This window comes from Elephas maximus, chromosome X (assembly GCF_024166365.1).
Source record: "Elephas maximus indicus isolate mEleMax1 chromosome X, mEleMax1 primary haplotype, whole genome shotgun sequence".
Classification (NCBI taxonomy): domain Eukaryota; kingdom Metazoa; phylum Chordata; class Mammalia; order Proboscidea; family Elephantidae; genus Elephas; species Elephas maximus.
In genome coordinates, this window is record NC_064846.1 from 24277394 (window position 1) to 24421572 (window position 144179).

Below are 144179 nucleotides of genomic sequence, written 5' to 3' on the forward strand. Positions count from 1 at the left end.
CAGAAGAGACTCTGAAACTTGCTCCTGAACATCCAGTAGCTAAAGCTAATGAAAGAAATGATGAAGTAAAAGAGCTGAACAGAAGATTTCAAAAGACAGCTAAAGAAGACAAAATAAAGTATTACAATGAGATGTGCAAAGACCTGGAGTGAAAAAAACAAAAGGGAAGAACACACTCAGCATTGCTCAACCTCAAAGAACTGAAGAAAAATTCAAGCCTCAAGTTGCAATAGTGACTGATTCTATGGGGGGAAATATTAAAAGAAGATGGAAGGAATACACAGAGTCACCGTACCAAAAAGAATTGGTTGACCTGCAACCATTTCAGAAGGTAGCATATGATTAAGAGCCAATGGTACTGAAAGAAGAAGTCCAAGCTCACCGAATACATCAGTGAAAAACAAGGCTCCAGGAATTGACAGAATATCAATTGAGATGTTTCAACAAACAGAGGCAGCACTGGAAGCACTCATACGTCTATGCCAAGAAATTTGGAGGACAGCTGCCTGGCCAACCGACTGGAACAGATCCATATTTGTGCCCATTCCAAAGAAAGATGAACCAGCCAAATGGGGAAATTATTGAATAATATCATTAATATCACACTCAAGTAAAATTTTGCCGAAGATCATTCAAAAGCCATTGCAGCAGTACATTAACAGGGAAGTGCCAGAAATTCAAGCCAGATTCAGAAGAGGATATGGAATGAGGGGTATCATTGCTGATATCAGACGGATCCTGGCTAAAAGCAAAGAACACCGGAAAGATGTTTACCTATGTTTTATTGACTATGTAAAGGAATTCGACTGTGTGGATGATAACAAATTATGGGCAGCATTTCAAAGAATGAGAATTCCAGAACACTTAATTGTGCTCATGAGGAACCTGTACATAGACCAAGAGGCATTTGTTTGAACAGGACAAGGGGATACTGCACAGTTTAAAGTCAGGAAAGGCATGCATCAGGGTTGTATCCTTTCACCATACTTATTCAATCCGTGTGCTGAGCAAATAACCCGAGAAGCTGGACTATATGAAGAAGAGCAGGGCATCAGGATTGGAGGAAGGCTCATTAACAACCTGCGATATTCAGATGACACAATTTTGCTTGCTAAAAGTGAAGAACATTTAAAGCACTGATGAGGATCAAAGACTACAGCCTTCAGTATGGATTACGCCTCAACATAAAGAAAACAAAAATCCTCACATTTGGACTAATAAGCAACATCATGATAAACAGAGAAAAGATTGAAGTTGTCAAGGATTTCATTTTAGCCGGATCCACAATCAATGCCCACGGAAGCAGCAGCCAAGAAATCAGACGACAGATGACGCATTTCATTGGGCAAATCTGCTATAAAAGACCACTTAAAGTGTTGAAAACAAAGATGTCACTTTAAAGACTAAGGTGCACCTGACCCAAGCCATGGTGTTTTCAATCACCTGATATGCATGGAAAGCCGGACAATGAATAAGGAAGACTGAAGAAGAACTGATGCCTTTGAATTATGATGTCGGCAAAGAATATTGAACATACCATGGACTGCCAAAAGAATGAACAAATCTGTCTTGGAAGAAGTACAGCCAGAATGCTCCTTAGAAGAGAGAACGGTGGGACTATGTCTCACATATTTTGGACATGCGTTTTTTGTATCAGGAGGGATCAGTCCCTAGAGAAGGACATCATGCTTGGTAAAGTAGAGGATCAGCTAAAAAGAGGAAGACCCTCAACGAGATGGATTGACACAGTGGCTGCAACAATGGGCTCAAGCATAACAACGATCATGAGGATGGTGCAGGACTGGGCGGTGTTTTGTTCTGTTGTACATAGGGTTGCTATGAGTTGGAACTGCACCTAACAACAACAACAAATGGAATAAGTGTTTAGTAAATTTTTTAATCAATTTAGAAAGATTTATTACAGTCCTTTATTCACACTTGTTGACCCTTGATTGGATTGGAGCCCAAAGAATAGTCAGCAAGGTGAACCAAAGGGCCAATTGTGCCACTCCTCTCTCCCCTAGGAGAAGTATGTGGCCTATAAGGCCAGAAGATAACTTTTATAACACGTTACTGGAGATGAGTAAATAGAATGTTTTAAAACATGAAAGCTCCTCTGAATTAAGCAGCTTAGAGTGTAAATTTTTGCCACTTGGTCAGATAATAAAACAATATTGGTGCCATGTGGAAAAGAATGAAGATAATTGTTTTGGAGTATGGATTATGGCAGGCTTTTTTTTTTTTTTTACTTGCCTATACAGCAGTATTGACAGCTCAATAAAATGACAGTGGAAATTTGGACTTTGGACAAATATTGAGCAGGCACCTCCTACATACAAAGCATTGGTCCTAAGCAGTTGATATTGCAGGAAGCCCAAGACACTTACTTTTTTCCTGGAGGAACTCACCTTTTGGTAATGGAAGAAGAGTGGGGTACTTGGACACAAGTTGCTATAAGGCGAGGTGCAAAGGGGTAAAGCCATAGCAGAGGGATATCTGAGGTGTTACAAGAACATCTTTCCTCTGTTGACCTGGAGAAGTATCTTGATGGATTGCTCCAGTCCATCATTCCTTGGGCTGAGCAGTGTCACGTAGCTCATGCAGTATTCTTTTCTTTTTCATTTAGTACAGAGCAGAATTGAATTCCAAAAGTAACTCAAAAGGGACAGCCCCTTTACTAAATGGCGAAAGGGACATTCCTAAGGTCTTTTTTTTTAAAAAAAAAATGCTGGGAAAGGAGATAGAATCACATGTCCAAGGGAACACAATATCAAAGGTTTCAAAGTTGCAAATGGAAGCCGTTTCAAAGGTTTCGACATTAGGTCCCAGAGATACAATTAAAAGGCCCTTCACGTGAAACACACAGAAGTATTTACAAGAACATGCCCAAGAGAAGTTGACTTCTGAATTATTAACATTGAAGTTGCTCTGCTCCTTAATGAAGTCTCTAAGTCTTTGGGAACATAAAAGATTTCATTGCATTCCTGGCAACCTTTGGCTCTAAATGGCTTGGAAAGCCAACAGGTATATCTAAGTAGTGCCAGATGCCAGGTTGAATGGCAGGCAAATCTGCAACGGTTTCCTGGGTGATTCAAAAAGTATGGATGGCTGATAAAAAGTAACTTAGTATGATTACAGCATCACTACCTCTGGGAAGCATACCTTGATTCCTTAGGTAGGGTTCAAGTTCCTTTTTCATATACTCACATCCCTTTTATTTTAATCGCTTGTTCACTTTTGTGCCTTACTGCTGGGTCTAATTTTGGGGGGGAGGGACTCTGTGTCCCTCTTGTGTATAGTTGTTTCCACGGCATCTAGCACAATGTCTGGAACATTACTATGGACTCATTAAACATTAAATGAATGAATGGACACTTGTGCGACTTGTGGAAGGCCATTATCAAATGGGGTGGGCTACGTTGAAGGTAGCAGGAAAAAGAACTCTGCCAAGGGTCAGCCAACCCATTAGAGATTCACCTAAGTGGATGGCACAATGGCTTGAGCTGCACCACTATGAAAGGGCTTTTCCTTATGTGGCTTGAGGATGGAGAGGGGCTAGAGAAGCGGACTTGATATTCTGATACCATTTTAGAACTCTTTTGAGGACCTTAGAGGACATCTGGTACGACCCCTGATTTTCAAGTTTGAAAAACTGCAGAGCAGAAGGAATCAGCTAGTGTTCCTAAGGCACTAGCTAGCAGAGCAACCAGACATTTGTACGCATGTCTCCAGACATTCTAATCAGTGTTCCTTTCTCTAAGAGGTCTGGAATTCTGCAGGCCGGAGTTTCAATGGCAGCTCTACAAAGGAAAGAGCTGTGTGACCTTGGGCATGCCACTTTTACCTTTTTGAAACTTAATTTCCCCGCTGGGACAATCAGCCTGATAACATATGTCTCCCGGGAACATTGTGAGCTAGCCTTAGGAGAATAGTGCACACAGTGTACTTAGAAGAGAGCCTGACTGATAGTTTTTTACCTCCCTCCCAGTCCTCCCAGGCACAAGAGGCTGCTTGGGCCAAAGCAAGGATGAACAGAGTGTCCTTAGTGGTTGGGAGAGGGTCAGCTCTGCTGAGGGTTCTGGCTGCACAGGCCCCATCTCACCCCTCAGGAGGCAAATGGGGAGCTCAAACCTGCACTGTTGTGATCTTGATCTAAAGACACTCTCCTCCCTGCTCACTTTTAACATCCTCCAAGGAAATGCAGACTTCAAAAAGCAGACTTTCTAATTTTCCCCAGTAAAATGAATGAAAGAACCTTTTGGGGAATAAAGTGATTTCTTTTTAGCTCCACTTGTTTACTTTTCCGTAAGCTCCCAAGATGGCTTGCATGTTAGCTGTTAATCACACCATCTGTTCAAACAGTACTTGAGTCAATGATTCAATTCATACTTTTCTTCTAAAAGAATCTTTTTAAGGACAATGTTTATGTCTCTGTTATCCTTCATTTGGCAATGTAGCGTGAGCTATTTTAACTTTGCCATCATTGTAAACAAATATTGAATTCTCCCTTTCTTAACTGTGCAGAAAACGGGACAACTTCTCTGCCTTTATCCCCTCACCTCGAGGCTTGGGGAGAGGTGCTACTCAATAGATATTGCGTATTGTTTAAGAGGAACAAAGATGGAGACGAGAAGTTGTGGCCAATATTTCCTCTGAGATTGTGAATTTAGAGACAATGAATACATTCCAGCCACATGAGGCCACTCAGGCCAGGGAAACATGAACAGAATGTCCCTAATGGTTGGGAAGGGGTCAGCTATGCTGAGAAGCCCAACTGCACAGATCCCATCTCATCCTTCAGGAGGCAAATTCACAGCTGGAGGGGCTCCTGGCCAGAAGGGTGTCAGCCCCCTCAGCAAATCCAGCTGAAAGCTTGGGGTGATCTCAGGCCTGGGGAGGAGGCAGAAGGAGCTGTTGGAATTTTTGAGGGATAGAGTGCCCCTGGAATTAGCTGGGTGAGAGGAGTAAGAGAGTTGAGGTGGACTGCTTATTGCTGAAAGCTTAGTGATACTCTGAAGGCCTTGTATCTGGGTGAGTGTCCAGGGAAGTTCAGACAGTAGCATGAGTATGCCGTTGCACTGGCCCAAATGGGTACCATTCTCCCCTGCTTTCCAAGGCCTTTAGCCACATGGTATGTGCTGCATTGCAAAGTCATATACAAAGTGTAAGGGGTGTACAAAGGAGGCACATGTAAAGTCTTGTGTGAGTACACCGATGACTCTCACCAAGCCAAGAGACAAAAGGTGGTCGAAGGGGCAGGAAAATTCTAGATCTTGGGGGTAGGGTGGAAGAAACATAACTCAAGGCTTTGGAGTGGGGCTAGTCATGACCTTATACACAGTTTTCAGATGTAAGCTAGTTCATAAACCCAGAGTTCCTTGATTGAGTGGGAAGACCAGGTCCTTGAGGAAGATCAACAAAAGACAGCATGTGTGTACTATGAATATTTGCCCAAATGTTCCCTGGAGTAACCTTTGGTCATTTGCCAGACTTTCTGAGGGCTATTAGATAATGGTTCTGTACTCAAGTTGATCCTCAGAGACCCAAAACACTACTAAGGTCACCAGTCTGAAAGGTGCTTATAGAGGTCAGGTAATAGATGCATTCTTGGACCAAGTCTACCTCACAGTGAGTTCAGTAGGACAACTGACGCATATTGTTTTTTTTCCCTGATCTCAGAATGTATAGTGGAATACATATTACTTAGTAACTGGAAGAATTCTCACATAGGTTTCTTTACCCATTGAGTGAGATCTATCATATTAAGAAGGGCCTAGTGGAAGCCTCTGAAACTGTGTCCCACCCCCAACTCCTTTTGACATAGTAAAGAGTAATAGTTCATCCCTGGGAGGGCCTACAAAGATGAGTTTCACCACCAAAGATTTGAAAAATACAAGGATGGTGTCATAGATTGAATTGTGTCCCCCCAAAATATGTGTATCAATTTGCCTAGGCCATGATTCCCAGTACTGTGTGATTGTCCACCATTTTGTCCTCTGATGTGATTTTCCTGTGTGTTATAAATCCTATCTCTATAATGTTGATGAGATGGGATTAGTGACAATTATGTTAATGAGGCAGGACTCAATCTACAAGATTAGATTGTGTCTTGAGCCATTCTCTTTTGAGATATAAAAGAAAGAAGTGAACAGAGAGACATGGGACCTCATAACACCAAGAAACAAGAGCCAGGAGAATAGTGTGTCCTTTGGACCTAGGGCCCCTGTGTTGAGGACCTCCTAGTCTAGGGGAAGACTGATGACAAGGACCTTCTAGAGCCAACAGAGAGAGAAAGCCCTCCCCTGGAGCTGATGCCCTGAATTTGGACTTGTAGCCTATTAGACTGTGAGAGAATAAATTTCTTTTTGTTAAAGCAATCTGCTTATGGTATATCTGTTATAGCAGCACTGAATAACCAAGACAGGTGGGGATAACTACCTCATCTGCTTTTAAGTCAGTTCTTTGGCCAGAGCAAAAGCTGGAGAGGTCTTGAACAATGTCTGCGAATTATCTCACATGTAATCAAGTCATGATGCCAATCCAAGCTGTGGTTCAGGATTTGTATCCATGATGGGATAGATCAACACAGCCTCTGGTAACCAGTATGCAGATATTGACCTAGCAAGTGCATTTACCCCCATCCCCGTCAACAAAGACAAGAAGCAGTCTGCCTTTGAGAGAATTAAAGAGGCCGCTTCACTTTCTTACCTCAGTGCTATGTCAACTCTCCAGCTCTCTGTCACAAGATAGTCTGGAGCTGTCATAATCACCTTGATATCACACAGATCATCACGCAGGCCTCTTGCAGTGATAACATCATGTTAACTGGGCCTAATGAGCGGAAAATAGAAGGCATTCTAGATACCTTAGCAATACACATACATGCCAGAGCAAGGGCGATAAACCCCATCAAATTCAGTGGCCTGCCTCATTGGTGAAGCTGTTAGGGGTCCAGTGGCCTGGAAATAAGCCACTACACCTTCACACCACTGAAAGCTAACAAAAGGTTCCAATACTTTGTAAGCCTCTTTGGATTTTGTAGAGAGTAGACAACACATTTAGGTGTGCTGCTCCAAACCATTTACCAGGTAATCTATAATACTGTCATTTTTGGGTGGGACCAGGAGCAAGAAAAGGCTCTGCGGCAGATCCAGGCTGTGATTAAAAAATTGCCCTACTGCTTGGCTCTTATGAATCAGCAAACCCAATGGTATTAGAAGTGTTAAAGTCTCTGTGGCAGACAGACACGCTCTATGTAGCCTCCGGCAAGCCCCAGTAAGAGAATTACTGCACAGATCCCCAGGGTTTTTGCCAACAGGTATATTAGAAAAGCAACTTCTGGCTTGCCCTAATAGAGACTAAACATCTGATTATGGAATACCAAATAGCTATTGAACTGGAGTTGCCTATCATGAATTGGGTGTTATCAATCCACCAAATCATAAAATTGGATGTATGTGGAAGTATTTCATTGTAAAATGGAAATGGTAGATAAGAACAGACCTAAATAAGTATGAAAGACACTAGTAAACTGCATGAGTAGAAGGCTCAGACTTCCATTGCACATATCCCTACTGCTTTGCTGCTTTTCCCTCAACCATCAGGGAGAGTTTCCTATGACCATTAACAGGAACAAAGGAATAGGATTGGTTTACATATTGATCTGCATGGTATGCTGGTATCAGTCAGAAGTGAATGGATGGTGCATTGCAGCCCCACTCAGGAGTAGCCCAGAAAAATGTTAATGAAATAGTACCACTAGTCAGAACTCCATGTTCCCACTTAAAGGAGAAATGGCCTAGAATTTGGGTCTATATGAACCATGGGCAGTAGCTAATAGCTTGTCCAACTGGTCGAGGACTTGGAAAGAACATAATTGGAAGACTGGTGGTTAGGGAGTACAGAGAAGACATATGGGTATGGACCTCTCAGAGTGAGCACAGGGTATAAGATATTTATATCCCATGTAAATGCCACCAGAATATATTCACTTTAGAGAAGCCTCTCAATACTCAGGTGGACAAGATGTGATTGCAAAATGGCCAGAAGTTATTCCTATTCCTAAATGAGTGTGCCTTCACAATGTGACTTTTTCGTTATGTCCATCAAGAGATGGAGTCTACTACTCCAACCCGTGAATTGGGACTTGGTCATGAGACTTGCTTTGCCAACGGCACTTTAACAATTATGATGCATTCAAAGTGCTTAAGCATCAGTGCTTTCTCTCTCTTGCTGTATTGAACCCTGAGACCATCTTCATGTGAATGAGTGTAAACTAGTCTACTAAAGAGCTCATATTAAGGAGGACTGAGGTGCCTCAGTCGACAGCCTACCAATCACCAAATATGTGAATGAGGCTTGCCAAGACCACCCAGCCTGACTGCCAACTGATCTCAGAGAAAAGCTGAGATAGCCCAAAACCAGAAGAATCATCTAGCTAGCCCACAAAAAAAATGAGAAGTAATAAATATGTGTTACCTTAACCCCCTACCCAAGAAAATATTTTGCACAACTCTATGGAAATAAATTTGAAAACCTAGATGAATTGGAGATTTTTTAGAACAATATAATTAGCTAAATTTGACCCTAGTAGAGACAGAAAATCTAATAGGTGAATTATAATAGAAAATGAAATGAATTTAGATAAGGAGCTCCAAAAAAAATGGCACCAGATGAGAAGGTTTCATGGGGGAATGCTACAAAACCTTCAAAAACAGTATTAATCCAATGCAACTTAAATAATCGCAGAGTATAAAAAAAGAAACAAAACTTTCAGGCTCATTTTCATATTTTTTATTTCAAAATCATTTCATGCAAAAAAAATTGCAAGAATAGTGCAAAAAATTATCATATACCTTTCACCCAGATTTTCGAATTTACTTTCCAGGATCATGCGTTGCATTTAGTTGTCATGTTTCTTTATCCTTCTTTAATATGAAACAGTTCCTCAGTCTTTCTTTGTGTTTCGTGTCCTTCCCATTTCTGAAGACTACTAGTGTGATGGTTAAGGTTTGTGTCAACTTGACGGGGCCATGATTCTCAGTGGTTTGTCAGTTACGATGTAGTTTGGTAGCTATGTAATGATGTGATCACCTCCATGATGAGTGTCATGGATTGAATTGTGTCCTCCCAAAATATCTGTCAGCTTGGCTAAGTCATGATTCCCTTGTGTGATTGTCTACCATTTTACCTTCTGATGTAATTTCCCCGTATGTTTAAATCCTATCACTATGGTGTAATAGTGGTGTAATAGGAAGGATTAGCTGCAGTTATATTAATGAGTTCTACAAGATTAGGTAGTATCTTAAGCCAATCTTTTTTGAGATATAAAAGAGAGAAGCAAGCAGAGAGACAGGGAGACCTCATACCACCAAGAAAGCAGTGCCAGGAGCAGAGCGTGTCCTTTGGACCTGAAGTTCCTGCACTGAGATGCTCCCAGACCTGGGGAAGACTGATGACAAGGACCTTCCTCCAGAGCCAACAGAGGGAGAAAGTCTTCCCCTGGAGCCAACGCCCTGAATTTGGACTTGTAGCCAAAGACTACAAGACTAGACTGTGAGAGAATAAACTTCTCTTTGTTAAAGCCATCCACTTGTGGTATTTCTGTTTGTTTTTGTTTTAATCATCTGCATAATAAGATCTGTTATGAGTAGCCAATCAGTTGAAAGGGAGTTTCCTTGGAGGTATGGCCTGCATCCAATGTAGATGGGCTTTCTGGCAAAGTTCACTGGCTTTTGCTCACTCTGGATCCTGCAGCTGGCTCCTGTTCATCTGACCTCTGGTTCTTGGGACTTGAGCTAGCAGCTTACCTGCCAGTCTTGGGATTCATCAGCCTCTGCAGCCTGTGAGCCAGAGGCCTGCTGTCTGACCTGCTGATCTTGGGTTCGCCAGCCCCTGCAGCTATGTGAGTCAAGAGAAGCCTCCAGCCCAACCATGGACTTAGAACTTTCCAACCTCTATAATTACATGAGCCATTTCCTTGATATAAATCTCTCTCTATGTAAATGTATATGCTTCACTACTTTTGCTTCTCTAGAGAACCCAGCCCAAGACAACAGGTCAGTTATTTTTCAGGCTGTCCATTCCATTTGGGCTTATGGGATGTTTCCTCATGATTAGATTCAAGTTATGCATTTTGGGGGGGAGAGGTCAGGAAAACCACAAATATTATTTTGTGTCCTTTTCACTGCATAATATCAGGAAACACATAGTATTAGTTTGTTCTAGTATTAGTGATGTCAACATTGAAGACTTAGTTCTGGTGGTATAAAGTTACTATGTCCTCCTTTGTAAATAAGTATCTTACAGGGAGATACCTTGGGACTGTGTAAATATCCTGTTTCTCACCAAACTTTCACCAAATAATTTTAACATAACATTCTCCTTTGTTTAGTATGATGGATTTAAAAAACAAACAACAACAACAACAACAAAAACTCTTTTAAACCTAATTTCAGGCTTACAGAAAAGTAGAAAAGTTGCTTCCATGGGTGTTGATTGTGTATCCAAGTAAAATGAAATCCTTGACAACTTCAATCTTTTCTCCATTTATCATGATGTTGCTTATTGGTCCAGTTGTGAGGATTTTTGTTTTCTTTATGTTGATATATATATTCTGTATATATTATTCTATTCATTGTTCTGTCATCTGTCTTTCAAACTATGGGTTCATACCAGTGCCTCTAATTTCAATCTAACAAAGTACAGTTCCGTTTAGTGCCCCCCTTTGGGAAACCCTGGTGGCGTAGCGGTTAAGTGCTATCCCTGCTAACCAAAGGGTCAGCAGTTCGAATCTGCCAGGCGCTTCTTGGAAACTCTATGGGGCAGTTCTACTCTGTCCTGTAGGGTCACTATGAGTTGGAATCGACTCGATGGTACTGGGTTTTGTTTTGCTTTGTTTTGTTTTTTTTCATATCTCTAATGATGATGAGAAACCTAGCTCCCATTATCCACAGTGTATTTAGGGTCAGAATCAACTGAACGGCAACCAACAAGAATTCACAGAAAGTAGTTTCACAGCTGATAACACATAACCCTGTAAAAAACAAATTTACCAGTATTTGTCAATATTTGTTTATGACAGAATATATAGATAAAATATATTCAAAAGTTACTTTTAGGTAACTTAGTTAGGTTTTCCTTCCCTTCACTATGATTATGTTATTTCCTTGAAATAAAATTACATTCATTGTTTACGTTATTTCATTTTAGGTATTTTCTCATACTTATTGTTTTTTTCAAGTAGGTAAAATATTGACATGGTTTCACATATTCACTTCTCCTTTGTACCCTATTTTCACATCTACTTTTGACCATAATCTTGCCAACCTCCTGTAGCCAACCAGTCTCATTCATTTCTGGTTTTTTATCTTTCCTGTTTCTTTTTGATACACGATCCTTATCAAATATATGCTTTGCAAATATTTTCTACTGGTCTGTAACTTTATTTTTTTCTTTTTCATTCTCTTAACAGGGTCTTTTGACGAGCAGAAGTTTTAACTTTTTGATTAAATCCAATTTATAAATTTTTTTATGGATTGTGCTTTTGGTGTCACAGCTAAAAAAGCTTTGCCTAAATCAAAGCCTCAGAGGTTTTCTCCTATGTTTTTCTCTACAAGCTGTATGGTTTTAGGCATTACATTTAGGTCTATGACCCATTTTGAGTTAATTTTTCTATATGTGCAAGGTATGGATTTAAGTTTTTTTTTTCTTTTTTCTCTCTCTTTTACCCTTTCTTTTGCCTATGGACGTCCAATTTTTGCAGCACCATTTATTTCTCCACTGCCTTTGCATCTTTGTAAAAAAATAATTTGTCCATGTATGTGTGGGTCCATGTCTGGGCTGTCTATTCAATTCCATCGCTCTGCTAGCACCTTGATTTTAGCCAGTGCAATTCATTTCAGACTTCTGACTTCTGGAATTGTAAGATAGTAAATTCATTGTTTTCAGCCACTGTGTTTGTGGTAATTTGTTACAGCAGTAATGGGAAACTAACATGGAGTGTCATTTTAGTTTTCTTCACCATTATAGTTTTTGGGAGATGGGGATTTCCTCAGCAGAGATGTTCTCTTTCTCTTTTTTCTTCTTACAATAAGCTTTATTTTTGCCAAATCATTTCATGGGCTTGTGACAGTTTACTAAATTCCTTGTTCAAGGGCACCCTCTTCCGTTTGTTTGGCAAAGTACAGTTTATTTTTAATGTTTTTTTTTTTTTTTCTTAAGTACTAGTGGGAAGGAGGGGCCCAGGTCGTGCAGTGGTTAAGAGCTCGGCTGCCAACCAAAGGTCGGGCAGTTCGAATCCACCAGCTGCACCTTGGAAACCTTACGGGGCAGTTCTAGTCTGAGCCGGCAATGGGTTTGATTTAGTAGGAAGAAGCCCTCGTGATGCAATGGTTAAGTGCTTGGTTGCTAACCAAAAGGTCAGCGGTTCGAACCCACCAGCAGCTTTGCAGGAGAAATAGACCTGGAGATCTGCTCCTGTAAAGATTTCAGCCTAGGAAACCCTATGAGGTAGTTCTACTCTGTCCTATAGGGTCACTATGAGTTGGAATCGACTGGATGGCACACAGCAACAGGAAGGATTGGAGTCCCTGGGTGGCACAGTTAACTGTAGGATTGATTTCACCTAGCGGTGCCTTGGATGAAAGGCCTGGTGATCTACCACTGAAAGATCACAGCCATTGAAAAACCCTATGGCATGTGGTTCTACTCTGAAACACATGGGGTCGCCAATAGTGGGGATTGACTCAATGATAACTGGTTTAGGAAGGATTACGTGTTCTGCTATATTTTAGGTTTCTTTTTCTCTTGCTTCTTTTCCCCTTTGCTACCTGATCTTCAAAGGTTGCTTCTCCACCAGGCGTTTTCAATACTTTCACACTTAATGTGAATTTCCCTTTCTGACAAAATTTTAGATTAATCTTAGGCCTGTTGCTAGATTTTCTTCTATCTCCATGCAGTATTTCCCAAACTGCTTTGTGAAGGAACGTGGCAGAAATGCTTGAGAGAGAGCCCACTGGGACTTGTTTAATTTTCTACTTACATGTAACTTAAATAGTTTAAAGTTTGGGCATTTTCTATCTTCTAGTTAAACAGCGAGGTTTTTTTTTTTGCCATTTTATTAGTTCTTCAAGACCCTCTTTTGATGTAAGAGCTCTGGTCTACTAGGACTCTTTTAGCATCTTCACACTTAGGATGGACTTTCTGTATCTGACGGTGATTTTAGATCAATTTTAGGTCTACTGCTATCTCCCCTCTTCTCTTGTCCACTTAGTTCCTCCCAGACTATGCTCAATGAAGGAATGTGATGGGAGTCCCTGTGATATGGTTCACTTGGATTTGATGTTTACTTTTCCAATTACAGGTAATTTAAAGTTTGGATATTCTCTGTCTTCTAATTAAACTGTGGATATGGATTATTTCTTTATTCATTCACCATTAAGTGTGATGTTACCTATAGGTTTTACATAGATATCTTTATCAAGTTGAAGGAGTTACTTTCTATTCCTAGTGTGTTGAGTTTCTAATCAAGAATGAATGCTGGCAAAAGTTGAGCCAAAACTAACCTCTGAGGTCACCTTGTAGGTAAATAACAAACTGACTCAAGAAATAATGAATATCACCTGTGAGTACTGTGTTCCTTTAAAAAATTACCTACATGAGATCAAACGGTCAACAATTATTTTAAAACAAAGATGAGAATGTAAGGGGACAGGGAAACTAGATTAATGAAAACAAACAGAACGGAAATAATGTTCATGAATTGTGAAGAAAGTAACCAATGTCATTGAACGTCTTGTGTAGAAGCTGTGGAAGGGAAACCTAAACTGCTGTGTAAACCTTCACCTAAAACACAATAAAATTAAAAAAAAAAAAAGAATGAACGCTGAATTTTGCTAATGCTGCTGTAACAGAAATACCACAAGTGGGTGGCTTTAAAGAACAATTTTATTTTCTCACAGTTCAGGAGGCTAAAAGTCCAAATTCAGGGCACTGGCTCTAGCGGATGGCTCTCCCTCTGTTGGCTCCGGGGGAAGATCCTTGTCTCTTCCAGCTTCTGTAGTCCCGGTGTTCTTTGGTTCCTTGGTGATCTTCACTTTTCATCCACCTTCCCCCATTTGTGCTCTCTTGTCTCTGTGTCTGTGCTGCTCCTTATAGCTCAGAAATGATTAAGTTTAGGACACAACCAACATTGACATGGCCTCATTAACATGACAAATAAAACCCTATTCCCAAGTGGGATTACATCCACAGGTATGAAAAAAAACAAAAAAACCCATTGCAGCCGAGTCGACTCCAACTCATAGTAACCCTATGGAATAGAGTGGAACTGCCCCGTAGGGTTTCCAAGGAGTGGCTGGTGGATTCGAACTGCTGAACCTTTTGGTTTGCAGCCATATGCTTATCGGGGTTAGGATTTACAACACATTTTGGGGGACACAATTGATAGAAAAAACATACAGTGAATTACTTTGATTTTTTGAGTTTTAAAGTATTCTTGCTGTCTTGAGATAAACAGCCCTTGGTCAAGACGTGTTATCCTTTGTATATGGTGTTGCACTTGATTTCCTAAGAAACGCTTTAGAATTTTTGCACCTATGTTCATGATAGATCGTGTACTTTAATTTTCTTATTGTCTAACATCTTTATATGGTTGTAGTATCACTGTGATGCTGACCACATAGAATGGTTGGGAAGTATATTTCTACTCTTAACTTTTTTGGAAGGGTTTATGTGGAATTGGTATTATTTCTTCCTTAAATACTTGATAGAATTCAACAGTGAAGTTACCTGGGCCTGGAGATTTCCTTGTGGGAATATTTTTAACTAAAAAATTCAATTTCTTTAATAGACATAGGGCTATTAATCTACAGTATTCACTCTTCAGTGGGCTTTTCTTGTTTGTCTTTCAAGGAATTTATCTATTTCTTCTAAATTTTCAAATGTATTGGCATAAAGTTTTTATTAATATTTCCTTATTACTTTTTAATATCTGTAGAATCTATGGTGATGTCATCTCTTTCATCCCTGATATAGGTATATTTTTGTTTTCTCTTTTTTTTTCCTGATCATTCCAGCTAGAGGTTTACCAATTTTATTAGTTTTCTCAAAGAAACAGCTTTTGCTTCCGTTGACATTTCTCTATTCTTTTTCTGTTGTTGTTTTTTAATTCCACCATTTTCCGTTCTGATCTTTATTTTTCCTTCCTTCTACTTACTTTTGTTTAAATTTGCTCTTCTTTCTTCAAGTGGAAGCTGATTTTAGGCCTTTCTTTTTTTTACTGACATATGTGTTTAATGCTATACATTTACTCCTAAATACTGCTTTGGCAGTATCCCGCAGATTCTGTATGTTGTGTTTTTACTTTCATTGCATTCAAAATATTTTCCGATTTCCCTTTTGCTTTTTTCTTTGACCCCTGGGTGGCTCTTTTCCTAGTCCTGACTAGTTTCTTGACACACCAGACACACGCAGTGATCAGTACTCTGCTAGTACTCAAGGGAGACACCTGCAGATCTCTGAAGTTCTCTCTCTGTGCACTCCCCTCTCTGGTACTCTGTCTTGCCAACTTTAGCCATCTCACTCTTCCCAACACTGAGCTCCATCTCCTCAATTCAAGGAGTCCGCCAGGCATGCCTGCTTTACACCTCCCTGCTGATGAGACCTGGAAACACTTTCAAGGTCCAGAATGGGATTTCCTTTTTTATATCTTTAAGCATTGGAAATATAGTGTTTTATGGTCAGTGTCTGATAATTCCATTAACCAAAATGTCTGTTATTCTGCTTGTTCTTGCCCATGTTACATTATTTATGTGCCTAGTTATTTTGGTCATCATACTTTAAAAATTGATAGAGTCACTTTCCTTCAGGGAGGATTTCCATTTGCCTCTGCCAAGTTATGGGAATACTCTCAGTTGAGGACAACCTTAAATTTTAAGGTTTGGGATTCCCTAGGTTTGTCAGGCAAGTAGAATTTAATATGCAATTCTATGTGAGCACTGGACCACATCCTATTCATCACACCCTGGAGGTGTAGCTTTGGGGTCCTGGCTTATCGAAGGAAGCCTCTCCTGTTCAACTCTCTACTTTGTATAATCTTTATTTTGGTTTATATCCCTCTTGACCTAAGAGGTTATCAAAACAAATGTTACAACATCCTGATTTGGCAAATATTCACACGGCAAAGTGGCTTCCAGTCCTCATTTTCCCTTTTCTTTTAGCCAGGTAACACCTTACTCCCTTTTCAGTTCTTTAATGGCTTTATTTATTTATTTTATTTTTTTGCATTTTATCCAGGTTTTTAAAAAGTCATTTTAGAGGAAGGGTTGGTCTCAATAACCTAGCCTATCTTTACAAAGAGAGTAATAATACTTTTCCCTGGTGTTTATCTCTGGGTGGTACAAACAATTAATATGCTCAGCTGCTAACTGAAAGGTTGGCAGTTTGGGTCCACCCAGAGGTGCCTCAGAAGAAAGGTCTGGCAATCTACTTCCAAAATGTTAGCCATTGAAAACCACATGGAGCACAGTTCTACTCTGACACACAGGGTATCGCCATGAGTCGGAATTGACTCAACAGCAAAAAAAAAAAAAAAAAAAACTCTACAAAATCTAGAAGTGTGCTGTGGAGTTTTGTAAGGTGGCCTCAAACATTGGCAGAGAGGGAGATGTTAATGAAGCTGCCTAGCTAGATCATACACTAGCATGGTAGCCTGGTCCTTATAAGCACTTTCCTTTGTGCTGGGCCTGGTTCTTCTACTTGTAGAAATTATTCCTGACATGCATTCACTAGGAATACTTGGTAGAATTTCTGGAATTTCTACCAAATTTGTTAGCAAGAGTCACTCTCTGGACACATCTGGTTTGTCATTCAGTACAGTCAGCAACTTCTACTTTAGTGAGCTGTACAAAGGCCTCTAGGAAGGTGCCTAACTCCTCACTGAAATCTCTGCCCATATGGGACTGCCTTCAGTTCTAGTTACCCAAACTGTGCTTCAATTAGGTCAGTGACCAAGTTAACCCATGGAGTATTTAAGATATTCCTCAATGTTGAGCAAAAAGATAGTTGAACGGGGAAACCTGAGAACTGTTTAAGTTGTTAGTCAAGCAGCACTATGTACTTGGAGAGGCAGGGCACAGAACCTCCTGGGTAGAGGCTTGATGTTATGGATTGAATTGTGTCCCTGTCATGGATTGAATTGTGCTCCCCCAAAATGTGTGTATCAACTTGGTTAGGCCATGATTTCCGGTATCCTGTGGTTGTCCTCCAGTTTGTGATTGTAATTTTATGTTGAGAGGATTAGGGTGGGATTGTAACACCACCCTTACCCACGTCACCTCCCTGATCCAAGGTAAAGGGAGTTTCCCTGGGATGTGGCCTGCACCACCTTTTTTTTTTATTAACTTTTATTGAGCTTCAAGTGAACGTTTACAAATCAAGTCAGTCTGTCACATATAAGTTAATATACATCTTACTCCTACTCCCACTTGCTCTCACCCTAATGAGTCAGCCCTTCCAGTCTCTCCTTTCGTGAAAACTTTCACAGCCTCCAACTCTCTCTATCCTCCCATCCCCCCTCCAGACAGGAGATGCTAACACAGTCTCAAGTGTCCACCTGATATAATTAGCTCACTCTTCATCAGCATCTCTCTCCCACCCACTGTCCAGTCCCTTTCATGTCTGATGAATTGTCTTTGGGGATGGTTCCCGTCCTGTGCCAACAGAAGGTTTGGGGACCATGACCACTGGGATTCCTCTAGTCACATCCAGACCATTAAGTATGGTCTTTTTATGAGAATTTGGGGTCTGCATCCCACTGATCTCCTGCTCCCTCAGGGGTTCTCTATTGTGCTCCCTGTGAGGGCAGTCATCGATTGTGGCCGGGCACCAACTAGTTCTTCTGGTCTCAGGATAACGTAGGTCTCTGGTTCATGTGGCTCTCTCTGTCTCTTGGGCTCTTAGTTGTCGTGTGACCTTGGTGTTCTTCGTTCTCCTTTGCTCCAGGTGGGTTGAGACCAATTGATGCATCTTAGATGGCCGCTTGTTAGCTTTTAAGACCCCAGACGCCACATTTCAAAGTGGGATGCAGAATGTTTTCATAATAGAATTATTTTGCCAATTGACTTAGAAGTCCCCTTAAACCATGGTTCCCAAACCCCCGCCCTTGCTCCGCTGACCTTTGAAGTATTCAGTTTATCCCGGAAACTTCTTTGCTTTTGGTCCAGTCCAGTCCAGTTGAGCTGATCTTCCATGTATTGAGTGTTGTCCTTCCCTTCACCTAAAGCAGTTCTTTTCAGCTAATTAATCAGTAAAAAACCCTCTCCCTCCCTCCCCACCTCGTAACCACAAAAGTATGTGTTCTTCAGAGTTTACACTATTTCTCAAGATCTTATAATAGTGGTCTTATACAATATTGTCCTTTTGCCTCTGACTAATTTCGCCCAGCATAATGCCTTCCAGGTTCCTCCATGTTATGAAATGTTTCACAGATTCGTCACTGTTCTTTATCGATGCGTAGTATTCCGTTGTGTGAATATACCACAATTTATTTACCCATTCATCCGTTGATGGACACCTTGGTTGCTTCCAGCTTTTTGCTATTGTAAACAGAGCTGCAATAAACATAGGTGTGCATATCTCTGTTTGTGTGAAGGCTCTTGTTTCTCTAGGGTATATTCCGAGGAGTGGGATTTCTGGGTTATATGGTAGTTCTATTTCTAACTGTTTAAGATAACGCCAGATAGATTTCCAAAGTGGTTGTACCATTTTACATTCCCACCAGCAGTGTATAAGAGTTCCAATCTCTCCGCAGCCTCTCCAACATTTATTATTTTGTGTTTTTTGGATTAATGCCAGCCTTGTTGGAGTGAGATGGAATCTCATCGTAGTTTTAATCTGCATTTCTGTAATGGCTAATGATCGAGAGCATTTTCTCATGTATCTGTTAGCTGCCTGAATATCTTCTTTAGTGAAGTGTGTGTTCATATCCTTTGCCCACTTCTTGATTGGGTTGTTTGTCTTTTTGTGGTTGAGTTTTGAGAGAATCATGTAGATTTGAGAGATCAGGCGCTGGTCTGAGATGTCATAGCTGAAAATTCTTTCCCAGTCTGTAGGTGGTCTTTTTACTCTTTTGGTGAAGTCTTTAGATGAGCATAGGTGTTTGATTTTTAGGAGCTCCGAGTTATCGGGTTTCTCTTCGTCATTTTTGGTAGTGTTTTGTATTCTGTTTATGCCTTGTATTAGGGCTCCTAGGGTTGTCCCTATTTTTTCTTCCATGATCTTTATCGTTTTAGACTTTATGTTTAGGTCTTTGATCCACTTGGGGTTAGTTTTTGTGCATGGTGTGAGGTATGGGTCCTGTTTCATTCTTTTGCAAATGGATATCCAGTTATGCCAGCACCATTTGTTAAAAAGACTATCTTTTTCCCAATTAACTGACACTGGTCCTTTGTCAAATATCAGCTGCTCATACGTGGATGGATCTATATCTGGGTGCTCAATTCTGTTCCATTGGTTTATGTGCCTGTTGTTGTACCAGTACCAGGCTGTTTTGACTACTGCCTGTACCACCTTTTATCTCTCAAGAGATAAAAGGAAAGGGAAGCAAGCAGAGAGTGGGGGACCTCACACCATCAAGAAAGCAGCATCAGGAGCAGAGTGCGTCCTTTGGACACCAGGTCCCTGCGCCTGAGAAGTCCCTCGACCAGGAGAATATTGAGGACAAGGACCTTCTTCCAGAGCAGATAGAAAGAGAAAGCCTGCCCCTGGAGCTGACACCCTGAATTTGGACTTTTAGCCTACTAAAATAAATTTCTCTTTGTTAAAGCCATCCACTTGTGGTATTGTTGTTATAGCAGCGCTAGATGACTAAGACAGCCCCCCCCCCAAATATGTGCTGGGATCCTAGCCCCTATACTTGTTTGGAAATAGGGTTTTCTTCGCTATGTTAATGGGGCCATATCAGATTGAGGTGTGTCCTAAACCTAATTACTTCTGAGTTATAAAAAGAGCAGATTAGACACAGATACAAGCACATACTGGAGAGGACAGATGACACTTGCGGATCACCAAAGAAACTGAGGAGTGCCAGGGCTACAGAAGCTGAAAGAGACAAGGATCTTACCCCGGAGCTAACAGAGAAAGAGCCTTCCCCTAGAGCTGATGCCCTGAATTCAGACTTCTAGCCTACCGAATGGCGAGAAAATAAATTTCTATTCTTTACAGCCACCCACTTGTGGTATTTGTGTTACAGCAGCACTAGAAAACTAAGACACTTAGCTAATGTTCCCAGGGCAGCATTTTCTGACTTGACCTGTGCTCCCAAGGTCAAATTTTTTATACCAGAAGGGAAGGCTTTCTAGCTGAGGGTGGAGGGAGGAACATCTACTTGTCTCATGTGTTCGCAGAGAACACTGGAACCCAATGACATACTGTCAGGCCTGTCTCAACTCAGAGCATAGCAACACCAACACCAAGGCTCTGTAGAAAACTGGGAACAAAAAGTGATGAGCAAGTGCCAGGTGCAGCTGATAAAGCCAGGAATATGGTCATGGGACAAAGAAATGGTTTAAAGGGGAAATTCCAAGAAAAATAGATAATTTTTGAAGCCTTACTGTGGGGGTCCAAGATGACAAATCAGAATAGCTCACACACATTGGGAGCTTAATACATGCCGGGCACTGTTATCAGTGTTTTACAAATATCATTTCATTTCATTCTCATAATAACCTCATAGACTAGCTACTTTCACAATCCCCACTGTATACGTGAGGAGACTTAGGCACAGAGAGGTTAAATAACTAGCTCAAGAGCACACAGCTACTGAGATGTGGTCCACGTCCGTAGCCAAGCCTACAATACTCCCAGTTAACTGTTGGTTTCACGTATGCTGAGTTCAAAATGGAACCTGGGCCCTAGCCCCCTGCCACATGGGGGAGGCAGGCGCTGGGTATGGGGAACACAGGACCAAAGACAGGTACATCCACAGCACCTATAGGATCTGATGGCCTGTGTGGACACACTCATTCACAGGTGTGAGCAGAAAGTGTTTTCCAGCCTTCATTCACTCCAAAATGTGTGTGAGAGGCGAGGGGAAGATATGGGGATGCTGATTTTTTCCTGACCCTTACTTTCACCCATCCAATGAAGACAAACTGAACCCGTGAAAAGGCTGCCCTCAGCCGGGCGAGACAAAAGTGACGTGTCCTGCCGGGATCTCTGTCGCCATCTCGTGGTCACTGGTACATATGACACCCAACCCCAAACGTGCACGTGAGGTGCAACTTGGGAGAAGAGAATAGAGAGCAGGAGCTCTGAAATTGGGGGTCTAAGGTAAGGGGAGAAGATTCTGTAAAAATTTTTGAGAAGCTTCCTTGATATTTGCATGTCTCCGAGGTCCACCCCGTTGGTCCACACACTGCCCAGTCTCCTGGGCAGTAACTTTATGCGCAAGAATATCTCTCAGTGTGAGGAAAAAACAGAACTCTTGAACGACAGCAGGACATTGGGACCAGTTGACGTGGTTGCACAAAAGCTACCACAGAAAGACATTAAATCACTGTATCTTATTGACAGGTAATGTGCGAAGCAATCATTCCTGACTTCCTCATCACACCCCTGCCCAATACCTACAGTCCACACTCTCTCCTCGCTATAGCCTCTATTTCACTCCAAATCGTGACTTTATCTGGGACCCTACATCATCCCTTTTTCTTTGGGAACAAACGAATATGCTGTATTTTATTACCAATTGGCGCTTAAAACAAATTTCCTAACACCTACTCCACTGCTGATACCCTTCTCATCCCTAATCCTCAAGCCATTCCTGAGCCTCTCCCATGCCTCACACTCACGTTTACCAAACATCTGCCCCTCTTTTTGTCTCTAAAACACTTGTCCTATGTCAACTCACTTTTTTCGAAATATACTACCAAGTAAGGTGTAAAACACATCTCTCAACTCAATCTGATCTTTAAACCATCTACAATCTTCAGCATCTCCCTCGCTCTCTACCCACTCAATCTTTTAAAAAGTCATTTTTTTACTTATTTTTTAAAGAAACTTTTAATTTTGGAAGAGATTTAGATTTACAGAAAAGTTACAAAGATAGTATAGAGAGTTCCCACATATCCCGCAGCCAGTTTCCCTACTATCTTCCATTACTATGGTATGTTTGTCACAATTAGTGAACCAATATTGATACACTATTATTAACTCAAGTCCATATATCATTTAGATTTCCTTAGTTTTTTACCTAATACTATTTTTCTGTTCCAGGATCCTGTCCAGGATACCACATTACATTTATTCATCGTATCTCCCTGGGTTCCTTTTGTCTGTGACAGTTGCTCAGATTTTCCGTGCTTTTCATGACCTTGACAGTTCTGAGTACCAGTGAGATATATTGTAGAATGGTCCTCTGTTGGGATTTGTCTGATGTTTTTCTCATGATTAGACTGGGGTTATGTGTTTTGGGAAGGAAGATCACAGAGGAAAAATGCCATTTTCATCCCATGATATCACAGGCACATACTATTAACATGACTGAGGTATATTTGGCAGGTTTCTCCACAGTAGTTGCTCTTCCCCCCACTTTTTTTTTTTCTCATTCTTTCCAGACTACACTCTTTGGAAACAAGTCACTCTGTTCATTCCACGCTTAAAGAGTTGGAGGAACATGTACATAAATTATTTGGAATTCTTCTCCATGAGAGATTTATTTAGTTTCCTCCATTTATTTATTTCTTCTATCATTTATTTATATCAGTACAGACTCATGGATATTTATTTTATACTTTGTGTTGTAATACAGCACTGCATTATTTATGTTGTTGTTCGAATTGTCCCAGGTTTGGCCATTGGGAGCTCATTCAATTGGCTTCTGCATCCATTAGACATAGCCCCATCATTGTGGTTTTTTTTTTCCTTTTTTGTACTTATTTTATGGCACTATAAGATGTTGCACGCTTATTTTGTATATTTCCTGTCTCAGTCCTGGAATCAGCCAACTGAGCCCTGGGTCTTTTTATTGGAGAATGGTATTAGAAACAAGATCTGGACACTAGATGTGTTCATTGCTACTAGAATATTTAGTTGTTTTTGTTTTTTTAAAAAAAAACAAACCAAGTAATGTGCAATACAAATATCCCTGAACCTGACCCTCAAACCATGTTTGATCTGCCAGCCATTCCACAGTCTCATTCCAACCTGGACCCCAAGCCCATCCCTTATGTAAATTAATGCCTTTTACTGCTGGGTAATATACTATAGGGTCACTATGAGTCGGAATCGACTCGACGGCACTGGGTTTAATATAGCAAACAAACATTTCTGATACTTATTTTATCATTAAACCCTCAAAATACCCTCTGATTATACGTAAAATTTCTATATCTTATAGCCATGTAGACATCTCTTACTCTTTCCTTGACCCCAATCTATCTGTCATCCTCTGTACTGTTCTTCTGATAAAGTGAAATTACTGATTTTATGTAGGATAAAGTACTGGATTGGAGGCAGGGATGGAGGTCAAGCCCAGGTTGGTGTGAAAGGGCAAAGAAGGCATTAGGATAAGGGCTGTACTACAAGTGGACACTTTACATATCACTTTATCAGAAGAACAGTACGCTGCTGGTATTTGAATACCAGTGGCATAGCTTCCAGTATCACAGTAACACGGAAGCCCCCACAGTACAACAAACTGACAGATGTACTGTATCTTTTCTATTATCAATGATATGAAAAACAGACATGTTCAACCCTCATAAAATTTCTGGCGTCCCATCCCTGACTCTTATCCTTACCCTTATATTATAACAATAATAATATTGTTTTGTGAACAATGTGAAAAAATAGACACACATGACCCTCAACCCATCATTGATACTCACTTGATCCCTGACTCCTACCAAACTACTCGTCCTTTATAAGTTACTCTTTTTCAATGTCCAAGTCATATTCTAAACAAACATTCCTGATTTTATCCATCACTGATCTTGATGTCATCTTTAACTCTCACCAAGTATCTGATCCACACCTGATCCTTTATCCCCTGTAATATCAGTGATTGTGTGATTAACAAGTAATGTGAGAAATAAACATCCCTAATTTTTAATCCATCCATACCCTACTTAAAATCACTGCTTTTACAACTAGGTGGAATAAACCGTCAAGTACTCAGCTACTGAAAGATTGGCAGTTCAAATCTACTCAGAGGTGCCTCAGAAGAAAAGGCCTGGCGATCTACTTCTAAAAGATCACAATCACTGAAAACTCTGTGGAGCACAGTTCTACTCTGACACTTGTGGGAAAGGAGCTCAACTGCAACTGGTTGTTTTTTTATTTAATTTATTTTTTAATGTGCTAAACAGAAATCTTTGATCCTCATACCATCAATAGCTGCCACATAATTCTTCCACTTAGGTAAACTACTACTTTATATTAATCAAGTAATCCACCACCAGAAAAGAACCTCTCTGGACTCACACCCATCACTGGCCCTTACAACAAATCTGCTACTCAATCTTCCTAATCTTCATGTCATCTCTGACAGCCACACTGGTCCACGTCTTATGTAAATTCCCCACCTTTCCAAATTACCAAGCAGTGTAACAAAGAACTGAGTCTTGCATACCTGATCGAGAGCTCATCCTAATTCCTCACATCATTCCTTACGATATGTAAAATTACTGTATTTTAAAAAAAAATAAGTAATGGGAGACCCTGGTTAATGCGCTCAGCTGCTAACCAAAAGATTCGAGATTCGAGTTCACCTACAGGTGCCTCAGAAGGAAAACCTGATGATCTACTTCTGGAAAAAAATCAGCTATTGGAAACCGTATAGAGCAAAGTTCTACCCTGACACACATGGTGTCACCATAAGTTGGGATTGGCTCCACAGAAACTGGTTTGTTTTTTAATGTGAGAAACAGGCATGCCTGACCCTTATCCCAACTACAAAATGAACATGATCTTGTATCCTCTACAAAAACTACTTATTAAAATTAGGAAGGGAAATGTGAAATAGGCTTCCCTGAACCATTATTCCCTTCCTGACCCATTCCCCTCTGCTGATACTCTTTCATAACCATTCCTTGCCATGTCACTCCACTCACAAAAACCCTCACCTAACCTCATCCTTATACATACACACTCATCTCAGTCCTCTACACACCAGCATATCCTATATAAAATTCCTATTTTTCATTACCAAGTAGCCTGAGAAATCATTTCTAATACACACCCATCCCAGGCTTTCACCCGAACCCTGGCCCTCTCACTTTGAAACATTATTTCTGTTTAAAAATAAGAACCAGTGTGAGAAAGAGAAATCTCTCATTCTATGAAAAGTCCATCTCTCGTTACCAAGCAACATGCATTATAGTCCAGAGACTAAGAGGCGGGATCGTAACACTGCGGCTGGCACAGTGCCGATGCTCCATAAATGTTTGCTAAGTGAATGGAATCAAGTAAACAACTTCATTTAAGAAATGGTTGCTTTCAAACCACTGGAGTCAAAGGTGGCACTTTCTGTAAAGGTCTCTGTTGGCATTTTGTGAACGTTGGTGGACATAACTTAGCTTCATAAAATGCAAACCATTAAAAAAAAAAAAACCCATTTCCGTCGAGTCGATTCCAAAAGAGGGGGGAAAAAGAAAGAACCCAACAGATCACTCCGGGAGAATGAGATAAGAATAGAGGTTTTCATCTCTCTCTCTCTCTGTGTATGTGTAGTTCACCTTTTTCTTCCTTTCTCTTCCCCTCCTCTTCACCCTTCTCCTCCCTGTAACTGCTATTTCTAACTCTGCTTCGTGGTTCTGCCTCCTCCTCTTCCAAAATCCGGCTGCAGAAGGGGGTATGACAGTCACTCCCTACTAGTCCTCTTTAACTTGTGACCCCAGATGGCCAGCACCGAGACACTTCTTCCTTTAAGGACTTGACTATTGATTGGGCAGGGAGACATTCAGAGAACAGCAGGGCTATCACATGCAGAAGCAAGAGATTTCAAAGGATCTAACAGAGTTCTCAAAGTTAAGATCCTGAGGTCTATAGTTCTCAGCTTACTTTTGACTAAATGATAGTCCCTGAACGAAGATCCCAGTGGACTCTTGTCTTTTCCTTCATTTTCCCCTCTCAGCTTGCTTTCTTTTAAGAAATCAAGACCTGAAGATAGAAAGCAGAACTCCAGCAGTGACCCTTTGATCTGTGTGACAGTAGCAAGAAAGCCCTCCGGAAAGGGTCGCCCCCTAATTCACTAGGCCTCTGCATTTCTTTTGGGAATGATCTCCTTTGTTTTCCCAAAAGATCATCTCATAGATAAGGTTATAACTTGTGTATGGATGTCATTCTGATATACTTCTGGGGCCTGGCCTTACATAAAATGCTTGTCTGGGCCATGTTATGATTACTTCAGTGCAGCCATCTCCATGAAGAGGAAATGCACATTAGACCACAGTGATGTTTTTAGAAATCACTCTTTCCCTAACTAGAGCATTATGTCGGTGAAGACATCTTTGGTTCTAGATACAGGGGACAGCAAACTTCTTCTTTAAGAAGCCTAATAGTGAACAATTTAAGCTTTGTAGGCCACAGAGGTCTCTGTCACATATTCTTCTTTGTTTTTATTAGTAACTCTTTAAAAATGTAAAAACCATTCTTATCTTGCAGGCCTTATAAATACAAGCCACAGGCTGGATTTATCATGTAGGTCATAGTTTGCCAGTTACTGTCTAGAGGGTCAGTCTCACCTCTCAAATCCATCAAAGCCCTCCACCATTTCTTGAGCTTTTTATAGTAGTAGTGCAGGTTCGAGATGAATTTTCCTACACTCACAAAAGCCCTCAACCTCACCTCATCCTTACTCATAATATCCCATATGTTCCTGGGTGGCACAAACGGTCTGCACTTGACTACTAATCTAAATGTCGGTGGTTTGAACAAAAGAAAGGCCTGGCGATCTGCTTCCATGAAGATTATAGCCAAGAAAACCCTATGGAGCAGTTCTATCTGTAACCACATGGAATCGCCGTGAGTTGCAATCAATTCAACTGCAACAGGATTTTTTTTTTGAAGGGGGGTGTATACCACAATTTGGTTATCCATTCATAGGTTGATGGACATTTGGACTCTCCGCTTTTTGGTTATTGTGAATTATGGTGCTATGAACATGTGTCTGCATGTATTTGTTTGAGTAACTTTTCAATTCTTTTAGGTATATACATACCTAGAAATGGAATTGCTGGGTGATACGGTGAGACTCATTGAGGGTCTTCCTCTTTTTCACCGACCCTCTACTTTATCAAGCAGGATGTCCTTCTCCAGGGATTGGCCCCTCCTGATAACATGTCCAGAGCAAGGGAGACAAAGTCTTGCCATCCTAGCTTCTAAGGAGCATTCTGGCTGTACTTCTTCTAAGACAAATTTGTTCTTCTGACAGTCCATAGTATATTCAATGTTTTTTGCCATCGAGAGGGATTGACGGACACAGTGGCTGCAACAATGGGCTCAAATATAGCAACAATTGTGAGGATGGAGCAGAACTGGGCAATATTTTGTTCTGTTAGATATAGGGTCGCTATAAGTCAGAACCAACTTGATAGCACATATCAACAACATAGTGAATCTATGTTTAACCTTTTGAGGGTTTGCCAACCTCTTTCCATAGTGGTTGAACCATTTTACATTCTCACCAGCAGTGAATGAGGGTTCCAGTTTCTCCACGTTCTTGCCAACACGTTATTTTCCATTTTTTTATTATAGTCATTCTAGCAGTTGTGACCACGTGATTTATTTTTGAATATTACATCTACCTAAATACCTTTTACATATTGCTGGTTGCAATTTGCTAATCCTTTAAGGATTTTGGTATATATGTTCATAAGGGATATTAGGTTGTAAATTTCTTGTCTTGTCATGTTTTTATTTGGTGTCATTATAAGGGAAATGCTGACTTCGTAAAAGGAATTGGATCTATATGCTCTATTTCTATTGTCTGAAAGTTTTATGCAATATCAATATAATTTCTTTTTAAATTTGAGCTGGAATTCACCAGTGAAGCCATCTGGGCCTGGGGTTTTCTTTGTGGGAACGTTTATAATTATGAACATGATTTCTTCAATAAATATAGGGCTTTTTAGATTTTACATTTCTTGTCTCAGTTTTTGTAATTTGGAAATTGAGTTCTTGAAAACAGAAGATGCCTGAGCATGGCGGGTGGTTTAGACCTCAGTTTGATGGGAACCAAAAGCAAAGCACAACAATGTGGGAGGGTTTACTCAAACGGGAAGAGGGGGAAGATGCTAGGCAGCCATGTTTCCTAGTACCCTTGCTCTTAACGGTATTTTTTTCAGACAGGATGGGTGGGAGAAGAGGTCATGGGGAGCCGGGTTGACTAGCATTTCTGGAACAACACTGCCATCGTGAGGCGATAGCTGGAAAAAGCCCCGAGGCTGCTTCCCCGAGATCGTTTTTAGCTTGAAAATGTCCATTCTGTGAGGTGGCTGTGCAGGCCTGGGCCTCAAACTGGAACTCAGTGCACCCTCCACAAGCCAATTAGATGCTTTGAACAGACATGGGATCAAGACGTAAAAGTCGGCCAGTAAGGGAGCAAGACGGAGCCAGTAGCCATCAGGAAGGCCAGGCACAGGAAGTAGCGGGGTGGGGCCTTGGTTTGCTCCCACTGTGGGCGGAGCTAGAGGAAGCTGCTAACCAACAAGCGCAGGCCCTGTGGGCATTGTTCTCTTCTGGTAGTTCACAGCATGAGGCAGGCTAGCATATGGTGTTACTATGATCTGGGGCTGGGCCTTTTGAGTAGCAGAGTCTGATCCTGGAGGACAAACCAGTTCCAGGTGGCATATAGCAGGAGACCATGGACTTGCTGGAGGTCTCAGGTGCACCCAAATGTCTGGAGGCCCGCTGCCTGGAGCTAAGAGGACCTGAAGAGAAGTGGAACCACCCAGCCGAGCCAAGATGTTTAGAACTTCTGCTAGGGGAGCAGATATGCACAAACAGATGGGGACAAAAACAGTGAAGAGTACTGAAGATGAATCCACATTTTAAAAGTTCTTATGTGCCGGAGGTGGCATTACCTGTGACCTCGCTTCACTTCTTCATACTTGGCTGCTGTAGCAGGTACATTGTAAAGAAGCATGATTGTTTCTAGAAATGCAAAAACAGGTGGCAAATTTTGAAAATATATCAATATTCCAAAGAATATTTAATGATTTTCGAAAAGCATTCAAGCTATAAGTGAGGTAAACTTGTTTAAATGCTTGAGGCACGAGGAAATTGAAACATTATTTTTTAAAGGTACATATTATATGAGCAAGGGGAAGAGATGAGAATGCATGACAAAGACATTTTTAAATTATTCTCATTGTGATTGAGATGCCATTTATTTTCCATTTTCTTTTTTCAAAATTTGAATGCTTTGCCAGGAGAAGGTATAAATTTTGTAATTTCTTGAAACAGAAAGAACTTCTAGAGTAAAATATATTTTTTAAAAGTCAAGCACTCAAAAGTTTATATTGATATGGAAGTATGCAAACAGCATAAGGTGATAATGAAGACTGCAGAACTACACCATGTATGGGTCCAATTATGTTAAAAAGAGATGGAAACACACACATATTCTCTCTCTCTCACATCTCCATCTATATGTGTGTAAACATTTTTAAAAACAATATATTTGCAAGCATGGTCAGTGTTTTAGTATGTGTTTTAACTTGACATTCTCGGTCAACATTTATATCTATTTGTATTTCTGCTTATATAAACAGACGTTAATGAAAGATTTATAGTTGTATGGAAAGAATGTGAATTCATTGACCTCGAAGCTTTGTTAGGTTACACATCTGCGTGACTGAATTTTAGGGAAGTAAATTTCAAATTTCTTTTATTGAACTCTTTTCTCTTTCTTTAAAGTTTTTAAAGATAAAATTTTAGAATAAATTTTAAGGATAAAAAAAGAAGCCCTAATGTTCTGAGAAATAAATATATAGTGCCTGTTCCAATACTAGTTTTAAAATATATGTTTGTCAGCATAGCAGTGATTAGGTAATGAGATCTCAAAATCTAAGATTGCTGAAAAAAAAAAAAGATTGCTGAGTGATGATTTTATAGGCATTTTATGTCCCACTTATTACTATATCTTTGTATGAATCCAAACACTTTTAAGTGAGAACTTAATATTTTTTCATGAATGGGCCAGTGAAGAAGCACTTTGCAAATGTTTTATTTTCTAAAATCCAGGTCTTGCTAATTTTTCATGACAATTTCAAACTGCCCAGGAATCAGAAGCGAAAATTTCAAATAAAAAACCTGATACTTCTATAAATCCAATTTAAATGCAAATTTATTGTTGTGTATGGCCATAAATATAGAACTGTGTTGCAAGTATTAAAAGAAGTGGAAGTAAATATGCAAAAGGTTATTGTTTAATACAAAGTTTTATGATACTACTTTTACTCTTCATCGGCACATGGTTATTTTCTGAATCCTTTGCAAGCTCTATGTCTTAGTTACGAAGGAGAAAATACAGAGCTGATCCCTAAGAGAAAAAACACTGACACTCGCACAATAAGGTCATAGGAAGCTGTTGAAGGTCATTTAATAACATGGGAACATGCTTGCGTTTCAATGTAAAATGGTGACACCATGAAACAAAATCATGAACCCTCTAATTGGAACTTATATATGTTCAAGGATATTTGTCGCAACAAGTGGGGCATTGTATGGCCTGGACTCTTATCCTAGGGTTCTAACCAAATGGGTGCTTCCAACTCAAAATACGCAGTGGTTAAGTGTTTGGCTGCTAACCAAAAGGTCAGCAGTTCGAATCCACCAGCTGCTCCTTGGAAACCCTATTGGGTGGTTCTGTTCTGTCCTATAGGGTCCCTATGAGTGGAGATCGACTCAACAGCAAAGGGTTTTTAATGCTTAGGTCAGAAAATGGAGGAGGACTCCCAGAGATCATAAGAAGTGAGATAGGTAAGGAACTACATGCCCTGGTGCCTAGATCTGCTTTTCTACCGGACTTTAGTTTCTGTCATTTTCTTTACTCTCTTATCATTGGGTTCCTAAGAATTGCCTATTGAAGCAGACAAATTGGTAAAGGAAAAATGCTGGGAATCAAGGTTGAGTGAAGAAGAGTAGATCTGTGTGAAGCCTTGGTCTAGTGGAAAATGAATTCTTGAAAAGAAAAGATACCTGATGAGGATACAAGATCTAAGCCTTAGTTTCTTTTCAGATAAAGACCTGGAGCAAAAGTGCCACAGTGAGCATATTTCCTCCAAACTGGGCAAGATGCAGGGCATCCATGTTTCCTGGCTCTCTTGTCTCTTGGCGGGATTTTTCTCAGACTGGACGTGTGGGAGAATAGCGTGTTGGGGCAGGGTTTGTCAGCCTACCTGCAGCACTACTGCCATCGTGAGGAAGTAATTTGACAAAACCGAAAGTTGTTTGTGAAAACTCCCAGGCCTTTTGGGAGGCTGAGTGGGCCCTGAACCCAAACTGGGCTTCTTTCCTTCATCTCTGAGTCCTTCTATAAGCTCTGAACAAAGGTGGGGCCCTGGTCAAGAAGCTGATAAGTGAGGGGCCAGGACTCAGCAGGCAGCTACCTGGCACCCAAGTACAAGAAATTGTGGGGCGGGACTGAGGTGTCCTCCCATTGAGGGCAGAGCTAGAGGAAACCACTCAGAGGCTATGCAGAACATCTGAGCCTTTGTCTCTTGTACCTGGCATTTCCAGAATGAGACAGTCTGGCTGGCATGAGGTACCCCTGCACTCTGGGATTCTGGGCTCCCTGTAGCAGCAAGTGTCAGAGCTTGGCAGGGGGATGGTGGTGGTAGGGATCTCAATTCCAGGTGACTTCTAACAGTGTGCTTTCTGGGGGTCTTAGGGACACCCAAAGATCACTTGCTCCATTGTCTGGAGCAAGGAGGAATGAGGAGTGCTTGCCAGCCTGCCAAGTCAGTAAACTCCAGAACATCAGTAGGGGTGTAGATGTGTACAACTAGATGGGGACCAAGAATGAAGAAAGCCTGAAGAAATTTTCTGAGCCCAGGAGGTAGCAGCCGCAGTACCTTTACAGCTATTTTCTAGGACCCAATGTGAAAGCCTACCCAGTTAGAGGGACCTGCTCTCATCTCAGCTTTCACAAGGGGACAGAAAGGAGTTCTTTAGCAGTTGGCTTTCCCCAAAGAAAGATGAGACCCTTGAGGACTGTGACTGTTCATTCATACTATACTCATTACCGTCGAGTCGATTCTGACTCATAGAGACCCTATAGGACAGGGTAGAACTGCGCCATAGGGTTTCCAAGGCTATAGATGTTTATGGGAGCAGACTATCACATCTTTCTCTCACGGAGCAGCTGGTGGGTTCGAACCGCCGACCTTTGGCTTAACAGCCAAGTGCTTAACCACCAGGGCTCCTTTCGTTCATAGAAGCAAACATTATTCTCTGTGCCTGCTTCCTAGCCTTTTAGTGATGAAGATTCCTTCGAGGCCTTACAAGATATCCTCCTTTAGGGAGTTGAGCACATCAGGGTCCCAGAACACTTGCCCCAGTATGACAAGAAATGCCTTCAATTTCTTATGACTCACTGTCCAGATGGGTGCCAGTAATGGTGTTAGTAGCTGTACCAATGATGTGTACCGGTGATGGTATGTGTAGCTGACCTCTTGCAGAAGAGGAAGGAATGTTTTTCTGGTGCACTATTGTAATGTCTGATCACCTCCTGAACACTGCTGACCTAGTGGGAAGCTACAACATCTACTGGCAAATTTCTATCAATTACTGCAACGACCATGTGGTCCCTGGAGAAATTGGCTCTCCTGATTATCTGTAACTGAGACTAGCAGTCCTTGAAGCTATTGTTGGTCATATTCAGTGATGGCCTGTGGACGTGGGTGTCATTGGTTCCCAGGAGAGTTTGTAAACATTTAAGAAAGCATGCCTCAATGGTCTGAAGTACCCCGTGAATGTGTAAAGTGACCTCTGGCCCCTCCAGCCTACTTCAGCTAAAGCAGACCGAGAGAGAAACCTTGCATCAGGCTAAGCATCTGCTTTGAAGTAACAGTTTGATTTGACCATATGCTGGATTGGGGAAGCCAAATATGTGAAGACAATGTCCCATATCTGAAGTTGGAATTGTGGATGACATCAGAGGTGGCTCTACCCCTGGAATTCCTCAGGCTCAAGAATTTTGTGTTCACACATTTTGTTTTACATTAAGAGACTGCATCTGGCCGGGTAGTGGATGGAAGCCTAAATCAACAGCACCTTGTTGTGTCCCAGGAATTCAAGCATGACACCATGGACAGTATTACTGGATTTCAGTCTTTCTGTTTCCAACCATAAGTACCCTTCAACATTGACACTCATCTCAGATCAAGAGCTGTTCCAAAATGAAAAGTTAAAAGGAAAATAACCCAGTGAGAAAGTTGGCAAAGCAAAGAGCAGATACTTCCCAGCCAATGAAGGCCATGCAACAAACACAAAAATCTTTTAGCAGAGATTCTCAAATTCACCAGTACCCAAGTAAACTGTAATTAAACAAGTTTACCCCTCTTACCTCTCACCCGTCATCATAACTCTAAAGGAACCACTGAAAATGAAGCTGTTGATAATGCCCAGTTTGTGTGCTGATTTGTAGACTCAGATAAGCTCCTACCAGGTGAGAAGCATTGTCAATTGGTTCACCTCTTTGGAGGTCACTTGGTCAACATCGGTTAATCTTTCATGTGGGCGTATCCTTTGTCCAGAGACTCTGCCTTTGAAAAGTGATCACATGTCCATACTCCACAGGAAATAGAGAGGTGGACCCAAGGAGAATCACTGAGGTTTCCTTTGCAAAAGTGAACAGTGGGGAAGGGCAAAGGGTCCATTTTTCATGGTTCAGCTACAACAGGTTCAGCTGTAACAGGTAGTCCTAAGCCTTTAGAAGGACTGAAGTCCATTCTGTTTCCTTATCAGGAGAGATGTTCAGGCCTTTCATTCAGGGATTAAAAAGCAAATTGTTGGAACTTTGGGATCAAACTATCCTAGGTGGCTAATATAAGGAAACAAAGTTGAAAAGTAAAGCCTGTCTTTCTCTACTTATTACATGCATGATTACTTCAAGTCCAAGGCATAAATATATATGGATTCAAAAAAGCAAACCAGCATAAGGAAAATATCTCCAGAGCTTCTAACCAAGCAACTAACAGTATTTAACTTTCTAGAGTGATGTTTCCAAAGTTTTGTCTTCCTTTCTGGTCTTAGCTTTATACCTGTCTGAAATCTTGACATGTTGACAAGAAAGGCTTATATTTTAATACACACACAGAGACACAAATTCAAGAAACCAACGTTGCCCAATATATAATTAAGAAAATCGCATGTTGCAAGATTTACTTTTCTCTAAAAAATATACACACCTTTATGTACATGCAGGAACATTGAAAGGCCTCACTTGTAATTGTTATGCAAACAGATGCTATTTCCAAATTGTAGTTAACAGAAAATCCAGTATTCTGAAGCATGTTTAACAACACATGAAGGGGCCTATGTGAGAAAGACCTGAGAAAACTATGATAGAAGGAAGCAACTCAAACTGCAAAAATATTTTTGGTTTTAATTATGTAAGTCAAAATTCATACGAATAAACCCTGAAAATCCATGCACATATACTCACACACAATTATATATATATAATAAAAGCAGAATGCAGTAAATCAAATATCAGCGGGTTATCTATCAAGCTTCTGTGACTTAGGGTATTGCTTCTTTACCCTTTATATTTGCTCAGTTTACTAAATCTTTTCCAGATGCATATATTATTCTTATGATTTGGTCAACAGTAAAGAAATGCTATGAGATTTAATGATAAAAAACTATCATATCCCCCATGAATAGTTAGTGCTATTAGAAAGTGCTCATCGAGAATCATGGCACCAAACTATGTGTAGAGAATGTGACCAGGTTGGATTTGAAGAAAAGAAATGGAAATGTTAATTTTGTATGTGTGAGTCTATCAGTGCTCTAAGGAATATGGAGAAATATTGAAAAATATATATTTTTTATTTTTTTCTTTATTGATGACAGACTAAATCTAGTTAAATGGTATCAGCTCTCGTGAACACTTGTATATCTCTTTTATAATGTATAAACAAGTGTACCCACCAACCTGCTTATAATGATTCATTTGGGAAAGTGGGATTTGGGATGAAGTGTTTTCACTAGTTCTTGATAAATTTGTGTATTCTAAGAGATTTTAAGGGAAGCTGTTAACATATTTGTAATTTGAGAACCAATCCAAAACAAATATGTGTAGAAGAACTTCTTGGTAAAATTTAAAGAGAAAATTAAAAATGTTTCCTACTTGTTTTTAGGTATAAATATATAGTATCTGACCAAAATGGGTTTAAGAATATATGTCAGCTTAGTGTATATTAAGCAAAAAAAGGATACAATAATCTGACCCTTGAGAATACCACATGGAATATGGTATCATGGGTAATTTTTTTAACATCATAAGTTTCTTTTGTAACATAACTTTATGAATTGAGAAATTTCTCAGTGACAACAAAATAGATTTAATAAGTGGGACAATAAACAGTCTTTTTCCTAATGATTTATTTACTAAAAATGAGGACTTGTCAACTCTTAAAAGTGTTATTGTCAAACTCCCCAGGAATCAGGAGTAAAAATTTCTGATACAAAACGTATCTAATTTTAATATAAATTTATTGTTGTATATGAACGTAAATATAGAACTCTGTGTGTACTGAAAAGAATGGAAGGACATAATTCAAAAGGTGGTCTTAACGGGTTTTATGGCAGTGCTTTTCTTCCTGTTCAGCACATGGTTATTTCTAAATCCTTTGCATGTACCATGTCGTAGTTACTAATGAGAAAATGATTTTAATACTGATCTCTAAGAGATAAACCATAACACACACATTCACGCACAACAGTTATAAGCAGTTGAAGGCCATTTAATGACAAGGCAAAGTGCTTGTGTTGCACTGTTAAATAAAATCATGAGACAAAACTGAGTAACTTTTGGTTGAAGTTTATATATTGTATGTATGTATATATCTATATTCTGCCATGTGGGGCATCATATAGCATATAGTAATGAAAGCTATCTGGGCCCTCCTCTTACGGCTACTGCCAAAAGGCTGCCAACATTTCAATACTTAAGGCCTGATTCTTCACCCAGAAAATGGAGAATTTGGGAGCCTTGCAGATGAGCCAGGTTGAGGACACTTGGATTGGTACCTCCTCTAGGCCTTAAGTTTTCCAGCATTTTATTTTGCCATTTAGGCCTGGGTCCCCGAGACTTGCCACCAGAAACAGACAACTTGATCACTTGGGAAAAAGCTGGAGAGAGAATGCTGAGTGAATACCTAAAGACTAGATTTAGTGGAAATTAAATTCTTGAAAAGAGAATATGCGTGATGCCGTTGGGCAGCTTGGACCTCAGTTTAGTTTCATATGAAAACCAAAAGCTAAAGTGCGTGGATGTGGGCAGGTTTTCTCAACCAGGGCCTAAAGTCAGGCAGCCATGTTTCTTGGCGCCTTTGTCTAAGGGTGGCGCTTTTTTCAGACTCGATGGGCGGGAGAAGAGTGTGTGAGTGCGGGTGGGGGAGGGAGGGAATGTTAGACTGTGCCGCACTACTGCCATCATGCGGAAACAACTTTAAAACACCCTTTGTGGGTTGAGCCTTTATTAAAAAAAAAGGAAAAAAGAGGAAGACCTTCAAATAGGTGAATGGACACAGTGACTGAAATGAGAATTGTGAGGATCCGGCAACGTTTTGTTCTGTAATACTTAAGGTCGCTATGAGTTGGAACTGACTTGACAGCACCTAACAACAATAACAAGCTTTTATTTTGGTGTTGGTGAAGAATACTGAATACCATCGGCTGCCAGAAGAAAAAAGTCTGTCTTGGAGGATGGCGAAACTTTGTCTCACTTAGGACACATTATCAGGAGGGACCAATCCCTGGAGGACATCATGCTTGGTAGAGAGTCAGAAAAAAAGCAGAAGACCTCAGCGAGATGGGTTGACATAGTGGCTGCAGCAACAATGGGCTCAAACATACCTACTTTTGTGAGGATGGTGCAGGAACAGGCAACGTTTCGTTCAGTTGTTGGGGGCCTGCAGGTTGCTATGATACTGAATAGGTTTCAGCAGAACTTATAGCCCAAGACAGCCTAGGAAAGGCCTGGCGACCTACTTCCAAAAATTATCCAATGAAAACTCTATGGATCACAACAGAATATTGCCCAATCTAGTGCTGGAAGATGAGCCCCCTAGGTTGGAAAAAAAAATACTCGAAATACACAGGGGCCACAACAATGGACTTGAGCGTACTAATAATTGGGAAGATGGAGTCAGACCAGGCAATGTTTTCTTCTCTTATATGGGGTCGCCATGAATCAGAACCGACTCTATGACAACAAACACAAAAGGCCTACTGTCTCCTAGAAAATGGAGAGAGGACTCTGGGAGGCTAGGAAGCCAAGTCAAGGACCTTCCAGTTTTTTTTCTCCCACTTAAGCCTGGATCTTTGAAACTTGCCTCCAGAAGAAGACTTGATAACTGGGGGAAATGTTGGAAAATTAATGCTGAAAGAAGAACAGCTGAACCTCGAAGCCAAGGTCTGATGGAAAAGTAATGCATGAAAAGAGATGCCTGATGAGGCTGAGGGATTCAGGACTCTGATTTTGGATGAAAGTGAAAAGCAAAACAGTATGAGTAAGAGTAAGTTTCCTCAAAGTGGGCAAGTGGGCAAGATCTGAGGCAACTGTGTTTCCTGGTACCTTTGTCTCGGTGGCGTTTTTTCAGTCTGGATGGGTGGGAGAAGAGCGCATGGGGGCAGGGTTTGTCAGTCTATCTGCAGCACTACCGCCATCATGAGGCAGTAATTTGACAAATGCATAAGGCATGGGTGCTTTCTCGCAAAAGACCCAGAAGTTGAGGATGGTGAGACCTATGGGTAGGTTGAGCAGGACCTGGCCCTAAGCTTGGCCTCCTTGCTGTCATCTCTGAGACCTTCCCAGAGCTGGGGGCAAAGTTGTGATGTAGTTATAGAAGTTGGCTAGTGAGTGGCCAGGACTCAGCAGGCAACTGCAGGAAGTTCTGGCATACAGAGTCATGCCAGGTTTGGTTTCCTCCCAGTGTGGGCAAGACTCTTGTTTTTAGGTGCCCTTTCGACTTATAGTGACTCCATGTGACAGTAGAACTGCCCCATAGGGTTTTCTAAACTGTAATCTTTACAGGAGCAAATCACCAGGTCTTTTTCCCATGGAGCCGCTGGCTGGGTTCTAACTGCCAACATTTCAGTTAGCAGCTGAGCGCTTAACCGTTGTGCCACAGGACTAGAGGAAGCAGTTTACAGCCAAGTGCAGAGCTTATGATATCTTGTCATAAGGAGGCTATCTTGTCAGGCTTCCAAGGAATCTTCATCAGTAAAAGGCTAGGAAGCAAGTAGAGAGAGTAATATTTGATAGTATGAATGAACAGTCATGGTCCTCAAGTGTCCCTTCTTGTTTTGGGGAATGTGGAATGTCAACCGCTAAAGAACCCCTTTTGACCCTTTGTGAGAGCTGAGATGAGAACAGGTCACTCTAAGTGGGTAGGCCTTCACACTGGGTCCTTGAAAACAGCTGTAAACCAACTGCCTCCTGGGCTCAGAAAATTCCTCCAGGCCTTCTCCATTCTTGCACTCCTATTGATGTTCTGGGGTTTATTAGCTTGGGAAGCTGGCAAGTTCTTCTTCTCCTTAGATCTTCCTTGCTCCAGGCAATGGGGCAGCAGACCTTGGGGTGTCCCTGACACCCTTCAAAGAACACTGACTATTGTTAGAAGTCACCTGGAGTTGAGATTACCGCCTCTCCCCCCTACACACACACACACACACACACACACACACTGTTGCCACAGGGGGCCTAGGCCCCAGAGTGCAAGGATAGCTTGTGCCAGTCAGACTCTCATTCTGGAAATGGCAGGTACAAGAGAAAGATACAGATGCCGTGCATAGCCTCTGAGTGGTTTCCTCTAGCCCTGCCCTCACTGGGAAGACACGGAAGCCTTGCCCCAGTTATGGCCCCTCACTTACCATCTTCTTGACGAGGATCCCTCCACTGTCCAGACCTCCTGGTAAGCCTCAGAGTTGAAGTAAAGGAGGTCCAGCTTGGGATCAGCGCACACTCAGCCACAGAAAGGTCCAGACTGTTCTCCACCGCTAGGCCTTATGGGAATTTGCACTAACAACTTTGATTCTTGTCAAACTATTTCCTCTTGATGGCAGTATTGCTCCAGAAAAGACAATTAGCCCTGCCCCTGGACCTCTTCTCCCTCCCATCTAGTCTGAAAAAAGGGCCATTGAGCGACCAAGGAACCAGGAAGCATGACTGCCTTACTTATAGTCCTGTTTGGGGGAAATCTGCTTTTTTTGCTCCAGTTTTGCTTCATGTTAACATCTGAAATCAAACTGAAGCTTAAACTATCCACCCTCATCAGGTATTTTTTGTTTTCAAGAATTTCACTTCAGTTCCATTTCAAAAGTTCAAGGCTTCGCAGATCTGCTGTTCTTCAGTCAACATATCTTTCAGGATTTTCCGAGTTTTTTGAATCAGGATACAAGTCTCAGGGATCCAAGACTAAGGAAAAGATGTTGCTGTAATCTCAAGGTTGAGAAGAGGTCTTCCGTAGTCACCACAACTTGTGGACCTTGACCTGGCTCATTTCCCAGGCTCCAAAGGGCTCACATATTTTAGAAAGTAACCAAAATGTCTTCCCTCTTTTTAAATGTCTTTCCAGACAATGTAGAGTTGAGTAGTAACATTTTCAAGTTGCTCAATCTGATATTAAAACAAATATTCACATTTAATTATTTTCATTTAAGGACATTAGAGTCAAGCTTTACATAGGTTTTTAAGTAATATGCTGAAATTCAACATTATCACATGACTTTTTTCTTATATCTTTATACTTTCTTTTATGCCTCATGTATATTCATGTTTTCCAAGGAGCTATGAGTTGGAATTGACTCGACGGCACTGGGGTTTTATATATTCATGTTTTCATTTTGGCAAAAACAATGATTTATAAGATTATAGAAACAATGCATTTTTTATAGTGAGTTGGGCAATTAAGTAGGGAATATAAACAACTCAATCTAATTAGGTGATTACATAATTTATTATCCAAGTCTGAGGACTGCTGTAAACTGTGATTTCCCAAGGCAAAGTAAGGAATGTTCACCCTATTTATAATTCAACGGCCTTGAGAAAAAACTGATCACATCTTTGTGTTTTCCTTACTATGTTTTATATCCCTAAGCATGTTGATATATCTTTACTTCCATATATAGAAACGTGCTGTTAAAAGTACTAAAAATTCAAAGAAATTGAAACACAAGATTTATTCTGAGCAGTTATTCTATATGCACATAGGGAGACCGTTCTGATTCCCAAAAAAGCAAATGGCTCAAAGTAGACTAGTTACAATGAAGCTTATAAAGAGGAGGGAGAGGTATTAAAGATCAACCATTGGCTAATCTTGACATTATTGATTAAACCCTGCCCACCCCCTTCTACTGTAATCAACTGATACCAGGTCATGAGGTGGTCTCTGGCCCTCCACCTACCTGCAGCATGCTACCTTCAGAAATTTAAATTAAGTAAGCCTGTTTTTGAACAGGAAAAAATAGCAACTTTGGTTGAAAAAAGCTGCTGGCGGGATTAATTTTGGGCCAGGAATTTTTTTTTACAGTTAATTTGGTTTTATGGGTTAAAAAAAAAAAAAGCCTTAAAATCAAAGTAAGATGTCTGTTGTTAATTTTTCTCTTTGACAGTGGTTACAAAAATTGGGTATTTCCTTGAATTTATTTTTCATTTTATGCTTTTACCCTTTTGTATTTCAGGGGCATTTTAACAATATATTTCAGTTATATCAAAGTATTATTTAAAAATATGAAAATAGCTGTTTTCCTATTTGTGAAAAATAAACTTTGTCTAATATAGAATATTTAGTTAATTGGAATTCAGCTCTATTACTACCTCTGTGACCTTGGGCAAGGTATTTAAACTTTCTGTGCTACCTTTCTTCCTTTATTAAGTGGCAAGAGTCACAGTACTTAACCTCAGAGGGATGTTGTGACAAATAAATGTATGAAACTCCATCAAGTTCATTAGAATATTCCTTGGTACATGGTAAATGCTCAATAAATATTAGCTACTATTTTTGTTATTGGTTTTCCAGCAGCCCACAGGGATAGAGAACATTTCATACTCTACCACCTATGAAGTTCAAGCCATTTGTTACCCAGTAATTCAAAAAAAAGATAAATTGAAGCCAACTTAAAGGAGCCTAGGAGCCTTAGATAGGAAGATCGTTCAGAACAAACAGAATTCTGACCCAGCATACAGAGTTGCTAGATGAGAAAAATGACAATTTGAGTTAAAAATTTTTTTAAATTCAGATGCATCACAAAAGGCTTTATTTAGCTAAAAAAACTAAACTACTAGATAGATGATTTGAGAATCAGTTGACATCGAATGAGAGGGTATAATGATTGACTGTATGAAATATCTCAAAACACAGAGGAAAATATAAAACAATAGGAAAATGAGGAAAACAGTAATAACCTTAGAGATATATCTAAGAGTCTGGACACATGACTGAAAGATGTTACAGAATGGGAAAAACAAAATGAAACAGAACGATTTTGTTAGGTGCCATCGAGTCAGTTCCGACTTGTAGCAACCCAGTGTACAACAGAACGATATGTTGCCTGGTCCTGCCTAGCCTCACAGTTGTTATTATGCCTGAGCCCATTGTTGCAGTCACTGTGTCAATCCATCTCATTGGGGGTCTTCTTCTTTTTCGATGACCCTCTACTTTACCAAGCATGATGTCCTTCTCCAGGGACTGGTCCCTCCTGATAACATGTCGAAAGTACATGAGATGAAGTCTCACCATCCTTGCTTCTTATGAGCATTCTGGCTGTACTTCTTCCAAGACAGATTTGTTTATTCTTCTCGCATTCCATGGTATGTTCACTGTTCTTTGCCAACGGCATAGTTCAAAGACGTCAGTCCTTCGATCTTACTTATTCAGTGTCTAGCTTTCGCATGTATGTAAAGTGATTCAAAATACCATGGCTTGGGTCAGGTGCACCTTAGTCTTCAAAGTTTGCACTTCAACACTTTTATAGAGGTCTTTTGTAGCAGATTTGCCCAATGCAACACATCGTTTGATTTCTTGACCACTGTTCCCATGGGTGCTGATTGTGGAAACACGTAAAATAAAATCCTTGACAACTTCAGTGTTTACAAAACAGAATAGACAAGGCAAATTTAAAGCAAAAGGAGAGGATTTCCCACAGCTAAAAAAGGCCTGGATTTTCAGACTGTAAGGATTCATTGAGGTCTAGACTACAGTAAAGATATGCACAAGGAACTCTGGTGGCACAGTGGTTAAGAACTTGGTTGCTAACCAAAAGGTTGGCAGTTCAAATCCACCAGCTACTCCTTGGAAACCCATTGGAGCAGTTCTACTCTCCCCTACAGGGTCACTATGAGTCAGAATCCATTCGATGGCAATGGGTTTGGTTTGCCATGCCATAGGGGCACTTGAAAAAATATTTAGCCAAACGGATTTTCCAGACCAGAGACCTCAAGTGGATGGAGATGAAGAGATAGAAGTAAAGACCTTAAATCTGAACTATAAGGATAGACTCTCTGTGAATGAGTGACATAAGCACTAAACACTCATAACTCAAGGAACATACTGAAGAGAAATTCCAGTAAGCATAGAACTAAAATATTAAACAGTTTAAGCAAAAACTTTTGAGGTTTGAAAAATGCAAGAGCATGAAATAGGATAAAATTTTTAATGGACATATCAGTTTGGGATAGCGTTGAGGGCGAGGAAACCAAAAAGCCAAACCCAGTGCTGTCAAGTCGATTCCTACTCATAGCGACCCTATAGGACAGAGTAGAGCTGCCCCATAGAGTTTCCAAGGAACGCCTGGCGGATTCAAACTGCCGACCCTCTGGTTAGCAGCTATAGCACTTAACCACTACACCACCAGGGTTTCCTGAGAAAAAGGAGAAATCAAGAATTTTGATCTGAGAAACCTGTGCCTTGGACGACATTAAGCATTGTGTTTAAGATGAGATTAGAGAAATATATGCCTGTTTATGAGCACAAAGAAGTTAAAGTAATAACAGAAATTAACAATAGGCAAAGGGGAATAATCAGCAACTTGATCAGAACAAAAAAGGAAAACAGAAATAATAAACAGAAAGCAGGATGGGAGAAATAAAACCGTTTTCTTCATTATGCTAAATGTAAGTGGGCTGAATTCTCCTAAAAGACAGAGATTGACAGATTGGACTAAAAAAAAAAAACACAAAACTATAAAAAGAAAAACAAAACTATGCTTTTTATGGTTAAGTCACTGAAAGCCAAGAATTATAGAGAGTTTGGAAATTAAAGATGGGTAAATAAATGTCAGACAGCTACAGACAGAAGGAAGAAAATAGTGGCAATATAAATATTAGACAAGTGTACTTTGAGGTTAGAAGCACTAAAACATAAAAAGAGGGGGCACTTTGTAATGATAAAATGGAGTAGCATTGAATCAATGAATTGGGGGAGAATATCTTTATGATATAGCTTTCTGTATTTGATCATACCATCTGTATTTGAGTGTTCTTTACTAATTTTCAGTAATTTTATATGATTTTCTAATTAAATATCTTACACATCTTTTATGCCTAGTTATTCATAGTATTCTAAATGGTATCTTTTTAAAAATTATGTTTTCTAATTTTTGTTAATGTATGGAAAAACAATTTACTTTTATATGTTGATCTTATACCTTGACAGTTTTATTAATTCTCTTATTTATAATAAATTACCCAACCCTAGATTCCTTTGTATTTTCTATGTAGACCATAGTATCTTAAACAAATAATGACAGCTTTTCTTTTCTTTTCTAATCCTCATGTTTTAACTTCGTGTTTCTTTTTTCATTGTGTAACCAAGACCTTCAGTACCCCTGTGGGGGAAGATATTAAAGTATGGGGGAAGATGTTTAAGTAGATACAAAAAATGAATTAGACATCGATCTATTTCACACTTTTTAATATTTCTAGGCTCTTAGGTAGTATTTGTCATTTATTTTAATGATACATTTCCTTCTTGTTTGAAGCAATTGCAAGCAAAAACATTACTTTGTAAATGAAAAGATATTTAAGTATTTTTAATAGTTACAGGTACTCTCAGGCTTTTACCTATCCTCTTCTCTTTGCCACTTGTGAGGCCCTGAAACTGAAGGACAGTATTGCCCAGCCAAACAAATACCCAGTAGGCAAAAGGGACTGGCCCAGTGCACTGGGGTTCCTCGTAACTCTCTGTGCCCATAGATTTTAATCTCGTGGTTCCTTGCTGTTTTTGAATTCTTTGATACTCTTAAGGAGAATTTTGCATTCCATCCTCTGTATATTTTGTCTTCAGTACAGGAAGGTAGAGAAGTGGTCCAAATATTGTAGCCCACCATATACAAAAAATGAATTGGACATCGATCACACTTTTTAATATTTCTAGGCTCTTAGGTAATATTTGTCATTTATTTTAATGATACATTTCCTTCTTGTTTGAAGCAATTGCAAGCAAAAACATTACTTTGCAAATGAAAAGAGGTAGATTTTTTTCTTTTTTAATTGTACTTTAGATGAAGATTTACAGAGCAAATTAGTTTCTCATTAAATGATTAATACACATATTGTTTTGTAACACTGGTTGCCAGAGATAGAATTTTAAAAAATAAAGTGAAATATATTTTTTTTCTTAAATGAGGCAAAAACAAAATAAACAAAACTAATGAACTGAGAAAGCGTTTGTGTTCCCATGTTAAAAGATGAAGCCGTGAGAAAAAACCATGAGTAACCTCTGATTGGAATATATACATACCTGAGTATATGTATCGCTCACGGTGGGGTGTTGTATGGCACACAGGGATGAGAAGTATCTAAGTTCTCCTCTTAGGGCTGCAGCCAAAAGCTGTCTCTCATTTAACCCAGATACTAACCTAGAAAATGGTGAAGGACTCATTGGGAGCCTAGGAAGTAAACCAAGCTAAGGAACAAGCGGCCTGAAGCCTAGAACTGCCCTAATCCAGCGCTTGATTCTTCCAGAATTTTTGTCTTTCTATTCGGCCTGCCTCCTTGAGCCTTAGGCCATAGACACAGACAACTTGATAATTTGGGAAAATCCTAGAGATATAATGCTGAATGAAGAAGAGCAGAAATGTGAAGTTTAGGTCAAGTGGAAATTGAGTTCTTAAAAATAGAATATGCGTGATGAGGATGGGTGTTTAGAACTCAGTTTGAATTCAGATGGAAACCAAAAGCAGATTTCCTCAACTGGGCAAGACTAAAGGAAGCCATGTTTCTTGGCAGCTGTGCCTCTTGGTGTCATTTTTTCCAGACTGGATGGGCGGGAGAAGAATGCTTGTGGGGCAGGGTTTGTTGCATATCTGTAGCACTACTGCCATCGTGAGGAAATAGTTTTAAAATCACTAAGACATTCCGCCTTCCTTCCCATGAGGCCTAGCAGTTGAGAAAGATCTCCGCCGTGGAGAGATGAAACAGGCTCGGTCCCCAAGCTGGACCTCGTTGCCCTCTCCTCTAAAGCCTTACAGGAGATCTGTACGCTGGCGGAATCTTGGTGCAAAACCTTGTGAGTGAAGAATGAGGACTGAAATAGCAGCTTCCTGGCAGGTTAGGCACAGGAAGTTGTGGGGGCAAGGCCTCTGTTTCCTTTCAGTGTGGGCGGGACTAGCAGACACAGCTCAAAGTCAAATGAGTACCTGTTGGCATTTGCCTCCTGTCCTGCCCTTCAGAGCACCAAGTGGACTAACTCATGGTGTCCCCATGCTCTGGGGCTGGCTCCTTTTGGTAGCAGACTCAGATGAAGGATGTAATGGTTAAGGTTGTGTGTCAACTTGGCTGGGCCATGATCCTCAGTGATTTGATAGTCGTATGATGGGGTGATTACTTCCATGATGAGATTTGATATTATGTGATCATTTCCATGATGGGATCTGCTGTGAGTAGCCAGTCATATGAAAGGGAGTTTCTTTGGGCCTGTGGCCTGCATTCAATGTAAATGGATATTCTGGCAGGGCTTGGGGCTTTTGCTGGCTCTGGATCCTGCAGCTGGCTCCTGTTCATCTGATCTCCAGTTCTTGGGACTTGAGCTAGCAGCTTACCTGCAGTCTTGCCTGCTGATCTTTGGGATTCGTCGATCTTCACAGCCTGTGAACAAGAGCCCTGCTTCCCGAGCTGCAGATCTTAAGTTTGCCAGCCCCTATGGCTACATGCATGTGGAAAAACCCGACCCACGGACTTGGTATTTCCAGCCTCTACAACCTTGTGAGCCATTTCCTTGATAGAAATCTCTCTCTATATATATTTATATGCTCTACAGGTTTTGCTTCTCTGGAAAACCCAGCCTGAGACATTTGGTACCGAGAGTGGTTCTAGGGAAACAAAATTATAAGGATGAGTTTTCTAAATTTGTTCTCAAGTCTGGTCAGTCTTAAAGATGTTGATATGCAAAATATCACCGCCAATAGATCAGGTATTGGGTGATTGCATGTGTGATACCTTTCTACAATTTTCTATGAGAAGTATAAAGAAGCAGGTTGGTTGATCCTACTTGCACTAGACAAACGTGAAAAAAAGAGATGCACTCAGGGCTTCAGAGTCAAAGCTCAAGTGCCACATAAAATGACCTCAAAGTTTCCACTTGTGCTTTGAAAGAAAGCCTCATTTCTTGTAGTAACAGAGCTGATATTGCCAAAAGCCAAACCGAGAGTCTTATCGTAAGAGTGGCTGAATTACACCACTCACTCAACTGCCAACCTCGAGAGATGTCTGAAGTTAAAGTGAAGGCATTGATTGGGAAGAAATGGGATCCTGAAACTTGGGATGGGGACATATGGGCAGATAATCAGAAAGCTGGAGACATTGAGCATGTAAATTCCTAAATTCCGTTTAATCACTCCTGCCAACAGAACCAGCCCTGTCACTCCCATTTGGAAAGATTACTCCATGTTTGTCTGCTAAACCACCCCACCCAGTAAAATCATTAGCCCCTCCACTCCCATCTAATGAGATTAGCCCAGCTTCCTCTAAAAAGCCCCTGTCTGAGTCATTGCCTGCGGCATCAACTGAGGCAGGTGCTTTACAAGACAATGTTGAATGTCCTCAAAACTCTTCCCCACTACCGATTTTGGCTCCTAGGCCTATAGCTAGACCTAAGTCCCAGCAAGCCCCGAAAGGTGAAGTACAAAGTGTGACCAAGGAGGAGGAACCAAGGGAAGACTTTCTCTCTGGAGAAAGGTCCTTGTCATCAATCTTCCCTGGGACTAGGAGCTTCTCTGTGTAGGAACTCCAGGTCCAAAGGACGCACTCTGCTCCCAGCACGGCTTTCTTGGTGGCATGAGGCCCCCAACTCTCTGCTGGCTTCCCTTTCCTTTTATTTCTTTTAAGATAAAAATTGTTGCAGGCCATACCCCAGGGAAACTCCCTTTACATTGGATCAGGGATGTGACCTGAGCAAGGGTGTTACATCCTACCCTAATCCTCTTTAACCACGGCAGAGATTATAATTTATAACACATAGGAAAATCACAAAATGGAGGACAACCACACAATACTGGGAATCAAGGCCTAACCAAGTTGACACATATTTTGGAGGGGACATAATTCAATCCATGACATTTCATCTTTGGCCCCCAGAAATTCATGTCCTTGCTACATGTAAGACACATTCGCCCCATCATATCATAGAAAAAGTCTTAAACCATCTCAAAGTCCAAAATCCAAAAATTCCTCTTCTTTTGTGAAATCCAGAATACAAGTTATCTGCTTCCAAAGGTACGATGGCAGAACAGGCACAAGCTAGACATTTCCATTATAAATGGGAGAAACTGGAGGGAAAGAAGGGATAATACGCACCAAGCAAGTCAGCAGAACACATTACATTAGCTCTCAAGGCTTTGAAAATAATCTTCTGTTCTTTGAGACCATTTACACAATAGCCCTGCCCTCCAAACGCTAGGTATTGGCCACACTCTGGATTCCAAGTGGAAGCCCCTCTGCCCTGGGCTTCAGCTCCTTCTTCCAGGCCCACTGGGACAGCAACTCTGCTCCCTCGGCCTTAGGCACACCATTCTCCTCATCCATCTGAGTGGCAACTCCACATTACCTGTGACCTCACTTCACTTCTTCGTGCTTGGTTGTTGTAGCAGGTACATTGTCCATAAGATACCTAGGGACACTATCAAGAAATGTGAGTGTTTTTTAAATGCAGAAACAATTGGCAAGGAGGACAACACAGTGCTCCATCCTTCCACAAAAGCAGCTAATGAGGTGGCAAAGACTGTCAGAACCCTGGATCTAGTCAAAATATTATAACAACCAGGAGAAGGCTTAAAGAAGAAATAAGCAACTGCTTTGCAGTAAAAGAGTATTGTGGCAATTTAAATTGCTATCCATCATCCCCCAATCCTTAGACTGCCTTGAGGACGGCACCCTCACTTCTGGTGTAGGGTGATAGTGCCAGAGGGAGAAACATGGACTTTATTCACAAAAAAATTTTGTCTGTTTTGACCTGTCTGGTGTCTCCTTGAAGGATCCATGCAAAAACCTGCCTTTGTTTTGCCCAACTAGGTGTGTTCCCAGGGCTGGAGCAGCTTGCCTGGTGGAGTGTGCTGAAAGCATTTAAGGGAACAAGTATTGGCTTCAGCAGCCTGGGATAAAGGAAAACAGTCAGGACAAGCAATAGACAGACTAAAAAGCTTTAGAAGAAAGAGGTTGGTAAAGGAGATATGTGGAGGAATAAGGGTTTTTAAAAGCTCACACGTACTGGAGAATCAACAATGGGACACACATGCCCAGGACTTGACACATGCACAGAAAAGACCTGAGAAGATTCTGAGCTTTCACATCTGGCTGACAAAAGAAGTGAAGGATAAGGCAAAATTGTAAATGGCCTGGCTAAGCATTGAAAGAGTGTCCTAACACAGAGCCAGTCTGCAAAGACTAGGAGAATCCTTTTTTTCTTTCTTAGGCTATGGGAATTCCAGGAAACTGTGAAAACACTATGTGACCATTAAGCTAATCAACTCAGACATCAGTGGCCACCAAGACAAAGAATACAGACTTTACAAAAGTAGTTGAGAAAAGTAGCTAAACAAGCAAACAACAAGCCACAACAATTACCAACAGTTAACTGCAGGGAAGGAGGAGAATTTCCAGAGCTGCCACATTATAATATTCAAATGTCCAGTTTTCAACAGAAGTAGTATGAGGTATGCAACAATCAAGAAAATATGGCCCATTTACGGTGCGGGGGAGGGGAGAGGGGAAGAAATTAATAGCAGCTGTTCATGAGGAAGTGAAGACTTTGGACTTAGTAGGCAAAGACTTAAATCAGGTGTCTTAAATATGCTCAGAGAGCTAGAAGAAACCGGGGACAAAGAACTTGAGGAAACCAGGAGAATGATGTCTCATCAAATAGAGAATATCGATAAAGAGATAGAAATTATAAAAAGGAACCAAATAGAAAAACATGGAGCTGAAAAGTACAATAACTGAAATAAAAATGCACTAGAGGGTTTTAACTGCAGATTTGAGCAGGCAGAAGAAAGGAGCAGTAAAGTTGAGGAAGAATAATTGAAATTACCCAATCTGAGGAGAAAAAAAAAAAAGAAATATGAACAAAGCCTAAAGTAACTAAGGACATCATCAAGCATACCAACATATGCATTATGGAGGCCCAGAAGGAGAAAGGAAGGGGCAGAAAGAATATTTGAAGAATTAATGGCCAAACACTTCCCAAATTTGATGAAAGACATGAATCCACACATCCAAGAAGGTAAAAAAATCTCCAAGTAGAATAAACTCAAAGAGGTACACAGTGAGACACATTGCAGTCATGCTGTTGAAAGCTAAAGGCGAAGAGAGAATCTTGAAAGCAGCAAGAGAGAAGGGGCTTGCACATACAAACCCATTGCCCCTGAGTTGATTCTGACTCATAGTGACCCTATAGGACAGAGTAGAGCTGCCCCATAGAGTTTCTAAAGAGCCTCTGGTGGATTTGAACTGTCAACCTTTTGGTTAGCAGCCATAGCTCTTAACCACCGCACCACCAGGGTTTCTCAATAAGGGATTCTCAGTAAGATTAAGAACCAGTTTCTTTTCAGAAACCATGAAAGCCAGAAGACTCTGGGATGATATATTCAAAGTGCTGAAATAAACAACTGTCAATTAAAAAATTCTAAATATGGCAAAATTATCCTTCACATATGAAGGAGAAATTAAGACATTTCCAGATAAACAAAAACTGATGGAATTCATCACTATGAGAAAAGCAAAATGAAGTCCTCCAAGGTGAAATGAAAGGACACTAGAAAATAACATACATAAAATATGAAGAACAATGATAAGAGTAGATACATTGGTTAATATAAAAGCCAGTAATATTGAATTTTTGGCTTGTAAATTCCCCCTTTTCCCTCTATGATTTAAAAGAGAAATTCACAAAACAATAGTTGAACATCTGTGTTAATGGGCACATATATAAGGATGTAATTTGTAACAAACGACATAAGGAGGAAGAAATGGATCTGTATAGGAACAGAGATTTGTCTACTATTGAAGCTAAGTGGATATTAATTCAAACTAGATTGTTATAAATTTAAGATGCTCATTGTAATCTCCAAAGTACCCATTCAAAATAACTGAAAAATATGCAGAAAGGAAAATCAGAAGGAAATTAAAATTGTATACTACAAAAAGGAAGAGTAAGGTGATGGTTGCACAACATTGTTATTGTACTAAATGCTACTGCATTGTACACTTTAAAATGGTTAATTTTATGTTATGTGAGTTTTATCTCAAAAAAAGTGGCAGTATTTTAAAACATGTCAGTATGTCAAAGAATTATTAATATTTGAAAAGCATTCAAGCTATAATGAATGAGGAAATTTTGTTTCAATATTGAAGGTACAGGGGAATTTGAACATTGTATTTTAAAAGTATATATTATATGAGCATAGGAAAGACAAGAGAATTCATGGTAAAAACATTTTTTAAAATGGTTATTTTTTCTCATTGTGATTGAGGTATCATTTATTCTATTATAGTTTTTCAAAAGTTTTCTATAGTAAAATATAAAAAATTTCAAGCACTCAAAAATATATGTTGATAAAGAAGTATGGAAACAGTTTGAGGTGGTATTGAAGACTTTGTGCTGAACTACACCTATGGGTCTAATTATATTTAAAAAAAATATGTATATATAGACACAATAAAATCTGCAAAAGATGAAAAGTGGTTAGACTGTACCCTGCCAAAGGTGGAAAACTTGCAAGACCCAGAAAAACAAGGCAGTCTTGTCAAGTTCCAGCTCTCACAGGTTTCACATGTCTGTCAGTTTGTCCTACTGTGGGGGCTTGCGTGTTGCTGTGATGCTGGAAGCTCTGCCACCGGTATTCAAATTCCAGCAGGGTCACCTATGGAAGACAGGTTTTATCTGAGCTTCCAGATTAAGAAAGACTAGGAAGAAGAACCCCGAGGTCTACTTCTGAAAAGAATTAGCCAGTGAAAACCTTATGAATAGCAGTGGCACATTGCCTGATATAGTGCCGAAAGATGAGCCCCCCAGATTGGAAGACACTCAAAAGACGACTAGGGAAGATCTGGCTCCTCAAAGTAGAGTCGACCTTACTGATGTGGATAGAGTCACACTTTCAGGACCTTCATTTGCTGATGTGGCACAACTCAAAATGAAAAGAAACAGCTGCAAACATCTGTTAATAATTGGAACATGGAATGTATGAAGTATGAATCTAGGAAAATTGGAAAAAATGAAATGGAATGCATAAACATCGATATCCTAGGCATTAGTGAGCTGAAATGGACCAGTATTGGCCATTTTGAATCAGACGATCATATGGTATACTATGCTGGGAATGACAACTCGAGAAGGAATGGTGTTGCATTCATCATCAAAAAGAACGTTTCAAGATCTATCCTGAAGTACAACGCTGTAAATGACAGGATAATATCCATACACCTATAAGGAAGAACAGTTAATATGAATATTATTCAAATTTATGCACCAACCACTAAGGCCGAAGATGAAGAAATTGAAGATTTTTACCAGCTTCTGCAGTCTGAAATTGATCAAACATGGAATCAAGATGCATTGATAATTACTGGTGATTGGAATGAAAAAGTTGAAAACAAAGAAACAGGATCCGTAGCTGGAAAATATGGCCTTGGTGATAGAAACAATGCCAGAGATCGAATGATAGAATTTTGCAAGACCAACGACTTCTTCATTGCAAATACCCTTTTCATACACATGGGCCTTGCTAGATAGAATAAACAGGAATCAAATCAACTACGTCTCTGGAAAGAGAGGATGGAAAAGCTCAACATCACCAATCAGAACAAGACCATGGGCAGACTGCGGAACAGACCATCAATTGCTCATATGCAAGTTTAAGTTGAAACTGAAGAAAATTAGAACAAGTTCATGAGAGCCAAAGCATAACTTTGAGTGTATCCCCCCTGAATTTAGAGACCATCTCAAGAATAGATTTGATGTGTTGAACGCTAATAACTGAAGACCAGACAAATTATGGAATGATATCAAGGACATCATACATGAAGAAAACAAAAGGTAATTAAAAAGACAGGAAAGAAAGAAAACACGAAAATGGATGTCAGAAGAGACTCTGAAACGCTCTTTAGTGTAGAGTAGCTAAGCAGAAGGAAGAAATGATGACGTAAAAGAACTGAACCGAAGATTTCAAAGGGTGGCTCAAGAAGACAAAGTATTATAATGACATGTGCAAAAAGCTGGAGATAGAAAACCAAAAGGGAAGAACACATTTGGCATTTCTCAAGCTGAAAGAACTGAAGAAAAAATTCAGGACTCAAGTTGCAATAGCAAAGGATTCAATGGGGAAAATACTAAATGATGCAGGAAGCATCAAAAGAAGATGGAAGGGATACACAGAGTCATTATACCAGAAAGAATTGGTCGACATTCAACCATTTCAAGAGGTATCTTATGATCAGGAACCGATGGTACTGAAGGAAGAAGTCCAAGCTGCACTGAAGGCCTTGGCAAAAAACAAGGCTCTAGGAATTGAGGGAACATCAATTGAGATGTTTCAACAAACAGATGCAGCGCTGGAAGTGCTCACTCGTCTGTGTCAAGAAATTTGGAAGATAGATAGCTACCTGGCCAACCGACTGGAAGAGATGCATATTTATGCCTATTTTCAAGAAAGGTGATCCAATCAAATGTGGAAATTATCGAACAATATCATTAATACCACATGCAAGTAAAATTTTGCTGAAAATTATTCAAAAGCGTCTGCTGCAGTATACCAACAGGGAACTGCCAGAAATTTGGGCCAGATTCAGAAGAGGTTGTGGAACCAGGGATATCATTGCTGATGTCAGGTGGATCTTGGCTGAAAGCAGAGAATACCAGAAGGATGTTTACCTGCGTTTTATTGACTATGCAAAGGCATTCGACTGTGCGGATCAGAACAAATTATGGATAACCTTGCAAAGAATGGAAATTCCAGAACACTTATTTGTGCTCATGAGAAACTGGTACATAGATCAAGAGGCAGTCATTCTGATAGCACAAGGCGATACTGTGTGGTTTAAAGTCAGAAAAGGTGTGTGTCAAGGTTGTATCCTTTCACCATACCTACTCAGTCTGTATGCTGAGCAAATAATCCGAGCAGCTGGACTATATGAAGAATGGGGCATCAGGATTGCATTATGCGGATGACACCATCTTGCTTGCTGAAAGTGAAGAGAACTTGAAGCACTTACTGATGAAGATCAAAGACCACAGCCTTCAGTATGGATTACACCTCAACATAAAGAAAACAAAAATCCTCACAACTGAACCAATAAGCAACATCATGATAAACGGAGGAAAGATTGAGGTTGTCAAGGATTTCATTTTACTTGGATCCACAATCAGCACCCATAGAAGCAGCAGTCAAGAATTCAAAAGATGCATTGCATTGTGCACATCTGCAAAAGACCTAAAGCATTGAAGAGCAAAGACGTCACCTTGAAGTCTGAGGTGCGCCTGACTCAAGCCATGGTATTTTCAATCGCATCAGATGCATGCGAAAAAACGAATAACGTAGACAGAAGAATTGATGCCATTGAATTGTGGTGTTGGCAAAGAATATTGAATATACCGTGGACTGCCAAAAGAACAAACAAATCTGTCTTGGAAGAAGTACTACTAGAATGCTCCTTAGAAGCAAGGATGGCGAGACTACGTCTTACATACTTTGGACATGTTGTCAGGAAAGATCAGTCCCTGGAGAAGGACATCAAGCTTGGTAAAGTATAGGGTTAACAGAACAGGGGAAGACCCTCAACGAGATGGACTGACACAGTGGCTGCAGCCATGGGCACAAACATAACAACGATTGTGGGCATGGCACAGGACCAGGTAGTGTTTCATTCTGCTATACATAGGGTCCCTATGAGTCGGAATCGACTCAATGGCACCTAACAAAAACACACATATATATGTATACGTATATATATATATGTATAAAGATGTCACTTTGAGGAATAAGTTGCACTTGACCCCAGCCATGGTATTTTCAGTCATGTCATATGCATGTGAAAGCTGGATAACGAATAAGGAAGACCAAAGAAGAATTGATGCCTTTGAATTACGGCGTTGGCGAAGAATACTGAATGTACCATAGACTGCCAGAAGAACAAACAAGTCTGTCTTGGAAGATGTGCAGCCAGAGTGCTCCTTGGAAGCAAGTATGGCAAGACTTCATCTCACATACTCTGGACATGTTATCAAGAAGGAGTAGTCCCTGAAGAAAGACAGTGTGCTTGGTAAGGTACAGGGTCAACAAAAAAGAGGAAGTAACCTGGACGAGATGGATTGACACAGTGGCTGCAACAATGGGCTCAAACATAGCAACGATTGTGAAGATGGCAGAGGACAGGGCAGTATTTTATTCTGTTATACATAGGGTTGCTATGAGTTAGAACTGACTTGATGGCACCTAACAACAACAAATTTATATATATATATATGTATATATATACACACACACATATATATATACACACATACATACATATGTGTATCTATGTATATGTGTATGTGTATAAACTTTTTTTAAAGCTGTGTGTTTATAATCATGGTCAGTGTTATAGTGAGCATGCGTTTCAGCTTGACATTTTGATCAATATATTTACATCTGTGTAATGGATTCAATTGTGTCCCACAAAAATATGTGTCAACTTGGTTAGGCCATAATTCCCAGTATTGTGTAGGTGTTCTCTATTTTGTGATTGTAATTTTATGCTAAGAGGGTTAGGGTGGGATTGTAATACCACTCTTACTCAGGTCACCCCCCTGATCCAAGGTAAAGGGAGTTTCCTTGGGGTGTGGCCTGCACCACCTTTTATCTCTCAAGAGATAAAAGGAAGGGAAGCAAGCAGAGCATTGGGGACCTCATACCACCTAGAAAACAGCACCAGGAGCAGAGCAGGTCCTTTGGACACTGGGTCCCTGTGCCTGAGAAGCTCCTCGACCATGGCAAGATTGAGGACAAGGACCTTCCTCCAAGGCCCACAGAGAGAGAAAGCCTTCTCCTGGAGCTGATGCCCTGAATTTGGACTTGTAACCCATTAGACTATGAGAGAATAAATTTCTTTTTGTTAAAGCCATCCACTTGTGGTATTTCTGTTATAGTAGCACTAGATAACTAAGACAGCCTGTATATTAGTATTTTTACTTACATAAACAGACATTAATGAAAGATTATAGCTGAATGTAAATGGCATGAATGCATCCGAAGTTTTATTAGAATATACATCTGGGTGACTGAATTTGAGAGATGCAAATTTCAGCCATCACTTATTGAAATATTTTTTCTTTTTTACTTTCTAAAGTAAAAATTTTAAGACAGAAATTAAGGATAAAATTTGAGGTGGATAAAAAAGAAACCCTAATTTCTGAATTATAATATGTAATGCCTATTTCAAGGAGCCCTGGTGGTGCAGTGGTTAAGTGTTAGGCTGCTAACTAAAAAGGTTGGCAGTTCGAACCTACCAGCTGCTCTGTGGGAGAAAGCTTTGGCAGTCTGTTTCCATAAAGATTTACAGCCTTGGAAACCCTACGGGAGTAGTTCTACTCAGTCCTGTGGGGTTGCTATGAGTCAAAATTGACTTGATGGCAATGGGTTTGGTTTTTTCAATGCCTGTTCCAATATTAGTTTTAAAGTATACATATATGTCAGCATAGTAATGATTAGGTAAATGAGGCCTCAAAATCAAGATTCCTGACTGGTGACATTATATTCATTTTATGACCTGTTTATAACTATGTTTTTGTATGAATCAAAAAACTTTTAAATGAAAACTTAATAATTTTAATGAATGAGCCAGTCAAGAAGCACTTTGCAAAAGTTTTATTTTATAAAATTCAGTTCTTGCTAATTTTTCATGGTAATTTCTGACTGTCCAAGAATCAGATGTGAAAATAGCAAATCTAAAATACAATTTATATATAAACCAGATTTAAATGTGAATGTATTATATGACCTTAAATATAGAACTTTGTGTGTGTGTAGTGAAGAGTAGAAATAAATACACAAAAGGTTATCAGTGCTTAATACAAATTTTATGATTTTTTCTCTATCAGCACATGATTATTTTCTGAATCTTTAGCAAGCACCATGTGTCTTAGTTAATAATAAGAAAATACTATAAAACTGAGGCTGCTAACCAAAATGTTGGCAGCTCAGATCCACCAGGTTCTCCTTGGAAACTCTGAGGCAGCTCTACTCCCTCCTGTAGGGTCACTATGAGTCTGAATCCACTCCAAGGCTATGGGTTTGGTTTAAGACATAATTAGTGACATACGCTTAACACCATAAGGTCATAGGAAGCCACTGAAGGTTGTTTACTGACATTGGAAAAATGCTTACGTTCTAATGTTAAGTGATGAAAACATGAGAGTGGAATTTATATATATTCGAGAACATGTGTTACTCCAAATCCATTACTGTATGGTACACAGTCTTGAGAGCTATCTAGACCTTCATCTTAGGGTTTCAGCCAAAATGGCTGCCTCTCAGGTAAACCACAGGTCTACTGCCTAGCCCAGAAAATGGAGGAAGACTCCCAGGGAAGCTGGAAAGTGAGACAGATGAAGAGCCAGGAGTCCTTGTACCCAGCATCCTGGTGCCTAGATTTGCTCTCCTCCAGGCCCTTAGGTGCAACTATTTTACCCTTTAGGCCTGGATCCCTGAGACTTGACCGCCGATACCAAAAGAGAATTTGACACTACAAGAAAACTCTAGATATATAATGGTGAGTGAAGAATAGAACTGCTTAATGGTGAGTGAAGAATAGAACTGCTTAAGACTTAGGTTGTGTGAAAATTGAGTTCTTGAAAATATAAGATGCCTAATGGGGGTGGTGGGTGGTTTAACTTCAGTTTGTTTTGGATTTAGATGGAAACCCAAAGCAAAGGAACAATGTGGGTGTGTTTTCTCAAACAGGGCAGGAGCCACGTTTCCTGGTGGCATTTTTTTCAGAGTGGATGGGTGGGAGAAGGAAGCATATGACTGGGCTGGATTAATGGGCATATCTGGAGCACTACTGCCATCGTGCGGAAAAAGTTTTTAAAAATCCTAACATATTCTGGTTCTCCTGAAACCTAGCAGCTGAAAAAGGTTGGGCCTATGGCAAGGTGGAACAGGCTTGGTCACATAGCTGGGCTTCCTTGCCTTCTCCTCTAAGGCCTTACAGGAGATCTGGACATTGGCGACATCTTGGTGTAGAACATAGCGAGTGAGGGGCCGACACCGTGGCAGCAGCTGCTGGGCCGGTCAGCACAGGAAGTTGTAGGGCAGAGCCTCGGCTTCCTCCTAGTGTGGGCGGGACTAGAGGATGCCACTCAAATGAAAGCCCTTATGGGTGTTTGTCTCTTGTTTCTGCCCTAATGAGTTTTAGGCAGCTTGAGTGTCACTATGCTGTGGGGCCTGGACCCCTGTGGCAGAAACGTCAGAGCCCATGTTGTCGTTGCTAGCTTCCAGCTAGTCGATCCCGATGGATGGTGACCCCTTGCACAGTGGAACCAAAGGCTACCAGGTTCTGTGCCATCTCCATGATCTGTTGTAGTTGGCAATGTTGTGATCCATAGGGTTTCTGGAAGTCGATTGCCAGGCCTTTCTTCCCAGTCTGTCTTCATCTGGAATCTTGCCATGTTGTTGTTGTGTGCCATCCAGTTGATTCTGATTCATAACGACCCAATAGAACAGCGTAGAACTGCCCTATACGGGTTCCTAGGCTGAAATCTTTATGTGAGCAGATCACCAGGTCTTTTCTCCCTTGGAGAAGCTGGTGGCTTCAAAACGCTGACCTTTTGGTTAGCAGCCAAATGCCTGACCAATGCACCAATTCCAGGTACCATCTAGCTGTAGCCAGTGTGATTGATGGCTTCCTAGGCACGACAAAATTTTAGAGCACCACTGCCTGGAGCAAGAAGGACCTGTGTAGAAGTAATGGGTATACAATAACATGCCAGTGTGGGCCAGACCATGTGCTACGAGAGTCGATTTGCCCAAGCAGATGAAAACCAAGCTGGGAGAGGAAGGTCTTGAAGAGTGCTATGAGCCCACTAGCTAGTAGCTTCTGTGCCCTTGCAGGTTCATTATCAAGCCCTGTGTCCTGACAGGACCCTATCTCATTTCAGCTGTCATAAAGAGGGCAGGGAGGTGGCTCATTTGTACTTGGCTTTCTCCTGAGGAGGATAACATTATTTAAGCCTGAGAACACCATTATTTTCTCATACTAGCAAGTGTTCTTTTATGTGCCAGCTTCACAGCTGAATCCTGATGAAGATTCCTCAGCATCCTTACAAGATATCCACCCTTTTGGTGTTGAGCTCTGTAGGGACCCCATGACTCAACCACAGCATCACGAAGGGTGGTTAAAGTTTCTTGGGAACCTCTCTCCTCACGATTCTCTTCTTCACTCTCTGTTCTTAAAGAAGGGAAGAAATGTTGGTCTGATGCTCTGCTGTGACTTTCCAGTGGCTCAAGATCCTGTTGAGATATGACCTCTCCTGGACTCTGATGACCCAGTCAGGCTATCACATCGAAAGGTAAGCTTTCATCAACTACCATGGAGACTATGCTGTCCCAGAGAAACTGACTATGGCATTCTTGCCTGTGCTTAGCTATCCCTCAGACTGGTCATGGCTGAGTTCAAGAATGGCCTGTGGACAGAGGTGCCACTTACATGCAAGAGTACCTTGGATCCTATGCCTCAAGAGCTCCAGGTATCCTGTGAAGGGGAAAAATGATCTCTAACCTCCCCAGTGTATTTCACCAAGGCTGATCCAGAGAAAAAGTCTGGATCATATGAGTTAGGCTGCCTCCTATGGAGGAATAGTTTGACCTGACCATCTTCTTGGAATAGTACAGCCAAGTATATGGGGACAGTGCACCAAATCTGAAGCTAGAAATACGGATGACAGCAGGGGTCCTCCTAGACCTTGATGTTGTGTTCATCCCTCTCTGAATGTCTTTAATAAAGGCCATTTACCTGGGCAATGGATGGAAGCCTAGTTGAATTCCAGTGATTCCATCGTGAAATTGTGAACAGTGACAAGCTGAGACTGTGAGCAACTTTGCCAATGCTTAATACTGTTTAACTATTGACACAGATCTCACACTGAGAGCTGATCCAAAGTGAAAGATAAAAGGAAAACAACCAATGAGGAAAGCAAGCCAAGGCCCTTTCTAGAATAACAAAGGTAATGGGATACAAGAATCTATGGGCAGAGATTCTCAAATCCACCACTATCCAAGTTTTCCCATTTTCCCCCTTACTTTTTTGTCTGTCTCTGAGCAAGCTGCTGAAAATGAAGCCATTGGTTTCACCCATTTTGTGTGATGATTTGTAGAATCAGACAAGCCTCTACCAAGAGGGAAGCATAGTCAATATAGTCAATTGGTTCACCTGTTTAAAGGAAAATTTGTCTGCATCAGTTAACCTTTTACATGGACATACCCGTGGTCCAGAGACTCTGTCTTTCAAAAGTGATCACACAGCCACATACCCACAGGGGAGAAGAGAGGTAAGGCCAAGGAGGTTCATTGAGGCTTTCTTTGCAAGGGTGGAAAATGAAGAGCAGCAAAAGGTCTATCATTCAGGGATTGATCGGACCCATGTTGTTCAGCTACACCAGGTAGTCTCTTCAGTCCTGACAAAGACTGAATTCCATTCTCTGTGTATTGATCAGCAGAGATGTTTCCTGTCTTCTATTTAGGGAGAAAATCAAACTGTTGAACTCTGAGGATCAAACCATACGTGTTGGCTAACAACAGGAAGCAGAAACAGCCAAGTAAAGAATGTTTTTCTCTATTTTGTGAATGTTTTTCTCTATATAAATAATTACCTTGAACCAAACATGTAAGCATGTATTTATTCTAAATAGTCAATATCACATACAGATGTATTTGTAAGTATCTAAACAAAACAACAAACGGTGTCTACCTTTCTAGAGTAATGATTCTTGGGATGCGCCTCCAAGTTTAACCTTTATATATAAAGAAGGCTTGAGATGTTGACAACCCAGGTTTAGTTTTGAGAACATTCAGTGTAAGATTCTATGTTTCCCTTAAAAATACACACAGCACTATCTACATGCTGGGATGATTAAATGTTTCACTCTTAATGGTTAAGGAAACAAAAAGATTCTGACAAATTATTACTTAACACAAAATCAGATCATCTCAACATACTTAGTGACAATTGAAGTGGCTTCATGATATAAGACCTGAGAGAAATATGTTAGAAGGAGAAGTCTCAAACCACAAGGAAATTCCATATAATTCATGTCAGTTGAAATTAATGCCAAAAAACCTCCCAACAACCCCAAAACAAACCATTTCACTTATAAACACACATTCCCTACCCTTAAAAAAAACCCTTACACAAATATAATACATACAGAAAAAGGAACAGAATGCAATAGATCAAAATAGCAATTGAGCTCTTTTGAGCTTCTATAGTAGAGAATATCTTTTATTCCGTTCTTTGTATTGCTCGATTTTTCATTTCTTTGTCAGATGCTTACATTATTCTTAGGATTTGTGCAAGATTATTATTCATTAATGCTATTGGAAATTTTCCGTTGTCCAATATTGTGTGAAATATCCATGGCACTAAATAGTGTGACCAGGATGGAACTGAAGAAAACAAACAAAAACATAATGTGTTTATCTACGTGCAAGTGTGCATGTGTTTTGAACACCTTGCTGACCATATAGGGGAGTATATTGATGAGTCTATTCACCTAAGTGATATTTGCTCTTATGAACTATCGTATATCTTGTTTAAAACATGTGAATACATGTACTCATGAAGCTGCTAATAGTGCTTTCCTCAGGCGAGTGGGGTTTGTGATGAATGAAGTGTTTCCATTTGTACTTCAGAGATTTGTGTATTCTAAGAGATTTTTCAAGAAGCTGATATTATATTTGTAATTTGAGAAACAATCCAAAACAAATATGTGCAGAAGAAATCATTGGTACAAAATGCTCTATTGACTACATGAGAGTTAAGGAACCTATATCTCTAACTGAACATGGAGAACAGTCGTATTGGTGACACACTGATGTTTTAAAAGTCCTTGTCCCCTGGAGGTGGCATTACCTGTGACTTTGGTGCACTTTTTTATATAGGGCTATTGTACATGGACATACTGTAAAGAATCATGTCTGATTTTGAGAAATAACAAAAAAAAAGTTCCCTCTTTTTAAAAAAATCCATCTTGCAGAGAATATTTACTAAAATTTGAAAAGCAGCTAGGTTATAATGAATGCAGAAAGCATAACTGAACACTGGAGGTACAAAGGAGTGGGAACTTTACAAAAGAAAGTTCTTATTGTAAGGGCAAAGGGAAGACATGCGAATGCATGATAAAGACATTTTAAAAGCCATTATTTCTTCTGTCAGGATTGAGTGTCCACTTATTTTTGGCATTATACTTTCTCAAAATTGGAACACTTTGCCAGTAGCATGTATTACTTTTGTAAATCTCTTGGATGGTAGAGCAGGATATAAAGACATTTCAAGCTATCAAAATATGTATATACATATGGATGTGAGAACATAAAAATTGTGTAAGATAATGAATTTTTTGTTCAAAACTACCTTCACTGTATGTTTAATTATGTTTAAAGAGAAACATACACATCAATCTATATCCACCTGTGTGTGTACATGGAGCCCTGGTGGCGTAGTGGCTCAAGAGCTTGACAGCTAACCAAAAGGTTGGCAGTTTGAATCCATCAGCTGCTCCTTGAAAACCCTATGGGGCAGTTTTACTCTGTCCTATAGGGTCGCTATGAGTTGGAATCGACTCAGCAGCAATTTTTTATTTTTTTAATATGTGTACATACGATTAGCAACTATATAATAATCATGGTGATTATTACAGTAAGTATTCTATTGCACTTGCCTCTCCATGTCCATATGTGTTTGTATTTATTTATGTAACCAGAGATATTAATGAAAGATTGTAGATGCATATAAAGCATGTGAATGTATCCTCCTCATAGCTTTGTAAGAATAAATACCTGGTGTGATCCAAACCACAATATACACATTAATCCAGTTTTTTAATATACATTTATTTTTGTGTGTGGACCTAAATATAGAAGAATGTATGTATATAGTGAAAGTTGTACAAGAAAATAATGTAAAAGTTTATCAGTTGCCTTAACAGATTTTATGAAAATGCTTTTATTCTTGATCAGCACACGGTTAGTTTCTGAATCCTTGGCAAGCACAATTCCTTAATTTATTAATAAGAAAATGCTAAATTTGATCCCTAAGAGATAAAAGATAATGCACTCACACACACTAACTAAAGTCATAGGAAAAAGCTGAAGAATGTTTAATGTCATGGGTGATGCTATGCTTCAATGTTGAACGTTGAAACCATGAGAGAAAACTCTGAGTAACCTCTGATTGGAGTTTGTACACAGGGAAGTATACACATCACGCCATGTGGAGCACTGTATATAGCATGCAGAATGACAGCTATTTGGGCCTTCCTCTTGTGGCTACCACCAAATGGCTGCCAACAATTCAATATTTAAGGCCTTAATATGGAGGAGGACTCGTTGCTTGCCTGGGATGCAATTCAAGTCAAAGACCACTTGGACTTGTGAACTGGTGGCTAGAGATGGCCTTCTCAGGCTTCAGGCAATTTCTTCTCTCTGTGCCTGGATCCTCTGAAGCAATTTAATTCCACGGAAGATGCTGTAAATGTAACGTGGAGTGAAGAACAACGGACCTGCATAGACTAGGTCGAGTGTTTCAGAAATAAACAGTTGCCACATGAGGGAGGACAGTTTAGACCTCAGTTTGATTTCAGAAAGAAAGCAAAAGAACTGCAGTGTATAGTTCCTTAAACAGGACAAAGTGCGAGGCAGCCATGTTTCTTGGCGCCTTTGTCTATGGGCGCCGATTTTTTGCAGACCAGATGGGCGGGAGAAGAGCGCATGGGGGCAGGGAACGTTGGCCCGTCTGCAGCGCTACTGCCATCGTGTGGAAATAGTTTTAAAATATCCGCGGCCGTTCCATTTGTCTTTCTGTGAGGCCTAGCTGTTGAGAAAGATCGGGTTTGTGGGGAGGGAGGTGGAACCCCATGCTGGGCCTCCGTGAGTTCTTCTCTCCGGCTTTACAGGAGATCTGGGCATTGGTCGCATCTTGGTATAGAACCTGGAGAGTGAGGGACCAAGAGTGAGGCAGCAACCGCCAGGCCTGTTAGGCACAGGAGGTTGTGGTAGCAGGGCCTCAGTTTCCTCCCAGCATGGGCGGGACTAGAGGACACCACACAAATACAAATGCAGGCATTGTGGGTATTTGTTTCCTGTTCTTGCCCCTTGCAGCAAGAGTTAGCTGGCTTTTATGTGTTGTCTTCTTGCTATGGAAGTCTCTGGGTGGTGCAAACCGTTAATCAAAAGATTGGAGGTTCAAGTCCACTCAGGGGCACCTTGGAGGAAAAACCTGGCTGTCTACTAAAAAAAAATCAGCCATTGAAGACCCTATGGAGGATAGTTCTACTCTGACACACACAAGCTCATCATGAGTTGGAATTGACTCAATGGCAACTGGTCCCCTTGCTGTATAAGGGTCTTAAATAAGAAGGGCCTGGTTAGAAGGAATGGGGGCTAAACTGCCCAGCATGACTTTGGTTAGCAGAAGAGATGCACACATTCAGATGGGGACCACAGATGGAGAGGAAGGCCAAGAAGAATTCTCCATGTCCAGGAGGAGAAGAAGGTAATGGATTTGTAGCTAGTTTCTCAGGCCTAAAGAAAATCCCTACCCCCAGATGGAGCCTTGATCTTATCTCATGTGTCACAAGAGGAGTAGGGATTTTATCCCTTGGTTTTTCCAAAAGAAATTGAGATCCTTGAGGTTTGGGTCCACATGCACATTATACTAATCTGTGTTCTTTTTTTCCTATTTATAGCTCTCTGGCCATGAAGATGCCTCACAGGCCTCATACGGTATCCGCTTTTTGGAGACTGAGCATTCCAGGGCTGCAAAGACACTTGCTCGAAGATTTTAAAGGATGTTTAACATTTATTGGGATTCACTGTGTACAAGAGGCATCCTTACTCTGGTGTCTCTCTTCTGTATCCCAGACAGCCTCAATAACTGACCTCTTGGAGAGGAAGAAGCCCAGATGTTGGATTTACCACACAAAGCCTTTAAATAATCTATTTTAAGTATGTTCAAAGAACTAAAAGAAATCATGTCTAAAGAATTAAAGCAAAGAAATGATGCCTCACCAAATAGAGAATATCAGCAAAGAGGTAGAAATTATTAAAAAGAACCAAATGATAATTTTGGAATTGAAATGTACAATAACTGAAATGAAAGCTTTGCTAAAGGAGCTCAACAGCAGACTTGAACTGACAGAAGGAAACTCTCACTGCCGTGGAGTCGATCCTTACTCATAGTGACCCTATAGGATAGAGTAGAACAGCCCCACAGAGTTTCCAAGGAGTGGCGGTGGATTTGAACTGCTGACCTTTTGGTTAGCATCCCAGCTCTTTAACCACTGCGCCAGACAGAAGGAAGCCTTGAGCTTTAAAATAGATGAATAGAGATTATGCAGTGTGAGGAACAAAAAGAAAGAAGAAAAATGAACAGAGCCTTAGAGAACTGTGGGACAACATGAAGCATATCAACACACATAATATGAGTTCCAGAAAAAAAGGAGAGAGAGTAAGAGGAAGAAAGAGTATTTGTGGAATAATGGCTGTAAACTTCTCAAAACATGAGAAGAGATCAAAGCTTCATCTAAGGATAGGGCATTTCTCTAGGCCTGAGAAACTAGTTCCAAATCCAGTCACTGCCTCCACCTCCTCCTGGACATAGAGAATTTTTCCCGGCCTTCCACTCCATCTGTGGTCCCCATCTGGATGTGTGCATCTCTTCCGCTAGCCGAAGTCAGGCTGAATTAATTAAAGTTTGCCCCTACTCCTAACTTCATTACTTTAGGCACTGGGGCTTCAGAATTTTGTGTGGCCTGAGACTTACAACAAGTATACAGGATGCTGCTAAATTCGGCCTTTCCTTCATGTTCTGACACTGTTAACATAAAGGACACATGTTAGCAAGGGGACACCACAAAAGAGCTTGCTCCAAAGGACAGGAACTGGATACAAATGTCCACAACGCCTGCATCTGTATTTGAGTGCCTTCGACTAGCCTGGCCCACACTGGAAGGAAATCTAGGCCCTGCCACCACAAGTTTCTCTGCCTAACAGGCCTGGTGTTTGCTGACTCACTCTTGGCCCCTCACTGTCCAGGTTCTATACCAAGATTCAGCCAATGCCCAGATCTCCTGTAAGGCCTTAGAAAAGAAGGCAAAGAGGCCCAGTCTGGGGCCCAAGCCTGTTCCATTTCCCCATAGACCTGATCTTTCTCAACAGTTAGGCCTCGCAGGAAAGAAAATGGAATGGCATCGGATATGTTAAAACTATTTCCGCACGATGGCAGTAGTGCTGCAGGTAGGCCAACATTCCCCGCCCCCATGCGCTCTTCTCCCGCCCATCTGGTCAGGAAAAAATGCCACCATAGACAGAGGCACCAGGAAACTTGGCTGCCTCGCGCCTTGCCCTGTTTAAGGAAATCAGCTTATACTGCTGCACTTTTCTTGTGGTTTTCATCAGAAATAAACTGAGATGTAAACCATCCACTCTCATCAGGCATCTTATTCTTTTATAAATCAAATTTCTACTGGCTGTCTGCTATTCTTTTCTCAGCATTATGTGGCTAGCATTTTCTCATAGTATGATGTTTTGTAAGGTCAGTGGTTCGAACCCACACCAGCTGCTATGCAGGAGACAGATGTGGCAGTCTGCTACCATAAAGATTTACAGCCTTGGAAGCCATTCTACTCTGTCCTATAGACTCTCTATGAGTCCAAATTGACTTGAAGGCAATGGGTTCGGTTTGGCATTTATGATATTTTCTGCCTCAAGGCGTTAGACTGAGGCATCTAATTTAAAAGGGAGAAGAGAATACTGGAAACTCAAGGCCTGTGGGAAGACATCTCTAGCCATCCCACTCAACTCCTAGGCTCTCAGAGATTCCTCTTTCATTTTTGTCCTTGCACTTTTACATATGGCGGTGTTAAGTGCCCCATAAGGTTTTCTCAGTGATTATCATTATGGTAGCAGATCGCCAGGTGCTTCTCTTGCTGAGCTGCTGAATGAGTTCAAACCACCAAGCTTTTGGTTAGCAACCTAGCCGAGCACTTAACCATTGTGACACAAGGGATCCTTTACTTTTACATGTATTGGGTGGGAAGTAGACTTCTTTTCAAGCCCAACAACAGGGCTTAGTTAGTTCTCAGGATTGTATTTCATGCAATGCCTCACATGGAGTGACACTAACAATGACGATATTATACACTCTTTCAAAATAGACCCTTTTAATCTCATTTTTCATCAGTTAAGATTGCAATAGAAGAACTTTCCGATATCATTAGTTTTTTACTTACTCCTGTATCTTAATTTGTCTTTATTATTTGTTGATCAGTGTTACCATTCTTTTTTCGGTAGAAAAATAATACTTTTTATTTCTGAAAGGATTCAGAAACTAAGGAAATGCTGAGCAAAAAGAAAAGCCCTGATTTAAATTGACCACGTGAAATAAAAAAATAGTTGCCATAGAGTTGATTCCGACTCATTGCGACCCCATGTGCGTCTGAATAGAAGTGCGCTCCATGGAGTTTTCCATGGCTGATTTTTTGGAAAGAGATAGGTCTTTCTTCCAAGGCACCTCTGGGATGGACTCAAACCTCCAGCCTTTCAGTTATCTGCCAAGCATGCTAACCATTTGCACCACCCAGGGATTCCATGTCAAAATATGCACTGATTAAATTTGGGGGTATTTGCTTCTGATTCTATTGATATACACATACACCAATCATTAGGTTCTTGTAGAACACACAGAGAAATGAATTATTCAATTAATAAACAATTTACTGATTAAGTATAGCACCTTATATCCCCCAATTACAGAATGAGGGTTTTTTTTTTTATATAAATTCTCATAATATTTATAATAACTAGTCATTTATCTGGCACAAAATATGATTCAGTGTATTAAAATAATAGACATTTAGCAGTTTACATTCTCTGGCCATAGTCCAATAAATTTAGAATTAATTAATGAAAAATTACCAAAAAACTTACCTATTTTGAAACTAAGAAACATAGTCTGAGATTTCCTTTGAATCAAATAGCAGTTCAAAAGGGAACATGCATAACATCTAGGAAGGAATGAAAGAAAGAACACATCAAAACAAATCCTATGATGTCTGCAGATACTTTATTCGGGGAACAGCTTTCATCCATAAATGTTTTTATCAATAAAGAAGTTTAAAAAAATTGAAGAAATATGACAAAATAATGAACCCATCTAACTAAATGTTAATAAGCAACCAAAAAGACTAGAAAGACTAAATTGTTATACAAATTAAGTCAATGAAATTAAAAATACATAATAGAAATAAACGAATCCCAAACTGATTCTTTGAAAATATCAATAAAATATACCAACCTTTCGTGAGTCTGATTAAAGTATAAAGTAAGAACCATAAAATATTTAAGATTAAGTATGAGGAAGGCACCTTCAGCTAAGGCCAAATGAGATTAGCAAATCCTCTCCCCAAAGAGTTATAAAAATGGATAAATTTGACACAGACAACTACTTTTGTGCTCTGGAAATCAATTAAAATAATACGACAACATTAAACTTTGGATTTGAGAAGTTGGAATCTGTGCCACTCTGGACTGTTCCTGCTTCTGTCTCCTCCCCTCCTCCCATCTTCCATCACAGTCAGTAAGGAGGTTCTGCCAGGGTGAAATAAAGACCTTCCCAGATAATTCCTTTCTAGTTGACCTGTCTTACAGAAAATCCCAAAGGAAGTCCTTTAGACTGAAAGGAAATGACTCTAGTTGGTGACTCGAATCCACGGAGACAAATGAAGGGCTCAGGAAATGGTAAATAGGTAGATTAATATAGAAGACTCTACATTTTTTTCCCTCATTTTTACCTCTTAAGTTATTTAAAAGACATAAGACTATATAAACCAAGAATTATTATACTATATTGTTGGCTTTATAAGCTATATAGATGAATTATATGATAATAACAGCACAAATTGAGGGGATGTGGAGCTATACAGGAGCAACGTTTCCACATTTTACTGGAAGTAAGTTAGCATTAATCTAGTTTAGATTTTGATAGGTTAAAAAAATACTGGAATCTCTAGTACAATCACCAAAAAATTAACTCCAAAATATAGTAAAAAATTCAAAGAGAAATTAAAATGGTACATGAAAAAAATATTTAGCTAACACAAAAGAAGTTACCCAAGGTGGAACAGAGGAACAACAACAACAAAAGATAGGAGACAGAAAACAAATAGAAAAATGGCAAACAAATTCAACTATATCAATAAGTATGTTAAGTATTAATGGTTCAAACACCCCGATTAAAAGAAGTTTCAGACTGAATAAAAAAATAAGATCAAAGCGTATGCTGCATGATGACGTACCTTAGATTCAAAGACACAAATAGATTGAAAGTAGAAGAATGGAAAAAGACTGGTAAGTGATAATCATAAGAGAGCTGGAGTGGCTATATTAATATAAAAATAGATTTAAGACAAGAGATACTACCAAACACAAAGAAGGAAATTGCAAAATTATAACAGGATCAATAAATAAGGAAGATATGACAGTTATAATGTATTCATACCTAAAAACAGACCTTCAAGTAACACAAAGCAAAAGCTGACAGAATGGAAAGGAGGGATAGACAATTCAACAATAATCGTTGGAAATTTCTATATCCCACTCTCAATAATTGATGGAGCAACTAAACAGACAATCAGCAAGGATATAGAACACTTGAACTACAAACAACGTCAACTAACTTCGCTTAACTGACATATATAAAACATTTCACACAAAGATTGCAGGATACACATTCTTTTTGAGCACACATGGAACATTCTTCAGGGTAGAACATATGCTGGACCACAAAGCAAGTATTGATAAATTTAGAAATTGAAATCATACAAAGTATATTCTCTGACCGCGATAAAAATGAATTAGAAAACAACAACAGACAGAAATTTGAGATGCCCACAAATACTTGGGAATTAAGCAGCACACTTTTTAATAACCAATGAATCAAAGAAGAAACCACAAGGGAAATTAGAAGATACTTTGAACAGAATGAAAATGAAAACAACATAACAAAATTTTTGGAATACAGTTACAACAATGCTTAGAAATTTGTAGCTTTAAAAATCTATATCAGAAGAGAAGTTTCAAATCAATAACTTTGCTTGCCCCTTATGAAACTAAAAAGAAGAGCAAACTAAGTCCAAATCAAGCAGAAGAAAATAAATAATAAACATGAGAATGGAGATCGATGAAACAAAAAATTGAAAAAAAGAAAATCAATGAAATAAAAAGTTCATTCTTTGGAAAAAAGGCAATAGACAAACCTTTAACTAGACAAAGAAAAAAAGAGAACAGAAACAATTACAAAATCAGCAATGAAACTGGGACATCACTACTGAGCATACATATATGAAAGGATTATAAGGGAATATTAGGACAGCTGTATGCCAACAAATTAGACAATTTAGATAAATGAACACACTCCTAAAAAGGCACAAATCATGAAAATACATCTAATAAAAAAATATGAATAGACCTACATCAAGTAAATAGTTTAAATTAGTAATTAAAAATCTTTCCAAGACAACACACAATACAGGAGAGGTCATCACAACTGGGCTAAACCAAAAGCAAAGAAGTTTCCTGAATAAACTGAACACTTCGAAGGCCAGCGTAACAGGGGTGGGGGTTTGGAGACCATGGTTTCAGGGGACATCTAAGTCAACTGGCATAATAAAATCTATTAAGAAAACACTTTCCATCCCACTTTGGAGAGTGGCGTCTGGGGTCTTAAATGCTAGCAAGTGGCCATCTAAGTTGCATCAATGTGTCTCAACCCACATGGAGCAAAGGAGAATGAAGAACACCAAAGACACAAGGTAACTATGAGCCTAAGAAACAGAAAGGGCCACATAAAGCAGAGACTACATCAGCCTGAGACCAGAAGAACTAGACGGTTCCCGGCTACAACCCATGATTGTCCTGACAGGAACACAACAAGGAACCCCCGAGGGAGCAGGAGAGCAGTGGGATGCAGACACCAAATTCTTGTAAAAAGACCACACTTAATGGTCTGAGAATAGAATGACCCTGGAGGTCATGGTCCCCAGACCTAGTGTTAGCCCAAAACGAGCCATTCCTAAAGCTAACTCTTCAGACAGGGATTGGAGTGGACTATGGGATAGACAATGATACTGGTAAAGAATGAGCTTCTTGGATCAAGTAGACCCATGACACTATGTTGGCATCTCCTGTCTGAAGGGGAGATGAGAGGGTCGGGCGGGGGGGGCGGTCAGAAGCTGGCCAAATTGATACAAAAAGAGAGAATGGAGGGAAGGAGTGTTCTGTCTCACTAGGGGGAGAGCAATTAGGAGTATATAGCAAGGTGTTTATAAATTTTTGTATGAGAGTCCGACTCGATTTGTAAACTTTCACTTAAAGCACAATAAAAATTAAAACAAAAAAATCTTTCTGTAAGCCCAGGCCCAAGTGGCTTTACTGGTGAATTTTAAAAAATATTTCAAAATACATAATACCAGTACTTCACAAATTATTTCAGAAAATAGGGGAGGAGGGAACATTTCCCAATTCATCCTATCAGGCCAGTGTTGCTGACACCAAAGCCAGCCAAAGACATCACAAGAAAAGAAAACTACAGACCAATGTCCCTCATGAACATAGACACAAAAATACTTAACAGAATATTAGTAATCTTAATCTAGCAACATGTAAAAAGGATGATACACCAGGGCCTTGTGGGATGTATCCCATGAATGCAAGGTTGGTTTAACCTCTAAAAATCGGTTAATACACTAAACAATATTAATCAAATAAACAACTAAAATCAAATGATTATCTCAGTAGATGCAAAAAAAAAAAGATAAAGCCCAACACTCATTTACGATAAAAAGACTCAACAAACTAAGAATAGAAGGAAACTTCCTTAACCTGATAAAGATCATGTATGAAAAACCTACAACTAACATCATACTTAATGTTGAAGAAATATATCGTTCCCCCAAGATTGCTAACATGGCACAGATGTTGGCTTTTGGCACTTCTCTTTCAAAATTGTACTAGATATCCTATCCAGTGCAATAAGGCAAAAAAAAAAAAAAAAAAAATTAAATGCGTCTGGATTGGAAAGGAAGAACTAAAACTCTCTTTATTCTCATATGATATGTTTTCCTGCATGTAGAAAACATCAAAGAATTCACACACACACACAAAAACTGATAAATGAGCTTACCAAATTCACATGGTACAAGGTCAATACACAAAATTGATTGTATTTATGTATTATAGCAAATAATCTGAGAATGATATCAAAGCAATTCCATTCAAAATAGCATGAATAAAATGCTTAGATATAAATTTGACAGAAGTAGAAGACTCACACACTGAAGAGTACAAAACATTGCTGAGAGAAATAAGAGATCTAAAGGGAAACATGTTAATGGACCCAAAAACTGGCTATTGTCAAAATGGCAATCTTACCCAAATTGATCTATAAATTCAAGTCAATCTCTGTTAAAATCCCTGTAGGTTATTTGCTTTTGTAGAAATTGATACTGTGATTCTAAAATTTATATGGGAATTTAAATGACCTAAAATAGCCAATCTTCAGGCATTCCGTTTCACATTGTCCAGCATGCAAAAGCTGGGCAGTGAATAAGGAAGACCGAAGAAGTGATACATTTGAATTATGGTGTTGAATTATGGTGTTGAATTATGGTGTCAAAATCTGTTTGGTGTTCCAAAATCTGTCTTGGAAGAAGTACAGACAGAATGCTCCTTACAAGTAAGGAGGGTGGGGCTTTGTCTCACTTTTGGACATGTTATCAGGAGGGAGCAATCCCTGAAGAAGGACATCATGCTTGGTAAAGTAAATGCTCGGGGGGAAAAAAAGAGGAAGACCTTCAACAGAATGGATTGACACAGTGGCTGTAACAATGGGCTCAAACATAGCAACAATTGTGAAGATGGCACAGGACTGTGCAACGCTTCATTCTATTGTACATAAGGTCTCTCTGAGTCCGGGCCAACTCAATAGCACCTAACAACAACAAGAAGAAGAATAGCCAAAACAATGTTGAAGACGAACAAAGTTGGAATACTTACACTAACTGATTTCAAAACTTGCTATAAAGCCACAATAATCATGACAGTGTAGTACTAGCAAAAGTATAGGCGTATAGATCAATGGTCAGGATTGAGAGTCCAAAAATAAATTTTTACATATATGTTAAATTGATTTTCAGCACAGATACCAACACCATTTAATGGGGAAAAGAGTCATCTTTTCAATCAACAGCGCTGGGACACTTGGATATCCATATGTAAAAAAATAACTTAGACCCATACCTCACACCACACACCATACACAAAAGTTAAAGTGAACCATAGACCATTAACAGCAAAACCTTTAAAACTTCCATAAGGAAACATAGGAAGAAATCTTTGTGACTTTGGTTTTAGCTGACCCATAAACAAAAGACTGACAAATTCAACTTCCTAAAAATTAAGAACTTCTGCTTCTCACTGTTAAAAGAATGGAAAACAAGTTAAAAACTGTTAGATAATTTTCAAAACATATCTGATAGAGAACTTGTATGCAAAATATATGAATTCTCAAAACTCAATAATAAGAAAACAAAAGAAACAACCCAGTTAAAATGGGCAATTTGAAGAGAGATTTCACTAAAGAAGATTTAGCTAATAAATACAAGAAAAGATACTTAGCATCACTGGTTGTCAGGAAAATGAGAATTAAAACTGCAATGTTACGCTAATACACACTCATTGGAGTTGTTGTTGTGTGCCATCGAGTTGATCCTGACTCATAGCGACCCTACAGGACAGAGAAGAACTGCTCCATAGGGTTTCCAAGGAGCAACTGGTCAATTCGAACTGCCAATCTTCTGGATAACAGCCTGAGCTCTTAATCACTTCTCCACCAGAGCTTCACTCATTAGAATGGCAGTAATAAAAACGATAGACAATACTAAGTACTGGTGAGGGTGTTGGGAAACTGGAACTCTCATACATTGTTAGTGGGAATGTAAAATTGTATAGCCACTTCGGAAAGGAGTTTGACCATTTCTTAAAAAAAAAACAAAAACAAATTTTGACGTGTGACCCAACTGAATACTCAGTATATAGCCCTTCTAAGGTATCTAGTCAAGAGAAATAAAAACATATGTCCACACAAAGACATACACACAAATTTTCATAGCAGTAATAGAATTTCCCTAGCAATTCTTTGTCAATTGTGTTTGAAAACCTAGATAAAATGATTTCATATATGAATTCATTTATTCACTTGCTCAGCAAATTTTTATTGAGCACCTACTCCATTCTACGTGTTAATGCAATTAAGAAACACAGTTAATCCCCTCAAAGAGTTTCTCTTCTATTGAATGGAAACAGACAGTAAACGAATCACATTTGTTTATTATCATATGCTATGTGATATGTGTAATAAGCAGAAATTCAGCATGGTAGAGTTGATCTCATATATTTACAGATTATTTGTGAATTTGCCTACATGCTAAAATTTATTCATAATCCCCAAATCAATACTTATGGCACTTTCGTGGTGATTTGTGGACATATACAGGGCAGCAGAAAATTTGAGTTGCCCAGTGCACACATTCCTAGCTGAAGTTGAACCTTTTTGTTTCAGCTCTTACACTGTACACAAATGTCGTTTTCGTGGTATATTTAGTGTCACTTTTTTTTCTTGCATTTTTGTGCTTTTATTAGTGATTTTGCTGTTTAAAATGGCTTCCAAGTGTAGTGCTGAAGTGCTGTCTAGTGTTCCTATGTGCAAGAAGTCTGAGATGTGTTTTATCGAAAAAAAATATGTGTGTTAGAGAAGTTTTGTTCAGGCATGAGTTATAGTGATGTTAACTGTGATTTCAACGTTCATGAATCAACGATATATACTAAATGAGTTGTCTTTAAACAGAAACACACATAAAACTAGGTTATGTATTGATTGGTTGATGAAAATGTGTTGACCAGATTCTTGTAGAAACCAAACGCTGTATTTCCCAGGGGTAACAGTTCAGTATTCACTAATTCAGTGTTGATGGAGAATTTACAGAATATAACTGCTACAAATAATAAGAATTGACGGTATATAGAAAGGATGTTATGGAGGTGATATTTTAGATGGAGTGGTAAAACTGCCAATTAAAATTGAGAAAATGTATCATCATGTTCTGTTACATTAATAGGTTAAAGGTGAAAAGATATTATCATATCAATAAATGCATGTGATAAAATCTATCTATTATTTACTCTAAAATTTCTAAATACTGTAGTCATGGAAGACTATTTATATGTAATAAAGATTGTTTTACCAAAATCTAATGATAATATTAATTTAAATAATCCATTTGAGTTAATTTTCATATGTGGTGTGAGGTATGGGTCCAGGTTCATTGTTTTGCATATGGAGATCCACTTGTTCCAGCACCACATATTGAAGAAACTATTCTTTCCCCATTGAATGGACTCAGCACCCTTGTCAAAAATCAGTTGACCATAGATACACGGGTTTATTTCTGGACTCTCGGTTTTATTCCATTGATCTATATGTCTATTCTTACGGAATACAACACTGTTTTGATTACTGTCATTTTATAGTATGTTTTGAAATTGAAAAGCCCTCTTATTTTGCTCTTTTTCAAGGTCACTTTGGCTATTTGGGGCCCATTGCAATTCCATATAAATTTGAAAATTCGCTTTTCCATTTCTACAAAGAAGGCTGTTGGAATTTAGATGAGGATTGCATTGAATTTATTGAATTGCATTGAATCCATTGAATTAATCACATTGAAATCAAGTGTGTGTGCTCTTTGCTACTGGGTGGTCATTGTTTATAGGTCATCTCATTGGAGAGAGTTAGGTACTGTACACTAACTCACGTATATACACATATCTATAATTATTCTTGTATCCATTCGTGTGTATATAAATATATAAAATAAATGTGAGCTCATTCTACAATGTCTTCAACTCTAATCCAGTACCACAGAGTTCATTCTAGCATTTTCTTCTTGTTTATCTGTAACTTTCCTCTTGGACAGTGAGAAATCTGCCTCCACCATTCACCATATGTTTACTTATTTCTTCAACCCCAATATATATGTACCCCACACGTCTGTCAGTTTGTTGTGCTGTGGGGCTTGCATATTGCTGTGTTCCTGGAAGCTATGCCACTGGTATTCAAATACCAGCAGGGTCACCCATACTGGACAGGTTTCAGCTGAGCTTCCAGACTAAGACAGACTAGGAAGGAGGGCCTGGCAGTCTACTCCTGAAAAGAATTAGCCAGTGAAAACCTTTTGAAAAGCAGCAGAACATTGTCTGATATAGTGCTGGAAGATAAGCCCCCAGGTTGGAAGACACTCAAAAGACAACTGGCGAAGAGCTGTCTCCTCAAAATACAGTTGACCTTAATAATGTGGATGGAGTCAAGCTTTCGGAACCTTCATTTGCTGATGTGGCACAACGCAAAATGAAAAGAAACAGCTGCAAACATCCATTAATAATCAGAACATGAAATGTACAAAGTATGAATCTAGGAAAATTGGAAATTGTCAAAAATGAAATGGAACACATAAACATCGGTATACTAGGTATTAGTGAGCTGATATGGACTGGTATTGGCCATTTTGAATTGGGCAATCATAAGGTCTACTATGCTAGGAATGGTATTGCATTCATCTTCAAAAAGATCTATCCTGAAGTATAACGCTGTCAGTGATAGAATAATATCCATACGCCTACAAGGAAGACCAGTTAATATGACTATTATTCAAATTTACACACCAACCACTAAGGCCAAAGATGAAGAAATTGAAGATTTTTACCAACTTCTGCAGTTTGAAATTGATCAAACATATAATCACGGTGCATTGATAATTACTGTGATTGGAATGAGAAAGTTGGAAACAAAGAAGAAGGATCGGTAGTTGGAAAATATGGCCTTGGTGATAGAAACAATGCCAGAGATCACATGTTAGAACTTTGCAAAACCAATGACTTCTTCATTGCAAATAACTTTTCTCAACAGCATAAACGTTGACTATACAGGTGGACCTCACCAGATGAAATACACAGGAATCAAATCGACTAAATCTGTGGGAAGAGACAATGGAAAATCTCAATATCATCAGCCGGAAGAAGACCAGGGTCCAACTGTGGAACAGACCATCAATTGCTCATATTTAAGTTCAAGTTGCAGCTGAAGAAAATTAGAACAAAATTTCAAAGGCAGGCTTGAGAAGACAAAGTAAAGTGATTATAAATGACATGTGCAAAGAGCTGGAGACAGAAAACCAAAAGCGAAGAACATGCTTGGCATCTTTCAAGCTGGAAGAACTGAAGAAAAAATTTAAGCCTTGGGTTGCAATATTGAAGAATTCTACAGGGAAAATATTAAACAATGCAGGAAGTATCAGAAGAAAATGGAAGGAATACACAGAGTCACTATACCAAAAAGAATTGGTCGACATTTAACCATGTCAGGAGGTAGCCTATGATCAGGAACTGATGGTATTGAAGGAAGAGGTCCAAGCTGCACTGAAGGCATTGGAGAAAAAGAAAATGAAACCCAAACTAAACCCAGTGCTGCCGAGTCGATTCTGACTCATAGCGACCATATAGGACAGAGTAGAACCGCCCTATAGAGTTTCCAAGGAGCACCTGGCGGATTCGATCTGCCAACCCTTTGGATAGCAGCCGTAGCACTTAACCACTACGTCACCAGGGTTTCTGGAGAAAAACAAGACTCCAGAAATTGACAGAATGCCAATTGAGATGTCTCAAAAAATGGATGCAGCACTGGAAGTGCTCACTCATCTATGCCAAGAAATTTGGAAGACAGCTTTCTGGCCAACTGAATGGAAGAGATCCATATTTATGCCTATTCCCAAGAAGGGTGATCCAACTGAATATGGAAATTATTGAACAATATCATTAATATCACATGCAAGTAAAATTTTGCTGACGATCATTCAAAAGAGGCTGTAACAGTACATCGATAGGGAAATGCCAGAAATTCAAGCCAGATTCAGAAGAAGGCGTGGAACCAGGGACATCATTGGTGAGGTCAGATGGATCCTGGCTAAAAGCAGAGAATACCTGAAAGATGTTACCTGAGTTTTATTGACTATACAAAGGCATTTGACTGTGTGGATCATAACAAATTATGGATAACATTGTGGAGAATGGGAATCCCAGAACACTTAATTGCGCTCATGAGGAACCTGTACATAGATCAAGACGCAATCATTCAAACAGAACAAGGGAATACTGCATGGCTTAAAGTCAGGAAAGGTGTGTATCAGGTTTGTATCCTTTCACCGTACTTATTTAATCTGTATGCTGATCAAATAACCCGAGAAGCTGGACTATATGAAGAAGAACGGGGCATCAGGATTGGAGAAAGACTCATTAACAACCTGCATTATGCAGATGACACGACCTTTCTTGCTGAAAGTGAAGAGGACTTGAAGCACTAACTAATGAAGATCAAAGACCACAGCCTTCGGTATGGATTACACCTCAACATAAAGAAAACAAAAATCCTCACAACAGGACCAATAAGCAACATCATGATAAATGTAGATAATATTGAAGTTGTCAAGGTTTTCATTTTACTTGTAGTCACAATCAACAGCTGTGGAAGCAGCAGTCAAGAAATCAAATGATGCATTGCATTGAGCAAATCTGCTGCAAAAGACCAAAACCTCTTTAAAGTGTCAAAAAGCAAAGATGTCTGCTTGAAGACTAAGGTGTGCCTGACCCAAGCCATGGTGCTTTCAATCACCTCATATGCATGCAAAAGCTGGATGATGAATAAGGAAGACCGAAGAAGAATTGAGGCCTTTTAATTGTGGTGCTGGAGAAAAACATTGAATATACTGTTGACTGCTAAAAGAACAAACGAATTGGTTTTGGAAGAAGTACAGCCAGAACGCTCCTTAGAAGCAAAGATGGCGAGACTAGGTCTCATGTACTTTGGACATGTTATCAGGAAGGATCAGTCCCTGGAGAAGGACATCATGCTTCGTGTCTTAGGCTGCACTCTCTAGAGAAGCAAAACCAATAACGCTTATAAATATATAGAGAGATTTATATCAAGGAAATGGCTCACGTGATTGTAGAGGACTTGTAGAGTCCCAAGTCCATGGATCAGGATAGAGGCTTCCCCTGATTCACGTAGCAGAGGCTGGTGAACCCAAGATCGGCAGGTAAGCTGCTAGCTCAAGGTCCAAGAACTGGAGGTCAGATGAACAGGATCCAGAGCAGGCAAAAGTCAGAACGTCCACTTATATTCAGACGCAGGTCACACAATCAAGGAAACTCCCTTTCAACTGACTGCCTACTTACAGCAGATCTCATCACGGGGGTGATCACATATAAACACTGAGAATCATGGCCCAGCCAAACTGACCCACGATCTTAGCCATCACACTTGGTAAAGTAGAGGGTCAGGGAAAATGAGGAAGACCCTCAACGAAATGGATTGACATAGTGGGTGCAACAATGGGCTTAAGCATAAAAAACGATTGTGAGGATGGCGCAGGACCGGGCAGTGTTTTGTTCAGTTGTACGTAGGGTTGCTATGAGTCAGAACTGTCTTGATGGTACCTAACAGCAACAACAACAATATGTTTGTAAAAGTTTCAGAATAGTTAGCCTGTATGTACCCCCTGGAAGAAGTTATTGGTGTTTCAGGGGTAGAATTCTTGCCTTCCTTAAGGGAGACCCAGTTCAATTCTGGACAATCCACCTCATGGGCAGCCACCACTCATCTGTCAGAGGAGGCTTACCTATTGCTATGATGTTGAACAGGTTTCAGCGGACCTTCCAGACTAAGATGGACCAGGAAGTAAGACCTGGCAATCTACTTCTGAAAATCAGTCAGTGAAAAACGTATGAATCACAACCATCTGATCCACATCAGCCAATGAAAATCCTATGAATTACAACTATTTGATCCATATCAGAGTCCCCACGTGTCTGTCAGTTTGTCGTACTGTGGGGGCTTGCATGTTGCTGTGATGCTGGGAGCTATGCCACCGGTATTCAGATACCAGCAGGGTGACCCCTAGAGGACAGGTTTCAGCTGAGCTTCCAGACTAAGACAGACTAGGAAGAAGGACCCGGCAGTCAAGGATTTCATTTTACTTGGATCCACAATCAACAGCCATGGAAGCAGCAGTCAAGAAATCAAAAGACGCATTGCATTGGGTAAATCTGCTGCAAAGGACCTCTTCAAAGTGTTGAAGAGCAAAGATGTCACCCTGGAGACTAAGGTGCTCCTGACCCAAGCCATGGTATTTTCAATCACATCATATGCATGTGAAAGCTGGACAATGAATAAGTTAAGACAGAAGAAGAGTTCACGCCTTTGAATTGTTGCGTTGGGGAAGAATATTGAATATACCATGGACTGCCAAAAGAACGAACAAATCTGTCTTGGAAGAAGTGCAGTCAGAATGCTCCTTAGAGGCAAGGATGGCGAGACTGCGTCTTACATACTTTGGACATGTTGTCAGGGGGGATCAATCCCTGGAGAAGGACATCATGCTTGGCAGAGTACAGGGTCAGCGGAAAAGAGGAAGACCCTCAACGAGGTGGATTGACACAGTGGCTGCAACAATGAGCTCAAGCATAACAACGATTGTAAGGATGGCGCAGAACCGGGCAGTGTTTCGTTCTGTTGTGCACAGGGTCGCTATGAGTTGGAATGGACTTGACGGCACCTAACAACAACGATCCACATCAGCCAACGAAAACCCTATGAATGAACCTAAGCCACAACGGATCATGGAGATGGGCCCATGATATTTCATGTGTCTAGTATACCCTTGATATTAAAAAAAATAAATGGTTAGTGTAAAATGGATACTATGGTAGAGTGAATGTTTTAGAAACTGTTTAAGAAAAGGCCAAACTGTTTTCTAAAGCAGATTGTGCCATTTTATATACTCACCAGAAACATGTGAGAGTTTTATTTTCTTCACGTTCTTACTAACACTTTTTTAAATTAAAAAATATATATAAAATAAAATTTGGCAATTCAAGTGGGTGTGTAGAAGTATTTCATTGTAATTTTAATTTGTATTAGAACTTCTGAAAATATATGTCTGACTACCTCAACAAATTTGGAGAAAGACATGAAAAGACGAAGAAGGCATTCAATAGCAGCTCATTCATAATAATATCTCGAAGTATGGCAAGCATAGAGAGAAATTACTTAAACATGATAAAGTGTCTAAAGAGTGAATACTATAAGGAGGTCTGCTGTCAACATTGTTTTGGAGTTTCTAGATTATGTATTAAGACAAGGACATTTAATATTCTGTACTTTTCTTATAGGTATTTTAGAAAACTAAACCCACTGCAGTTGTGTTGATTTGACTCATTGAGGCCCCATGTGTTACAGAGTAGAACTGTGTTACGTAGGGTTTTCTTGGCTGTGAGCTTTACAGAAGCAGTTGACCAGGTCTTTCTTTTGCGGAGCCCCTGGGTGAGTTCGAACCACCAACCTTTACGTTAGTAGCCAATCACAAAGTGATTGCGCCACCCAGTCTCCTCTGTATAGATACTGGGACAAAAATGAGAAAATGGTATTTGTTTTTAGTTGACAATCATTTTTACTGGAAAACTTAAGATGAATGAATATACTAATAAAGTACCTGGACTATTAAGAGAAATTACCAAAGTTATTGTATATAAAATAAATATACAAAATTAATATCCTTTCTTTATTCCACTGTAACCTGATAGATCTGGAAATATAAAAACATACGCCATTCACGGTAGTGGCAAAATCTATTAAATACCTGGGAATCATTTTAAGAAGAAAGCTACAAGTCCTATATGAAAAAAAGTGATTTTTTATTAAAAAAAATTGTTATTGTTAATGGAGTCAAATATACAGAGGACCCTAGTCCACTCAGAGACACAGGCAACCATGTTGTGATGTAACTATCCCAACAGAAAAAAAAGAAAAAAAAAGTTTTTTTTTTTATCCCAACAGAAAAAAAAAATTTTTTTTTTTTAAATTCCCCTCTTGGTGAGGACAGAGAAACAGAGCCATTCACACACCCTGCTGGCGGGAGGGTAAATTACTATACACTTTAATGAAATAATTATGGTAATGTTTTGTAATAGTAAGAACGCACATATTGAGGCGGGGCCAAGATGGCGGACTAGGTGGACGCTACCGCGGATCCCTCTTGCAACAAAGACTCGGAAAAACAAGTGAATCGATCTCATACATAACAATCTACGAACCCTGAACAACAAACACAGATTTAGAGACGGAGAACGAACAAATACGGGGAGGCAGCAATTGTTTTCAGAGCCTGGAGCCAGCGTACCAGTCAGCGGATTTTCTGGAAAAACTAGTTTCCCGGTGATGGCTCGGAGACAGCAGTCCATATCAAACCACATAAAGAAGCAGACCATGACAGCTTCTCCAACCCCCCAAACAAAAGAATCAAAATCTTTCCCAAATGAAGATACAATCCTGGAATTATCAGATACAGAATATAAAAAACTAATTTACAGAATGCTTCGAAACATCACAAACGAAATAAGGCAAACTGCAGAAAAAGCCAAGGAACACACCGATAAAACTGTTGAAGAACTCAAAAAGATTATTCAAGAACATACTGGAAAAATCAATAAGTTGCAAGAATCCATAGAGAGACAGCATGTAGAAATCCAAAAGATTAACAATAAAATTACAGAGTTAGACAACGCAATAGGAAGTCAGAGGAGCAGACTCGAGCAATTAGGATGCAGACTGGGACATCTGGAGGACCAGGGAATCAACACCAACATAGCTGAAAAAAAATCAGATAAAAGAATTAAAAAAAAATGAAGAAACCCTAAGAATCATGTGGGACTCTATCAAGAAGGATAACTTGCGGGTGATTGGAGTCCCAGAACAGGGAGGAGGGACAGAAAACACAGAGAAAATAGTTGAAGAACTCCTGACAGAAAACTTCCCTGACATCATGAAAGACGAAAGGATATCTATCCAAGATGCTCATCGAACCCCATTTAAGACTGATCCAAAAAGACAAACACCAAGACATGTTATCATCAAACTCGCCAAAACCAAAGATAAACAGAAAATTTTAAAAGCAGCCAGGGAGAAAAGAAAGGTTTCCTTCAAGGGAGAATCAATAAGAATAAGTTCAGACTACTCAGCAGAAACCATGCAGGCAAGAAGGGAATGGGACGACACATACAGAGCACTGAAGGAGAAAAACTGCCAGCCAAGGATCATATATCCAGCAAAACTCTCTCTGAAATATGAAGGCGAAATTAAGATATTTACAGATAAACACAAGTTTAGAGAATTTGCAAAAACCAAACCAAAGCTACAAGAAATACTAAAGGATATTGTTTGGTTAGAAAACCAATAATATCAGATACCAGCACAATACAAGGTCATAAAACAGAATGTCCTGATATCAACTCAGATAGGGAAATCACAAAAACAAACAAATTAAGATTAATTAAAAAAAAATAATACACATAACAGGGAATCATGGAAGTCAATAGGTAAAAGATCACAATAATCAAAAAGAGGGACTAAATACAGGAGGCATTGAACTGCCAGATGGAGAGTGATACAAGGCGATATAGAACAATACAAGTTAGGTTTTTACTTAGAAAAATAGGGGTAAATAAAAAGGTAACCACAAAAAGGTATAACAACTCCATAACTCAAGATAAAAGCCAAGAAAAACGTAACGACTCAACTAACATAAAGTCAAGCACTATGAAAATGAGGATCTCACAATTTACTAAGAAAAATGTCTCAGCACAAAAAAGTATGTGGAAAAATGAAATTGCCAACAACACACATGAAAAGGCATCAAAATGACAACACTAAAAACTTATTTATCTATAATTACGCTGAATGTAAATGGACTAAATGCACCAATAAAGAGACAGAGAGTCACGGACTGGATAAAGAAACACGATCCATCTATATGCTGCCTACAAGAGACACACCTTAAACTTAGAGACACAAACAAACTAAAACTCAAAGGATGGAAAAAAATATATCAAACAAACAATAAGCAAAAAAGGAGTAGCAATATTAATTTCTGACAAAATAGACTTTAGACTTAAATCCACCACAAAGGATAAAGAAGGACACTATATAATGATAAAAGGGACAATTGATCAGGAAGACATAACCATATTAAATATTTATGTCCCCAATGACAGGGCTGCAAGATACATAAATCAAATTTTAACAGAATTGAAAAGTGAGATAGACACCTCCACAGTTATAGTAGGAGACTCAACACGCCACTTTCGGAGAAGGACAGGACATCCAGTAAGAAGCTCAATAGAGACGCGGAAGACCTACTTACAACAATCAACCAACTTGACCTCATTGACTTATACAGAACTCTCTGCCCAACTGCTGCAAAGTATACTTTTTTTTCTAGGGCACATGGAACATTCTCTAGAATAGACCACATATTAGGTCATAAAACAAACCTTTGCAGAATCCAAAACCTCAAAATATTACAAAGCATCTTCTCAGACCACAAGGCAATAAAACTAGAAATCAATAACAGAAAAACTAGGGAAAAGAAATCAAATACTTGGAAAATGAACAATACCCTCCTGAAAAAAGACTGGGTTATAGAAGACATCAAGGAGAGAATAAGGAAATTCATAGAATGCAACGAGAATGAAAATACTTCCTATCAAAACCTCTGGGACACAGCAAAAGCAGTGCTCAGAGGCCAATTTATATCGATAAATGCACACGTATAAAAAGAAGAAAGAGCCAAAAGCAGAGAACTGTCCCTACAACTTGAACAAATAGAAACTGAGCAACAAAAGAATCCATCAGGCACCAGAAGAAAACAAATAATAAAAATTAGAGCTGAACTAAATGAATTAGAGAACTGAAAAACAATTGCAAGAATTAACAAAGCCAAAAGCTGGTTCTTTGAAAAAATTAACAAAATTGATAAACCATTGGCCAGACTGACTAAAGAAATACAGGAAAGGAAACAAATAACCTGAATAAGAAACGAGAAGGACCACATCACAACAGAACCAAATGAAATTAAAAGAATCATTTCAGATTACTACGAAAAATTGTACTCTAACAAATTTGAAAACCTAGAAGAAATGGATGAATTCTTGGAAAAACACTACCTACCTAAACTAACACATTCAGAAGTAGAACAACTAAATAGACCCATAACAAAAAAAGAGATTGAAACGGTAATCAAAAAACTTCCAACAAAAAAAAGCCCTGGCCTGGACGGCTTCACTGCAGAGTTCTACCAAACTTTCAGAGAAGAGTTAACACCACTACTACTAAAGGTATTTCAAAGCATAGAAAATGACGGAATACTACCCAACTCATTCTATGAAGCTACCATCTCCCTGATACCAAAACCAGGTAAAGACATTACAAAAAAAGAAAATTATAGACCTATATCCCTCATGAACATAGCTGCAAAAATCCTCAACAAAATTCTAGGCAATAGAATCCAACAACACATCAAAAAAATAATTCACCCTGATCAAGTGGGATTTATACCAGGTATGCAAGGCTGGTTTAATATCAGAAAAACCATTAATGTAATCCATCACATAAATAAAACAAAAGATAAAGACCACATGATCTTATCAATTGATGCAGAAAAGGCATTTGACAAAGTCCAACACCCATTTATGATAAAAACTCTCATCAAAATAGGAATTGAAGGAAAATTTCTCAACATAATAAAGGGCATCTATGCAAAGCCAACAGCCAATATCACTCTAAATGGAGAGAACCTGAAAGCATTTCCCTTGAGAACGGGAACCAGACAAGGATGCCCTTTATCACCTCTCTTATTCAACATCGTACTTGAAGTCCTAGCCAGGGCAATTAGGCTAGACAAAGACATAAAGGGTATCCGGATTGGCAAGGAGGAAGTAAAGTTATCACTATTTGCAGATGACATGATCTTATACACAGAAAACCCTAAGGAATCCTCCAGAAAACTACTGAAACTAATAGAAGAGTTTGGCAGAGTCTCAGGTTATAAAATAAACATACAAAAATCACTTGGATTCCTCTACATCAACAAAAAGAACACCGAAGAGGAAATAACCAAATCAATACCATTCACAGTAGCCCCCAAGAAGATAAAATACTTAGGAATAAATCTTACCAAGGATGTAAAAGACCTATACAAAGAAAACTACAAAGCTCTACTACAAGAAATTCAAAAGGACATACTTAAGTGGAAAAACATACCTTGCTCATGGATAGGAAGACTTAACATAGTAAAAATGTCTATTCTACCAAAAGCCATCTATACATATAACGCACTTCCGATCCAAATTCCAATGTCATATTTTAAGGGGATAGAGAAACAAATCACCAATTTCATATGGAAGGGAAAGAAACCCCGGATAAGCAAAGCATTACTGAAAAAGAAGAAGAAAGTGGGAGGCCTCACTCTACCTGATTTCAGAACCTATTATACAGCCACAGTAGTCAAAACAGCCTGGTACTGGTACAACAACAGGCACATAGACCAATGGAACAGAATTGAGAACCCAGATATAAATCCATCCACGTATGAGCAGCTGATATTTGACAAAGGACCAGTGTCAGTTAATTGGGGAAAAGATAGTCTTTTTAACAAATGGTGCTGGCATAACTGGATATCCATTTGCAAAAGAATGAAACAGGACCCATACCTCACACCATGCACAAAAACTAACTCCAAGTGGATCAAAGACCTAAACATAAAGACTAAAACGATAAAGATCATGGAAGAAAAAATAGGGACAACCCTAGCAGCCCTAATACAAGGCATAAATAGAATACAAAACATTACCAAAAATGATGAAGAGAAACCCGATAACTGGGAGCTCCTAAAAATCAAACACCTATGCTCATCTAAAGACTTCACCAAAACAGTAAAAAGACCACCTACAGACTGGGAAAGAATTTTCAGCTATGACATCTCAGACCAGCGCCTGATCTCCAAAATCTACATGATTCTGTCAAAACTCAACCACAAAAAGACAAACAACCCAATCAAGAAGTGGGCAAAGGATATGAACACACATTTCACTAAAGAAGATATTCAGGCAGCCAACAGATACATGAGAAAATGCTCTCGATCATTAGGCATTAGGCAAATGCAAATTAAAACTACGATGAGATTCCATCTCACACCAACAAGGCTGGCATTAATCCAAAAAACACAAAAGAATAAATGTTGGAGAGGCTGCGGAGAGATTGGAACTCTTATATACTGCTGGTGGGAATGTAAAATGGTACAACCACTTTGGAAATCTATCTGGCGTTATCTTAAACAGTTAGAAACCCAGAAATCCCACTCCTCGGAATATACCCTAGAGATACAAGAGTCTTCACACAAACAGACATATGCACACCTATGTTTATTGCAGCTCTGTTTACAATAGCAAAAAGCTGGAAGCAACCAAGGTGTCCATCAACGGATGAATGGGTAAATAAATTGTGGTATATTCACACAATGGAATACTCCGCATCGATAAAGAACAGTGACGAATCTCTGAAACATTTCATAACATGGAGGAACCTGGAAGGCATTATGCTGTGCGAAATTAGTCAGAGGCAAAAGGACAAATATTGTATAAGACCACTATTATAAGATCTTGAGAAATAGTAAAAACTAAGAAGAACACATACTTTTGTGGTTACGAAGAGGGGAGGGAGGGAAAGGGTTTTTTATTGATTAATCAGTAGATAAGAACTGCTTTGGGTGAAGGGAAAGACAACACTCAATACATGGAAGGTCAGCTCAATTGGACTGGACCAAAAGCAAAGAAGTTTCCGGGATAAAGTGAATGCTTCAAAGGTCAGCGGAGCAGGGGCGCGGGTCTGGGGAACATGGTTTGAGGGGACTTCTAAGTCAATTGGCAAAATAATTCTATTATGAAAACATTCTGCATCCCACTTTCAAATGTGGCGTCTGGGGTCTTAAATGCTAACAAGCGGCCATCTAAGATGCATCAATTGGTCTGAACCCACCTGGAGCAAAGGAAAATGAAGAACACCAAGGTCACACGACAACTAGGAGCCCAGGAGACAGAAAGGGCCACATGAACCAGAGACCTACATCATCCTGAGACCAGAAGAACTAGTCGGTGCCCGGCCACAACCGATGACTGCCCTGACAGGGAGCACAACAGAGAACTCCTGAGGGAGCAGGAGATCAGTGGGATGCAGACCCCAAATTCTCATAAAAAGACAATAGTTAATGGTCTGACTGAGACTGGAGGAATCCCGGCGGCCATGCTCCCCAGACCTTCTGTTGGCACAGGACAGGAACCATCCCCGAAGACAACTCATCAGACATGAAAGGGACTGGTCAGCGGGTGGGAGAGAGATGCTGATGAAGAGTGAGCTAATTATATCAGATGGACACTTGAGACTGTGTTGGCAGCTCTTGTCTGGAGGGGGAATGGGAGGATAGAGAGAGAGGGAAGCTGGCAAAATTGTCACGAAAGGAGAGACTGAAAGGGCTGACTCAATAGGGGAAGAGCAGGTGGGAGTACGGAGTAAGATGTATGTAAACTTATATGTGACAGATTGATTGGATTTGTAAACGTTCACTTGAAGCTTAATAAAAGTTAATTTAAAAAAAAAGAACGCACATATTCTTTTACTCGGAAAACTACCTTTGGGGAATCTATGCTCTAGAAATAAAAGCACTAATGTGCAGAGATGTAAGGACAAATGGTTATTTCAGCTTTATTCATACTGTCAAAAAATTGGATCCGAACTGAAGGTCTAGGTGGAAGGGAATGGTTGAATCAGCAGTGGTACATTCCTCCTATGGATTACTATGCAATTATTAAAAAGAAACAATTAGTTACGTGTGTATTAATTGACTTGGCAGGATGTTTACCATATGCTAAGTTGGCGTAGTGGTTAAGTGCTACAGCTGCTAACCCAAAGGGTCGGCAGTTCGAATCCACTAGGCGCTCCTTGGAAAGTCTATGGGGCAGTTCTACTTGGTCTTATATGGTTGCTATGAGTCGGAATTGACTCGGCGGCACTGGGTTTGGTTTTGGTTTTTGGAAGTGGAAAAAGAAACCAAAAAACAAATCACAGAGTAAATGATTGCACTTTTGTAAAATCACACGGAAACCACTCATTTCTGTTTATATATGTTTTATGTTTATATTTCAAAGGAATAGATAAATAACTTTTTCTTCATACATCTTTGATAGTGTCACTTGTCTTAATGCAATTCCTTTTGTAATCATAGTTGAAATAAATAAATTTAAATGTTAGATTTTACCTGCCTTTTATTCCTGTATCTTTTTGCCAGATAAAATTGTTAACAAAATTCTTAGTTCAGCATTTCTCAAATGGAGAAATGTGTATGCAGATATGTGTCAGATCACCTCGGGAGGGTTTTTGTTTGTTTAATATTATTTTATTGTGTTTTTGGTGAAGGTTTACACAGCAATTTAGGTTCCCATTCAACAGTTTCTACACAAGTTCTTCAGTAACATTGGTTACGTTCTTCACAATGCGTGGACATTCTCATTATTTCCCTTCTGGTTGTTCCGTTTCTATTAATACTTATTTGTTTTAAATAAATGTGACTGCTCCTGTTTTTCCCTCTCTCCCACCTCTGCACAAATTCTGTTACCCCCTTCGGGAGTGGTGGGTGCAAATGGACTGGGCATGTGTATTTTTTAAGTTACTGACAGGACTCCTGCCCCCCCGCCCCGCCCCACTCCTGGCTCAGAACTACTGATTCAATAGTTAATGAGGCTTTATTGAAGCTAAAAAAAAATGTGGCTAGGTTTTAATGAAAGAACGCATTTTCCAAAGTTAGAAAAGTAATGCTTTTTTTTTTCTTTCCCGAAAGTGGAGTCATGCTCCAGGAGGAAAAGAAAGACTTACAATTTCCATAAATTTGTTTAGTAATTTTCTTGTCCAGAAGACATTGTGACATTTTTAAAGCACTCCAGGAGAAGTGCTTTTTAAGCATTAACCAAATTGCATCATAGGAAATATATTTTTGAATCTTATTTTCAGAGAATTTACTTCTAACATTTCTCAATACTCCATAGTTGGTACTGCATGAAAACAGACCTCTGGCACCCTTGTAGGGGTCAGCCCGTCTCATTCACTCTGACCAGTCTTTCCTTGCCCTCCCCCCCCCCTTACTTGATAGCTCTTTTTTTTGGTTTGTTTTTTGGTAATGTTCCTGCCTCCTGATTTGATCTCCTTGTCGCCTCCCTCCACCCCGCATTTACACCCTCCCCTCCCTCTTCAACTGAGCTAAATTTTAAGACCTGATGATTCCTATGGGCTTTCAAGTTCTGATTTTTGCCTTTTCTCATTACTTATGGCTTATGCTTATCTCCTTGGTTGCGTTACTTTTTGGGCACATTGTGAAAACACCTTGACCATTCACCTCAACTTCAACTCATTCACCTTGCCCTGGATTTTCCCAAACTCACAAACAGTAGCCGGACAAACATGATCTTGGGAATTTCCTAGGTGAGTCGTGTGGGAGTTGGTCTTGCCCATGCTGGCATTTCTGAGAAAGATGAACCCAAAATAACCTCTCTTACCTCCAGATCTTATGACTCTCCATTCCTGTCCAGACGTGGGGCAGTTAGTTTCATCTGAAAATCAGTACCAGTTGCCATCGAGTTGACTCACATTCATGGAGGCATCATGTGTGTCAGAGTAGACCTGCACACCATAGGGTTCTCAATGGCTGATTTTTTTCCAGAAGTATATCATCAGCCTGTCTTCTGAGGTGCCTCTGGCTGGACTCGAACCTCCAACATTTTGGCTAGCTGTCAAGCATGTTAACCATTTGCACCACCCAGGGATTCCCATCTGAGAACAGTTTTCTCAAAAAGCTGAAAAATGGGCCCAGGTCTCCTGCACAAGAGGTTGGCTCCCACCATGGATAGAAGCATCTACATTTAAGTATGAGCAGGTCACGTGTAGGTGAAGCAGGGAAGTAAAAGCGTAAAAGGACCTGGAAAAGCTTTAGCAGTATGTCAGATCAGATCAGAAGAAGCCTTCTTCCTTCTTTAGGATGAGAGATGGGGTTGGAGTCAGAGATGGGGTGAGGGATAGCGATGTCAGATTTACACGTGGCTTTTTTTTAGTAATAACATTCAGTGATTTTACATAGAATAGGGAATATGAAAAGAATGAAGAATATGAATTAGAGGAATGAGGGAGGAACAGGATATTTTAAGTGATTCCGAGAGTTGAATTTCAGAGTTGCATTGCTTCCCACATTACTTATGAATAAGATACATCCATTTAATATTTTTCTGTGGTAGTTTTTGTGCAACCATTTCAACTCGTCCTAATGTCCTTCTGTCATTCAAGAAATTCTGTCAGTTCAATACACTGAGAGGTATTCCTGCACATAGAGTGACCACACAGGAAACTGGGCAGTGTGTGGACCAATGGGATGGATCTTAGAGACATCCATATATCAAGGAAGCTTCTCAAAAAATGAGAAAAAAAAATGAAGCCCTGGTGGTGCAGTGGTTAAAAGCTCAGCTGCTAACCAAAAGGTTGGCAGTTGGAATCCACTAGCTGCCCCGTGGAAGACAGATGCGACAGTCTGCTTCCATAAAGATTTACATCCTTAGAAACTATGGGGCAGTTCTACTCTGTCCTATAGGGTCGCTATGAGTCAGAATTGACTCAATGGCAATAGATTTGGTTTTCTTGGGTATCTCAAGAAATTATTTTCATGGAGCCTTCTTTCCTTACCCAGGATCCCCAAATTCAGAGCCCCCTGCTCTCTGTTCTCTTCTCCCAAGTTGCATTTCACATGCACATTTGGGCTTAGGTGTCAGTGGTGTAGTGGTTAAGCGCCTGGCTGCTAACAGAAAGGTTGGTGGTTCAAACCCACCAGAGGCTCCACAGGAGAAAAGACCTATCGATCTGATCCCATAAAGATTTCAGCCTAGGAAACCCTATGGCGCAGTGCTACTCTATCCTATAGGCTCCCTATGAGCCAGAATCGACTGGAGAACAATGGGTTTGTTTTTTTTCCCATATTCCAGTGATGGCTAGATGATGGCAGAAATCCTGGCAGGACAACCTCACCTTTGTCTTGAAGGGCTGAGGGCAGCCTTTTCATAGGTTTTTTGTCTTCATTGGATGGGTAAAAGTAAGGGTCAGGATAAACCAGCATCCCCATATCTTCCCCTCAGCTCTCATACATCTTGGAGTGAATGAAGGCTGGAAAACACCTTCCGCTCGCATCTGGGATACTCCTTCCTTTTTACAACCTTCTCCCCTTCCAGATAACAGCATAAATGAGTATGTCCACAAAGGTCATCAGATCCTATAGGTCTGTGGATGTATCTGTCTTTGACTGGTCCTGTGTTCCCCTTACTCAGTGCCTGCCTCCATACTCAGCGCCTGCCTCCCTCATGTGGCAAGGGCTAGGGCCCAGGTTCTCTTTAAAAAAAAATTATTTTTGTTGTTGAAAATATACACAGTAAAACACACATCAATTCAAGTTTCTACATGAACAATTCAGTGACACTGATTACATTCTTCGAGTTGTACAACCATTATCACCCTCATTTCCCGAGTTGTTCCTCCCTCATTAACATAAACTCCCTGCTCCCTGAGGCTCCTATCTAATCTTTCAAGCTTCTATTGTCAATTTACTCCCATTCAGATAGTTCTTAAAAGAGCATAATGCTCAAGGCAGACCTTTTTTTTTTTACTAGCTAAGTTTTTTTTTTAAGCTAAACTATAGTTTGTTTTTAAGATGAATTCAGGGGATATTTTTGGTTTAAAGTTTAAAGATTATCTCAGAGTAATAGTTTCAGGAGCTCACCCACCCTCCATGGCTCCAGAAAATCTAGAGTCCATGAGAATTTGAAATTCTGTTACACATTTTCCCCCTGCATTTTGATCAGGATTCTTCTATAGATTCTTTGATCAAAATGTTCAGTAGTGGTAGGTGAGCACCATTCAGTTCTTTTGGTCTCATGGCAAAGGAGGCAGTTGGTTATGGAGGCGATTAGCCACACATTCCATATCTTCCTATTCCTGACTCTCCTTCTTCCTCTGTTGTTCCAGGCAAATAGAGACCAATTGTTGAGCCTTGGATGGCCACTTGCAAGCTTTTAAGACCCCAGGTACTATGCAACAAACTAGGAGGTAGAACAGAAGCACTGAACATGTTATTACACCAATTAACTGAGATGTCCCATGAAGCCATGACCCTAAACCTCCAAACCAAAGAAACGAATCTCATGAGGTATTTGGTTGTACATAAACAGCCTCAGCAGCTACTCTTTTTTGTCATTGTTGTAACTACATCTATCGCACAACTTTTGCCAATTCAGTTTTTTACAGATGTACAACTTATTGAAGGGCAGACATTCTTTACTAGCTAAGCTAAACTATTGTTTGGTTATAAGAAGACTTCAGGAAATATTTTTGGTTTAAGGTTTAGAAGAATCCTGATCAAAAGGGAAAAATGCAGAACAGAATTTCAGATTCTCATGGAATCCAGAGTTTTTGGAGCCATGGAGGCTGGATGAACCTCCAAAACTATTGCTCTAACATAATCTTTAAACCTTAAACCAGATTCTCTTTTGACCTCAGTATAACTTACATCAACAGTTAACTAGGAGTGTTGTAGGTATGGCTAAGGAAAGAACCACATCTCAGTAAATGTGTGATCTTGAGTTAGTTATTTAACCTCCTTGTGCCTCAGTTTCCTCACATATACAGTGGGGATTGTGATAGTACCTACCTCATGAGGTTATTATGAAAGTGGAATGAAATAATATTTCTAAAACATTGATAACATTGCGTGGCATGTATTAAGTTCTCAATATGTGTGAGCTATTCTGATTTCTCATCTTGGACTCCCACAGTAAGGCCTTAGAAATTAACTGTTTTCTTGGAATTTCCCCTTTAGACCATGTGTTTGTCCCATGACCATGTCCCCATTTTCTACAGAGCCTTGGTGTTGGTATTGCTATGCTCTGGGTTATGACTAGCCTAAAGTATATCACTGGGTCCCAGTGTTCTCTGGGAACACGTGAGAGAACCAGGAGTTCCTCCCTCCACCCTCAGGTAGAAAGCCTTCCCCTGTGGTATAAATATTTGACTCTGGGAGCACAGATTCAGGGACCATGCAGAAAATGTTGTTTCAGGAACACTAGCCAAGCTTCTGCCCAGGAGGTCTTTTGTGCCGTGTCCTCATGTAAAACAGTCTGCTTGATAGTGACCAGTCATACCTCCCAGGGTCTCCCAAAGGCTGACCTGCTATACAGAATTGTGCACTAAGCTCAGAAAAAAAAAAGCTCAGGGTGGCTAGAAATTCCTTTCCTATATCTGTCCTTCATTTGCTTCTTTGCCTTTTGAGGCATATGGAGTAAAAGTAGGGAGGGAAAATTTAACATTCCAGGATTAATGTAACAAATCCCTAAACAACATATTGCTTCTCTTTCAGGACCACGAACATCTGGTCTCACAGCCGTACCCTTTTCAGATCATAGTCCTACTTTTGTTTTTCACAGCTGTCGTTTGGCAGAATGCTCCCTTTCCTCACCCCACCCCAATTGGCTAGCATTGCCATTGGAGGGATTGGAGAGGAAATTACCTGGACATGTTCTCTGAGGTTTGGGATGGCTTAAATTACCTGAAAGAAGTCACTTTCTCAGTCCAGCTCCAGCCCAGAGATATCCCTGTGAGCAAAGAACATACTGCTGAGGCCCCTGGGTGCGGGTCAGTGTACCCACCAAGTCCTGGGGCAGATCCACCCATGGGGGACCTGTACTTCCCTAAGACGATATTTGCTGCCCCCTACTTCCCACTTAGGGTCCCTGGATGGTGCAAATATTTAAGTGGCCTCCTACTAGCTGAAAGGTTGGCAGTTCAAACCCACCCAGAAGCACCTCAAATGACAGGCGTGGCGATCGGCTTCCGAAAGGTCACAGCCTTGAAAACCCTGTGTAGCGGTTCTAATCTGCACACACGGGGTTGCCATGAGTCGGAATTGACTCGATGGCAATTCACGACAGCAATAACATTTCCCACTCTCATCTGTAAAAATGAGTTGCTCTTCGTCACTTTTCTGAGGTTGAGTGTCATGTACAATGGCGACCACATGATGGCGAGAGAGAGCTTGGCCGGGAAACTGCCCTTTTTCTCCTGGGGCTGAGGGGAGCTATTTCATCTGACTCAATTTCACTCATTTTACTATACATATGAAGCACCTACTATGTGTGCCAGCTCCTGCACTAGAATGTCCCTCTGGGTCACAGAGTTCATAGGTTGACTCAAGCCACAATGCCTGAGAACTGAATTCACTACAAATGAGCAGCCTCCTCATCTCATAATTTCATTCTTTTCTGTGAAGGGAAAAGCAAGAGTAATAGAAACCCCTTATAGTGAGCACTGCAAGACTTCTAAGCAGACCTGGGTCACTTTTCTTTTCCACAACCTCTTTCCATCCCGACAAGGTCACAAGAAGTGACATAGCCCTCTCCACATCACCTCTGTCTTAGGTTCTTAGTGCTCTTGTAACAGAATTACCACACATGGGTGGCTTTAAAGAACAGAAATTTATTTTCTCACAGTTTGGAAGACTAAAAGTCCAAATCAGGGTCTCCGCTGTGTTAATTCTTTCCTTGTTGGTAGCCCAGGGTGTTCCATAGTTCTTTGGTGATCTTCACATGGTGTCTGTCTTCCCTTTCTTGTGTGTGCGTTTGTGTCTAAGCTGCTCTTTTTATAACTACGAAGCAATTGGATTTAGAACCTACTCTACAATGATATGGAATCCTGGTGTTGCAGTAGTTTAGAGCTCAGGCTGCAAACCAAAAGGTTGGCAGTTGGAATCCACCAGCTGCTCCTTGGAAACCCTATGGGACAGCTCTACTCTGTCCTATAGGGTTGCTATGAGTCGGAATCGGCTCGAGCAACGGGTTTGGTTTCCTTTTCTTTTGTCCACACTGATATAGCTTCATTAACATAACAGAGAAAACCTTATTTCCAAATAGGGTTACATCCACAGGTAAAGGAGTTAGGATTCCAACACACCGCTTTAGGGGACACAATTCAATCCATAACAACATCAGACCTAATTAGCTCTTCTGGGCTAGTCCTGTAGCCCCACAAATACTCATGTACAACTCTGTAGCATGAGCTTGTCCATGGGCTCAAGAGAGTTCTTACGTGTTTCAAATATCTTATATTGGAATATTTTCAAGGACAAGGGCCATGAATTTGACTTCTTCTATTTATCCATTCTGTCAATATTTTTGAGTACCTACTACTTGTCAAGCACTATGCTAATTTATGTATACACAGTGGTGAGTTAAAATAGCATCCTCACCCTCACAGAGTTTATTTTGTTTCCATCTGTGCTAGGCACTATGCCTGGTGTATATTAGAGATTTAATTAATGTTATGTGGTTGTTTGTTTACATGAGAGGTTATAATTATTTTTGAGACGTGAAAATGATTTTAATTTTGGCTCATCTGTTAAATTGTTTGAGTGGCAAAATGCATTAATAACATTTTCAGTGGGCATCAAAGATTTGACTGAACGACATATATATAATAGATTTAAATGTTAGTAAACCCTGATAAGAGAATTACCAAGAACAATTTCAAAAAACTATGATATAGAGTTACTGAAGGATGTCAAGGATCCTTTAATATCAAAGATAAGGACTTCTGAAAAGGCTTAGTTCTATTCTCTTTTACATACTGGAGGCCCAATACATTGGCCAGTACAGGTTATAACTTTTCTTTAAAATAGATGCCTCATTTAATCTTGCTTTCTATTAGAATGGATCTACTCTGATACAGTTCAATTTGGGGTCTATAAAATTCTGCATGAGCTTGATTATCTTCCTAAATATGTATGTATGTAGACATTATGTGTTTCTCCATGTATGTAGACAGCATGTATGTAGACATTTTACCTAGCTTCTGGGACAGAAGAATTATAAAATTCGGAATTGTTCCTGATGTTTCACCTTATAGCTCACAGAGATATATACACTCAGGAAAGGCACAAAGTTTTATATAAAAATTTGGGGGTTCAAGCTGTCTCTTTTCCAATTACTAAATTTGTAACTATAGTAAGAATAAATATTTTGTGGGAAAATAGGAAGGATCAAATGAGATAATTTATGGGCAAGTGTTTTGTAAAATGGCAAACTTAGGTCTAAAACTGATCCTTTTAGGTGGAACCAACATGGTGCTATAGACAGAAGCACCACACTGTCCCTCCACAGCAAAGACCCAAAAAACCAAGTAAAACAGAGGCAAATGTCAATCCTGAGACCCTAAGCCTTAAATGAAGAGATAAAGAACTCAACCAAGCACCTAATGGAATAAGAAACTGACAGAGAACAGAGAACGAGAAGAGATACAAGCAGAGGTTCCCTATCAGCTAACGCAGTACAGATTTTCTACCTTGGACTCCTGTCAGAGACCGGAGGGCAGGAGTACAGGAAAGCAGTTTCATGGAGCTCCCAGCAAGAGACAGAGCACCTGGTAACCAGCAATATACACTTTCCCATCCCCCATCCTTCCTCCCCTGCTTGGCCTCCACCTCTTCACAGTGGGCTGAGTGACAATGGCTTGGGAGGTGCTGGCTCCCTGCTGCTTGGATTTGTCCCACCCACATCAGCTGACTTTTTCAGTGCAATTTCATTGCTGCTGCTGTTGCTTTTTTTGACTTCTTTTGGTTTCTTCCCTGCCTCTCACCTCCTCCCCCTCCTTTCTCTTGAACACCTGGCTCCGTGTGCCATCTTTGCTTCTTACTGACAGGCTGTGAAGCACCGCTAGCCTGGGGAAATGCTTCCCTGGTCTGCACCACCACATTGGTGGGATCCCCAGGGCCTTTTTTTGTTTTGTTTTGTCTGTTTGTTTTCTTTTTCTTTTCATGGCTTGGGAGACCCTTCTATCTGGGCTGTACTGCGTGGCTTGGAAGCCACTTCCCTGGTCTGTGAAGCTGCACTAGAGGGATCCCTGTGGCCTTTCCTTTCTTTCTTTTTGTCTTTCTTCATTTCTCAGTTTCTCGTCTCTCTATAGTTACCTTTTTTCCTGTCTCCTGAATACCTGGTACTGTGTGCCATCTCTGGCCCTTCTAGCTGGGCTGTACTGTGAGGCTTGGGAGCCACTTCCTCGATCTGCATAGTTGTGCCAGTGGGATCCCTGAGGGGCCTTTATTTTCTCTTCTGTTTATTTATTTATATATTTATTATCTCTTTTCCTTTTTGTTTTTGTTCATTCCTCAGTTTCTCATCTCTCTCTCTGCTATCCTTCTTTTCCTGTGTTTTGAATACCTGGTGATGTGTGCCATCTCTGCCCCTTCTAGATGGGCTGTGTCCTGAGGCCTGGGAGCCACTTCCGTGGTTGCTGGTGGGATCTCTGGGGGCATTTCTGTTTTTTTTTTTAATATTTATTTATTCTTTTCTCTTTTTCTTTTTTCCTTTTCTTCATTTCTAAGTTCCTTGTCTCTCCACTCCAATGGCAATCTCAGTACTATATTGTTTGTTTTTTTGGCTACTGATTCTCTCTCTTCTCTCTTCTTTCCCATACCCATCTTACCTCCACACATCACAACCTCCCCCCTCCCTCCTGCCTACCTGCACCGTGTACTGAACATCACACCACCGTGCAGCACAGGCACAGCCTACCGGACTCTGCCCTGCACTGACACCTGGCCTGCCCTGTCAGCCCCAGTATGTGCCACAAACAACCCATTCCAATTCCCCCCTTCAGCTGGACTGCCCTGACGCACCATAGCTGAGCAACTGGCCTTGTCCACTGGACAAGGAGGTGAAAAGTCTCATGCCCACAGACGAGCAAACAACAAAGAACCCATAGCCCACCTGTTCAGACATAACAAAATGAAACAGAGCAGGATGAAACAAACAAATCTACAATAAATAAATGAAGAAAATAACTACTGAATATTCCGAAGACAGCAGACAATACCAAAACATAAAAAACAAAACGAAACAGGATGGTTCCAGTGGGCATCCAAAATAAAACACCAGATGACTTTCCAGTAGAAGAAAAACACTAAACTACGTGACAGGGAATTCCAATCTCTAATATTCAGAGCTATCCAAGAGTTGAAGCAAAAAGCAGACAAAAATGAGGAAAAAAATTGACAAATACATGGAAAATACAGACAAAAAAGGGAAGAATTCAGGAAAATAATAAAGAACAAAATGTCAAAATAAATTCATGACTAGAAATCATACAAAAATAGCAATTAGAAACACAGAAGATAAACAACACGATTTCTGAAATGGACAGTGTCATACAAGGGCTGAGGAGCAAATTTGAAACAATGAAAGACAGTATCAGTGAAGCTGAAGACAAATGCTTGGATACAACATTGTTTGAGGAAATATCAGAAAAAAGAATGAAGAAAAATGAAGAAACCTTGAGAATTATGTGGGATACAGTCAATAGCAAAAATTTGCCAGTAATTGGAGTTCCAGAACAGGGGGAGAAAATGGAAAACACAGAGAAGATCATTGAAGAATTGCTGACATAAAACTTCCCTAATATCACGAAAGATGAAAAGCTGACCATCCAAGAAGCTCAGTGAACCCCATATAGGATAGACCCCAAAAGAAAATCACCAAGGCAAGTCATAATCACACTTCCTAAAACCAAAGAAAAGAAAGAATCCTGAGAGCAGCTTGAGAAAAACAACAAAGTCACATACAGAGGAAAAACACTAAGACTAAGCTCTGATTATTTGGCAGAAACCATGCAGGCAAGAAGGCAATGGAATGACATATATAAAAAAGGGTGCCCTTTATCACCACTCCTGTTTAACATTGTGCTGTGTCATATATTGAATTATGTCCCCCCAAAAATGTGGGTATCAGTTGGGCTGGGCCAGGATTCCCGGTATCGTGTGATTTTCCTATATGTTGTAAATCCTTCCTCTATGATGTTAATGAGGGAGGATGGACCACAGTTGTGTTACTGAGGCAGGACTTAGGCTACAAATTTGGATTGTGTCCTGAGGCAATCTCCTGACATATAAAAGAAAGAAGAGAGCAGAGAGACAGGGGACCTCATACCACCAAGAAAGAAGCACTGGCAGCAGAGCATGTCCTTTGGACCCAGGGTCCCTGCATAGAGAAGCTCCTAGTCCAGGGGAACATTGATGAGAAAGCCGACAGAGAGAGAATGTCTTCCCCTGGAGCTGATGCCCTGAATTTGGACTTTTAGACTACTTTACTGTGAGGAAATAAATTTCTCTTTGTTAAAGCCATCACTTGTGGTATTTCTGTTATAGCAGCACTAGATGACTAAGACATGCTGGAAATCCTAGCTAGAGCAATAAGGCAAGAAAAAGAAAAAAAGGGCATCCAAATTGGTAATGAAAAAGCAAAACTGTTCCTCTTTGTGGATGATATGATACTATACACAGAAAACCCAAGACTCCAAGTGAAAACTACTGGAACTAATAGAAAGATTCAGCAGAGAAGCAGGATACAAGATAAACATACAAAAATCAGTTGGATTCCTATACGCCAATAAACAGACTGATGAAAAGGAAATCAGGAAAGCAATACCATTTATAATAGCCCCTAAAAAAATAAAATACTTAGGAATAAATCTAACCAGGAATGTAAAAGACCTATACAAAGAAAACTACAGAACACTAATGCAAGAAACAAAAAGAGATCTACATAAATGGAAAAACATATCATACTCATGGATAGGTAGACTCAACGTTGTGAAAATGACAATTCTACCCAAAGCATTTTACAAATAGAATGCAATCCCAATCCAAATACCAACAGCATTCTTTAAAGAGATGGAAAAACTAACCATTAACTTTATATGGAAAGAGAAGAAGCCCCAGATAAGTAAAACACTACTGAAGAAGAAGAATAAAGTAGGAGGACTCACACTACTTGACCTCAGAACCTACTATACAGCTGTGGTAGTCAAAACAGCCTGGTACCGGTACAACAACAAGTACATTGACCAATGGAACAGAATTGAGAACCCAGGTGTAAATCCATTCACCTATGGTCGCCTGATCTCCCACAAAGGCCCAAAGTCCATCAAATGGGGGAAAAACAGTCTTTTTAACAAATTGTGCTGGCAAAACTGGATGTCCATCCACAAAAAAATGAAACAGGGCCCATACCTCACACCATATACAAAAATTAATTCAAAATGGATCAGACACCTAAATATAAAGTCAAAAAAAATCACAGAAGAAAATATAGGATCAAAGCTAGAGTCCCTAATACACAGCATTAACAGGATACAAACCATAACTAACAACACACAAACTTCAGAAGATAAGCTAGATAACTGACCCTCTTCTAAAAATTAAACACTTATGCTCACCAAAAGGCTTCACCGAAAGAGTATAAAGACAACCGACAGACTGGGAAAAAATTTTTGGCTATTACAAATCTGACAAAGGTCTAATCTCTAAAATCTGCAGGAAAATCCAACACCTCTACAACAAAAAGACATATAATCCAATGAAAAAATAGGCAAAGGAAATGAACAGACACTTCACTAAAGAAGACATTCAAGGGGCTAACAGACATATGAGGAAATGCTCACGATCACTAACCATTAAAAAAAAAACCATTAGAGAAATGCAAATCAAAACCACAATGAGATACCATCTCACCCTGACATGACTGGCACAAATTTAAAAAAACAAGAAATAACAAATGTTGGAGAGGCTGTAGGGAGATCAGAACTCTTATGCGCTGCTGGTGGGAATGCAAAATGATACACCTATTTTAGAAAACGATATGGCCCTTCCTTAGAAAGCTAGAAATAGAAATACCATATGGTCAAGCAATCCCACTCCTAGGAATGTATCCTAGAGAAATAAGAGTCATTGCACGAATAGACATATGCACACCCATGTTCATTGCAGCATTGTTCACAATAGCAAAAAGATGGAAACAACCTAGATACCCATCTGCAGATGAATGGATAAACAAACTGTGGTATATACACACAAAGGAGTACTAAGCAATGATAAAGAACAACGATGAATCTGTGAAGCATCTCAAAACATGGATGAATCTGTAGGGCATCATGCTGAGTGAAATAAGTCAATCACAAAAGGACAAATAGTGTATGAGACCACTACAATAAAAATTCATGGAAAGGTTCACACAGAAAAAGAAACAATCTTCGATGGATACGAGGGAGGGGAGGGGTAGGGATGGAAAAACACTAAATAGACAATAAAGATAAGTGTTAACTTTGGTGAAGGTTAAGACAGTACACAGTAACGGGGAAGCCAGAACAACTTGTTCAAGGCAAGGTTATGGAAGTTCCACAGACACATCTAAACTCCCTGAGGGACTGAATTGCTGGGCCAAAGGCTGTGGGAACAATGGTCTTGGGGAACATCTAGCTGAATTGGAATAACATAGTTTATAAAGAAAATGTTCTATGTTCTACTTTGGTGAGTAACATCTGGGGTCTTAAAAGCTTGTGAGAGGCCATCTAAGATACTCCACTGTTCTTACCCTGTCAGGAGCAAGGGAGAATGAAGAAAACTAAAGATAAAAGGGAAAAATTAGTCCAAAGGACTAATGGACCACAACTACCATGGCCTCCACCAGACTGAGTCCAGGACAACTAGATGGTGCCCGGCTACCACCACTGACTGCTCTGCCAGGGACCACAATAGAGGGTCCCGGACAGAGCTGAAAAAGGACCAGACTGACTGACCTGACAGAAACTGGAGAAACTCTGATAGCATGGCCCCCGGACACTCTTTCAGCTCAGTAATGAAGTCACTTCTGAGGTTCACCCTTCATCCAAAGATTAGAGAGGCCCATGAAACAAGACGAGACTAAAGGGGCACAACAGCCCAGGGGCAAGGACTAGACGACAGGAGGAGGACAAGAAAGCTGGTAATAGGGAACCCAAGGACAAGAAGGGAGAGTGTTGACATGTCATGGGGTTGTTAACCAATGTCATAAAATAATATGTGTATTAACTGTTTAATGAGAAGCTAATTCATTCTTTAGTCCTTTATCTAAAGTACAAAAAATAAAATAAAATTGATCCTTCCTAAGAATTGTACCAGATTCATTTAATTATTAGTTTGACAAATATTTATTGGACGCCTGCTCTGCACCAGCTTCTGTGCTATGTGACATGGATACAGTAATGATTCTGACATCTTAAACTCCAGGATCTAACAGTCTTTTGGGGGAGACACACATATGAACATAGAAGAGAATCGAGCATTGTCAGTGCTGTGATAGAAAAAAAAAACCCAGAAAATACAATATGCTGGCCAGGCAAGCTAGTGTAATGATGAGGCAGGATAATATGATGGTGAAGAACATGGATGGGTGTTTAAATGTTGGACTCTCTGTGTGGCCTAACTTCTTTGTGTCTCAGTATTCTTATCTGTGAGGTGGGGCTAATAATGGTATCTTATTTGCAGGATTGTTGTGAGGACTAAATGAGTCCATTATGTGCAAAGCACCCAGAGCAGTACCTGGTACAGAGTAAGGACTATAAGTCATAGCTGTGTTTCTTTTTCTCATTCTATCTATCTAACTGCAGCATCATATACAGCTTCACAGAAGCTTCATCACCGATGAGCTTCCTGTAGGGTGATATGTAGCTTTTTGCCAGGTAGTTATGGGAGGAAAGGTGATGCTGTGGGCAGAGAATGGTGAATTTAGGAGGATTATGAGAAGATGGATAGAAGGAGTCATAAACATCCTGTGAGTAGATCACTGTAGCTGGGGGGAATCATGCAAGGAGGAAAACCATAAGAGAAGTTGTTCTAGAGATGGCAGGAGTTTTAGCATGGAGATCATTGTTCGTCATGTGTCAGTGCTTAGACTTTGCCTGGTGGGTAATTGGGAGTAAATATGGGGGTTGAGTAAGAGGGAATTATCTAGGAATAACAGTTAGGTTTGTGACCTGTGAAACTGGAGACATGGTACTGATGATCAAGAGATACCGGAGTGAGTTCTCTCAAAAAGAGACTGAAGTAAAGCTTTTGTGCTAAGGGTTTTTTGAGGGCTGAAATTACAGAACAGTTAAAGTTAGCAGAAAAGGGAAATGAGGCAAGGAAGGAGAGAAAGCAAATACAAAGTAGCACATTACAGAGATTTCTACAGTTTCATGGTAAAACATAGCTGGTTGTTTGGTCAAATTGGGTATATCTGGATATGCCTCATGGAACCACTGCACCTTGGTTCAGCCTATTTACTTCCTTGAACTTACATGTTGTTACCTCATTCCTTCAGGTAATTACTGGAAAGCTGGATCCCATGGCCTATGGAATGGCACTTCACTTGAGGCTGGAAGAAGTGGAAAAAGCCAGTTTCTATAAATCTGATAGGGTCAGAGCTTGTATTGAATCTGCTGTCGTTTTCATTGAAACTGGCATAAAGAAGGATCTACAGGACCCTGACTTTCAGCCTAGAAAGGCCACGAGAGTTGGTGGTATTAGGAGATGAGGTGATAGTGGTGCCAGTCAGGGCCCTCCTTTGAGCAAATTTCCAAGTACCTGACAGGAAGATGGGACTGAGTGAACTGAGGAAGGACATAAATTCAGGCTGATACAATTCACCGCTTGATATTAAAATTTGGAGCCTCTATTTTTTGTGAGAAAAACTTGTCCTTATTCCTTTCCTGGGTTAGGAATCAGTCCTTCAAATTGGTGACCAGGGTTAACTCTCTTAAAAAAGACTTAAAGAAGATTAGTAAGCCAAAATGGAGTTCCTGCTACTGTATCTGGTTCCAGGAGCCTAATCTATATTAATGATATCGCTCTACAACCACTAGTTTTATGTTTTCCTCACTATCATCTAGCACTTGGGCCAATTTAGGTTGCTTGCCTGATGGGGCGACCCAGACCTTTATCCCAGAGGGGTTTGAGCATTCAGTTGCCTTTGCCTTGTTGGGTCATGGTTGCTGCAATCAGATGTTCGTAATTATCACTAGGAATAGATGAACCAAGACATACATCAGTAAATCTCCTGAGTATTAGACATACTCCCCCCGTTCATGTGTTTAATGGCAACTCTAACTCCTGCAGAAATTAGGGTGATTCCCTCTGTCAGTACAATATTTCCTTTCTTTGCCTATTGTTCCATTGGCATTAGGAGGCTAAAGTTGGTAATTGCAGCTTTTGGTTCATTGGAGCACTTACTGTGTCCATAGGTGGAATTATCCCCCTCATCTTGGAACCAGTATCTCAAACCCAGCATAGCCTAGGTTTACAGCAATGGGGAAGCACAAATTCCACAAGTGGCTCACTGGAGTGATAGTCAGAGGGGCCACTCCTACTACTACTGCTACTGCTACTAGTATTGCTACTGCTACTGCTACTACTACTACTACTACTACCATTTGTTTCCTGGACCTCAGTTTTATAGTTATTCAGGAACGGCATCATATATTGGTTATTGGTTTAATGGTTATGCTGCATCATAAGATGTTATGTATGAGCTGGTGCTAAATCTTCAACAGGTCATTTCACCATTCTTTCAGGCTTGCTGATTCTAGGTGCTGGGATACATGGTAAGTTCAGGGAATTTCATGTTCATAAGCCAATTGTTGCACCTCCTTTTCTGTAAAATGGATCCTTTCATATCAGACATATAATACTATGTCAATGGATTAGGCATTTTCTAACCCTTTGGATGATGGAGGTTATGCAGACAGAGAAGGCACTTACCTACAGTATGTATCAATTTAGATAAAGATGAGTTGTTGTTCTCCCCAAATTGGAAGGAATCTAATGTAAGTGACCTGCCACTACATGTCTGACTGACCTCCTAAGTAATGGTACCATGTTAAAGACTCACTGTTGGTCTCTATTGCTGAAAGTTTGGGACATTTAGCAGTTGCAGAACAATTAACCTAGTTGAGAAGGAGACCGTGTTCTTGGGCCCATACATAGGCATCATTTTTTTTTTCCTTTGAAAGCATTCTTTTTCCATGAGCATGTTGTGCAAGTACTGGAGTGGCTGAGGAGAGACAGTGGCTGAGATCTTGCCTACCTGATTGTTAACTTGAGATCTAAATATCTACATGCTTTGTGCCCATTCTTATAGGTCCATCTATATACCTCTTCCTTATACCTAATCCTACCGTTTTGTAGACTTGGATGCAGTTATAATATGGCAGTAGTACATTTCTGGCTAGTGCCAACATACTGTGCTGACTTGTTTATGAATCAGGCCCACATACTTTCCTCCACTGTCAGTTGGTTATAGAGATCAATTCCACTCCCCCTCATGAGGCCATTGTTGTGAGTTGAAGAAGAGGCATTAATGCAACAAAGTTAGGTGACATGGAGATCTAGGGCACCTATTAATATAGCTGATTCATATTTTTCTGGACCTGCTTGAACAGAGACTATTCCTTTACCATGGAAGGCATGATTTTGCTCCAGAGCCCTACGGGTCTGCTTTGTGACTGTACTATTAGGACCAAATAAGTGGTGTTCCTATCTCTTGGTGGTAAGAGGTACAAGGTACAATAACTTGTCCTTTACTTTAGAAAATGTCACAGTACGTTCCAAGACCTTCCACCTCCCCCATTAAAACTTTACTAATATGGCAGGCCAATGAATTTTTATCAGATTTATTTACCACCTTTTGGCCTACATGTGAACCCCTAAAATTTTTAACAATATTACAAGCCGATAAATCTTTATCTGTCTGTCAGTTTGTTGTACTGTGGTGACCTTGCATGTTACTATGATGCTGGTAGCTATGCCACTAGTATTTCGAATACCAGCAGGGTAACCCGTGCTATTTCTCTTTGGAAAGTTTGTCAGTTGGGTAGTGACACTCAGGAAGTTTGTGGTAACTCTCGGTCAGTTGGTGGTAGTGTGGAAAGTTGAGAAACCTCAGGGTGACCTTTGATGGCTGGCTGGGGAGAAGCAGGTCCATCTACGACTTAGTCTGCATCACTTTTACTTGAGTTACTTTCACTTGCATCATTCAATGTGGAAAAATTTGTGCCACAGGAACTTGACCTCAGGCTGCTCAAAATACATACTTTTTCTGGTTTCCATGGTGATGGTTGCAGTGAGACCAGCTCAGGTCATGTACATGGCTGTGTCTAGGGGATGTATTAGAATTATCTGTGATTGATTCTATTCCACTTCCAGGAGACAGTGTACATTACTGTTCTTTCATGCTAGAATAGTTGGAGGTATGACTAAGGCTAAAGGGCATACCTAGGTCTTTGAAATGGCCACGCCTCTGCTGAATTGTGGGAGAACACTAGGTAGAACACAGAAATGAAGCAGGGAGATTGAAAGCTGGAAATTAGGATAAATTGTATTATAAACTAGAAAAGCTAAGCAGGAGAGGAACCATAGACCGTGAAGTGCAGTATGGGGAATAAAGTACCTAGATGCTTAGTGAACAAGGGGTCACCCTTTCCGAATTGCCCCAGAGACACCTGCTGCCCACTGGAGAAAGTGACATTTAGGCTACTGCACTGGTTGCATCTTCGGGCTCAGAAGAGGGCCTTCAAAGGGAATAGGATATACTCTCAGGTAGCAGTCAAGAAATCGGGGGTGAAAGGAGGGTGAGAATGGTTCCACAACTCAAATAATGTAATCATTGTCACTGAATTGTACATGTAGAAACAGTTGAATTGGTGTTATGTTTTGCTGTGTATATTCTCAACAGCAACAACAAAATAAATAGAATTAAAAAAAAAGAAAAGAAAGAAATTAGGGGTGGGGGTAGCTGGGGAAAAGCTCTACCGACTGGAGCAAAGACCCAACTTGGAAAGGAGTTTGGAATGATAGACAATAGAAATGGTGAGAACTCTGTGCTCTGAACCCACTGATACTCCCCTAGGTCTGTTATGTTTTACACCTTCTCTCTATTTTCCAGCATGTTCTTCAGTAAAACTCTTAAAGATAGAAGAGCCAGTATTTGAGGAAGGAGGTAACTGCAGCATTTGTGGCTATACTTGGAGGGAAGGCAGTAAAACTCTAAGCATGAAAGTAGGAGAGAGAGGCAGAGAAGGGGAGAGAGAGGGAGAGAGAGGGAGAGAGAAAGGGGAACAGACTAAGGTTATTAGGGTCATCAGCCAAGGAAGGAAATGCAACCTGAGCCTGAGAAGGGGCTTTCGAGCAGCAGAAAGACTCAGAGAGAAGACCTCAACAGTTGGTTAATAGAAGAACCACAAGACAAAGCTAGTACAAAAGATATAGAAAAATAATTCAGGAAATGATTTTTATGAACACAAGCTGAAAGAGTCCCTTTTATGGATGACCCAGAGTTCTTTGATGTGCTGAAGAGATCTGTGTAAAAGCAGACACTGTGAAGCCAGACAGCTTCATATTTGTTAATTCAGTGAATCCCAACAATTTTGGGAAGTGGATATTGTGTTCATATTCACTTTATTATTATTATTGTATTTTAGATGAAGATTTACAGAACAAACTAATTTCTCACTGAAGAGTTAGTACAGACATTGTTGTATGACATCGGTTAACAACCCCATGACGTGTCAACACTCTCCCTTCTCAACCCTGGGTTCCCTATTACCAGCTTTCCTGTTCCCTCCTGCCTTCCAGTACCTGCCCCAGGGCCGGTGTGTCCCTTTAGTCTAGTTTTGTTCCATGGGCCTCTTCAATCTTTGGCTGAAGGGTGAAACTCAGGAGCGACCTCATTACTGAGCTGAAAGACTGTCCGGGGGCCACCCTCTCAGGATTTCTCCAGTCTCTGTCAGGCCAGCAAGTCTGCTCTTTCTTTCTGAGTTAGAATTTTGTTCTACATTTTTCTCCAGCTCTGTCCGGAACCTCCTGTTGTGATCCTGTCAGAGCAGTCAGTGGTGGTAACCTGGCACCATCTAGTTTTACTGAACTTAGACTGGTGGAGGCCATGGTAGATGTGGTCCATTAGTCCTTTGGACTAATCTTTCCCTTTTATCTTTCATTTTCTTCGTTCCTCCTTGCTCCTGAAGGGGTGAGACCAGTGGAGTATCCTAAGTGGCCACTCACAGGCTTTTAAGACCCCAGACGTTACTCACCAAAGTAGAATGTAGAACATTTTCTTTATAAACTATGTTTTTCCAGTTGAGCTAAATGTTCCCCGAGACCATGGTCTCCACAGCCCTCAGCCCAGCAATTCGGTCCCTCAGGGAGTTTGGATGTGTCTGTGGAGCTATCATGACCTTGCCTCATACAGGTTGTTCTGTCTTCCCCAGTATTGTGCACTATCTTAGCCTGCACCAAAGCTACCACTTATCTATTGTCTATTAAGTGTTTTTCCATCCCCACCTCTTCCCTCCCTCGTAACCATCAAAGATTGTTTCTTTTTGTGTGTAAACCTTTTCATGAGTTTTTACAGTAGTGGTCTCATACAATATTTGCCCTTTTGTGATTGACTTATTTCACTCAGCATAGTGCCCTCCAGATTCATCCATGTTATGAGATGCTTCACAGATTCGTCATTGTTCTTTATCGTTCTATAATACTCCATTGTGTGTATGCACCACAGTTTGTTTATCCATTCATCTGTTGATGGGCATCTAGGTTGTTTCCATCTTTTTGCCATTGTGAACAATGCTGCAGTGAACATGGGTGTGCATATGCGTATTCATGTGATGACTCTTATTTCTCCAGGATATATTTCTAGAAGTGGGATTGCTTGATCATATGGTATTTCTATTTCTAGCTTTCTAAAAGGAAGGGCCATATCATTTTCCAAAATGGGTGTATCATTTTGCATTTCCACCAGTAGTGCATAAGAGTGCCGATCTCCCTACAGCCTCTCTAACATTTGTTATTTCCTGTTTTATTGATTTGTGCCAGTAATGCCATGGTGAGATGGTGTCTCAATGTGTTTTTTTTTTAATAACTTTTATTAAGCTTCAAGTGAACGTTTACAAATCCAATCAGTCTGTCACATATAAGTTTACATACATCTCACTCCCTACTCCCACTTACTCTCCCCGTCTTGAGTCAGCCCTTTCAGTCTCTCCTTTCTTGACAATTTTGCCGGCTTCCCTCTCTCTCTATCCTCCCATCCCCCCTCCAGACAAGAGTTGCCAAAACAATCTCAAGTGTCCACCTGATATAATTAGCTCACTCTTCATCAGCATCTCTATCCCACCCGCTGACCAGTCCCTTTCATTTCTGATGAGTTGTCTTCGGGGATGGTTCCTGTCCTGTGTCAACAGAAGGTCTGGAGAGCATGGCCGCCGGGATTCCCCCAGTCTCAGTCAGACCATTAAGTTTGGTCTTTTTATGAGAATTTGGGGTCTGTATCCCACTGATCTCCTGCTCCCTCAGGGGTCCTCTGCTGTGCTCCCTGTCAGGGCAGTCATCGATTGTGGCCGGGCACCAACTAGTTCTTCTGGTCTCAGGATGATGTAGGTCTCTGGTTCATGTGGCCCTTTCTGTCTCTTGGGCTCTTAGTTGCCGTGTGGGCTTGGTGTTCTTCATTTTCCTTTGCTCCAGGTGGGTTGAGACCAATTGCTGCATCTTAGATGGTCGCTTGTTAGCATTTAAGACCCCAGACGCCACATTTCAAAGTGGGATGCAGAATGATTTCATAATAGAATTATTTTGCCAATTGACTTAGAAGTCCCCTCAAACCATGTTCCCCAGACCCCCGCGCTTGCTCCGCTGAGCTTTGAAGCATTCATTTTATCCCAGAAACTTCTTTGCTTTTGGTCCAGTCCAATTGAGCTGACCTTCCATGTATTGAGTGTTGTCTTTCCCTTCACCTAAAGCAGTTCTTATCTACTGATTAATCAATAAAAAACCCTCTCCCACCCTCCCTCCCTCCCCGCCTCGTAACCACAAAAGTATGTGTTCTTCTCAGGTTTACTATTTCTCAAGATCTTATAATAGTGGTCTTATACGATATTTGTCCTTTTGCCTCTGACTAATTTCGCTCAGCATAATGCCTTCCAGGTTCCTCCATGTTATGAAATGTTTCAGAGATTCGTCACTGTTCTTTATCGATGCGGAGTATTCCATTGTGTGAATATACCACAATTTATTTACCCATTCATCCGTTGATGGACACCTTGGTTGCTTCCAACTTTTTGCTATTGTAAACAGAGCTGCAATAAACATGGGTGTGCATATATCTGTTTGTATGAAGGCTCTTGTATCTCTAGGGTATACTCCTAGGAGTGGGATTTCTGGGTTGTATGGTAGTTCTATTTCTAACTGTTTAAGAAAACGCCAGATAGATTTCCAAAGTGGTTGTACCATTTTACATTCCCACCAGCAGTGTATGAGAGTTCCAATCTCTCCGCAGCCTCTCCAACATTTATTATTTTGTGTTTTTTGGATTAATGCCAGTCTAGTTGGTGTGAGATGGAATCTCATCGTAGTTATAATTTGCATTTCTCTAATGGCTAATGATCGAGAGCATTTTCTCATGTATCTGTTGGCTGCCTGAATATCTTCTTTAGAGAAATGTGTGTTCATATCCTTTGCCCACTTCTTGATTGGGTTGTTTGTCTTTTTGTGGTTGAGTTTTGACAGAATCATGTAGATTTTAGAGATCAGGCGCTGGTCGGAGATGTCATAGCTGAAAATTCTTTCCCAATCTGTAGGTGGTCTTTTTACTCTTTTGGTGAAGTCTTTAGATGAGCATAGGTGTTTGATTTTTAGGAGCTCCCAGTTATCAGGTTTCTCTTCATCATTTTTGGTAATGTTTTGTATTCTGTTTATACCTTGTATTAGGGCTCCTAGGGTTGTCCCAATTTTTTCTTCCGTGATCTTTATCGTTTTAGTCTTTATGTTTAGGTCTTTGATCCACTTGGAGTTAGTTTTTGTGCATGGTGTGAGGTATGGGTCCTGTTTCATTTTTTTGCAAATGGATATCCAGTTATGCCAGCACCATTTGTTAAAAAGGCTATCTTTTCCCCAGTTAATTGACACTGGTCCTTTGTCAAATATCAGCTGCTCATACGTGGATGGATCTATGTCTGGGTTCTCAATTCTGTTCCATTGGTCTATGTGTCTGTTGTTGTACCAATACCAGGCTGTTTTGACTACTGTGGCTGTATAATAGGTTCTGAAGTCAGGTAAGGTGAGGCCTCCCACTTTCTTCTTCTTTTTCAGTAGTGCTTTGCTTATCCGGGGCTTCTTTCCCTTCCATATGAAATTGGTGATTTGTTTCTCTATCCCCTTAAAATATGACATTGGAATTTGGATCGGAAGTGCGTTATATGTATAGATGGCTTTTGGTAGAATAGACATTTTTACTATGTTAAGTCTTCCTATCCATGAGCAAGGTATGTTTTTCCACTTAAGTATGTCCTTTTGAATTTCTTGTAGTAGAGCTTTGTAGTTTTCTTTGTATAGGTCTTTTACATCCTTGGTAAGATTTATTCCTAAGTATTTTATCTTCTTGGGGGCTACTGTGAATGGTATTGATTTGGTTATTTCCTCTTCGGTGTTCTTTTTGTTGATGTAGAGGAATCCAAGTGATTTTTGTATGTTTATTTTATAACCTGAGACTCTGCCAAACTCTTCTATTAGTTTCAGTAGTTTTCTGGAGGATTCCTTAGGGTTTTCTGTGTATATAATCATGTCATCTGCAAATAGTGATAACTTTACTTCTTCCTTGCCAATCCGGATACCTTTTATTTCTTTGTCTAGCCTAATTGCCCTGGCTAAGACTTCCAACACGATGTTGAATAAGAGCGGTGATAAAGGGCATCCTTGTCTGGTTCCCGTTCTCAAGGGAAATGCTTTCAGGTTCTCTCCATTTAGAGTGATATTGGCTGTTGGCTTTGCATAGATGCCCTTTATTATGTTGAGAAATTTTCCTTCAATTCCTATTTTGGTAAGAGTTTTTATCATGAATGGGTGTTGGACTTTGTCAAATGCCTTTTCTGCATCAATTGATAAGATCATGTGGTTTTTGTCTTTTGTTTTATTTATGTGATGGATTACATTAATGGTTTTTCTGATATTAAACCAGCCTTGCATACCTGATATAAAGCCCACTTGATCAGGGTGAATTATTTTTTTGATGTGTTGTTGGATTCTATTGGCTAGAATTTTGTTGAGGATTTTTGCATCAATGTTCATGAGGGATATAGGTCTATAATTTTCTTTTTTTGTAATGTCTTTACCTAGTTTTGGTATCAGGGAGATGGTAGCTTCATAGAATGAGTTGGGTAGTATTCCGTCCTTTTCTATGCTTTGAAATACCTTCAGAAGTAGTGGTGTTAACTCTTCTCTGAAAGTTTGGTAGAACTCTGCAGTGAAGCCGTCCGGGCCAGGGCTTTTTTTTGTTGGGAGGTTTTGATTATCGTTTCAATCTCTTTTTTTGTTATGGGTCTATTTAGTTGTTCTACTTCTGAATGTGTTAGTTTAGGTAGGTAGTGTTTTTCCAAGAATTCATCCATTTCTTCTAGGTTTTCAAATTTGTTAGAGTACAATTTTTCGTAGTAATCTGAAATGATTCTTTTAATTTCATTTGGTTCTGTTGTGATGTGGTCCTTCTCATTTCTTATCCGGGTTATTTGTTTCCTTTCCTGTATTTCTTTAGTCAGTCTAGCCAATGGTTTATCAATTTTGTTAATTTTTTCAAAGAACCAGCTTTTGGCTTTGTTAATTCTTTCAATTGTTTTTCTGTTCTCTAATTCATTTAGTTCAGCTCTAATTTTTATTATTTGTTTTCTTCTGGTGCCTGATGAATTCTTTTGTTGCTCACTTTCTATTTGTTCAAGTTGTAGGGACAGTTCTCTGATTTTGGCTCTTTCTTCTTTTTGTATGTGTGCATTTATTGATGTAAATTGACCTCTGAGCACTGCTTTTGCTGTGTCCCAGAGGTTTTGATAGAAAGTATTTTCATTCTCGTTGCATTCTATGAATTTCCTTATTCTCTCCTTGATGTCTTCTATAACCCAGTCTTTTTTTCAGGAGGGTATTGTTCATTTTCCAAGTATTTGATTTCTTTTCCCTCGTTTTTCTGTTATTGATCTCTAGTTTTATTGCCTTGTGGTCTGAGAAGATGCTTTGTAATATTTCGATGTTTTGGACTCTGCAAAGGTTTGTTTTATGACCTAATATGTGGTCTATTCTAGAGAATGTTCCATGTGCGCTAGAAAAAAAAGTATATTTTGCAGCAGTTGGGTGGAGAGTTCTGTATAAGTCAATGAGGTCAAGTTGGTTGATTGTTGTAATTAGATCTTCCGTGTCTCTGTTGAGCTTCTTACTGGATGTCCTGTCCTTCTCCGAAAGTGGTGTGTTGAAGTCTCCTACTATAATTGTGGAGGTATCTATCTCGCTTTTCAATTCTGTTAAAATTTGATTTATGTATCTTGCAGCCCTGTCATTGGGGACATAAATATTTAATATGGTTATGTCTTCCTGATCAATTGTCCCTTTTATCATTATATAGTGTCCTTCTTTATCCTTTGTGGTGGATTTAAGTCTAAAGTCTATTTTGTCAGAAATTAATATTGCTACTCCTCTTCTTTTTTGCTTATTGTTTGCTTGATATACTTTTTTCCATCCTTTGAGTTTTAGTTTGTTTGTGTCTCTAAGTCTAAGGTGTGTCTCTTGTAGGCAGCATATAGATGGATCGTGTTTCTTTATCCAGTCTGTGACTCTCTCTTTATTGGTGCATTTAGTCCATTTACATTCAGGGTAATTATAGATAAATAAGTTTTTAGTGCTGTCATTTTGATGCCTTTTATGTGTGTTGTTGAAAATTTCATTTTTCCACATACTTTTTTGTGCTGAGGCGTTTTTCTTAGTAAATTGTGAGATCCTCATTTTCATAGTGCTTGACTTTATGTTAGTTGAGTCGTTACGTTTTTCTTGGCTTTTATCTTGAGTTATAGAGTTGTTATACCTTTTTGTGGTTACCTTATTATTTACCCCTATTTTTCTAAGTAAAAACCTAACTTGTATTGTTCTATATCGCCTTGTATCACTCTCCATATGCAGTTCAATGCCTCCTGTATTTAGTCCCTCTTTTTGATTATTGTGATCTTTTACCTATTGACTTCCATGATTCCCTGTTATGTGTATTTTTTTTTAATTAATCTTAATTTGTTTGTTTTTGTGATTTCCCTATTTGAGTTGATATCAGGACGATCTGTTTTGTGACCTTGTGTTGTGCTGATATCTGATATTATTGGTTCTCTGACCAAACAATATCCTTTAGTATTTCTTGTAGCTTTGGTTTGGTTTTTGCAAATTCTCTAAACTTGTGTTTATCTGTAAATATCTTAATTTCGCCTTCATATTTCAGAGAGAGTTTTGCTGGATATATGATCCTTGGTTGGCAGTTTTTCTCCTTCAGTGTTCTGTATATGTCGTCCCATTCCCTTCTTGCCTGCATGGTTTCTGCTGAGTAGTCAGAACATATTCTTATTGATTCTCCCTTGAAGGAAACCTTTCTTTTCTCCCTGGCTGCTTTTAAAATTTTCTGTTTATCTTTGGTTTTGGTGAGTTTGATGATAATATGTCTTGGTGTTTTTCTTGTTGTATCAATCTTAAATGGGGTTCGATGAGCATCTTGGATAGCTATCCTTTCGTCTTTCATGATGTCAGGGAAGTTTTCTGTCAGGAGTTCTTCAACTATTTTCTCTGTGTTTTCTGTCCCCCCTCCCTGTTCTGGGACTCCAATCACCCGCAGGTTATCCTTCTTGATAGAGTCCCACATAATTCTTAGGGTTTCTTCATTTTTTTTAATTCTTTTATCTGATTTTTTTTTAGCTATGTTCGTGTTGATTCCCTGGTCCTCCAGATGTCCCAGTCTGCATTCTAATTGCTCGAGTCTGCTCCTCTGACTTCCTAGTGTGTTGTCTAATTCTGTTATTTTATTGTTAATCTTTTGGATTTCTACATGTTGTCTCTCTATGGATTCTTGCAACTTATTAATTTTTCCAGTATGTTCTTGAATAATCTTTTTGAGTTCTTCAACAGTTTTATCAGTGTGTTCCTTGGCTTATTCTGCAGATATCCTAATTTCATTTCTGATATCATTAAGCATTCTGTAAATTAGTTTTTTATATTCTGTATCTGATAATTCCAAGATTGTATCTTCATTTGGGAAAGATTTTGATTCTTTTGTTTGGGGGGTTGGAGAAGCTGTCATGGTCTGCTTCTTTAAGTGGTTTGATATGGATTGTTGTCTCCGAGCCATCACTGGGAAACTAGTTTTTCCAGAAAATCCGCTAAAAAAATACTGCAGTCAGATCCCTATCAGAGTTCTCCCTCTGGCTCAGGCTATTCGGATGTTAATGAAGCCGCCTGGGGAGGGTGGGGGAGGGAACAGAGAGATAGGAGAGTAGCACCTCAGAATATAGCCAGAGTTGCTTTTCTTGCTTGGAATGACTATTATATCTGAGACTCCCGCGGGCGCGTCGCCTATGTGTGCTGGCTGTGTGGAGATTGCCCCCAGGGGGTCTGGCCCGCTGGAGTCACGGTCAGATCCTCCGCTTCCAGCCCCACGCCCAGCATCAAGGCTCCCCTACTGGGACGGTGCACTCTCGACTCCAAAATCAGTCGCTGCCTCCCGGGGACTTCTCGTCCCTCCAGCCACGTGGCCGTGCCTCCCCCGAGAACCAGTTGGGTCTCCTCCCGGCGTTAGTTCAGATGGGTGGAGTAGCTCCCCGTGCTTGTGCCGTGACCGAGTGTCCCGGCTGGGACGCTGTTCTCCCCGCTCCAATACCAGTCGCTGCCTCCCGGGGACTTCTCCTACCGGCTTCGTCCCACGCCGCCCTCGCGACCCGGCTGGTCCCCTTCCCGGGGTTAGTTCAGGGGGGTGGAGCAACTCTCCGTGTTTATGGTGTACCTGCGTCCAGTCCAAATCCCTGCGGGACGGTTCCCCGGCTCGGGTGCTGCTCTTTCTGCTCCAAGATCAGTCACTGCCTCCCCGGGCCTTCTCCTACTGGCTGCGTCCCACGCCGCCCGTGGAACCGGCTAGTCCCCCTCCCGGGGTTAGTTCAGGGGGGTGGAGCAGGTCTCTGTGCTTGTGCCGTACCTGACTGGTACGCTGGCTCCAGGCTCTGGAAACAATCGCTGCTTCCCCGTATTAGTTCGTTCTCCGTCTCTAAATCTGTGTTTGTTGTTCAGGGTTCGTAGATTGTTATGTATGTGATGGATTCACTTGTTTTTCCGTGTCTTTGTTGTAAGAGGGATCCGAGGTAGCATCTGCCTAGTCCGCCATCTTCCTCAATGTGTTTTGATTTGCATTTTTCTGATGCCTGGAGACTGTGAGCATTTCCTCCTGTGTCTGTTGGCTGCTCAAATGTCTTCTTTGGTGAAGTGTCTGTTCATTTCCTTTGCCCTTTTTTTAATTGGATTATTTGTCTTTTTGTTGTAGAGGTGTTGGATTTTCCTGTAGATTTTAGAGATTAGACCTTTGTCTGATTTGTAATAGCCAAAAAATTTTTCCCCAGTCTGCAGGTTCTCTTTTGGTGAAGTCTTGTGATGAGCGTAAGTGTTTAATTTTTAGAAGATCGCAGTTATCTAGCTTATCTTCTGGAGTTTGTGTATTGTTGCTTGTGGTTCGTATCCTGTTAATGCCGTGTGCTAGGTCCTCTAGCGTTTATCTTATTTTTTCTCCTATGAACATCATAGTTTTTGGCTTTATATTTAGATCTTGGATCCATTTTGAGTTACTTTTTGTATATGGTGTGAGGTATGGGTCCTGTTTCATTTTATTGCAGATAGACATCCAGTTTCGCCAGCATCATTTGTTAAAAAGACAGTCTTTTCCCCATTTGATGGACTTTGGGCCCTTGTCGAAGATCAGGTGACCACAGGTAGATAGATTTACATCTGAGTTCTCAATTCTGTTCCACTGGTCAATGTATCTGTCGTTGTACCAGTACCAGGCTGTTTTGACTACCACAGCTGTATAGTAGGTTCTGAGGTCAGGTAGTGCGAGTCCTCCTGCATTATTCTTCTTCGGTAGTGTTTTACTTATCTGGGGCTTCTTCCCTTTCCATATAAAGTTAGTTTTTCCATCTCTTTAAAGAATGTTGTTGGTATTTGGATCGGGATTGCATTCTCTTTGTAAATTGCTTTGGGTAGAATTGTCATTTTCACAACATTGAGTCTACCTATCCATGAGTATGATATGTTTTTCCATTTATGTGGATCTCTTTTTGTTTCTTGCATTAGTGTTCTGTAGTTTTCTTTGTATAGGTCTTTTACTTCCCTGGTTAGATTTATTCCCAAGGTTTTTTTTTTTTTTAGGAGCTATTATAAATGGTGTTGTTTTCCTGATTTCTTTTCATAGTTCTCTTAATCAGTGTATAGGAATCCAACTGATTTTTGTATGTTTATCTTGTATTCTGCCACTCTGCTGAATCTTTCTATTAGTTCCAGTAGTTTTCTCATGGAGTCTTTTGGTTTTCTATGTATAGTATCATATCATCCGCAAATAGGGACATTTTAACTACTTCATTACCAATTTGGATGCCCTTTATTTCTGTTTCTTGCCTTATTTGTCTAGTTAGGACTTCCAACACAATGTTAAATAAGAGTGGTGATAAAGGTCATCCTCGTCTTGCTCCTGTTCTCAAGGGGACTGTTTTCAACCCCTCTTCCATTAAGAATGATGTTGGCTGTTGGTTTTGCATAGATGCCCTTTATTATGTTGAGAAATTTCCCTTCTATACGAATTTTGGAAACCATGGTGGCGTAGTTGTTAAGTGTCACAGCTGCTAACCAATGGGTCGGCAGTTCGAATCAGCCAGGCACTCCTTGGAAACTCTATGGGGCAGTTCTACCCTGTCCTGTGGGGTCACTATGAGTTGGAATCGACTCGACTGCAATGGGTTTGGTTTTTGGTTTTCTATACCAATTTTATTGAGAGTTTTTAACAGGAATGGGTGTTGGACTTTGTAGAATGCCTTTTCCGCATCGATTGAGATTATCATGTGATTCTTTCCTTTTATTTATGTGGTGGATTACATTTACTGATTTTCTAATGTTGAACCATCCTTGCATACCTGGTATGAATCCTGCTGGGTCTTGGTGTATTATTTTTTTGCCATAATATTGTATTCTATTGGTTAGAATTTTGTTAAGAATTTTTGCATCTGTGTTCATGAGAGATATTGGTCTGTAATTTTCTTTTTTTGTGGTGTCTTTGCCTGGTTTTTGTATCAGGGTTATGCTGGCTTCATAAAATGAATTCAGAAGTATTGCTTCCTTTTCTATGTCCTGAAATAGTTTGAGTCATAGTGGTGTAAGCTGTTCTTTGAATGTTTGGTAGAATTCTCCTGTCAAGCCATCGAGGCCAGGGCTTTTTTGTTGTTGTTGTTGGGATTTTTTTTTTAATCTTTTTACTCTCTTCTCTTGTTATGAGTCTGTTCAGATTTTCAATATCATTTTCTGTTATGTTGGGTAGGTACCGTGTCTCTAGAAATTTGTCCATTTCCTCTAGGTTTTCAAGTTTGTTGGAGTATACTTTTTCATAATATGCTGTTATGATCCTTTTTATTTCACTTGGGTCTGTTGTAATGTCCCTCATTTCATTTCTTATTTGGGTTATTTGCATCTTCTCCTGTTTTGTCAGTTTGGCCAATGGTTTGTCGGTTTTGTTGATCCTTTCAAATAACCAACTTTTAGTTTTGTTGATTCTTTCTATTGTTTCATTCTTCTCTATTTCATTTATTTCTCTCTGATCTTTATTATTTCCTTTCTTTTGGTGGCTGTGGGCTTCTTTTTCTGTTCTCTTTCTATTTGTTCAAGTTGTGTAGCTAATGTTTTGATTTCGTCCCTTTCTTCTTTTTTGATGTGTGCATCTATTGCTATAAATTGACCTCTGAGGACTGCCTTTGCTGTGTCTCAAAGGTTTGGTATGATATGTTTTATTCTCTTTTGATTCTATGAACTTTTTGATTCCATCTCTGATTTTTTCTATTACCCAGTGGTTTTTAAGCAGAGTGTTATTCAGTTTCCATGTAATTGATTTTTTTTTCCTTTGCTCCTCTTGTTGTTAATTTCTACTTTGATGGCGTTGTGGTCAGAGAAGATATTTTGTATTATTTCAGTGTTCTGGATTTTGTTGAGGGTTGCTCTGTCGCCTAGGATGTGGTCTCTTCTGGAGATCGTTCAAAGTGCGTTGGAAAAGAATGTGTACTTTGCAGCTGTTGGGTGGAGTATTCTGTATTTGTCTATGAGGTCAAGTTGGCTGATTGTGGCCTTTAGCTCTTCTGTATCTTTGTTGAGTTTATTTCTAGATGTTCTGTCCTTTACCGAGAATGATGTGTTAAAGTCTCCTACTATTATTGTGAAATTGTCAGTTTCTCTTTTCAGTGTTGTTAGAGTTTGTTTTACTTATTTTGGAGTCCTGTCATTGGGTGCATAGATGTTTATTGTGGTTAAGCCTTCATGCTGGATCATCCCTTTAATCATTATACAGTGCCCTTCTTTTTCTTTTATGCTGGCTTTTGTTTTAAAGTCTCTTTTATCTGAGATTAATATTGCCAGTGCTGCTCTTTTTTGGTAGCAGTTTGCTGGATATATTTTTTCCATCCTTTGATTTTTAATAAATTTACTTCTTCCTTTTTAAGGTGTGTGTCATGGATTGAATTATGCCCCCCCCCAAAATATGTGTATTAACTTGGTTAGGCCATGATTCCCAGTATTCTGTGGTTGTCCTCCATTTTGTGACTATAATTTTATGTTAAAGAGGATTAGAGTTGGATTGTAACACCCTTACCAGTTCACATCCCTGATCCAATATAAAGGGAGTTTTCCTGGGATGTGGCCTCCACTACCTTTTATCTCTCAAGAGATAAAAGGAAAGGGAAGTAAGCAGAGTGTTGGGTACCTCATACCACCAAGAAAGCAGTGCCAGGAGCAGAGCGTATCCTTTGGACCTGAGGTTCCTGTGTTGAGGTGCTCCCAGACTGAGGAAAGACTGAGGCATCGGGAGGACATTCCTCTAGAGCTGACAGAGAAAGAAAGCCTTCCCTGGAGCTGGGACCCTGAATTCAGACTTCTAGCCTACTGGACTGTAGAGAATAAACTTCTCTGTGTTAAAGCCATCCGCCTGTGGCATGGCATTTATTTTATAGCAGCACTAGATGACTAAGACAGTGTATGTCCTGTAGACAGCATATTGATGGGTTCTGTTTTTTTTTTTAATCTATTCTGTCACTTTCTGTCTTTTTATGGGTGCAGTTAGGCCATTTACATTCAGTGTAATTAGGGCGGGGCCAAGATGGCTGACTAGGTAGAAGCTACCTCGGATCCCTTTTGCAACAAAGACTCGGAAAAACAAGTGAATCGATCACATACGTGACAATCTATGAACCCTGACCATCAAACACAGATCTAAAGAGTTGACCTGAGTGACAGAGACTGAGAACAAACAACCATGGGGAAGCAGCAACTGTTTTTGGAGCCTGGAGCCAGCATCCCAGTCAGAAAACCTTGGCGCCGGGCTTTGGACTGGGTGCAGGGGAGCTGAGCACAGCATCCTGAGATGGCGCAAACATGGGATGCAGCCCTAGCCCCCAGAAGTAACCTCGGGGGAAGCCCAGCCAGTGCACACAGACAGCGCAGCGATGTGGCTGACAGGAGGAGAAGTCACCGGGAGGCAGCGACCGGTTTTGGAGCCTGGAGTGCGGTGTCCCAGCTGGGGAACCTTGGCGCTGGGCTTTGGACTTGGAGCAGAGGAACTAACCACAGCTTCTGAGACAGGGCAAGCACGGGATGTGGGCCTGACCCTCGGGGGCAATCTCTACCCAGCCAGCGCACACAGTCGACACACCCCTTGGGAATCTCAGATAAAACAGTCATCCCAAGCAAGATAAGTAACTTTGTCTATATTCTGGGGTGCTACTCTCTCCTATTTATCTGAACCCTCTCCTCCCCTTCCCAGGTGGCTTCATTAACATTGGAATTTCCTGAGACAGAGAGTGAACTACACTGCGGTTCTCTTTCTTTTTTATTCTTTTGGTCTTTTCCTAACCCATTCTCCTGGCTTGAGAGAAGCAGCAACAAAAAACCCAGGGACCAAAAATCCTTCCCTAATTGGACTAAAAACACAGAACCAGCTCCAGCCAAGCATATGTGATCCACAGTCTTGGGCTTTCATCCCTACAGGGAACAAGGTGGCTATTATAATGCAAAGGCATCTCTGATAGGGATCTGACTGTAATTGTTTTAGCGGGTTACTGGAAAGACAAGTTTCCCAGGTCTGATATCTCTGCGAATTCAACAGAGCCCTCATTGACCCACAACAGGAAACTGAGGGCTGAAGCTCCCCCCAGACCACCTAGCCTCCTGCCTTAGGGGTCTAAGGAGGGTGACACCTACCAATCTGTAGAGGTACTTGCATTGGGGGCCTAAGGTACAGTTGCAGAGCCCACCCACCAAAGTGCTTTAGGAATAGAGACACACCTACCTCACTGGTACTTGGGGGAAGCCTGTCAGCATCCTGCCTCCCCTGGAGTGTGAACCCCTGCTGCTACTAGAATCTGGTGCACACAACTACCACAACTACTTCTCTAGGTGGATAAGTGACAGTCTGCACCACACACTTGATGACCCTAAATCAGATTCTACTCAAGAATAGTGAATGGACTCAGGCTTATATATCTGGTAACAGCCCAAACTAGCTGGTAATAGGACATTAGTGAGTCAAGGGCTACAACAATCAAGACAGCGCAATCTAGTAGCCCATCTACGTATATTGAAAGAAAACAAAACAAGATAAGACTCAGTGAGCAAATATAGAATAAATCACTACAATATCTTAGTGATGGCTTGGAGACAGCAGTTGATATCAAACCACATAAAGAAGCAGACCATGACTGCTTCTACAACTCCCCAAACTAAAGAATCAAAATCTTTCCCAAATGAAGATACAATCCTGGAATTGCCAGATGCAGAATATAAAAAACTGATTTACAGAATGCTTCAAGATATCAGGGATGACCTCAGAAATGAAATAAGGCAATCTACAGGAAAAAAAAATTTTTTTTTTTTTTACAGAAAAAGCCAAGGAACACAGTGATAAAGCAGTTGAAGAACTCAAAAAGATTATTCAAGAACATAGTGGAAAAATTAATAAGTTGCAAGAACCCATAGAGAGACAGCATTCAGAAATCCAAAAGATTAACAATAAAATTACAGAATTAGACAACACAATAGGAAGTCAGAGGAGCAGACTCGAGCAATTGGAATGCAGACTGGGAGATCTGGAGGACCAGGGAATTAACACCAATATAGCTGAAAAAAAAATCAGATAAAAGAATTAAAAAAAATGAAGAAACCCTAAGAATCATGTGGGACTCTATCAAGAAGAATAACTTCCGTGTGATTGGAGTCCCAGAACAGGGAGGGATAACAGAAAACACAGAGAGAATAGTTGAAGATCTGTTGGCAGAAAACTTCCCTGGCATCATGAAAGATGAAAGGATATCTATCCAAGATGCTCATCGAAGCCTATTTAAGATTGATCCAAAAAGAAAAACACCAAGACATATTATCATCAAACTTGCCAAAACCAAAGATAAAGAGAAAATTTTAAAAGCAGCCAGGGATAAAAGAAAGGTCTCCTACAAAGGAGAATCAATAAGTTCAGACTACTCAGCAGAAAGTATGCAGTCAAGAAGGCAATGGGATGACATATATAGAGCACTGAAGGAGAAAAACTGCCAGCCAAGGATCATATATCCAGCAAAACTCTCTCTAAAATATGAAGGCGAAATTAAAACATTTACAGATAAACACAAGCTTAGAGAATTTGCAAAAACCAAAGCTACAAGAAATACTAAAGGAAATTGGTCAGAAAACCAATAATATCAGATACCAGCACAACACAAGGTCATAGAACAGAACATCCTGATATCAACTCAAATAGGCAAATCACAAAAACAAATTAAGATTAATTTTAAAAAAGAAAAAAAACGCTCAAAACAGGGAATCATTGAAGTAAATATGTAAAAGATCACAATAATCAAAAAGAGGGACTAAATATGGGTGGCATAGAACTACCATATGGAGAGTGATACAAGGCAATATAGGACAATACAAGTTAGGTTTTTACTTAGAAAAATAGGGGTAAATATTAAGGTAACCACAAAGAGGTATGACAACTTCATAACTCAAAATAAAAACCAAGAAAAACGTAACGTCTCAGCAAACATAAAGTCAAATCCTATGAAAATGAGGAACACACAATTTACAAAGAAAAAGGTCTCAGCACAAAAAAGTAAGTGGAAAAATGAAATTGTCAACAACACACATAAAAAGGCATCAAAATGACAGCCCTAAACACATAAAAAAACATACTTATCTCTAATTACACTGAATGTAAATGGAGTAAATGCACCAATAAAGAGACAGAAAGTCTCAGATTGGATAAAGAAACACGATTCATCTATATGCTGCCTACCAGAGACACACCTTAGACTTAGAGACACATACATTCAGTGTAATTATTGATAGATGCGGAATCATTGCCTTCATTTTGTATTGCTTTTTTTGTCGTGCTAACACTTTCTTTGTTACTCTTACTTTCCTGATCTGAGTTGCTTTTTTTTGTAGATTTCTTTTGTTTTTATTGAGACTTTATGTTTTTCTTCTTTATTTTGATGAGTAGGTTTGTTAACTTTCTTTGTTCTTACCTTGAAATTTACCCGTATCTTGCTAGGTTTGAACCAGTCTATTGTTACTTGGTATTGTCTTGCCTTCCTCTCCACTGGGAGGTTCTATATCTACACTGCTCATTCCCTCTTTTATTGTTCTGACGTTGTTGTCATTTACAGATTAACCTCTCTGGTACTCTGTTGCAATTCTTTTGGTTTTGGCTAGTCTTGAGAGCTCATTTCCTAAGTTGGTATCTGGGTGGTATAACCTTGCATCCTAGATTCAGGCTGTAAACTGAGGTTGTTTGCTCTCAGACTGAAGGACTTCCTTCAACAGTTCTTGTAAGTTTGGCTTGGTTTTTACACATTCCCTTAATTTCTGTTTATCTAGAAATATCCTGATTTCACCACCACATTTGAACAAAAGTTTTGTAGGATATATTATTCTTGGTTGGAATTTTTTTTCTTTCAATGTTTTATATATGTCATCCCATTGCCTTCTTGCCTGCATGGTTTCCGCCAAATAATCAGAGCTTAGTCTTAGTGTTTTTCCTCTGTATGTGACTTAGTTGTTTTTCTCAAACTGCTCTCAGGAATCTTTCTTTTCTTTGGTTTTAGCGAGTGTGATTATGATTTGCCTTGGTGATTTTCTTTTGGGGTCTATCCTATATGGGGTTCATTGAGCTCCTTGGATGGTCAGCTTTTCATCTTTTGTGATATTCGGGAAGTTTTCTGTCAGCAATTCTTCATTATCCTCTCTGTTTTTTCCGTTTTCTCCCCCTGTGCTGGAGCTCCAATTACTGGCAAATTTTTGCTTTTGATCATATCCCACATAATTCTCAGGGTTTCTTCAGTTTTCTTGGTTCTTTGTTCTGATTCTTCCTCAGACAGAGTTGTATCCAAGTGTTTGTCTTCAATTTTGGTGATCCTGTCTTTCATCATTTCAAAGCTGTTTCTCAGCCCTTGTATGACGCTGTCCATTTCTGAAATCTTGTTGTTTCTTTTGGATTTCTAATTGTTGTTTTTGTATGATTTCTAGTATTGAATTTATTTTGGCATTTTTTCCTGTATTATTTTCCTGAATTCTTCCATTTTTTGTCTGTATTTTCTATGAATTCGTCTTATTTTTCCATAAATTTGTCTATTTTTTCGTCATTTTTGTCTGCTTTTTGCTTCAACTCTAGGATTGCTCTGAATATTAGAGATTTGAATTCCCTGTCAGGTAGTCCTAGTGCCTTTTCTTCTACTGGAAAGTCATCTGGTATTTTTTTTTAATAATAATTTTTATTGAGCTTTAAGTGAACGTTTACAAATCAAGTCAGTCTGTCACATATAAGCTTATATACACCTTACTCCTTACTCCCACTTACTCTCCCCCTAATGAGTCTGCCCTTCCAGTCTCTCCTTTCATGACAATTTTGCCAGTTTCTAACCCTCTCTACCCTCCCATCTCCCCTCCAGACAGGAGATGCCAACACAGTCTCAAGTGTCCACCTGATACAAGTAGCTCACTCTTCGTCAGCATCTCTCTTCTACACATTGTCCAGTCCCTTCCATGTCTGATGAGCTGTCTTCGGGAATGGCTCCTGTCCTGGGCCAACAGAAGGTTTGGGAACCATGACTGCCAGGATTCCTCTAGTCTCAGTCAGACCATTAAGTCTGGTCTTTTTATGAGAATTTGGGGTCTGCATCCCACTGTTCTCCTGCTCCCTCAGGGGTTCTCTGTTGTGCTACCTGTGAGGGCAGTTATCCGTTGTGGCCGGGCACCATCTAGTTCTTCTGGTCTCAGGATGATGTAAGTCTCTAGTTCATGTGGCCCTTTCTGTCTCTTGGGCTCATAGTTATCGTGTGACCTTGGTGTTCTTCATTCTCCTTTGATCCAGGTGGGCTGAGACCAATTGATGCATCTTAGATGGCCGCTTGTTAGCATTTAGAACCCCAGATGCCACATTTCAAAGTGGGATGCAGAATGTTTTCATAATAGAATTATTTTGCCAATTGACTTAGAAGTCCCCTTAAGCCATAGTCTCCATACCCCTGCCCTTGCTCCGCTGACCTTTGAAGCATTCAGTTTATCCCGGAAACTTCTCTGCTTTTGGTCCAGTCCAGTTGAGCTGACCTTCCGTGTATTAAGTATTGTCCTTCCCTTCACCTAAAGTAGTTCTTATCTCCTACCTAATCAGTAAATAACCCTCTCCCACCCTCCCTCCCTCCCCCCCTCATAAACACAAAAGTGTGTGTTCTTCTCAGTTTATACTATTTCTCAAGATCTTATAATAATGGTCTTATACAATATTTGTCCTTTTGCCTCTGACTAATTTCGCTCAGCATAATGCCTTCCAGGTTCCTCCATGTTATGAAATGTTTCACCGATTCGTCACTGTTCTTTATCGATGCGTAGTATTCCATTGTGTGAATATACCACAATTTATTTACCCATTCATCCGTTGATGGACACCTTGGTTGCTTCCAGCTTTTTGCTATTGTCAACAGAGCTGCAATAAACATGGGTGTGCATATATCTGTTCGTGAGAAGGCTCTTGTATCTCTAGGGTATATTCTGAGGAGTGGGATTTCTGGATTGTATGGTAGTTCTATTTCTAACTTTTTAAGAAAACGCCAGATAGATTTCCAAAGTGGTTGTACCATTTTACATTCCCAACAGCAGTGTACAAGAGTTCCAGTCTCTCCGCAGCCTCTCCAACATTTATTATTTTGTGTTTTTTGAATTAATGCCAGCCTTGTTGGAGTGAGATGGAATCTCATCCTAGTTTTAATTTGCATTTCTCTAATGGCTAATGATCGAGAACATTTTCTCATGTATCTGTTAGCTGCCTGAATATCTTCTTTAGTGAAGTGCGTGTTCATATCTTTTGCCCACTTCTTGATTGGGTTGTTTGTCTTTTTGTGGTTGAGTTTTAACAGAATCACATAGATTTTAGAGATCAGGCGCTGGTCGGAGATGTCATAGCTGAAAATTCTTTGCCAATCTTAGGTGGTCTTTTTACTCTTTTGGTGAAGTCTTTAGGTGAGCATAGGTGTTTGATTTTTAGGAGCTCCCAGTGATCTGGTTTCTCTTCGTCATTTTTAGTAATGTTTTGTATTCTGTTTATGCCTTGTATTACACCTCCTAAGGTTGTCCCTATTTTTTCTTCCATGATCTTTATTGTTTTAGTCTTTATGTTTAGGTCTTTGATCCACTTGGAGTTAGTTTTTGTGCATGGTGTGAGGTATGGGTCCTGTTTCATTTTTTTGCAAATGGATATCCAGTTATGCCAGCACCATTTGTTAAAAAGACTATCTTTTCCCCAATTAACTGACACTGGGCCTTTGTCAAATATCAGCTGCTCATATATGGATGGATTTATATCTGGGTTCTCAGTTCTGTTCCATTGGTCTATGTGCCTGTTGTTGTACCAGTTCCAGGCTGTTTTGACTACTGTGGCTGTATAATAGGTTATAAAATCAGGTAGAGTGAGGCCTCCTACTTTCTTCTTCTTTTTCAGTCATGCTTTACCTATCCGAGGCTTCTTTCCCTTCCATATGAAGTTGGTGATTTGTTTCTCCATCACATTAAAAAATGTCATTGGAATTTGGATCAGAAGTGCATTGTATGTGTAGATGGCTTTTGGTAGAATAGACTTTTTTACTATGTTAAGTCTTCTTATCCATGAGCAAGGTATGTTTTTCCACTTAAGTAGGTCCTTTTAGTTTCTAGTAGTAGTTTGTAGTTTTCTTTGTATAGGTCTTTTACATCTTTGGTAAGATTTATTCCTAAGTATTTTATCTTCTTGGGGGCTACTGTGAATGGTATTGATTTGGTGATTTCCTCTTCAATGTTCTTTTTGTTGATGTAGAGGATTCTAAGTGATTTTTGTATGTTTATCTTATAACCTGAGAGTCTGCCAAACTCTTCTATTAGTTTCAGTAGTTTTCTGGAGGATTCCTTAGGGTTTTCTGTGTATAAGATCATGTCATCTGCAAATAGAGATAATTTTACTTCCTCCTTGCCAATCTGGATACCCTTTCTTTGTCTAGCCTAATTGCTCTGGCTAGGACCTCTAGCACAATGTTGAATAAGAGCGGTGATAAAGGGCATCCTTGTCTGGTTCCCGTTCTCAAGGGCAATGCTTTCAGGCTCTCTCCATTTAGAATGATGTTGGCTGTTGGCTTTGCATAGATGCCCTTTATTATGTTGAGGAATTTTCCTTCAATTCCTATTTTGCTGAGAGTTTTTATCATGAATGGGTGTTGGACTTTGTCAAATGCCTTTTCTGCATCAATTGATAAGATCATGTGATTTTTGTCTTTTGTTTTATTTATATGGTGGATTACATTAATGGTTTTTCTGATATTAAACCAGCCTTGCATACCTGGTATAAATCCCACTTGGTCGTGGTGGATTATTTTTTTGATATGTTGTTGAATTCTATTGCCTAGAATTTTGTTGAGGATTTTTGCATCTAAGTTTATGAGGGATATAGGTCTGTAATTTTCTTTTTTTGTGATGTCTTTACCTGGTTTTGGTATCAGGGATATGGTGGCTTCATAGAATGAGTTAGGCACTATTCTGTCATTTTCTATGCTTTGAAATACCTTTAGTAGTAGTGCAGTTAACTCTTCTCTGAAAGTTTGGTAGAACTCTGCAGTAAAGCCATTCGGGCCAGGGCTTTTTCTTGTTGGGATTTTTTTGATTACCTCTTCAATCTCTTTTTTTGTTATGGGTCTATTTAGTTGTTCTATTTCTGATTGTGTTAGTTTAGGTAGGTAGTGTTTTTCCAAGAATTCATCCATTTCTTCTAGGTTTGCAAATTTGTTAGAGTACAATTTTTTCTAATAGTCTAATATGATTCTTTTAATTTCAGTTGGGTCTGTTGTGATGTGGCCCATCTCGTTTCTTATTTGGGTTATTTGTTTCCTTTCCTGTATTTCTTTAGTCAGACTGGCCAATGGTTTATCAATTTTGTTAATTTTTTCAGAGAACCAGCTTTTGGCTTTGTTACTTCTTTCAATTGTTTTTCTGTTCTCTAATTCATTTAGTTCAGCTCTAATTTTTATTATTTGTTTTCTTCTGGTGCCTGATGGGTTCTTTTGTTGTTCACTTTCTATTTGTTCAAGTTGTAGGGACAGTCCTCTGATTTTGGCTCTTTCTTCTTTATGTATGTGTGCATTTATCAATAAAAATTGGCCTCTGATCACTGCTTTTGTTGTGTCCCAGAGGTTTTGATAGAAAGTATTTGCATTCTCGTTGCATTCTATGAATTTCTTTATTCCCTCCTTAATGTCTTCTATAACCCAGTCTTTTTTCAGCAGGGTATTGTTCAGTTTCCAACTATTTGATTTCTTTTCCCTAATTTTTCTGTTATTGGTTTCCACTTTTATGGCCTTGTGGTCTGAGAAGATGCTTTGTAATATTTTGAGGTTTTGGATTCTGCAAAGGTTTGTTTTATGACCTAATATGTGGTCTATTCTAGAGAATGTTCCATGTGCGCTAGAAAAAAAAAGTATACATTGCAGCGGTTGGGTGGAGAGTTCTGTATAAGTCAATGAGGTCAAGTTGGTTGATTGTAGCAATTAGGTCTTCCGTGTCTCTATTGAGCTTCTTACTGGATGTCCTGTCCTTCTCCGAAAGTGGTGTGTTGAAGTCTCCTACTATAATTGTGGAGGTGTCTATCTCACTTTTCAGTTCTGTTAAAATGTGTTGTATGTATCTTGCAGCCTTGTCATTGGGTGCATAAATATTTAATATGGTTATATCTTCCTGGTCAATTGTCCCTTTTATCATTATGTAGTGTCCTTTACCCTTTGTAGTGGATTTAACTTTAAAGTCTATTTTGTCAGAAATTAATATTGCTACTCCTTTTCTTTTTTGCTTATTGTTTGCTTGATATATTTTTTCCATCCTTTGAGTTTTAGTTTGTTTCTGTCTCTAAGTCTAAGGTGTGTCTCTTGTAGGCAGCATATAGACGGATCGTGTTTCTTTATCCGGTCTGAGACTCTCTGTCTCTTTATTGGTGCGTTTAGTCCATTTACATTCAGTGTAATTAGAGATAAGTATGTTTTTTTATGTGTTTAGTGTTGTCATTTTGATGCCTTTTTATGTGTGTTGTTGACAATTTCATTTTTCCACTTACTTTTTTGTGCTGAGACGTTTTTCTTTGTAAATTGTGTGTTCCTCATTTTCATAGGATTTGACTTTGTTTGCTGAGTCATTACATTTTTCTTGGTTTTTATTTTGAGTTATGGAGTTGTTATACCTCTTTGTGGTTACCTTAATATTTACCCCTATTTTTCTAAGTAAAAACCTAACTTGTATTGTCCTATATCACCTTGTATCCCTCTCCATATGGCAGTTCTGTGTCACCCGTACTTAGTCCCTCTTTTTGATTATTGTGATCTTTTACATATTGACTTCAATGATTCCCTGTTTTAAGCATTTTTTTTAATTAATCTTAATTTGTTTTTGTGATTTCCCTATTTGAGTTGATATGAGGATGCTCTGTTCTGTGACCTTGTGTTGTGCTGGTATCTGATATTATTGGTTGTCTGACCAAACAATTTCCTTTAGTATTTTTTGTAGCTTTGGTTTGGTTTTTGCAAATTCTCTAAGCTTGTGTTTATCTGTAAATGTCTTAATTTCGCCTTCATATTTCAGAGAGAGTTTTGCTGGATACAGGATCCTTGGCTGGCAGTTTTTCTCCTTCAGTGCTCTGTATATGTCATCCCATTGCCGTCTTGCCTGCATGGTTTCTGCTGAGTAGTCTGAAATTATTCTTATTGATTCTCCATTGTAGGAGACCTTTCTTTTATCCCTGGGTGCTTTTAAAATTTTCTCTTTATCTTTGGTTTTGGCAAGTTTGTCTTGGTGATTTTCTTTTTGGATCAATCTTAAATGGGGTTCGATGAGCATCTTGGATAGATATCCTTTCATCTTTCATGATGTCAGGGAAGTTTTCTGCCAACAGACCTTTAACTATTCTCTCTGTGTTTTCTGTTATCCCTCTGTGTTCTGGGACTCCAATCACACGCAAATTATTCTTCTTGATAAAGTCCCACATGATTCTTAGGGTTTCTTCATTTTTTTAAATTCTTTTATCTGATTTTTTTTCAGCTATATTGGTGTTAATTCCCTGGTCCTCCAGATCTCCCAGTCTGCATTCCAATTGCTCGAGTCTGCTCCTCTGACTTCCTATTGTGTTGTCTAATTCTGTAATTTTATTGTTAATCTTTTGGATTTCTGAATGCTGTCTCTCTATGGGTTCTTGCAACTTATTAATTTTTCCACTATGTTCTTGAATAATCTTTTTGAGTTCTTCAACTGCTTTATCACTGTGTTCCTTGGCTTTTTCTGTAAAAAAAAATTTTTTTTTCCTGTAGATTGCCTTATTTCATTTCTGAGGTCATCCCTGATGTCTTGAAGCATTCTGTAAATCAGTTTTTTATATTCTGCATCTGGCAATTCCAGGATTGTATCTTCATTTGGGAAAGATTTTGATTCTTTAGTTTGGGGAGTTGTAGAAGCAGTCATGGTCTGCTTCTTTATGTGGTTTGATATCGACTGCTGTCTCCAAGCCATCACTAAGATATTGTAGTGATTTATTCTATATTTGCTCACTGAGTCTTATCTTGTTTTGTTTTCTTTCAATATACGTAGATGGGCTACTAGATTGCGCTGTCTTGATTGTTGTAGCCCTTGACTCACTAATGTCCTATTACCAGCTAGTTTGGGCTGTTACCAGATATATAAGCCTGAGTCCATTCATTATTCTTGAGTAGAATCTGATTTTGGGTCCACCTAGAGAAGTAGTGGTGATAGTTATGTGCACCAGACCTTAGGCCCCCAATGCAAGTACCTCTACAGATTGGTAGGTGTCACCCTCCTTAGACCCCTAAGGCAGGAGGCTAGGTGGTCTGGGGGGAGCTTCAGCCCTCAGTTCCCTGGTGTGGGTCAATGAGAGCTCTGTTGAATTTGTAGAGATATCAGACCTGTGAAACTTGTCTTTCTAGTAAATCCGCTAAAACAATTGCAGTCAGATCCCTATCAGAAATGCCTTTGCATTATACTAGCCACCTTGTTCCCTGTAGGGGTGAAAGCCCGAGACTGTGGATCACATATGCTTGGCTGGAGCTGGTTCTGTGTTTTTAGTCCAATTAGGGAAGGATTTTTGGTCCCTGGTTTTTTTGTGGTTGCTTTTCTCATGCCAGAAGAATGGGTTAGAAAAGACCCAAAAAAAAAAAAAAAAGGAAAAGAAAAACCACGAAACAGTTCTCCCTCTGGCTCAGGAAATTCCAATGTTAATGAAGCCACCTGGGAAGGGGAGGGGAGGGTTCAGATAAATAGGAGAGAGTAGCACCCCAGAATATAGACAATATTACTTATCTTGCTTGGGATGACTGTTTTATCTGAGATTTCCGAGGGGCGCATTGACTGTGTGCGCTGGGTGGGTAGAGATTCTCCCTGATGGTCAGGCCTGTGTCCCGTGCTTGCGCCGTCTCAGAAGCTGTGGTTAGTTCCTCTGCTCCCAGTCCAAAACCCAGCGCCAAGGTTCCCCGGCTGGGACGCTGCACTCCCCGCTCCAAAACCAGTCACTGCCTCCTGGTGACTTCCCCTCCTGTCAGCCGCGTTGCTGTGCTGCCTGCATGCACTGGCTGGGCTTCCCCCAAGGTCAGTTCAGGGGGCTAGGACTGTGCCCCGTTTTGCGCCGTCTCAGGGTGCCTTGCTCAGCTCCCCTGCGCCCAGTCCAAAGCCCGGCGCCAAGGTTTCCTGACTGGGACACTGGCTCCAAGGCCCGAAAACAGTCGCTGCTTCCCCTTGGTTGTTAGTTCTCAGTCTCTGTCACTCAGGTCAACTCTTTAGATCTGTGTTTGATGGTCAGGGTTTGTAGATTGTCATGTATGTGATCGATTCACTTGTTTTTCTGAGTCTTTGTTGCAAGAGGGATCCGAGGTAGCGTCTACCTAGTCAGCCTTCTTGGCCCCCCTCTCTCATCTGGTGTTTTACTTTGGACATCTACTGAAACCATCATGTCCTATTTTTTTTAAATATGTTTTGATATTGTCTACTGTCTTCAGTAGTTATTTTCTTTGTTTCTTGATTTTAGATTTGTTTCTTTCATCCTGCTTTTTTGTTTTATGTGGTGATGTCTGAGCAGGCAGGCTGTGCGTTCTTTGGTGTTTGCTTGTCTGTAGTTATGATACTTTTCACCACCTTGTCCAATGGCCAGAGCCAGTGACTCAGCTATGGTGCAGCAGGGCAGGTCCACCTGAAGGGGAGGGGCTGTGATGGGTTGTTTGTGTCATGCACTAGAGTTGACAAGGCGGGCCAGAGATCAGTGCTGGGAATGTTCTGGTGGGCCGTGCTTGTGCTGCTCAGGGGTGTGATGTTCAGTGGATGGTGCAGGTAGGCAGGAAAGAGGTGGGAGGTTTTGATGTGTGGTGCTAATATGGGTATGGGAAAGAGGAGAGAGAGTAGAGAGAAAAAGGAGCCCAAAAAAACCCCTAAGAATTAAAGGAAAAAAAGGAGTGCTAAGGGAGCTTGCCCTTGGAGTAGAGAGATGAGGAACTGAGAGGTGGAGAAAAGCAAAAAGGGAGAAAAAAAAAAAAGAAAAAAGAGAAAGGAAAAAAGTAACTGTATAAAAATTTGGAAAAGAAAAGCCCCCATGAGTCCCCCTGGTGGGGCCGCAAAGACTGGGGAAGTGGTTCCCAGGCTGGGCAGTATACCCTGGCTATAGGGTGTATAGATGTCACACAGCACCAGGTATTCAGGAGACAAGAAAGGAAGGTAAGTATAGAGAGACAAGAACTGAAAAATGAAGAAAGACAAAAAGAGAGAGAGAAAGATAGAAGAAAAAGTGATGCCCCCAGGGATCCCACCTACGTGGCTTCACAGATTGTGGGTGGTTCTTAAGCTGTTCTGTGCAGCCCAGCTCAAATGGGATCCCATGTCGCAAAAAGGAAAAGAAAACAAACAATCAAAACAAAACAGAACAAAGCAAAACAAAACAAAATAAGCAAAAAAAAAAAAAAAAAAAAAAGCCTCAGGGATCCCACCAGTAAGATGTCATGGGCCAGGGGAGTGGTTCCCCCATGGAGTGGGGCTTCACAGCCTTTTAAGAAGAAGTAAAGATGGCACACGGAACCAGGTGTTCCAGAGAAGAGAGGCAGAGGTGGTGGGAGTAACGGAATAAACCAAAAGAAATGGAAAGAAGCAACATCCGCTCAGGGAGCCGACCAATGTGGGTGGGGTGAATCCAAATAGCCCTGGGCCAAAGCAATTGCCTCCTGGTCAAGAGACTGCAGCCAGCAGGAAGCAGCGGAGTCTGAAGGGGGGGAGAAGGGTGGGGGTTAGGAAAGCATATATCGCTCGTTACCGGGTTCTCTGTCTTCTGCTGGTAACTTCATGAAGCTGCTTTCCGGTACTCCCTCTCCCTCTCCACGCATCTCTATTGTGGGTCTGGCAAATCCAAGCAGCACGGAAGCTGCACATCCTAGCTGGCTGAGCCACTTTAGCCATCCAGGAAGCTTAGAGCTCGAGCAGTGGGGAGAGGATGGGGAGTGGGAAAGTGTGTATGGCTCATTACCGGGTGCTCTGTCTCCTGTTGGGAGCTCTGTGAGGCTGCTTTCCCATGCTCCCTGTCCACTCATCCCCGACAGGAGTCCAAGATGACAAATCCATGCTGTGTTAGCTGTTAAGGAACTTCCGCAAATATCTCTCCTTGCTCTCTGTCCTCTTGTCAGTTTCTTTTTTTAAAAAAATAATTTTTATTGCGCTTTAAGTGAAAGTTTACAAATCAAGTCAGTCTCTCACATATAAACTTATATACACCTTACTACATACTCCCATTTACTCGCCCCCTAATGAGTCGGCCCGCTCCCTCCTTCCAGTCTCTCCTTTCGTGACCGTTTTGCCGGTTTCTAACCCCCTCTACCCTCCCATCTCGCCTCCAGATAGGAGATGCCAACACAGTCTCAAGTGTCCACCTGATACAAGTAGCTCACTCCTCATCAGCATCTCTCTCCAACCCATTGTCCAGTCCATTCCATGTCTGATGAGATGTCTTCGGGAATGGTTCCTATCCTGGGCCAACAGAAGGTTTGGGGACCATGACCACCGGCATTCTTCTAGTCTCAGTCAGACCATTAAGTCTGGTCTTTTTATGAGAATTTGGGGTCTGCATCCCACTGTTCTCCTTCTCCCTCAGGGGTTCTCTGTTGTGCTCCCTGTCAGGGCAGTCATCGTTTGTGGCCGGGCACCATCTAGTTCTTCTGGTCTCAGGATGATGTAAGTCTCTAGTTCATGTGGCCCTTTCTGTCTCTTGGGCTCATAGTTATCGTGTGACCTTGGTGTTCTCCATTCTCTTTGATCCAGGTGGGTTGAGACCAATTGATGCATCCTAGATGGCAGCTTGTTAGCATTTAAGACCCCAGACGCCACACTTCAAAGTGGGATGCAGAATGTTTTCTTAATAGAATTTATTTTGCCAATTGACTTAGATGTCCCCTGAAGCCATAGTCCCCATACTCCTGCCCTTGCTCTGCTGACCTTCAAAGCATTCAGTTTATCCAGGAAACTTCTCTGCTTTTGGTCCAGTCCAGTTGAGCTGACCTCTTGTTAGTTTCTTATTCCATTTGGTGTTTGGTTGAGTTCTTTATCTCTTGATTTGATACTTCAGGTTCCAGGAATGACATTTGTCTCTGTTTTAATTAGTTTTTTGGGTCTTTGCTGTGGTGGGATGACGTGGTGCTTCTGTCTATGGCACCATGTTGGTTGGCAATCCCTCATATTCTCACTTTAGATATGAGAGAAATGCGAGTCTCAGATAGGTTAAGTGATTTGCCATGTGTGATATAATTAATAAATGAGAAAGTTGAATTTCTCTGGACTTCTGGTTGAGTGCTCTGCACTTTTATTCGTCTTGTTGCTCTCTATGCAAAAAGCACACTTAATGAAGAGAAGTTCCACCTGGTTCAGGTAGGCAAGTTGGCCACCTAGATAGGTTGCCATTAGAAAGTGGTGCCTTGTTTTCATGTTTAAGACCTTGCCTTAACCCCTTAGACTCAATAATGCGGAGATTAGTGGCAACTTTAAACACCTAAAAGGCAGTGGTGGTCCCTATCATATTTTCATTTAATTTAGCAATCTGGCCCCTGGAGGATGATTATGGACTCCCACAAACTCAACCAAGTCGCAGCCCTAATTTCAGCTGCTCTGCCAGGTATGGTATCTTTGCCAGAGCGGATTACCACTACCACAGTTATAAGTGGCTGATAATCTGAAGAATATGTTCTTTTCTATCCATATTAGAAAAGATGGTCAGAAACAATTTGCATTTACTTGAGGCAGACAACGATATACATTCACAATCCTACACCAGGGCTGAATCATGTAGACATTCTACAAAATATCACATTGGTCTTGTATATCTATGAAATAGCATTGAAATGAGCTGATATCAAGAAGTGACCAGTATGTTGGAGACCTTATTAAGATACATATATTCCAGAGGCATGAGATTAATCAGAAACAATGAGATCTGGGGACATGGCTTGTGGATATATCTATGAAGTGGATATGAAATAGGAAGTTCTTCATATCGCATGTTACTAACCACCAGAAAACATCCATTATAGAAAAGGAACTAAACCACAAAACAGAACAAATCGTCCAGTTGATGTCAGCCAGTCTCTGTCCTTGGCCACCCTAATGCTGGCACAATGGGCTCATAAATGGTGTGGCCATGATAGCAGGGATGGGAGCATGCATGGACCCAACAATATATGCTCTCACTCACAAAGGCTAATTTAGCTACTGACGCTTCAGAAGGTCCAATTAACCAGCAACGTGAATTATTGCTGATATTCTGATATGGTACTAGTTGATAACATTGAACCTCTTTAACCCTGGAAACGGTAGCAATTAATTTTTTTTCACTTAAAAATTTTTACACAAATTGCTTTGTGACATTGGTTACAATTGCCTCAAAGTGTCATCACTCTCCACTTTCTCTTTCCACCCTGGGTTCTCAGTGTCCATTCATCCAGTTTTTCTGTCCCTTCCTGCCTTCTCGTCTTTGCTTTTGGGCAGGTGTTGCCCATTTGGTCTCGTATGCTTGGTTGAACTAAGAAGCACATCCCTCACGTGTGTTACTGTCTAATTTTTGGCTGAAAGGTGGACTTCTGGAGTGGCTTCAGGTCTGAGTTAGCAGGGTATCCTGGGCCATAGTCTTGGGGGTTCCTCCAGTCTCTGTTAGACCAATAAGTCTGGGTTTTCTTTTTTGTGTGTGTGAATTTAAATTTTGTTCTACATTTTTCTTCTACTCTGTTCAGGACCCTGTATTGTGATCCCTGTCAGAGCGGTCAGTGGTAGCTGGGCACCATCTAGTTCTTCTGGGTTCAGGCTTGTGGAGGCTGTGGTTCATGTGCTCCATTAATCCTTTGGACTAACAATTTTCTTGTGTCTTCGTTTTTTTCATTCTCCTTTGCTCTGGACAGGTTGGGACCAATAGATGTATCTTAGATGGATGCTAGCAAGCTTTTAAGACCCTAGATGCTACTCACCAAAGTAGCATGTAGAACAACTTTATGAACTATGTTACGCCGATTGACCTAGATGTCTCCAAAGAAAATGGTCCCCAGCTCTCAGCCCCAGTAACTCGGGACTTTGCCTTGTTCAATTTGTGCTGACATCCCCAATATAGTGTGTTGTCTTCTCCTTCATCAAAGTTAACACTTGTCTACTATCTAGTTAGTGATTTCCCCTCTTTCCCCCTCCCCTCCCTCGTAAACATAAAAAAAAATTTTTTTTCTGTATGTAAACTTTTTCTTGGCTTTTTTATAATAGTGGTCTCATTCAATATTTGTCCTTTTGTGACTGGCTTATTTCACTCAGCATAACGCCCTCCAGATTCATCCAAGTTGTGAGATATTTCATGGATTCGTCATTGTTTATCATTGCATAATATTCCATTGTGTGTATGTATCATAATTTGTTTATCCATTCATCTGTTGATGGGCACGTAGGTTGTTTCCATCTTTTTGCTATTGTGAATAATGCTGCAATAACATGGGTGTGCATATGTCTATTTGTGTGATGACTCTTATTTCTCTAGGATACATTCCTAGGAGTGGGATTGCTGGGTCATATGATATTTCTATTTCTATCTTTTTAGGGAGGCACTGTATCATTTTTCATAGTAGTTATATCATTTTACATTCCCAGCAGCAGTGCCTAAGAGTTCCAAACTCCCTGCAACTTCTCCAACATTTGTTATTTTCTGTTTTGTGCCAGTAATGTTGGAGTGAGATGGTATCTCATTGTAGTTTTGATTTGCATTTCTCTAATGGCTAATGATCGTGAGCATTTCCTCATGTGTCTGTTAGCCACCTGAATGTCTTCTTTGGTGAAGTGTCTGTTCATATCCTTTGCCCATTTTTTTTATTGGATTGTTTGTCTTTTTGTTGTTGAGGTGTTGAAGTATTCTATAGATTTTAGAGATTAGACCATTTTTGGATATGTTGTAGCCAAAAATTTTTTCCCAGTCTGTAGGTTCTCTTTTTACTCTTTCGATGAGTGTAAGTGTTTAACTTTTAGGAGCTCCCAATTATCTAGTTTATCTTCTGGTGTCTGTGCATTGTTAGTTATGGTTTGTATTGTATTTATGCTATGTATTAAGGCCCTTAGTGTTGTCCCTATTTTTAATTCTATGATCTTGATTGTTTTAGGTTTTATATTTAGGTAGCAATTAATTTTTACTGGAATTGATACATATAAATATTTTATGATATGTATGCATAGTATGCCGACAGCTGTTAAGAGGACTGCTAGCTGAAAGGTTGGCAGTTCAAACCCATCCAGAGGTGCCTCGAAAGACAGACCTGACACTCTGCTTCCAAAAGGTCACAGCCTTGAAGACCCTATAGAGCGGTTCTACCCTGCACACATGGAGCCACCCTGAGTTGGTATCTATTAGACAGCAACTAACAACAAAAACAGCATGCACATTATGCATTTTTCTTTTCTTAAAGTTTTAACCTATGTGTGTCTTTGCATTTAAAACGTGTTTCTTGTAGATTGCATACAGTTGAGTCTTTTAAAATCCAGTCTGAAAATATCTCTTTAATTGAAATGTTTAGGAAATCTACATATAACATAATTATAATTATCTGCCAGGTTAATTTAACTCTTATCCTTTTACTATTTTTTTCTAATTGTTTCATATGTTCTTTGTTCATTTTTTTTCTTTTCTTGACTTCTTTTGAATTGACTGCTTTTTAGTATTCCATTTTAGCTCCAATTGGCTTATTACCTATACTTCTTTGTTTTAGTGGTAGTTCCAGGGTTTAAAATACTCACCCTTAACTTATCACAGTCTTATTTCAAATTCTGTATGTGTAATGTAAGAAACCTGAAACAGTGTATTGCTATTTCTTACTTCACATCTTTTTTTGCTAGTGTTGTCATGAATTTTAGAGTTAGATATGTTATAAATCTAACAGTACATTGTTTTTATTTTTGAAGTAAAGCCATTTAAATGAAAAAAGGTCTTTTTATATTTACCCATACATTTACTATTTTTGGTGCTGTTCTTTCTCTTGTATAGATCTGCTATCATTTCCTTCAGACTAAAGCACTTCCTTTTACCATTCTTATAGTTCAGGTCTTAAGGAACCAAATAGATTCAGTTTTTGTTCATCTGAAAATCACTTTCTTTTGCTTTCACTTTTTTGTTGTGGTAAAATATATATAATATAAAATTTTCCATTTTGACCATTTTTTAATGTAAAATTCAGGGGCATTAATTATATTCCCAATGTTGAGGAACCATCACCACTGTCTATGAGGGTAAGTAAAAAATATTGCTAAAAAATCGTAGAAACCTTTATTAAACAAAAATATCAAAATGTGAAGCTATTGTTTCTAGATATATCCTCCACGTAGGTATATACACTTCTGAAGGCAGTGTCTCCATCTCTCTAACCCTTCCCTGAGGGATTCTGTGCTCTTTGATTTACACTACATCAAAACGGCAGTTTTAGAATCCTCAAGGACTCAAACCGTGTTCCTTTTAAATGTTCTTTGAGTTTTGGGAACAAAAAGAAACCTGAAGGGGCAAGATCAGGGCTGTAGGGTGGATAGAGTAATGTTTCCCAGGAAAATTCTCGTAGGACAGCCCTTGTTACCCTCAAAGAATGAGCAGGTGCATTGTCTTGATGGAAAAAAAAATTCCTCAGTGCAAATTTCCTGGTCTTTTTCTCAGGAATGCAGTTCTCAATTTTCTTAAAACTTCTTCATAATAAGCCCCCGTGATTATCTTGTATCCTTCGAGAAAATCTGTCAAGAGTACCCTTTGGAATCCCAAAAAACAGTCGCCATGACCTTCTGAAAAGTTTCCCTCTCTTGGCTCATCTTTGAGGTCTTCCCGACCTTCCTTAAAACACTCCATCTAAAAACTGTTGTTTTATGTGGGGCAGTATTCCCATAAACTTGTTGCAAAGCTTCAGTGATTTGGGAAGATCTCCACTTGGGTTTTGTTAAAAATTTGATATTAGCTGCGACCTCAAAATTGTTTTTTTCCATGCCACAAAAAGTATCCTTTTTTTTTTTTGAAGGCACCCTAACAAAACTAAGACAAGTGTATTACTGACAGAAATTGTCTGCAGCCATTCACTGATCACAGAGACATGTTTAAACATGTTTTGTTTGGAATAAACCCATGCATGTATGAACTGGAACCCTAGTAGCAATACTTTTGGACTTACTCTAGTATTTCCAAAACTTTTCCATCAACCCAAACAGAAACTACTTAAGCAATAAATCCCCATTCCCCCGTCCCTCTAGCCTGTGATAACCACTAATAAACTTTTGTCTTTACGCATTTGAAAAAATGCTTTATATTGATGTCAAACTTTGCCAAACAGATGGAACTATTGAGTTGTCACTAAGTAGAATGTCAGAAGTATTACTCAAGAAATTGGCCATGCTCCATTTAGTTGTGAATGAAGGATGCAATTATGAATGGTCTTCAATAGTACTCTTCAAAGTTGGTGTTATAGTTAGAAATTTCAAAGTTCCTGCAAGCAAAATGTCCTACTGATTTAAACCCATTGAGTTTCCAAGGAGCAAATGGTGGATTTGAACTGCTGACATATTGGTTAGCAGCCAAATGCTTAACTACTGCCCCACCAGGGCCCCATTTAAATTATTATGATTATGCAAATTGAGAACCAGCATAGGGATTAAATGAGCCATTTTAGTGAGGAATTCCATCATCACCAGGTTAAAATTTTGGCAGTGGAAGGGGAGCAAATTAAAGATAAATTCTAATGCTGTGAAATCCTAGAAACATATACAGAGACTGTGGGTGGCATATTGTTTCCTTGAATTACCAAAAGTAATCTGTGATCTGCCCCCTAGATGCTAGCATGATAGATATGGAGCCCTGGTGGCACAGTGGTTAACAGCTTGGCTGCTTAAAGGTCAGCAAAACAAAAGGTCAGCAGTTCAAATTCACCAGCCCCTCCTTGGAAACCCTATGGGGTGGTTCTACTCTGTCCTGTAGGGTCACTATGAGGTGAAATTGACTTGACAGCTTTGGGTTTGGTTTTGGTATAGTAGATATTGATGCCCCCCAAATATCTGCAGACTTCAATCGATATCTTGAATGATCACTGGACACAAAAGTGTCTTTGCATAGGCAAGGTATTTGAGGACCAAAAAAAAAAAAAAAAAAAACCAGACTCACTGCTCTAGAGTAGATTCTGATCCACAGCGACCTTATAGGACAGTGTAGAGCTGCCCCATAGGTTTTCCCAAGCTGTAAATCTTTACAGAAGCACACTGCCACATCTTTCTCCCTGGGAGCCAGCTGCTGGTGGGTTTGAACCGCTGACTTTTTGGTTAGCAGCCTAACTCTTAACCACTATACCACCAGGGTGCCTTTTTTTTTGTTTATTGTGCTTTAAGTGAAAGTTTACAGTTTAAGTCAGTTTCTCTTATAAAAACTTACATACACATTGTTATGTGACCCTAGTTGCTCTCCCTGTAATGTGAGAGCACATGCCTCTTTTCCACCCTTTATTTCCCGTGCCCATTCAACCAGCTCCTGTTCCTCTCTGCCTTCTCATCTTGCCTCTGGACAGGAGCTGCCCATTTAGTTTCATGTATCTGCTTGACCTAAGAGGCACATTCTTTACAAGTATCATTTTGAGCCTTATAGTACAGTCTAATCTTTGAAGAGATGGCTTCAGGAATAGTTTTAGTTTTGGGCTAACAGAGAGTCTGGGGGCAATGTCTTCTGGGGACCCTCCAGTCTCAGTCAGACCATTAAATCTGGTCTTTTTTTTTAACTAGAATTTGACTTCTGCACCCCACTTTTCTTCTGCTCCATCAGGGACTTTCTGTTGTGTTCCTTGTCAGGGCAGTCGGTGGTGGTAGCCGGGCACCATCTAATTCTTCCAGTCTCAGGCTGATGGAATCTCTGTTTTATGTGGCCCTTTCTATTTGTTGGGGTAATATTTTCTTTTTGTCTTTGGTGTTTATTTTCCTTTGCTCCAGGTGGGTTGGGACCAATCGATGCATCTTAGATGGCCACTTGCTAGCTTTTAAGGCCCCAGACGCCACTCACCAAAGTGGGATGTCGAACATTTTCTTAATAAACTTTGTTAGGCCAGTTGACCTGGATGTCTCCTGAAATGGTGGTTCCCAGACCCCCATTCCTGCTACTCTGTCCCTCAAAGTATTTAGTTGTGTTCAGGAAACTTCTTAGCTTTTGGTTTAGTCCAGTTGTGCTGACTTCCCCTGTATTGTGTGTTGCCTTTCTCTTCATCTAAGATAATTTTTGCCTACTATCTAGTTTTTTTTTTTAACCCCTCCTACCCTCTCCACCCTCGTAACCATCAAAGAATGTTTTCTTCTGTGTTTAAACCTTTTCTTGAATTCTTATAATAGTGGTCTAATTCAATATTTGACCTTTTGTGACTGACTAATTGCATTCAGCATAATGCCTTCCAGATTCATCCATGTTATGTTTTGTGGATTCACCGTTGTTCTTTAGCGTTGTATAATATTCCATTGTGTGGATATACCATAATCTGTTTATCGATTCATTCGTTGTTGGGCACATAGGTTGTTTCCATCTTTTTGCTATTGTGAACAATGCTGGAATGAACGTGGGTATGCATATATCTATTTGTGTGAAGGCTCTTATTTCTCTAGAATATATTTCAAGGAGTGAGATTGCTGGATCATATGGTCCTTCTATTTCTAGCTTTTTAAGGAAGTGCCAAATCAATTTCCAAAGTGGTCGTACCATTTTACTTTCCCAACAGCAGTGTATAAGTGTTCCAGTCTCTCCACAACCTCTCCAACATTCATTACTTTGTGATTTTTGGATTAATGCTAGCCTTGTTGGAGTGAGATGGTATCTCATTGTAGTTTTGATTTGCATTTCCTTAAGGGCTAATGATTGTGATCATTTCCTCATGTATCTGTTAGCCACTTGAATGTCTTCTTTGGTGGAGTGCCTGTTCATATCCTTTGCTATTTTTTATTTGGGTTATTTGTCTTTTTGTTGTTGAGGTTTTGCAGTATCTTGTAGATTTTAGAGATTAGACACTGATCGAATTTGTTGTA

The 144179-nt window shown here is 39.9% G+C and overlaps 1 long non-coding RNA gene across 2 annotated transcripts; it reads left to right on the top strand.

Annotated features, from left to right (window-relative positions):
• Positions 1–28632: 28632 nt before the first annotated feature.
• On the top strand, positions 28633–108471 carry LOC126069163 (uncharacterized). 2 transcript variants are annotated; one of them, XR_007515855.1, is made up of 4 exons: positions 28639–29127; positions 59160–59273; positions 64665–66213; positions 104269–108471. It is a non-coding gene; the product is annotated as an uncharacterized LOC126069163 (long non-coding RNA). The 2 variants fall into 2 exon arrangements; XR_007515854.1 differs by lacking the exon at positions 104269–108471 and having other exon boundaries at positions 28633–29127; positions 64665–74322.
• Positions 108472–144179: the final 35708 nt, after the last annotated feature.